Source organism: Homarus americanus, unplaced genomic scaffold (assembly GCF_018991925.1).
Source record: "Homarus americanus isolate GMGI-L3 unplaced genomic scaffold, GMGI_Hamer_2.0 scaffold34354, whole genome shotgun sequence".
NCBI lineage: Eukaryota > Metazoa > Arthropoda > Malacostraca > Decapoda > Nephropidae > Homarus > Homarus americanus.
In genome coordinates this window covers 183,308-327,486 of record NW_024727436.1, presented here as the reverse complement: position 1 = coordinate 327,486, position 144,179 = coordinate 183,308, and the positions used below count along the sequence as shown (strand labels likewise).

At 40.6% G+C, this 144,179-nt stretch overlaps 7 protein-coding genes across 17 annotated transcripts in view; 4 read left to right on the top strand and 3 right to left on the bottom strand.

Moving 5' to 3' along the window:
* Window positions 1-23,305: 23,305 nt before the first annotated feature.
* LOC121865853 (ER membrane protein complex subunit 8-like) lies at window positions 23,306-40,744 on the top strand. 5 transcript variants are annotated; one of them, XR_006088836.1, is made up of 9 exons: window positions 24,608-24,744; window positions 27,003-27,227; window positions 27,565-27,641; window positions 28,084-28,153; window positions 29,394-29,491; window positions 36,211-36,304; window positions 38,256-38,306; window positions 39,564-39,666; window positions 40,539-40,744. XR_006088836.1 is itself a non-coding variant. In XM_042365411.1 (7 exons), exons 1-6 carry the CDS (start codon window positions 24,739-24,741, stop codon window positions 36,257-36,259), a joined length of 525 nt encoding a protein of 174 aa, XP_042221345.1. In that variant the 5' UTR covers window positions 24,608-24,738; the 3' UTR covers window positions 36,260-36,304; window positions 40,539-40,744. The 5 variants fall into 5 exon arrangements, 3 of the variants coding, with proteins under 3 accessions (XP_042221344.1, XP_042221345.1, XP_042221343.1); XR_006088837.1 differs by lacking the exon at window positions 39,564-39,666; XM_042365411.1 differs by lacking the exons at window positions 38,256-38,306; window positions 39,564-39,666.
* LOC121865852 (tyrosine-protein kinase hopscotch-like) lies at window positions 39,590-54,718 on the bottom strand. 3 transcript variants are annotated; one of them, XM_042365405.1, is made up of 24 exons: window positions 54,619-54,718; window positions 54,256-54,326; window positions 53,234-53,557; window positions 52,796-52,904; window positions 51,887-52,041; window positions 50,991-51,140; window positions 50,595-50,749; window positions 49,769-49,870; window positions 49,403-49,565; window positions 48,405-48,596; window positions 48,179-48,292; window positions 47,759-47,950; window positions 46,970-47,098; window positions 46,622-46,793; window positions 46,029-46,114; window positions 45,207-45,294; window positions 44,799-44,968; window positions 44,224-44,360; window positions 43,754-43,886; window positions 43,065-43,193; window positions 42,462-42,635; window positions 41,761-41,930; window positions 41,051-41,186; window positions 39,590-40,711 (listed from the first exon to the last, which is right to left on the bottom strand). In XM_042365405.1, exons 3-24 carry the CDS (start codon window positions 53,525-53,527, stop codon window positions 40,553-40,555), a joined length of 3,309 nt encoding a protein of 1,102 aa, XP_042221339.1. In that variant the 5' UTR covers window positions 53,528-53,557; window positions 54,256-54,326; window positions 54,619-54,718; the 3' UTR covers window positions 39,590-40,552. The 3 variants fall into 3 exon arrangements, with proteins under 3 accessions (XP_042221339.1, XP_042221341.1, XP_042221340.1); XM_042365407.1 differs by having other exon boundaries at window positions 54,658-54,698; XM_042365406.1 differs by lacking the exon at window positions 54,619-54,718 and having other exon boundaries at window positions 54,256-54,417.
* A 596-nt stretch (window positions 54,719-55,314) lies between these two features.
* LOC121865850 (testis-expressed protein 264 homolog) lies at window positions 55,315-69,044 on the top strand. Of its 2 annotated transcripts, XM_042365403.1 has the most exons (7): window positions 55,315-55,770; window positions 56,023-56,161; window positions 56,324-56,543; window positions 56,729-56,868; window positions 57,412-57,484; window positions 59,226-59,354; window positions 61,002-69,044. In XM_042365403.1, the coding sequence occupies exons 1-7, from the start codon at window positions 55,649-55,651 to the stop codon at window positions 61,259-61,261; spliced, it is 1,083 nt and encodes a 360-aa protein (XP_042221337.1). In that variant the 5' UTR covers window positions 55,315-55,648; the 3' UTR covers window positions 61,262-69,044. The 2 variants fall into 2 exon arrangements, with proteins under 2 accessions (XP_042221337.1, XP_042221338.1); XM_042365404.1 differs by lacking the exon at window positions 59,226-59,354.
* Window positions 69,045-72,539: 3,495 nt separating this feature from the next.
* LOC121865849 (sphingomyelin phosphodiesterase-like) lies at window positions 72,540-119,888 on the bottom strand. The gene is made up of 13 exons (XM_042365402.1): window positions 119,307-119,888; window positions 86,859-86,924; window positions 81,836-81,993; window positions 81,271-81,507; window positions 80,652-80,918; window positions 80,213-80,405; window positions 79,639-79,751; window positions 79,250-79,422; window positions 78,770-78,970; window positions 77,704-77,874; window positions 76,952-77,144; window positions 76,316-76,500; window positions 72,540-75,235 (listed from the first exon to the last, which is right to left on the bottom strand). The coding sequence occupies exons 2-13, from the start codon at window positions 86,911-86,913 to the stop codon at window positions 75,106-75,108; spliced, it is 2,076 nt and encodes a 691-aa protein (XP_042221336.1). The 5' UTR covers window positions 86,914-86,924; window positions 119,307-119,888; the 3' UTR covers window positions 72,540-75,105.
* A 3,538-nt stretch (window positions 119,889-123,426) lies between these two features.
* LOC121865847 (protein unc-45 homolog B-like) lies at window positions 123,427-135,682 on the top strand. Of its 3 annotated transcripts, none has more exons than XM_042365398.1 (17): window positions 123,427-123,532; window positions 124,739-124,852; window positions 125,185-125,296; window positions 125,527-125,702; window positions 126,216-126,473; window positions 126,888-127,056; window positions 127,666-127,824; window positions 128,211-128,388; window positions 128,715-128,880; window positions 129,563-129,789; window positions 130,116-130,257; window positions 130,523-130,779; window positions 131,370-131,550; window positions 132,430-132,633; window positions 132,893-133,072; window positions 133,638-133,778; window positions 134,739-135,682. In XM_042365398.1, the coding sequence occupies exons 2-17, from the start codon at window positions 124,748-124,750 to the stop codon at window positions 134,871-134,873; spliced, it is 2,790 nt and encodes a 929-aa protein (XP_042221332.1). In that variant the 5' UTR covers window positions 123,427-123,532; window positions 124,739-124,747; the 3' UTR covers window positions 134,874-135,682. The 3 variants fall into 3 exon arrangements, with proteins under 3 accessions (XP_042221332.1, XP_042221331.1, XP_042221333.1); XM_042365397.1 differs by lacking the exon at window positions 123,427-123,532 and adding an exon at window positions 123,642-123,828; XM_042365399.1 differs by lacking the exon at window positions 123,427-123,532 and adding an exon at window positions 123,695-123,714.
* Window positions 135,008-140,948, bottom strand: LOC121865848 (eukaryotic translation initiation factor 3 subunit M-like). Of its 2 annotated transcripts, none has more exons than XM_042365400.1 (9): window positions 140,839-140,948; window positions 140,257-140,439; window positions 139,953-140,050; window positions 139,037-139,261; window positions 138,776-138,923; window positions 138,454-138,571; window positions 138,045-138,188; window positions 137,617-137,812; window positions 135,008-135,282 (listed from the first exon to the last, which is right to left on the bottom strand). In XM_042365400.1, the coding sequence occupies exons 1-9, from the start codon at window positions 140,926-140,928 to the stop codon at window positions 135,249-135,251; spliced, it is 1,236 nt and encodes a 411-aa protein (XP_042221334.1). In that variant the 5' UTR covers window positions 140,929-140,948; the 3' UTR covers window positions 135,008-135,248. The 2 variants fall into 2 exon arrangements, with proteins under 2 accessions (XP_042221334.1, XP_042221335.1); XM_042365401.1 differs by having other exon boundaries at window positions 137,621-137,812.
* A 1,122-nt stretch (window positions 140,949-142,070) lies between these two features.
* The window catches only part of LOC121865846 (nuclear cap-binding protein subunit 1-like), an 11,120-nt gene continuing 9,011 nt past the window's right edge, over window positions 142,071-144,179 (top strand). Inside the window, exons 1-2 of the mRNA XM_042365396.1 lie at window positions 142,071-142,224; window positions 144,152-144,179. The exon at window positions 144,152-144,179 is cut by the window's right edge and continues 61 nt beyond it. Of these exons, the coding sequence (XP_042221330.1) occupies window positions 142,188-142,224; window positions 144,152-144,179 (65 nt within the window). The 5' untranslated portion in view covers window positions 142,071-142,187. The remainder of the gene's footprint in view (window positions 142,225-144,151) is intronic.

The following is a 144,179-nucleotide window of genomic DNA, read 5'->3' as shown; positions in this document are numbered from 1 at the left end:
GTCTTTGTTTTATTCTAATGTTGTCGATGCGTCTTTGTTTTTACGTGAAACTATAAGAGAAGGAAGATTTTATCGAATTTATGGAGGTTAATGCACCTTTGTTTTATAAATGACTGGATAAGAATTTAGATTATTGATGCATTTATAATATTTGATGCGTTTTTATTTTATAGATTAATAGGAGACGTTACATGCACACAAACAAACAAATATACTTACATACACAGACACATACACACGTAAGCACGCACACACACACACACACACACACACACAGATGCTCACTGGAGTCAAATTGATTCAGAAGTTGCTAATTGCTACCCCATCTTGGATTATTCTGGGAGGTAGAGAGGAAGGGAGAGAGAGAGAGAGAGAGAGAGAGAGAGAGGAGGGGGGGTGGAAGGGGACAGACAGACAGACAGAAAATATCCATTACTCAGTTTTAATAATTTTTTTGTGCGAATTAAAAAGCTATTACGACACTATTACAAATTAACATATAAATGCGTGTGTATGTTTGTGTGTGTATGTATGTTTGTATATGTGTATGTTTGTGTGTGTGTGTGTGTGTATACTTTTACAAATTTACATCTCATTTAAATGTGTACACAGACACCAGTGACAGTACAATTAGAGAGGTTACCGTATGTATGCATATATGTATATATGTATGTATGTATATATGTATGTATGTATGTATGTATGTATGTATGTATGTATGTATGTATGTATGTGTAAATCAGTATGTATAACCATCACCACAAGAGACAAACAAACAAACACCGAAACAGCCTTATTATGTACTGTACCAGACTGTAATCACCCCTAACCACAGGTAACAAGACACAGGCTGCCACTGAAACACAACCCTCACACTACACTGCCAATTACAGTCGCAATTAACACGGGGAATTAGGTCGTTCAATACAGTAATTGATACCTGTTTTTAACGTGTTCACAACCGACTGTATATAATCCTGATGTAACAGAGGCATGTGAGGATGTGTTTAACTCACACACACACGCACACACACGCACACACACACACACACACACACGCACACACACACACGCGCACACACACACACACACGCACACACACACACACACATACACATGCTGTTCATTAGGCAACATAAATTTAAAAAAAAGTAGTGTAGTGTAGTGTAGTGTAGTGTAGTGTAGTGTAGTGTAGTGTAGTGTAGTGTAGAGTAGTGTGGTGTAGTGTAGTGTAGTGTAGTGTAGTGTAGTGTAGTGTAGTGTAGTGTAGGTAAAACAAGACTCATCCAAAAATTGTGTAGTGATACTTAACACAATACCTGTGTACACTTACGATCACTTGTGTACTCTTATGACTGCCTGTGTATACTTGTGTGCGTATGTGAGCACCTGTGTACACCTGAATGATTATATGTATTATTTTGTCTCCTACATTTCAATTTCTTGTCAAGGTAAACTGAATTACTGTCTAGGTAATTAAGGAAGGTACTGTCCAGGTAAACAGGGATGTAATTGTCAAGGTAGAGAAAGTACTTAAGGTAAACAGAGATGCTCAAGGTAAATAAAGAAAGTACTCAAGGTAAATAAGGGAAGTACTCAAGGTAAATAAAGAAAGTACTCAAGGTAAATAAAGAAAGTACTCAAGGTAAATAAGGAAAATATTCAAGGTAAATAAAGAAAGTACTCAAGGTAAATAAAGAAAGTATTCGAGGTAAACAAGGAATGTACTCAAGTTAAACAAAGAAAGTACTCAGGGTAAACAGAAAGGTACTCGGTAGGTCTCATCACGTGTATTAATAATTCTTTCTGTATTAGGATGGTGGGAGAGGCGCCGGCTGCTGATGGTGGTGGTGGTGGTAGTGGTGGTCCTTATGTGCTACGGGGAACTGTGAACCTCTCGAGCGAGTAGGTGTTGCTGAAGCGAGTAGGTGTTGCTGGAACTAGCTTTTTGGTGTTGTTGGAATGAATTTGTGTTGCTGAAACGAGTTTTTGCTGCTGGAACTGGTTTTTGTGGTGTGCTGGAATGAATTTGTGTTGTTGGAATGAATTTGTGTTGCTGAAACGAGTTTTTGCTGCTGAGGATACCAATAAATAACAAATATAACGATAACCTATCATGACTCGCTCACATAAAACGGAAATGATCAATATTGAGAGAAAATGAAGAACTGTGATAACTTTCTGTCATAAAAAAAACGTAATGGGTTCACATAGCGTTACCTTTGATCACACACACACACACACACACACACACACACACACACACACACACACACCTCACACACACACACACACACACACACACACACACACACACACACACACACACACACACACACACACACACACTGCCCATCTCTGCTTACATCTATCCGTTCGTCTAAGCTGGCATTGATATTAGTAAAGTCATGGGTTAGGCGATGCTGAATGCCCGAGCTGGCGTTGATAATTCTCAAGATGACGATTCTTAAGGTGAACATCAAAGGTGCCGCCATAGTGACTTACCCCCACTACTAATTACATCAGTCACAGGCATATTAGAGGCTTCACTGGTGTATTAGAGGCTTCACTGGTGTATTAGAGGCTTCACTGGTGTATTAGAGGCTTCATTGGTGTATTAGAGGCTTCACAGGTGTATTAGAGGCTTCACTGGTGTATTAGAGGCTTCACTGGTGTATTAGAGGCTTCACTGGTGTATTAGAGGCTTCACAGGTGTATTAGAGGCTTCACAGGTGTATTAGAGGCTTCACTGGTGTATTAGAGGCTTCACAGGTGTATTAGAGGCTTCACTGGTGTATTAGAGGCTTCACAGGTGTATTAGAGGCTTCACTGGTGTATTAGAGGCTTCACTGGTGTATTAGAGGCTTCACAGGTGTATTAGAGGCTTCACTGGTGTATTAGAGGCTTCACTGGTGTATTAGAGGCTTCACTGGTGTATTAGAGGCTTCACTGGTGTATTAGAGGCTTCACTGGTGTATTAGAGGCTTCACAGGGTGTATTAGAGGCTTCACAGGTGCTGGAACTGATGTGAGGGCTTCATTCTCTTTTACAGTAGGCATATGAAGCTTCCTTTGGCTTCAGAATCTAAGAGGCTTCATTTTTTACTCCATTTGGGACATTAAGATGAGTTTTCTTTAGAGGGCTTCATTACGTCGTGTGTGAGGCTTCAGAGGGCTTCATTTGTCCTCTGTCTGGGAAAATATGGATCTTTCCTACGTGAGGCTTCATTCTCAACCTCCTGAGATTGATGAGGTTTCCTTTTGTAAAGCTTTTCATCTGTCTGGTCTTAGGTTTTTACAGGGTTTCCGTTCTTGTCTGTATTGGAAAATGGTGAGGTTTCCTAGACGAGGTTTCATTTCTTCGTCCCCTGGTGAAATTTATAGAAAACTTTATTCTGAAACACTCTCTCTCTCTCTCTCTCTCTCTCTCTCTCTCTCTCTCTCTCTCTCTCTCTCTCTCTCTCTCTCTCTCTCTCTCTCTCTCTCTCTCTCTCTCTCTCTCTCTCTCTCTCTCTCTCTCTCTCTCTCTCTCTCTCTCTCTCTCTCTCTCTCTCTCTCTCTCTCTCTCTCTCTCTCTCTCTCTCATAACCGCTATTGAGAACACGTATCTCCATTATGTACAGTCTTAACGCAATTACGACGCCATTTTGCCCTCAGTTTGTGTTACTTAACTCAAATGGACCAATCAGATTCCTTATCTCCAGTTTCTTGGTCAATTGTCTCACTAACCAGTTATTTCTGTCGTAACTTAAGTGGGATAGTTAAATACGCTCTTACGGTCACCAGTTCAGGGAATTTTTAACTTAAGGGCATTTGAGAATCCATTTTAGCGTCGTAACTTAAGTGGAGCAGTTAAAGACGCTCTTGTGATCACCACTTAAGGGTAATTTAACTTGAGAACCTTTGAGAATCCATTTTAGAGTTGTAACTTAAGTGGAATATTCTCTTACGATCTCCACTTAAGGGTAATTTAACCTAAGAACCCTTGAGAATCCATTTTAGCGCCGTAACTTAAGTGGAGCAGTTAAAGACACTCTTGTGATCACCAGTTATGAGAGAAACTTTGTCGTAAAAATCTTCGAGGATCGTGAACCTCTGCTTGTTAAGGACTGACAAACGTGGGGGGATCAGGTGACTAAAACCTACCTCCCTACCCCCTTCCCCCTCCTCCACCCCCCAAGGACCTATTCCCCCCCCTTTTCTCTCCTTACCTCCTACTTCCCCTACTTTCCAACCTCCCCCTCCCCCTACCCTCCCCCACCTCCTCCTACCCTACCTCCTCCCTCTCCCCCTCCTACCACCTCTACCTTCCCCCATCTCTGCTTCCTCTCCCCTCCTACCTCCCCTACCTTCCAGCCTCCCCTTCACCTATCTTCCACCCTCCCACCTCCCCCTTCTAAGAGAGTTGTGTTGGAATATCTAGTAGTATCTATTCTTGGTTTGAAGGTGACCATCATATATAGCTGCTGGGACACACACACACACACACACACACACACACACACACACACACACACACACACGGACACACGGACAATCCATAATGCCTGGTTTATATGTGATGACTGTCTCAAATGGTCTCTCTCTCTCTCTCTCTCTCTCTCTCTCTCTCCTCCCAATTCACCCCTTCACAAACAAATAAAAAATTCAGAACACAACCAAATATTCCTCCCACAAAAACATTCTTTATTCCACCACACTCACAACAGCACCAGCAAACGATGGTTCAGTGAATGACCTAAACACTATTGCATTTTACACTCTGTTGATCTGAATACAGTAGAAATTCTCTATGTATTTTTTGGATTCGGTTTACTCGTCCAGAAGCAATTGAATTTTCTTGATGCAATTTTTTGGGGGTATTCCAATATTTCAGTTTCAGTTCAGTGTTTTTGGGTGGTATTCCAGTATTCCAGTTTAGTGTTATTGGGGGTGGTTCAGTTTCAGTTCAGTGTTATTGGGGGTGGTCAGTTTCCAGTTCAGTGTTATTGGGGGTGGTCAGTTTCAGTTCAGTGTTATTGGGGGGTGGTCCAGTTTTCAGTTCAGTGTTATTGGGGGGGTGGTATTCAGTTTTGGGGGTGGTCAGTTTCAGTTCAGTGTTATTGGGGGTGGTCCAGTATTCAGTTTAGTGTTATTGGGGTGGTCAGTTTCCAGTTCAGTGTTATTGGGGGTGGTCCAGTATTCCAGTTTAGTGTTATTGGGGGTGGTCCAGTTTCCAGTTCAGTGTTATTGGGTGGTCCAGTATTCCAGTTTAGTGTTATTGGGGTGGTCCAGTTTCCAGTTCAGTGTTATTGGGGGTGGTCAGTATTCAGTTTAGTGTTATTGGGGGTGGTCAGTTTCCAGTTCAGTGTTATTGGGGGGGGTGGTCCAGTTTCCAGTTCAGTGTTCCAGATGCGGCACGGTGCCCTGGAAATGTCTGGAGTGTGTCAGAGTTAAGACATCTTTTTGGGTTTAAGTTTTGCTCTTCAAGAAATAATATTTTTCTGGATACATCTTAAGTATTACTCACGCTTCCAGTTTCCAGTTTACTGCAAAAACATATTCTGGATGCATCTGATGTCTTGACTATTCCCAACAACACTTCCAGACTCCAGTTCATCGTTCCAGACACAGCGAGTTATTCTGGAACTGTCCCCAACCCTTCCAGACTCACAACCTAACCTAGCCTAGCCTAACCTATCCTAACCTATCCTAAACAACACTTCCAGACTCCAGTTCATCGTTCCAGACACAGCGAGTTATTCTGGAACTGTCCCTAACCCTTCCAGACTCATAACCTAACCTAACCTATCCTAAACAACACTTCCAGACTCAAGCTTTATGTTCCAGACACAGCTTCCAGACTCCCGTTCACCGTCATCGCTTGTTAATTATTTCCAACACAGCCACGAGCCAGTGAACAAGAGCCCTTCACACACACACACACACACACACACACACACACACACACACACACACACACACACACACACACACACACACATTTCCCCAACGACTAGATTCAACCATTATTATATTGTTCCAGAAGTGACTGCGTACGAGTGTTGTGGTGCCTATTGAGTCACTTCCCTGTGTTCCAGTCCAGTGTTTACCTTCACTTCCAGGCACTGTTTGTCACTTCCAGGCACTGTTTGTCACTTCCAGGCACTGTTTGTCACTTCCGGGCACTGTTTGTCACTTCCAGGCACTGTTTGTCACTTCCAGGCACTGTTTGTCACTTCCGGGCACTGTTTGTCACTTCCAGGCACTGTTTGTCTCTTCCGGGCACTGTTTGTCACTTCCTGGCACTGTTTGTCACTTCCAGGCATTTTCAGCCACTGTTCCAATCACTCTTAAGCACTGTTTGTTACTTCCAGCCTCTGTCCAACACTTCCAGGCACTGCACGACACTTCCAGCCTCTGTCCAACACTTCCAGGCACTGCACGACACTTCCAGCCACTGTCCAACACTTCCAGGCACTGCACGACGCTTCCAGCCTCTGTCCAACACTTCCAGGCACTGCACGACACTTCCGGGCACTATTCCAGGAGTCACAGAGATAAACCTGTCCCAGGGGAGTCATCCAGACACCCTTTAAGGCACTGTTCCAGCCACTCCTGAGGTGTTCCACACGTTCCAGACACCTCTACTCTGGATAATTGTTCCTTGTTCGAGCCACTACTGAGGTGTTCCACAAGTTCCAGATCTAACTGAACAACCCCACATGCTTGTACCATTCCAGATTGTTGTTGGTGTTGTTCATTGTTCCAGAACTTACTAAATAATTCCAAGCTCTGTTGTATCGTTCTAGCGTGTTCATTGTCCCAGATCTCACTGAACAATTCAATGTAACTGAACGATTTCAAACACTTGATAATATAGTCCATTGTACCATAACATTAAACAGTTCCAGATGTTATTGTACCATTCCAGATATTCGTTGTTCCAGAACACTGAATATAGCATCATTAATTAGGAAACACTTAACTGTTCTGGAGTCTAATAATTAATGGTGTCCAGTAATTGTCTTAAAACGTGTGTGATTCCAAGTTGGTGTGTGAACGTTTCTGACACACACACACACACACACAGACACACAGACAGAGATATGTGAACGTTTCTGACACACACACAGAGAATCATATTAAAATGGCGTCAGAACTAAACACGGACACTCGTTGCGTACATGATGGACACATAGAGTATAAGCGTACATGACTGTTAACACGGGCACTTACCACGTACATGACTCCCACGGACACACCACGTACACGGACACACCACGTACATGACTCCCACGGACACACCACGTACATGACTCCCACGGACACACCACGTACACAGACACACCACGTACATGACTCCCACGGACACACCACGTACACGGACACACCACGTACATGACTCCCACGGACACACCACGTACACGGACACACCACGTACATGACTCCCACGGACACACCACGTACACAACTAACAAACTAAAGTAAACACATAGATCAAAATTTAGCTCTGAAAAAAAAATTAGTCATTAACGGTACTATGTTATTTTAGTTCCATAATGAAGTGTAAACAAAAGGCGTATTGACTCGTAAACAGTGACCGGTTCTGATAAACAACCCCCCCTCCCCCACTCCCCACCACCACTCCCCCCCTCCTACACACACTGAGTGAACCACCAACACCCAGAACGAACCTATGAACCTTTTAAGATTCGAACCCATTGAAATACTTATGAATTCTTGGTGTTGGATTTAAAAGTCAGTTCCCCCACCCCCTCTCCCCTTCCCCTTTGAGTGGTGGTTTAAGGGGTGATTTATGGGGTTTAAGTAGTTTTATCAGGGGTTTAAGTGGTTATATCAGAGGTGTAAGTGGTTATATCAGGGGTGTAAGTGGTTATATCAGAGGTGTAAGTGGTCATATCAGGGGTGTAAGTGGTTATATCAGAGGTGTAAGTGGTCATATCAGGGGTGTAAGTGGTTATATCAGGGGTGTAATTAAGTTATATCAGGGGTGTAAGTGATGGTTATATCCAGGGGTGTAAGTGATCATATCAGGGGGGTGTAAGTGTGGTTATATCAGGGTGTAAAGTGGTTATATCGGGGTGTAATAGTGTGGTTATATCAGGGTGTAAGTGGACGGTTATATCAGGGGTGTAAGTGGTTATATCAGGGGTTTAAGTAGTTATATCAGGGGTGTAAGTGGTTATATCAGGGGTGTAAGTGGTTATATCAGGGGTGTAAGTGGTCATATCAGGGGTGTAAGTGATCATATCAGGGGTGTAAGTGGTTATATCAGGGGTGTAAGTGGTTATATCAGGGGTGTAAGTGGTTATATCAGGGGTGTAAGTGGTTATATCAGGGGTGTAAGTGGTCATATCAGGGGTGTAAGTGGTTATATCAGGGGTGTAAGTGGTTATATCAGGGGTGTAAGTGGTTATATCAGGGGTGTAAGTGATCATATCAGGGGTGTAAGTAGGAATAAATTAGTTACCCCCAAGAAAGAAAATATTTCAAGGGGTAACTCGACTAAAGAGGTCGTTTGGCTGGGCTCCTGGGCAATCTTATAGTTCCACCTGTTCTTGCCCCTTCCCCCTTGCCCCTACCCCTACCCTTGCCCACCCTACCCCCCCTCCCCTTGCCCCCCCTACTCCCTCTCAGGTAGTGCAGGTGGTGGTGATGGTGATAGTTGGTGGGTGGTGGTGGTGGTGATGAGAGGGTAGGTGAGTGGTGTCAGGAGTGGTGGTGATAGTGGTAGTAATGGTGGTAGTGGTGACAATGGTGGTAGTGGTGACAATGGTGGTAGTGGTGGTAGCCAATGTGGGTGGTAGTGGTGACAAATGGTGGTAGTGGTGGTAATGGTGGTAGTGGTGACAATGGTGGCAGTAGTGGTGGTAGTAATGGTGGTAGTGGTGACAATGGTGGTAGTGGTGACAATGGTGGTAGTGGTGATAGTGGTGGTAGTGGTGATAATGGTGGTAGTGGTGATAGTGGTGACAATGGTGGTAGTTATTTGTTCACTAAATTGAATTCAGGGAAACTATATTCCTTGTGACAGTTCAACATTGGTCTTGTTAAGGTGAAGGGGGGGGTGTTATGCTTTCTCTCTCTCTCTCTCTCTCTCTCTCTCTCTCTCTCTCTCTCTCTCTCTCTCTCTCTCTCTCTCTCTCTCTCTCTCTCTCTCTTATTCGCTTCTTCTCTTTCTCTATTGTGTCTGTTTTCCCTCACCTTCCTCTCTCCTCTCTCTTCACCCCCCCTTTGCCACCCTTCTACCTCCTTTATACCCCTCTCACCACCCTCTTACCCCTCTCCCCTCCTCTCACCCCCTCTCCACCACCCTCTCCACCCCCTCTCCTTACCTCTCACCCCTCTCCACCCTCCCTCTGCCCTCTCCACCACCCTCTCACCCCTCTCCACCTCCCTCTCACCCCTCTCCCACCACCCTCCCAGCCCTCTCCCACACCACTCACCCCTCTCCCTCCCTCTCACCCCTCTCCACCTCCCTCTCACCCCTCTCCACCTCCCTCTCCACCCCTCTCCCACCTCCCTTTCACCCCTCTCTCCCACAATACATCAGCCAGACGCCAACCATTTAATAAGTTTTCTCTCAAATATATAAATCACTAACATTAATTTGCATGTGTGTGTGTGTGTGTGTGTGTGTGTGTGTGTGTGTGTGTGTGTCATCAAAAGCGACCTAATATAAAATTATTACCAAAATATTAACATGAATATCTGGGAACTTTAAGCATTATCTCTGATTATAAATACTAGTTAACAGGTTAATTGGACAGGTTAATAAATTGGACAGGTAAAGAGTTACTATTTTCACCGTAAATGTTGAAGTAATTTGTTATTTCTTACTGTCACTTTCTGTCACTTTCTACACTTGTCTTAACACTTTACTGTCACATTCTACTCTTAACACTTTACCGTCACTTTCTGCACTTGTCTTAAAATAAAATTCAATATTATTCTACATACATACATACATACATACATACATACATACATACATACATACATACATTCATATATAATATTAACTAAATAACTAGACAATAATTCAGGTCATTTAGATAAAACTCAGGTTAATTAAGGTCAATACAGGTACACACGAGGCAAAGACTGACCTCAGGTGGATGATGGGTAAGAGGCGTGTCACCCATCGTTAGTGTCATCCATTGTTCGTGTCACCCATCGTTAGTGTCACCCATCGTTAGTGTCACCCATCGTTAGTGTCACCCATCGTTAGTGTCACCCATCGTTAGTGTCATCCATCGTTAGTGTCACCCATCGTTAGTATCACCCATCGTTAGTGTCACCCATCATTAGTGTCACCCATCGTTAGTGTCACCCATAGTTAGTGTCACCAATCGTTAGTGTCATCCATAGTTAGTGTCACCCATCGTTAGTGTCACCCATCGTTAGTGTCACCCATAGTTAGTGTCACCAATCGTTAGTGTCATCCATAGTTAGTGTCACCCATCGTTAGTGTGTTGATGATAACAATGATAATAATAGTTCTTGATATTATTTTTATTATTATTATCATTATTATTATTATTATTATTATTATTATTATTATTATTATTATTATTGTTATTACTATGATTATTATTTTAAACAACTTTACACTAAAATACAAGATACACTTATTTTATATATGAAATTCTTAAAACACATTAAAACAAGAATTTTCTACAAGAACACACTGGTAAAACACACATCTCTATGAAACATCCAATTAAAACACATCTCTCTAGACAAACACCATTAAAACACATTTCTAGACAAGCACATTAAAACACATCTCTCTCGACAAACACACAATTAAATCACATCTCCAGAACAACAATTAAAACACCTCTAGAAAACACAGATTTAAAACACCTCAAGAAAAAACACATTAAAAAAACATCTCGAAAAACACATATCCAGGAAAAAATTAAAAACATCACATCTCTACAACATAAAACACATTATTAAAACACCACAAAAAACACAAATAACTCAAGCGTGTTTACATTATCAGCTGATGGTAGATTGCGTGTGTGTGTGTGTGTGGGTCGGCGTGGCCAAGCTGGGAGCAGAGAGCGTGTGTCCGCTACCCACCAACACCAGAGTGACACTGAGGTCTGAGTCGTTACCCAACCCTAGCGACGCACTCAGACCTCCTCCTCGTCCTCCTCCACCACCATCATGCCATCTTCCTCCTCCACTTACCCCCCCCCTCTAATTCAGCCCCTCTCCTCTTAATTCTCATTTACATAAACCGGAATTAAGACTACCACATAATTAGGTTATAAACACCAAACACCTTCTCTTAATTCCGCCTCACATAAACAAAATATCTGAACTATATTTCCTGATTCACTTCAAAGGGATAAAATTTATTTCTCTCTCAAAGGAATATATTTCAGGATGATAAAATCGTCTTGTGATTTATTATATTTGTGGGTTTTTTCTCGGATGATGAAATAAAATTAATAATGATTTTAAGAGTATTTGATATTGGGAGTTGTTTAGATGCATGAGTTGACGGTTTAATCCTCTGGTGATGATGGTTTAACCCTTTGATAATGATGGTTTAACGCTTTGATGATGCTGGTTTAACTCTTTGATGGTGATGGTTTAACCCTTTGATGATGACGGTTTAACTATTTGATGATGATGGTTTAACCCTTTGATGATGATGGTTTAACCCTTTATGGCGATGGTTTAACCCTTTGATGATGATGGTTTAACTATTTGAGGAGGAAAATTATAAACCATCATCCTCAAAGGGTTTAACCTTATGACACCCCCCCCCCCCGCGGGTTTAAAAGAGGGTAAACGGTTTATTCACCAACACACAAGATGTATTAAAGCGGTGTCAACTAGCATCCCCCCACCCTCACACACACACACACACACACACACACACACACACACACACACACACACACACACACACACACACACACACACACACACACACACACACACACACACACACACACACGCACACACACAATGGGCCAGAAATTTTCTTTGGGGGGAAGGTGACAGTAATGGTGTGTGGGGGTGACCTTAATCTCTTCTTCTTCTTCTTCTCCTTCTTCTTCTTCTTCGTCTTCTTCTTCTTCTCCTTCTTCGTCTTCTTCTTCTTCTCCTTCTTCTCCTTCTTCTTCTTCTTCGTCTACGCCTCTCTATAAAGTCTACGGTGTTCTCCCATCACGTTTCAGTAACTCTTGCCTTTACAGTAAATAATAAATAGATAGATAGATAGTTAGATAGACAGATAGATAGAGAGATAGATAGATAGATAGATAGATAGATAGATAGATAGATAGATAGATAGATAGATAGATAGATAAATAAAAAATACTTCGGAAATAATCGCCGGGAAATATTGTCTCTCCAGCGATGAATCTCTAAAAATATTACTGGGATTTAGAGACAGACAGACGATAAATACCACAAAGGCAATATTTATGGAGCTGTATAGACCCCCGTTATATATGTCAGGGTTTAATGGTCTGTTTTTGCTTTTATTTATCAGAGGTTTTGTGTGTGTGTGCTTGTGTTTGTTTGAGTGTGTTTGTGTGTCTTTGAGTGTGTGTGTGTGAAATGTGTTGTGTGATAATGTGTGTGTGTGTGTCTGTTTCTTGTGTGTTTATATGTGTGTTTTTTCTCTCTTTGTGTGTCTGTCTGTCTCTCCCTGTCTGCCTGTCTGTCAATCTCTCTCTCTCTCTCGTTCCATTTATATTCTGTCATATCAAATACTGAAGCAAATCTGTTCTTATTGACGCGTCTTACCTGAGTTGATTGTTTATGACAGGTGAGTGTGTGTGTGTGGGTGTGTGTGTGTGTGTGTGTGTGTGTGTGTGTGTGTGTGTGTGTGTGTGTGTGTGTGTGTGTGTACAGTAAATTCATCTAACATTTACTCACTCACACAAAAGACTTTCATCCGTTTCTACATTGTGTCTCTTTGATCTCTCTCTCTCTTTCGTCTCTCACTTCTCTCACTTCTCTCACTTCTCTCACTTCTCTCACTTCTCTCTCTATCCTTCCCTACACTCATTCTTTCTCCTCCTCCTCCCCTTTTCTTCCCTTTGATATGGGGGATAAGCGACTGAGAGAGGGTATTCATGGTGGATCTGATTTCACCATTGACGTTTCAGGACCACTCTCGTAATGTTGACAAAGACGGATTGGTGCGGATTCATGGTGTTGACGTTCGTGTAGAAGTGAACCGGATTGGTGTGGATTCATAGGCAGACGATTTCACTATTTATATTTTTAAACTGACGTCACACACACACACACACACACACACACACACACACACACACACACACACACACACACACAAATACAAATGTACACACAAAAACATACAAACACACAGGGAATTCAAAAATGTAAATACGTGAATGTTACGTGCGTGTGTGTGTGTGTGTGTGTGTGTATATATATGTGCGTATCTGTGTGTGTGTGTGTGTGACTGTGTGTGTGTGTGTTGGCACCCATGATACCTGTTCGATGACGTAATCAGACTCACCTGCCGAGTAATTACCATCATTAATTAATTGTTTCGGGCATTCAGGTACTAAATCAGTCATAGTCCAGGTAATTTTTTCTCTTAATTACCAGGTTAATGAGCAGGTAATGACGCAGGCTCCATCTATCTGTCTGTCTATCTATCTATCATACTATCTCCACACTTTCTTCCCTAGCCCACACTTTCTTCCCTCACCCATACTTTCTTCCCTAACCCATACTTTCTTCCCCAACCCATACTTTCTTCCCTAACCCATACTTTCATCCCCAACCCGTACTTTCTTCCCTAACCCATACCTTCTTCCCCATCCCATACTTTCTTCCCTAACCCATACTTTCTTCCCCATCCCATACTTTCTTCCCCATCCCATACTTTCTTCCCAACCCATACTTTCTTCCCCAACCCATACTTTCTTCCCTAACTCACACTTTCTTTCCCAACCCATACTTTCTTCCCTAACCCATACTTTCTTCCCCATCCCATACTTTCTTCCCCATCCCATACTTTCTTCCCAACCCATACTTTTCTTCCCCAACCCATACTTTCTTCCTAACCCATACTTTCTTCCCTAACCCATACTTTCTTCCCTAACTCACACTTTCTTCCCCAACCCATACTTTCTTCCCCAACCCATACTTTCTTCCCTAACCCATACCTTCTTCCCTAACCCATACCTTCTTCCCTAACCCATGCTTTCTTCCCCAGCCCATACTAGCTTCACCAACCTAACCCAACCTAACCTAACCTTTCCCTCGCGAGCACTGAGAGGAACAGCAACAAATTATCACCTGTCAAGAGAGAAATATTACCTGTAAATTTACATATATTGGATACAGGGGAAAATTATGTTTGTGTGTGTATGTGTGTGTGTGTTTGTGTGTGTGTGTGTGTGTGTGTGTGTGTGTGTGTGTGTGTGTGTGTGTCTATCTATCTATCTATTATTTACTGTAAGGCAAGAGTTACTGAAATGTGATGGGAGAACACCGTAGACTTTATAGAGAGACGAAGAAGAAGAAGAAGAAGAAGAAGAAGAAGAAGAAGAAGAAAGAACAAGAAGAAGAAGAACAAGAAGAACAAGAAGAAGAAGAAGAAAAAGAAGAAGAAGAAGAAGGACAAGAACAAGAACACGAACAAGAACAAGAACAAGAACAAGAACAAGAACAAGAACAAGAAGAACAAGAAGAAGAACAAGAAGAACAAGATGGCAGCGAGCGACACACACACACACACACACACACACACACACACACACACACACACACACACACACACACACACACACACACACACACACACACACACACACACACACACACACACACACACACACACACACACACACAGGAGATTCTGAGGGGAGAGTGTTGATGACCCCACGAGGGAGCAGGAGGAGGAGGGTAGTGGAGGAGGAGAAGAGGAGGGAAGCAAATGGAGGAGGAGAGGAGCAGGAGGAGCAGAGGAGGGACACAATCATGGTGGAAACATCGACAACACAAAGACCAAAAAAGTTGGCCCAAAGACTACCACACCACTATCACCACTCACCACCACCACCATCACCATCACCACCACTACTCACCACTACCACCACCATCACCACCACCACCACCAACTCAACCAACCATCACCAACCACCACCACCACCACCACCACCACCACCACCACCCCACCACACCACCACCACCACCACCACCACTCACCACCACTACCACCACTCACCACCACCACCACCACCACCACCACCACCACCACCCACACACCATCACCACCCCACCACCACCACACCACCACCACCACCACCACTACCACCACACCAATTACTTCACCAAAGATTCACCACCACTACCACCACTACCACCACCACCACCACCACCACCACCACTACCACCACCACTACCACCACCTACCACCACCACCACCATCACCACCAACACCCCACACTGTTGTTCACCATCAGCCCAACAACAACACAACACAGGCTTCATCAGCAAGGATATACAATGGGACACTCCTCAGAGGCTTCAATTGACTGTTTCTTCATCTTTTTCACCTGTCAGTTTCTTCCCGGATACTGGCGTCGATTTTGGCTTCAGATTTTTGGCTTCAGGATTTGAGCTTCAGATTTTAGGCTTCAGATTTTTGGCTTCAGGATTTGAGCTTCAGATATTAGGCTTTAGATTTTGGCTTCGGGATTTTGGCTTCAGTTTTCAGGTTTGTATTATCATGAAGCCTTGAGGATTACCTAGGATCCTCAAGGATTCTCTAGGAGCCTCGAGGATTACCCAGGACCTCGAGGATTACCTAGGACCCTCGAGAATTACCTAGGACCCTTACAGATTACCTAGGACCCTCGAGGATTGCTTAGGTCCCTCAAGGATTACCTAGGACCCTCGAGGAATACCTAGGACCCTCAAGGATTACTTAGTACCCTCAAGGATTACCTAGAACCCTCAAGGATTACCTAGGCCCCTCAAGGATTACCTAGGACCCTCATGGGTTCTCTAGGATCCTTGAGGATTACCTAGGACCTCTCATGGACCCAACAGGACTCACAAATCGCCGCCTCAGGTGAAGAAAATCAGTCTTGTCGGCCATTTCCATGCTCTTCAGTCATTACTTGGCCTCAGTCTCCAGTCAATAGCCAGTCTCCATTCATCAGCCAGTCTCCAGTCATCAGTTGGTCAGTCTACAGTCATCACGGGGTGCAACAAAGGGGTAACTGCAGCAGATGGTGGGGACATTTGCCAGACAGTCAGTGATACATTGACTTAAATGGCTCCATCTCCGTCACCGTGCAAGTCAGTATGTCAGGTCCGAATGAGCTGCTAGAGGGTGGGGGGAGGAGGGGGAGGTGCTGGTGGGTGGGACGGTGGAGGGAGAGGGGTGGGGAGGGAGGGAGAGGGGGGTGGTGGGGTGGAGGGGAGGGGATGCGAGGGGGGGGGAAGGGGGATGTGAGGGAAGGGAAGAGGGAGGGGATGCGAGGAGGGAAGAGCTGGTGGGGAAAGGGGGTGTTACGCTTCCCTTTGTTGATTATGAACAAGTCAGAATTCACAGAAGGTCCCTCTCAAACAAGGCCCTCTCAAACAAGAAGGACAAATATACATAGTTGTGTGTTTGTGTATTTGTGTGTGTGTGTGTGTGTGTGTGTGTGTGTGTTTTTGAGCAGTGCTACACCTCGCCATTATTACAAGAGTGGCAAAGTTGGCAATAGTATAGACAGGAGCTTCACAAGTTTCACCACCTGACGCACAAGTTATCTCCTCACACCGTCTAAGAGAAATCCATTAACTCGCTCCTAATGTCACTTTCAATGGGGGTTTCAGTCGATAAAGTTTGTCTTAATGGAGATAATTGACTCGTTGGTTATGTTCCAATGGTTGTCAGGTGAGTCGTGTTGCTGCGTAAAAGATTCGTAGGTATATTTTTTTCATTGTTTTAAAGGGTTTTTTTGTAATTCTTAGGATTTTCATTATTTTTAGGGATTTTTAATGATTTTTCGTGATTTTTTAAGATTTTTTAAGATTGTTTATGATTTTTCTAGATTTTAAGGATTTTTCAGGATTTTTAAGGATTTTTATGGATTTTTCAAGATTTCTTAAGGATTTTATTATGTATTTGGCACAGTTCTAGTATTGGTTTATGTGGTAATTTAAATTACTGAAGAGGCGTGTTATTTATTGCCTCAAGCTGGTAAATAAACAAACATGTGTCTGTGATTGGGCTTTCGATATATAGGGTTAGTTATAATAATAAATACACCGTTGGCACTTCACTCCCTGCCAGCCAATAAGCTCTCACTATTTCCAAGAACCATTACGTATACAATGGTCAAACGAATCAGCGGAAAGGTCTTGTTGTTTCGTCGAATATTTTGGTAAGAATCTAGGCCGATATTACCTTACTTGTTACTAAATAGATAAATAGTGTATGAAAATTAACTGAAAAGACTTTAAATCGTGTGAATTTATTAAGTTTATTTATGTAGTTAAATTATTAAATAAATTCTTTCCATATTTAGCGTCCTCAGTAAAGTGTCACAATTTCTGGAAGCTGACTGGTAGATAAGTTACGTCACCAAATCTGAGAATTCACCTTCATTTCTCTCTCTCTCTAAGTTTAATATTATAAAAAAAAATCAGATTATGACAGAAATATTCACTAATCTTCAGATAAAAACATAATTATCACAAAAAACTATAATGAAAGAATATGGCAACATGATTCCTTAGCAACCTACAACCAATCAATTGACAGGAATTATGAATGGTTGCTAAGGACGCTATAAAGTGGATGGCTCTTATGGTATACGGTATATTGCATGCAAACGCCTGTCAATATTGCAAGTTATGAACGATCTAATTGCAATCGTGGTTTGTTGTATATGATAGGAGGTGTGTGGTGGGGGTAGTGGAGAGAGAGATGGAGAGAGGAATAAATGGGAGGAGAGAGAGAGAGAGGAAGTGAGGTGGAGAGGGAGAGATAGAAAGAAACAAATAGGTAGAATGAGAAAGTGAGAGAGAGAGATAAAGAGAAATAGAGACAGACAGAGATAAAGAGAGTGAGAGAGAAATAAAGATAGTTAGATAGAGAGACAGATAAACAGAGAGAGATAGAGAGACATACAGACAAAGAGACAGAGAGATTGAGTCATTAAACCTCACACTGAGATACACTTGACACGTGAAGATGTGTCAGCCTACCACTATATTGTCCCCTTTGACCTGCTGACCTGCTGGTGACCTGCTGACCTACTGGTGACCTGCTGACCTACTGGTGTCTTTAGTGACCTGATAGTGACCTAATGGTGACTTAGTGACCTGTTAGTGCCTTTGGTGACCTGATAGTGACCTGCTGGTGACCTTCTGACCTACTGGTGCCTTTAGTGACCTGATAGTGACTTGCTGGTGACCTAATAGTGACTTAGTGACCTGTTAGTGCCTTTGGTGACCTGATAGTGACCTGCTGGTGACCTTCTGCCCTACTGGTGCCTTTAGTGACCTGATAGTGACCTACTGGTGACCTGCTGACCTACTGGTACCTTTAGTGACCTGCTGGTGACCTGTGGTGAATTAATCTCTCTCTCTCTCTCTCTCTCTCTATCACTTAAGTTACAGTAGAGTCACAGTACAACTTCTCCGCCATCTTTATCCTCCATAACACTGACGTAAGGATGTGTCGTGGTGCCGTAGTTGGTAATAATGACAAGTGGAGTTCGCATAAGTTGGCAATAACAGCTCACAGACTCACCTCCGTATATTAAAAAAATGCTTATATGAGAAAAGTTATATATTGTACAAAACTCCAATATTAAGAAAGTTTCCGGTTAAATATAGAAAACGGGATGATGGTCTCCAGTTACTTGTATAGTCTTGGACAAAATTACCTGGACATTTTGGTCAATAGCTGTATAATCCTGGACAATTTTGGTCAATATCTATAATCCTGGACAAAATTGTTTTAATATTTTGATCAATATATGTATACTATCAATTCTTGGTCAATATCTATAATCCAATAATTTTGGACAATATCTATAATCCTATTAAAATTACCTGGACATTTTGGTCAATAGCTGTATAATCCTGGACAATTTTGGTCAATATCTATAATCCTGGACAATTTTGGACAATATCTATAATCCTGGACAAAACTACCTGGACACTTTTGGTCAATATCTCTAAGTCTCAAATTACGAGTAAAAATAAAAATATATAATAAAATGTTTTAGTCTCGTGACCTCATTGTTGTCGCCATTATCGTTTACAAACATTAAGACGGTCGTGGATATGGTCCCGAGGTCGATCATCCATCACAGTTTGGGGGGAAGTTAGCCACAGCTTTTGTTACCGTGTGAGCCTCAACACCATCCATCCTGCCATCATAACAAAAATATTAATGGCGTTCGTATACAAGAATCCAGATTTGTGGTGTGTCTAAGATCGCGTTCTTGTAAGTGTAAACATAAGATAGGGAGTTTTTTTTTATGTTTTAATCCGATTTGTTAATTAGGTCAATAAACTGTGCTTGTTGGTGTTTTTATTTGTTTTTATTTGTTTTAACTTCGTTTGATCGAGTTATGAGGAAATCTATTACACGAATTTAAGTTAACCAATTAGATACGTTCTTACCGTCACTAAATAACAAATAAATATACGTAAATTATTAAAATAAAACTAACTTATTATATCCAGGTAAACGAAACATTCCAGTGATGAGTTTGTTCCAGAATTCCAGGAAAACTTAAACGTGTCCTGGAAAACTAATTGTAGGAAATATTATTCGATTATTTATACGATTTTCTGTTGTTATTCTTAGAAAACGGGACACACCCACACACTACACACACACACACACACACTGCACACACACACACACACACACACACACACACACACACACATCTTTAACACACACACACACACACACAATCTCTTCATCTCTCTCACCTACTTGTCTCCAATATCTCATTATCTCTTAATCTTTATTTAGTATTCTGAGAAGATCTTAAGTACAGTGTCTCTATTAAGCCTGAAGGAGGAAGAGAAGTTGAGTGTGTGTGTGTGTGTGTGTGTGTGTGTGTGTTGAAGGATGGTATACAGTGGAGAGAAAGAATGAGGAAGAGACAGATAGATAAAATGAGGGATACAAAAAAGAGAGAGAGAGAGAGAGAGAATGAAGGATTGAAAGAAGAGAGAGAGAGAGAGAGGCCTAAGAGATGACTAATTACTGTACCATGGTAGTATAATTAGCCTCTGGTCTTAACGTGAGGTCAGAGTGTATGGATTAATTACTGAAGCAGACAAGAGGTGAGCAAATATATATATATATATATATATATATATATATATATATATATATATATATATATATATATATATATATATATATATATATATATATATATATATATCTTCTCATTTTTATTTTTTTCTTTCTCTGTCTGCCTCCTCCTCCTCCCACACTTCTTTCCTCCCCTTCCTCCTTTCTTCCTCCTACACTCTTCCTCCTCCTACACTCCTCCCTCCTCCCTCTCTCCTCCTCTCTTCCCTCCTCCCTTCCTCCTCCTCCTCCTACAATTCTTCCCTCCTCCTCCCCTCTCCTTCCCTCCCCCCCTCCTCCCCTTCCTCCTCCCCCTCCCACACCTCCCTCCTCCTCCTCCTCCCTCCTTCCCCACGCACACCCTCCCTCCTTCTCCTACACTCCTTCCTCCTCCTCCCACACTCCTTCCCTCCTCCTCCTCCCTCCTCCTCCCTCCTTCCCCTCCTCCTCCTCCCTCCTCCTCCTCCTACACTCCCTTCCCTCCTCCCCCTCCTCCCTCCCTCGTACACCCTTCCTCCCTCCTCTCCCTCCCCTCCCCTTCCTCCTCCTCCCACACTCCTTCCTCCTCCTCCTCCTCCTTCCCACGTCCTCCTCCTCCTCCCCCACTCCTTCCTCCCCCTCCTACCCTCCTCCTCCTCCTCCTCCCTTCCCTCGTACACTCCTTCCCTCCTTTCTCCTCCTACCTCCTTCAGTTCAAGGCTCCTCCGCACTACCTGGAGATGACGTGCCCATTTGCGTCACCCATCCTCCTCCTCCTCCTCCTCCTCCTCCTCCTCCTCCTCCTCCTCCCTCCTCCTCCTATTCTTCCTCTTCCTCCTCCCTCCTCCCTCTTTCTTTCTCCCCTCCCTCTTCCTCTTCTTTTCTTCGTATAATATTTTCTTTTTCTTATTTTTCTTATTTTTTATTTATTTTTCTAAGGATCATTATATGATAATAAAGACTCTCTCTCTCTCTCTCTCTCTTTCTCTCTCTCCATTTTCATTAAATTCCCCACCCATTTGACTCTCTCCTCACCACCCCTCACCTCCTCCCCCCACCTCTCACCCTCTCACCCCTCACCCCACCACCCTCACCTCTCACCCCCTCACCTCCTCACACTCCCTCACCACCCCCCACCCTCCCTCCCTCCCCACCCCCACCCCCCATCCCCCACCTCTCACCCCACCTCCCCATGACCTCCCTCACCACCTCCCTCATCTCCTCCCCTTTCTGCCAATTCTCCACATCCTCCTCCCCCTCCTCATCACCCTACCCACCCCTCCTCACCTCTCACCACCTCTCACCCTCACCTCACCTCACCTCACCCTCCTCACCTCACCTCATCTCACCTCACCCTCACTCACCTCACCCTCACCCTCACCTCTCACCCCCTCACCTCCCTCACCCCTCCTCACCCTCACCTCACCCTTCCACATAAACAAACTGCACCTGTAATTAACTTTCAGTGGTGGTGAAGGAAACATCAGTCATTACTAATTAGGTCACTCATTAAAACTTAACCTAACCTACTTGTGGCCTCGTGTGTGTGTGTGTGTGTGTGTGTGTGTGTGTGTGTGTGTGTGTGTGTGTGTGTGCGTGCGTATGTGTGACCTGTGTGACCTGTGTGTATAAGAACCTCCATAACGACCTATATGTATATAACGACGTAGACAATATATTAGCAGGAGGTGAGAGAATGAGAGAGTGAGAGAGGAGAGGAGAGCTAGGAGAGTGGAGAGAGAGGGAGAGAGGAGAGGGGGAGAGGAGAGAGAGTGAGGAGGAGAGAGAGAGAGGAGAGAGAGGGAGAGGAGTAGAGAGGAGAGAGTGAGAGTGAGAGAGAGGGAGGAGAGAGAGAGTGAGGAGGGAGAGTGAGAGAGGGAGAGAGTGAGAGATTACCGTAATCCCTGTAAAAAATACAATTGCTCTAAGCCTGGATTAAATATATATCAATTCTGAGAGTAAATCTATCCTGAAGGTTAAATAAATTGTTTCCTTTACTAGAGATAAATTATTTCATAGACCAGAATAAATTGTCTCACGTATCTACCTTTAGATTAAAGGAACCGAATAAATTGCAACAGAAACCAGGAATAAACTTCCAAATATTCTCAAACTACGAAACATAACACATACATACTATATATATACATACGTAGGGGACCACTGACCTTTAAGGGTTAAGTGGCCAAGTATTATATATTCATAACTTGCTAACATATAGCCTCCTTCATGTTAACTAATACTATAATACCATGTCACGCCGTGTCTTGGTGACCTATATAAACACTGTGTATATACATTGTTTATATACCTGCATTGTCTCGGTATGTTGTTTGTATACTTGTGCTGTGAATTTGTTACTTTTTAGTTAATAATTGAGATAATAGATAAATAATTACTCTTACAATGAATTAAACCTTTAGAAAATATTGCCATGTTAGGGAGTGACAGATGTTAACGCACAACCACGAGTATGTTGGCATTTTCTTATCTTTAGCCAAAATCTTTAATAAACCTTAAATTGTCTTGTTCTGGGTTTATAAAAACTTAGGTATAATTAATAAAAAACTAATATAATTTATACTAACCAGGAGTAATTAAATTTAGTTATTATTTAGCTCGTATTTCCTGTTTTTACAGAATATGATAACTAGGACAATTTGTTTGTTTATATATAAAAGTCACAATAACTACAAAATTGAATCAAAATTAAACTATTTAATATTTTAATTGTATTTTTGGTTCACTTACATAAGGATGATCTGTTATTAAACAAATTCATACTTGTTAATTAGTTGTATTTTCACCATTGGTCGTAGTTAAAAATTAGATTACTATATTAAGCATTAATATAATAATTACTTTAAGAATTTTATTAATTATCTTTTCATTATTTTTGTCTGTAGTTTATATAATATTCAACTTTATATAGTAGGTATTTAATAAGATTTGGAAAATATATTAGAGTCGTGGCCATGTTCGTGGTCCATCACCAGCATTGACCAATTTAAACGTCATCCAGTGTTTACCGTGTTGAGTGAGGTCTCGTGTGTGAGTCTGCCATATATTGTTATAACTCATCATAGCTCTACCTTGGGCTTATTATATTGTGTTTAGTTAATTAGTATTTATATGTAGAGTGTCTGGTGTGACTATTTCATGTGTGTTTGATGTTTAAGCTTATAATTACTGGAGTTATTGAGGGCTGCCAGTGGCTTCCATACTTAACCGGGGTTTACGTAATTGTGTCATTTATTGCTATTTGTTATGTATTTTCAGGTGTATTAAGACTTCTATTTATCCTAATTAAGGTAATTTATCATATGGTATTATCAGGTGGAGGGAGAATCAATTTTATGACATGTATCGTTCAGTACTGAGTGACGGGGTCAATACAGTAAACTATTATAGTAATTTATTGGCGAGTTTAGTGACCTGTCTGGGTGAAATTTCTCATGGTAATACTTTAGATATTAGTTTCATGGTAATGTCTGAGAACACCGCTACCACCAGAATGAGTTTTTCGATTTCAGTCATATATTTTCCCCCAGCTGACTTAACCAACCAAACAAACCTACCTAACCTTAGCTAATTTCCTAACTGGGGGCGGACCACCCCGCTGTATTAAATAAAAACTATTAAATAAAAACTACTTATTTTGATATCTGGTACCAATGAAAGCAAATTTGTTGTTTAATTTTGTATTTTTTTGTGGATGTTAGAGTGTGCTCGGACCAAGCGGGTTGGTTGTATACAAAGAGAGCAGACAACAGCACGTTCTGATTCAGCAGATTTGTCGGAGGAATATTTATAGCAAATAATTAAATTCTTCGTGTAGAGACATCATTTTAGTGTTATATGATCAGTTTTTCACCGTGTTTTACCCCACAATTCCCCTCATCCTTTATGCCCTGCCATCTACAGGTGATTTATAAAAGTAGATATAGAAAAATGAAAAAAAAGCGACAAAGTGAAAATATAAAGTTATCGCTCCTTCTAAACTTAACAATCACCAAACACAACAAGTGAAAAACAACGGAAATCCATAACTGGGTTCTGGTGGTGGCGGCGTCCTCGTAAATGGCTGATATATTTGTTGACAGACTCTTCTTAATACTTTAGATGACAGACACATCTTACCATACTTGTTAATGAATGATGTACACTGTATATGGTCTAAAGAATCATACATATAGACTTGTATTAAACAGACAGGGGTGTAATCACATGTCTCTTAAACCAGTACAGTTGGAGATAAGCTCCGAGTGTCACCTGTTTCCCACAGATGATGCCGAGAGCGTGACGACGTTCTCCCATTTTTCCTCAGTCGGTAAAGCCCTCTCGGTGGCGTCGGTCCATTTGTTGTCATTATCTGGTGGTTGGGTTAGGCAATAATACTGTTCTCGGACACACAGGATGAAGGTTTGTCTGGTGACGTAGCTTTTGTTAAGGATTGTGCGCCCAGCTGCTTCATAACCTTGTGTGTGAGATGTAAGATTTGGCTTAACTTACGATTATTATGATGTTGCTTTTAGACCTGAACCTGTTATACCTTAACACACACACACACACACACACACCTGCTGTTGAGAATTATTTACCATGTCACTGTTATATATTCGGTCTACAGTACATACCGCAAACACTGACATTGCTACATAATTTTATATAATATACCTACTTGATGTTGATATAGTCTTTACCCTGGGTTATTTAATTAACTAATGTAAGTTCAAGTTTACCATTAAATTAACAGGTGGGTGAATAATGAGGATTTTCTTCCAAGTTCTAAATAAATAACTTTTTCTTCCAGCAGTTTAGTAGTGAATGAATAGTTAACCAGATCTTCACTTGTTTTTTATGTAATGTCTTTCATCCCCTTGCGATTATGAGCACAGTTGAACCTGGTAATGTTGAGCTTGTCTGGAGTCAAAGTTTTAGCTTTAACTTATGGTCAAAGCTTAATTTGCCCTTATTTGATCAAAGTTTAATCTGCCTGTGTTTAACTTTTGATCAATGTTTAATCTACCCCTGTTTAGCGTGTTTGATCAAAGTTTAATCTGACCATTTTGCTTGTTGTTAAGATCTAAGCTTAAATACACACTAAGGTTTACTTAAAAGAGTTTGTGGTGTGTGTGTGTGTGGGTGTGGGTGTGTGTGTGTGTGGCGACCTGTGGTATAATGGTCAGCATCCTCGCCTTGCAAGCGAGCGGATCCAGGTTCGATCCCCGGGTAGTGTGAAACTATGGGCAAAGTTTCTTTACACTATTTGCCTCTGTCTACCCAGCAGTAACTGGAAACCTGGATGTTAACCGATTTGTGGATCGTGTTCTGGGTAATGCTTAGCCAGTGCAGTTAGCAAGTTGTCCGTTTTTCTCGGACTATTCCTTGAAACTGGGTCATGCAGCTCGTTAACTCAGGGTGTGGTTGTTGTGTTGACGACAGCTTCTACGCCTTAAACCAGGGGTGGGCATTTATTTTTGATGGGGGGGCCACCTCATGAATGGTGGCGCACTTCATGGGCCACAGGTTAACAGCGACGAGCCAGTATTGCTGCTATGTCCACCCAACTTCCAAAATTGTCCTTTCTGTAATTAATAAGATTTTTTTCTGATTGCCAAATGCAGTGGCGGGCCACAGAAATAATTTGGCGGGCCAAATGTGTCCCGCAGGCCGTACTTTGCCCACCCCTGCCTTAAACAAATTCATGTGTTGTGGGGGAGGAGAGGGGGGGGGGGAATAAGACCTACAGTGTACCCAGAAATCATTTTCATGTCACTTGTGATCCTCTAACATAGACCCTGAACAAGAGGTGGTGCTTTGAGGATCATCATAAATTATCAACTCAGTTATATCCTAATTTGATTATTAAAATATAACCAAATTGATAAGGTACAGATGACTCACTAAATTATAACCAATCAAATATTTACCTCAATATATATAAATAGGGTTTTGTCTCATCATAAAGGGAACACTATGTAACCTTTCTTAACTCATAGTGTCATACAGGTAAACAAGTAAGACGCTACAGAACAGGAACACTGTACAGTCGTAGGTGTGGTGACAGCTTAAGGTCAGCTTCTTAGAAAGTTTGAGAGTAGTTACAACAAAGGATCGTGTAATTTATTGTGTTTTTTGTGATTTTCGTCGAGTGAAATGGCAGAGTTTTAAGTGGTGTTTACCCTAGCCTTCATCATCAGCACGCCATCATCTCACTAGAGGGCTTCGTTCACCTCTCTCAACAGTGTCCACCATAATCACCCTTAGGCAGTCTGATTTTTACAGCTTTAATTTAATACTAAGAATACCGGTATTTATTTACCATGATCTTGTACAGCTTGTGAGAGTTTGCTAGTTGTGAGCTGCCTGGTTGATTAAGGATACATTGTACTGGGCTATATGTAAAGTGATACGGTAGTCATCTTGTTTAGGGAATATTTGAGATGAAAAGTTGATTCGTTGGTGAGATTTTAAGTGGAGTTCATTGTTAGATAATTCTCAACCTTATCATATTAACCATTAAAGCTGATTTTTTTTTTTTCCCTCTTAGTTCCACTTTTATTATACAGTATTTGGGATATTTTAAACTATATGTGGTTTAGTTTTCATCATCTGTTGCATTAATACTAGTGTAATTTATGTTTAGGAATTTAAAACTAACGAGCGTTGATTCTCAGGTAAAAGCGTGCAAAATGTCCGGAGATATCAGCCTGGCGTGCTCCACACTCTCCAAAATGCTGCTCCACGCTGCCCGCTACCCCCAGTCTTCTGTGAGTGGGGTGGTGCTGGCCCAGGCAAGAGGGGGGGACACCACCTCCAACACTGTGGTCCTGGTCGATGCCGTTCCTCTCTTCCACTTACAACTCAGTCTGGCCCCCATGCTAGAGGTGGCACTCACTCAGGTAACTCGCACTATTCTGGTAACTCACGCTACTCTGATAACTTACTCTGGTAATTCAACCTATTCTGGTAACTCACACTATTCAGGTAACTTAAACTACTCTGGTAACACACACTACTCCAGTAACTCGACCTACTCTAGTAAACTCACACTGTTCTGGTAACTAACGGTGACAGGATGCTAACCTCTTTAACAATTACCTAAATCTCCTTTATATTTTTTCATGACCACAATATCATTATTTTATACATATTTTTTCCCTCTGATGAAGTATTCTTATTTAGCTTGGTTTAATACTTGTTTTAATATGACCCTGTGATGTGTTTTATGTGTTACAGATTGAACAGCGATATAAATCAGAAGGGTTAATAATAGCCGGTTACTACCAAGCCAATGAACATATAAGAGACAATGTGTAAGTATTCTGTGTGTACGTTTGTATATTGTTGTTGTTTTAGGTAGTTGAGATAAAGCAGTTGTGGTATTTGTCATGTGTTCAAATGTTGTTGTCAGAATTATGCCAAGGTATTATTTTTCGCTCACCACTTTTGTTTGCACGCACACACTACTACAACTACAACTACTACTACTACTAATAATAATGATAATACTTTACATGCACACACACTACTACTAATACTTTACACACACACTACAACTACTACTTTTTTTTTTTTTTACCGTGGCCTCCAGCCTCCCCCAATAGCCACACCTTCGCCACCATTTAATTACCTTAATATTGAATATCCTAATACATAAGTAGCTACTACAACTACTAATAATAATAATAATACTTTACACACAGAGCAAAACAATAGCCAAACATTGAAAAATTTACTCTGATGTTTTTCTTGCAGTCCAGACTTCGTGGCCTTGAAAATAGCGGAGAAGATCGCGGAAAACAACAACGACTCCTGCCTGATAATGGTGAGTCATCCACGTGTGAAAAATGTCCGGTCTTAATTTTGATTATACAGAGTCTTTAGAATCTACAGAGAATCAGGTACAGAGTTATTAGAATCTACAGAGAATCAGGTACAGAGTTATTAGAATCTACAGAGAATCAGGTACAGAGTTACTAGAATCTACAGAGAATCAGGTACAGAGTTACTAGAATCTACAGAGAATCAGGTACAGAGTTATTAGAATCTACAGAGAATCAGGTACAGAGTTATTAGAATCTACAGAGAATCAGGTACAGAGTTATTAGAATCTACAGAGAATCAGGTACAGAGTTATTAGAATCTACAGAGAATCAGGTACAGAGTTACTAGAATCTACAGAGAAGTAGATACAAAAATGTGCTACAGGTACTGATTGATAGTTTGTCTTATAACTCTACAACCACACCGGAACACCCACTAGCAGTACAGTATCTCTGCTAGTTGTTAGTATATTATAGTATTCCCTTCTGCCTCATTAATGACCTCCATACTAGCCCACGTCACCTCACACCATCCACATCTGCTGGCGGTAAATATTTTCTTCCTGTCATTTAACCCCTTGTGTATGGGGGCCGCCTCTAAGGTGAATAAAATCATTGGGTGTCGGCCAAATGAAGTGTCATAACTGGCATCCCTGTGGTGAAGGGGTTAACTGTTTAGTTTGGGGGGACTCTTTTGTCTTAACGTTATGACAGTCAGGAGGATATACTCTTTGTCCTCAAGGGTTGGGGTCATGTTTTCTTAGTGGTGATGAAAGGACTTAATGTTCACTAATATGTATGATTCACTAGATAAATTTATTCTCCAGCGTTGAATTTTGTTATTTTTTTTTTTTTCTCAGTGTAGGAGGAAACATTCAGCCTTTCTTTACAACAGATTAAAAACAGACATGAGAAATAGAGAATATTATTTTGTGCAGACGTCAACTGTGACTTATCCTCTTGTTTGTTTATGGTGAGGGAGGAGAGATGTATGTGTGAACAGGGAGAGCTTAATAGGTTGTGAAAAATGCTACGGCTATATTTTGTGCTGGCGGCGTATTGTGAAGCCTGCCCATATCTCTGACTATCTTACCACTAAACACCCTACAGATCTCTCTGCTTCTACCTCAACAACCTGTCACCCACTATGTGCTGCCTTATATTATTTCTGTACCTGATGTGTGAATAAATAATATGAAGATTAATACTGTACTAATGTTGCTGTTTTTTGTTAATTTTCAGATTGACAACAAAAGAATGTGTCTGAACCTCATGTCAGCTCCAGTAATTGTTTCACAGTTGACATCAGAAGGAAAGTGGAAGAGCAAAGAGAAGGCGAGGTGAGTACTGTAGTGCTTATACCTGTACTGTACTGTACTGTTATACTTACAAGCAGGGGCTACTGTACTGTACTGTTACACTTACAAGCAGGAGCTACTGTACTGTACTGTTACACTTACAAGCAGGAGCTACTGTACTGTACTGTACCATAATTACTGATGTATTTTGAAATTACATGCCATTGTGATCAGTTACAATCATCATTGCCTGTACAGTAAAACCACCATAACTCGACATCCGATAAGTTTGCATGGCACCGGATAGCTGTTACATTATTAATTTCCTATTAGGTCTTTAGCCCAGATGCTTCACTGGTACACTAAGACATACAGTACAATAACTACACTAAGATTTTTAACTGCATCCACGTTTTGAAGTAATTTGGTCAAACACTGCTGTAAGGGGTTACTCTTGAGGAGTTTTTACCTGTTGCATTTAGAGAGAGAGAGAGAGAGACAGACAGACGAGGACTACAGTTGTACAGTTAGTAGTGTCATGTAAGGTGATTTCACGGGTGTTATATTTGCCCTGGGAAGTAATCGATCCCAAATTAGGCTATATAACTTGTTTTACAGGTACGTTTAGAACAATTTAATGTAGTCAAGGAGACGTGTGGTCTATGTGAGTTGAGGCTCTTTACAGAACACATTAATAACAGCACAACTTATTTCCCAGTGTACATGTGGAAGCTGGGTCACTGGAGGTCATATCACAGCTACTGCAGCGTAGAGTTCAGCACGACATAAATGACTTTGATAATCACTTGGACGACCTGACCTGCGACTGGTCCAACCCTCACATCAACAAGGTCCTGACCACTCTTACAGCAGCAGCCCAAGACTAGCATCACTGTAGGTGTTAATGAGGAAGTGTGTTTAATGGTCCAATCCCCGAGTTCTGTTCGGTCACCGTCTTCAATAGGTAATGTTAGTTCTGGCACTCGTTAAGTCATTAGGTTTGTTCTGCTGTCCAGTACTTCCATATTTACTGTCCACAGATGTGAGGAAATGTGTGCAGGAGATGTACATGTCAGATGTCTAATTGAGAGTACAGTATAGTATTTGTTTGAGGAGTACAGTACAGTATGTAGTACTGTACCAGTTTCTCTTATGAGTGGCCCTTTTATTAACTTTATGCCAGCCATACAGGTCAGCATAATGATATTCAAGTGACTCCAAATGTATATACAGTACTAAGGCCAGCATTACAGTTTCTTATTTTATTTTACTTATTTTTTGTTATAGAATTACAAAATGAATGTACTTTTTTCATATTATTTAATTATATATCGTAATTAATTCTTCAGTTATTGTAGCAATTTATGTAATATATTTTTCCCCATATTATTATTTACAATGTATACAGTAGAACCCTGTGTAAAGGCTGCTGTCTTATATATCATTAGGTGGACAGACAGTGTAGTGGAATAGCTCACATAACTTTCAGCAAGATATGAGAACCTTTTTCTCCTCCACAATATTATTAGACATACTGTACATTACTGTGTTACTCTTGATAAATAAACCTCACACACACGTGCGCACGCACACACACACACACACACACACACACACACACACACACACATATCACATTATAACCCCTCTTGTACAGAGTTCCCTCTCTGCTGAATAAAATTGTCTGTTGTTCGGCAAATAAACTATTAAAAGTAGTCTCCCATAATAAAAGGGTGAAACGTAAGAGAAGAATATTCTATTTTTACCTTCTGAGGTAAATGTTGGTCGTGGAAACAACACTTGTCTTAACTTCTCGGAGCAAAGTTCCTGTTGTGTTTAGGCCCCGGGGACACCATTGTTGGGGCACGCAGGCGAGTGGTTACAACTCTCTCCTCCTGTTCCTGGGGTCATTCGTTCTATTCCCAGGCACTCCCAATTCATCCCGCTGTGAATTGGTACCTAAGTTTACAACTTGGGGAAGTGAAGACGGTTGAGTGCAGTACCGGCCATGCTGCCTCCTTGTGTACCGAAGGTTTAGCATACAGTGTGCTGTATCCACACTGTCCTTAATGGGCAGTCATGCCTATGGGACCCAGTTTCACTTTCCACACCATTGTTGAAGAGCAGCGGCTGTACCACCACCTCATTTTCATATCATAGTGCACAGTATGGTGGTGGACTCTGTCATCCACAAGGAACACATCTTTTGAAGCTGATTAGGGACTTATTTTTTAATTTTCCTAATTTTCTTGCTCGCTGCAGCATCACCATAATTCTACACTTGACCTTTCATAATACACAAACACAATATGGAAGTTGTAGTATTTGGTGGGCAGAGAGAGAGAGAGATGATCCTGGTGGTGTAGCGACTAATGCTGCCTCCATCTTTTGGTGTCATCTGTGGAGTGACTGGAATAACCCAACCAGGCTATATAGGAACTATCTTGTGCAGGACAAACTTGAGTCACATTACACTCGATGTGTTTAGCTGTGGGATGACATTATATGGGATTCTACTGTATACATAGTAAGTAATTTTATCCCAGTAAAGGTAATGAAAAATATGGGTTATAGTGTTGCTAAGTTTACTGTATATATTTTGTTTTTATATTATAATCATACAATTGGGGTAAAATAATACATTAAGACTTACCCAACCATTTTATCAGTAATCTTCTCCTTCAACTGATACTGCTGATTAAAATTTGTCCAAGAAAAAATAAATAAAATACAGTATGACGCTTTTTTATTTATTAGTTTAAGTCTCCTCTAATAAAGGTGCTGAGGGTAAACTACAGTACAGTAAAACCTCAATAAATCAAACTTAGATATATTGGAATTAGCTTTTTGGGGACTCTGAGATGCTCTGGTCACCAGGAATATTAAAAAAAATACATATTTTATGAAATGGCGAGGGTTAAAAAAATGAAATGAACAACACTTACTCACTGAGTACTGTACAGTGGTATACAGTTCTCCTCGACTTACGACCGCCCCAGTCGTACCAAAATTTTTTCAAATTACGTATTTTCGTCTCCCAACGTTAGTGATTGCGGTGTACTGACAAAATTTTCATTTGTAATTCCCTTAAAATGGCTGGCAAGCTTAAAAGTGAGAGTTTTGTGGTGCTGAGAAGAAAAAGAGACACCCATTTTAGATTTTCTATGTATTATCTTAGCATTTTCGACTTATGACCTGGATTTGGGTCCCTAACCCCGTCGTAAGTTGAGAAGTGCCTGTAATCAGATTTACTATAGGCCTACTGAGAACTAAGACACCTGAGGATGTAAGCAGGCTGGGGCTGACCGGGTGTTGTCACATTCACCAGGTTTATTTATTTATTGATTCAGTATTATATTCTCATATGATTGGCCTCCTGTGGTTTTTGGTTCATCATGATTAATATAACACCTTCAATAATAAAGAAAAAATACAATACTGTATGTAAGTTCTAATATGACTTGAAAATAAAAGGATAAGTTGTATCTGAAGGTATTACTTGGGATGCGTTCGTGTGAGAGCTTTCAGCAATAAGCTTACACCAGTCGCTATAACACACTGTATAGTATTTGATATGAAGATATCTTCCTACAATGTTATTTATTACGTTTGAGTAATACATGATGGCTCAGTTTGGCTACTTGTACATTTGGACAACTGATTAATGAATAAACCAGAGTATAGGCAGATACATAATACTTTACACTACAATATTACTTATTAAGTGATGATAAGTACACGACTGTACTGTACTAATTTACAAAGTGTTGAAGACATGTTGTGGTAAGCCTATCAGCTGTTTGGCCTTTGTAAACAAACCATTCATGGTGTTGAGTGTGGGATTCTTTTTTCAGGAAAGTTGATTCTTTTAGAATAATATTTTGTCAGCCTTGCACCAAATGATCCTAAATTATATGAGATTATGGTGAAATTGCATAAAGAAGTGTTAAAGGAATCCTGGAGGAGGGAGCTACCCCCCTCTGCCTACTGCTCCCAGGTAAACACTCGTCTTCCGTATACAATATACCCCTACACTTATTTGTTATTATTGTTATCTTTATAGTACTGTACAGTTCACAGTTTTCTCGTTATTCATAAGGCTAATTCTGTTGTTACTTACATTTACTGTAACACTTTACAGTAAATAATTTTTTATTAAAGTTTTACTTATCTGAATTATTATTATGATTATTATGTTTATTATTACAGTACATTTTCGTCCCCCAGGCCCCGATGTGGGTCAGTGACCTGTGCCCGGGTGGGCTAATCCCCGTAAAAAAAAAATTGTTGACAACCAGAATATTGTCCTGATTTTCAACCGAGAGAGTTCTGTTTCATATTTTTTATTGTTGATGTAATAGTGTTTTAATAACCTTGTTATGAACTTAAAGGCCTTAGTTGTTGATGTGCAGTAATAACATAACTGATTTGCTTTTAAACAGTTCAGATAAGCGGTGTTATCCCCACCACCAACCCTGCCCCATATATTCGCTTTTTTCCGTTTTTTGCATTTTTCAGACTGGGGTCTGCCCCATTAGTCCGATTTATCGTTGTTCTACTGTACAGTATTTTTTTTTTTATTATTATTATTATAGGTCATTTTATTAGTGATTAGATTTACTGTAATTCATTTATGAATGAACACAATAAGAAAAAACCGAAAGATATTTCTGATGTGCACAGTACGAGTGATTTGTTTCTGAAGATTATTACTACAGTACAGTATTATTATTTGGTACATTCTGTATGAATGTAACTAACTAAACAAAATTGAACATTATTTATATCTACTGTACCTAAGATTATGAGTTGAAAAATAACCATAACATAACATACAGGTTATTGGATGACCAAAGTTCCTTCATCGGGAACTGAATGGTTGGAAATGTCCCGCTCGACCTGGCAGTGAGAGGGTTAATGGTCATTAGAACAACTCTGGGACAAAGAGTTGAATGTTTGAAACAAAATTAAAAGTTGGTCACAGTCTTTATTTGGTACACTAAAGTACTGTGAATACAAAACTTATATCAACATAAGTGTTCATATCTGCAGCTGGTGGATGCCTGCACCACTAGAGGTCACAGCTCAAGGTTGAAGAAGACACAAGTTAAGAAAACTGTGAGAGCAAACTTTTTCACAGTGAGAATTGTGAACTCTTGGAACAACTTACCAGAGTGTGTTGTGACGGCACCGAGTGTGAGCTCTTTCAAGACCAGATTTGACCAACACTGGCACAGGTACAGATACATTCAGGAGCCAGTACATGCCCAGTATTTGCCAACAGTAAGAAACAGAGACGTGAACAATCGCCCAAGCAGCTAACAGGCCAGTCAGTAGCAAAGAGTATAAGGTTAAGAAAATAGTTAAGTGCGGTACAGGCAGTCCCCGAGTTATGACCTTCCGACTTATGATCATGTGCACTTAAGAAAGGGATCCCAATACATTCATCACACAAATTTTTAATCAAAATCCCATCTTTTACATTATTTTCATTATTCTATATTGTTTAACATCACTTTATTTACAGTATTTACATTATTTGTTGTGTTTGTAATATTATTGTTGTTTTGTATGGGCAGGGTTGTACTTTAACCTAACCTAAACTATGGAATTAACACTTCTGACTTGCCAACAAACCAACTTACAATCAGGGTCCAGGAATGTATCCCTGTTATAAGTCAGGGTCTGCCTATAATGTGTTAGTGCTGTAATAATGAGGAATACTCTGGCAAGAATATTAACTTCTTTAGATGGAAATTTATTACACATTATTATGATAAAGAAACCGCAACAATATGATCATGAGACAAATAAATGAGTTGTATTGTGAAAATTTTAAAAACAATTAGAAGTCTTGTTTAGACGCACACATGGTTCACACTCATCGTAAATAATACTGGAAAAGTCATGGAATAAATAGTCATGTAAAATTAGAACAGATTTAAACAGTAACTTTCCAACAGTTATCATGAGTAAGACTTTTTTTATAATAAGCTGCATCATGAGTAAGACATTTTTTATAATAAGCTGCATCATGAGTAAGGCATTATTTTATAATAAGCTGCATCATGAGTAAGACATTTTCTTATAATAAGCTGCATCATGAGTAAGACTTTTTTATAATAAGCTGCATTGTGCATAGTTTGCCTTTTACATATTTCCCTCCAGGGTTAAGTGTGTTCATATTTTGTGTATGAAGGCAAGAACCTGGGATAACATTATCTTATTGACTGATGGCATTTGTTGACAGTATTCCCAGTGTCATCAGTTCCCGGTCCAACTGTCTACAGTACAGTACCTTCAACAATATTTACTGTAGCAATTTACACTAGATTTATGCTGCTCATTCATAACCACATTAAGTGAATTTCTGTAGACTTAAAAACTACACTTGTTGTCATACCCATACAATTAAGTAGAGCAGGTGACAAAGACATTGATACACCACCTACATTAACCCCAACAGTCCAAGGGCCAGAGAAAATCCCCAAGTGTTATCATCACACTGAAGCATTAGCAGAGAGAGAACTAAAGTATATTACCATTACTGTAAACTGTAGAATTTCAATTAGAAGTGAGATTTTTGGCTACACTAACAAGTTCACCTAGAAGCCTTTTTAAGTCATCTGGTTATGGATAATAAGACTGTGATTTGTGTGAGAACCTGTTTACATCACTTAGCATGGGCCAGTGTCCAGTGTTATATTTGGTCAGATCAGTTGATGGTGTTGATGCAGCTGAACCTTTTCTTTTCTTTTCAGCAAGTTGTTTCTCTATGTGTGTGAGCCAGAGCCGGTACATCCCCTTTAATGTATTTTGTGTTTGATCAGATATTCTGCAGAGCTGGGACATAATGTAAGTACAAAAAGGCTTTAGTATTTTCACAGTTTGGAATAGGTTTGTCAGGTGCAAAAGAGAGTTAGTAGAGTACTCACATATGTACGGGTAAACCTCTATTTACGATATCCCAACCTACGATAATCTGCATTAACGATGCTGATATATTAAGACCACTTTCCTTTTGGTGATGTAAACAAACTTGCATTTATGATATTCATTGTCCCACCAAGTCAGCATATGGAATGCATCATTCACTTCATTTGTCAGCTGAGGTGTCATCTACCTAAATGCCTCCTCGTGGCCATCTGGTGAACTACAGTCCAGGCATTGTTTCATCTTAATTTTGTGTGTGTCAGATATGGAGCTCAGTGTTTATTAGACGTCATCGGTGTTTGATTTTTCTTACCTTACAGTGAGAGGACACCACTAAAGTTCACATTGTATTCTGTTTTAGTGACTGAAATGCCTTTGCTCTGACTATGAAGTACTTTTGCTCTGATCCCCCATCTTGACAATGGGAGACCTGACGTTGCATCAGAAGGTCAGTAACATGAGACCACTAATCCCCCACTCCACCTCCATCACAAGTGTTAAAAGACATAAAAAGTGATTACAGTTATGTATTACACTCAGGAGATTGGACAGTATACTCCTACTGTAGGCTCAAGACGACAGTAGTAATATACATTAATTATTTACTGTATTTATAATACAGTATATTGTATATGTACAATGGTGTTTGTGTAAATTTATACAGTTCTTGTGTCAGTCTGTGTGAGATGCATTGCTTAGACACTGGAAAACAGTGGAGATCCACTGTTACACACACAGCCCCATTCATGAGTGTTTCTAACTTAATTAGAACTGATTTTATAGACTGGTATCAACATTTCATACGTTGTTTCATAAAATAATTGAGTCCCCATTATTATTATCATGTGTTTGTGAATGTGAAGTGAGCAGTATAACTTTGGCAAGCGTTTTGCTCACCATCTTTAAAGCCGGGACAAAAATTACACCGCCAGTCCCCACTCTTCACACTCCCCAAAGTCTGTGTGGGACTCAGGTTGATGTCTCCACTCCACCTTAAGAGTCGTCTTAGTCCTCAAGGAGACGTGTGATGATAACCAGACTTGTTCTTGATGTTGTGGTGACTGATGAGTGATGAGTGTTGTTTAATGTGTTGCAGTATTCGAGGAAATTTTTTCAGTGATACGTATGGGTAGTGTATTTCGACCTGCAATGGGGTTTTCAGGAGCCTTATCCATTGCATATAGAGGTTTACCTGTATATATGAATTAGTACCACTGTTCCTCTCCCAAAAGAAACAGATTGAATGGTGATGTTTTTAGGTCTGGATGTCCCTTTGGGGTAAAACATTTGCTTGTTCATTGTCCAAAATGTATCAAATACTTTGTAAAGATATAACCTGAAAAAGTATCAGTGGGAACAGTAGAGTACATGTAGGTAATTAGGAATTACTGTACCAAGAAAAATAAGTTTTTCTTATGTTTTTTATTGAGATTGAAGACGAGGGAAAATGTGGGGTTAAAACACTAAAAATACCACCAGTCAAACCTTTAGTAATCAGACCTAACCTTTCCGAACATTAAATAACTTCTAATTACCGTTATAAAAAAGTTTATTTTATTTAAGTGATGGAGGAGAATAAAATGATTCTCTTCTTGTTTTTGTACAAAACCAGGGTGACCATATTTAGCATTTTGGTGCTAAATCTAGTTCTTGTGGGGGATTTTCAATTGTATTTTAACTTGGTGTTGTTATGAAGGGAAACACATATCAGAAACTAAATAAAAATAACTGGAGAATTCATTATAATACCAATTGAGAAGTCAGTAAAGTTATTCTTTCTGAATGTAAAATTTAACATTTTCTTTTTCATGACTACCACTTTTCCTCTTGTTGCGGTCACCCTGACAATGACCACAACATGATTCTGCATCAGACTTCCTGTCACCTGTGGCTCCACTTTATTCTCCTTCATCATTTAAATAAGGTTAGTTTTGGGTAAATTTAAGGCGAGGCAAAAATATCATGCCAAAGTAATTTTTTACTGAAATATACTTTTCTCTTGGAATTGGAATTTAAGGGGTTTAACTAATGAAGTACTTCCGGAATAACACACAAACCCCAAATCGCACCTTGGAAACCCATAGTTGGCGAGTAATTAGCAATGAAAACTTTTAAGATATTCCAAGCGACATTACAACACTAATTACCCTGCAATCGAATCGTGGACCATATATTTGTAATCGGCAAGCTCTGGAGTACCTGTACAATATATGTACTGCTGAACCTGGCTATTTAGGATATGTCTTCCCCAGTTTAATATCTGTAAATTACTCCTCCAAATGACTCAAAATTTTAATTACTTTTGCAACATTAATTACTCGTCACCTATGGTTCTCCAAGTTCACTTTTTGGTGTTTAAATGTTATTCTGGATGTACAGTACTGTAATTTATTTAAACATATTAAATCCCAATTGTGGATGAAACTGTACCAAAAAACTGAACTCTACTCACAAGTTAAATAAAACAAATATTGTATTGTAAATGTTTATTATTTTATTTGCTTATTAGGCCTCAGAATATAAAAGAATTAAATTAATTGATAATATAAAGTTGTCAAGATGTTACAAATTTTTATGGAACATTGAAAATATGTTACACGAACAATATATCATGACTAAATACCTTAATTTATAGAGTGTATTCATCTTTTGATTATGTATTTACATCTAAACAACCTCATACATTATGACCTCACTCATATAGGGTGCTTCATTAACTGAGCACCAGTCACAGTATATGAAAGACTATGTATAGTAACATCCTCACACACACACATATCACAACATCCATATTTAACCCTTAACTGGCAGCTATGGACTCCCTACTCTGCTCTCATATGCACAAAAATGGAATGCGAGGAACATGAAATGTCCTCTGATGACAGCAGCCATTTAAGGATTAAAACACTATTTTACATTACTGTCTCACAATTCCACTAAAACTCATCACATACAATAATAATATTTCTCTAAATATCACCTATTAAACTTTTATCTATTCTCTCTATAGGAGTCAAAATACTTCAGATGTTTCCATTGTCTCGGCAAAGTGATTGGTTAGCTAGAGCAGTTTTAAGCAGACCAAAAAATTATTCTAGTTTTGTGATATATTGTTAAGTAGGAAAAAAGGGAATTCTAATATGCAAAATACATAACTTATACTCTCATTTGATTATGTTAGGTTGTGTTGGACAAGATGACATTGTATTTTGACCTCAGATCTACACTACATAGCAACCATATTCTGTCAACTACATCATCTGGTACAGGTTCACCTCCCTCAGGTAAAATGGACAAGTTATAATTCACTTGATAAAAATCATACTCTCTTACATCTAGCTTCCATATAAGTAATGCATTCTCTTCAGTTTTACCTTTGCCACTTATTTTCAGAATCTGATATACTTTACATTCCATATACAGTAAACCCAATATAATAGACTAATTCGGGGGAAGACCGGTCCATTAAAGCTGAAAGTCTGTTATTTCTGGATACAGAATAATAAAGGACTCGGTCTGTTATATACCATCATAGTCCCCAGTGACTTTGATAATTTTACCATGCTTGAGAGGCAGGTCACTTGCACAGTTAAGTCTCTTATAGATGAACTGTTTGCTGTATACACACACTTCCGTGCAAGCATTTGTAAAGATCACATAAATGCTGGTATTACAACAGCATCATCTGTCCTAACTTGTGGGAGACTTCACACATCAATAAGTGCAGACAATGATTTCTCTTGTAATAAAAGCATTCATGGACTCTTCACAAAAGCTTGTAAGGAAGTGTACACAGTATATATTTTTCTGGGATAACTATAATATAAATTAATATAAACAGAGAAGAAGTGAAGGAGGCTTCTTTATTAAGCTTAAAACAATACAAATTACCTTGAGATCATTGCCACTGTGACTGTATCAACAGCCTAAAACCAAAGTTGCCTACACCCTTCTGCCACCTGATCATCTACTGCAACGCAATTATGCAGTCTTAACTTGAGTAACTGTCCATTGCCCCCTCCATGAAGCTGTTTACCTATTCTTGTTACACAAATCCACTCATTCACTTCACTTCTCCCCGTCTCTTAACAATTTTTACATTATACTGTACTATAACTCACAGAAAATGAGGATCCTTTTGTTGACATCTTTCCAGAGTGCTGCTGCAGCTCATAAACATCCATCCTGCTGTTCTCTGACTATGGTGATGACCTCAGAGAAGTTGGGGCGTCCACTTGGCTCTTCGTCCCAGCATGGACGGATCAGCATCAAGTATATGTTTGGTGGACAAGGAGGCTTCAGGTTCAAACGTTTCCCATTCTTCAGTAACTGTAATGAATTATAAGCTAATTCTAAACTGTATGTTTTCTAGTTTATCTTTCTTTGCTCAATACTATAAACCTTCCCAAAGCAGACTAATTTAAGCAAACCCTGTCCCTTATTGCAAAGGATTACTGTACTGTGTAAAAGACTCATAAGAATGTTTCCACAGTGATAGAGCTGCCTCAAGTGAGGTCTTACACAGATGCTTATGGAAGGCAACAATACCTTCTGTACATTTAAATGTTATACATGCAACTATTTATCCCAATGTTAATACAGATAATAACTAACTATATCTTGAAAAAAAAAATAAGAGCAGCAGAGAGGAAGGTAATGTGTTCTAACCTGCAGGAGAGTTTCTGGTTTCTGAGGAAGGTCTGGCTCCAACCCTCGGGTAAACATCTCCCAGCAGGTGACGCCGTATGACCAGACATCACTCTTGTGTGAGAACTTACCCTTCTCGATGCATTCTGGGGCGTACCTGTAAATCATAAGATGCTATAATACTGGATGCGCTATTTAACCCTTAAAGAATGGCCAAGGATTCCCCACTCTGATATCCATATATGTAAAAATTGGAACATACACCCCAACATTACACACACAGACACCATCCACACACCCAACATTACACACCCACACACCCAACATTACACACACAAACACCCCCAACACCACACACACACACACCATACCCCAAAATCACACACACACTTATGGCAACCTTTCCTTATTAAGTATCTAACAATATTCATATAATTAAAAGGAAACAAGTTAATGTTCAGAGGAGAAATATTTCATGATTTTTGCCAACTTCACATGAAAAGGTTAAACATCATCAAACATGAATACTGTATTTAGAAAAGAAAATTTGGTCTGTATGTTTAAATGAGTTTCACACAAAATGTTAATACAATTTATCGAGAAATTTATACCGTAACCAAAGAAAACATCTAACTCACTCAAATGGAAAACACTGTAACAAAATAAACATGAACTTCACACCTGTACACAACCCATCATTTACACAATACTAAAGGACTCTTAACACCCACCAAGGTAAGGGCAGGGCTCGCTGTGTCTGTCGGAAGTAATAGTTTCCTCTGTTGGGCTGCTGAGCCAAGCCGAAGTCTGTGATCTTGACGTTATGTTGGTCGGCCACCAGGATATTACGTGCTGCAAGATCTCGGTGGATGACACGGCGCTGCTCGAGGTAGTCCATCCCCTGAAAGAAAACACACAGTTACCTGACATATGAAGGGGACTGTCATTAGATCTACCCTTATGTAAGGTGTCACCTTTGAGCTGGTGTGAAAGGGTTAGTGGAGACAGTCTGCTATCTCCACTGAATAAAATCGTCTACTGTTGCCCAAATAAAATATGAAAAGTGCACAAAAAATGAAGACAGAGAACATGACTAGAGGGAAAATTATGTACTATAATGGGTAATTTCAAGGAGGTATATTAAGTCCTATGGCCCAATCTACCAAATACATGAGAGACAAAAAGAGAAAAAATATCAATTTAATCAACAAACAAGAATTTTACATTAACATGGAAATACTTGAATCTTAGTAACAATTATAACGAGACAACAACTACACTGAATTAATCCATTTTTAGCGCAAATAAATATATATAAAAGCATGATCTGATAATGTACTGTAAACGAATTAATAAAAAAATTCTCGGGATCGTAGTAAGACAATCCTCCCGTCACACACAGTACATAAGACAATCCTCACACACAGAGTACCTCAGCAATGTCCATGGCAAACTTCAAGAGAGAGCTGTCCTTCATGTGTTCCTTATTGGTCTTGATGTAGTCTTTGAGTGACCCCATAGGTAAGTACTCCATCACCATGTACATGTCTTCACCCTCAGACTCTACCAGGCCACACAACTTAACAATATTTCTATGTTTCAGTTTCTGCAAAAAAGGTAAGAAAAGTCATTTATGAAACACCAAGGAAAAAATAGGTGACTTCAATCAGTCTATCAAAGGAAGTAATACTCTATTAAGTCTCCATAGTCTAATGATAGCTAGTTCACATCCATCACACACAATGGTAGCAGGTATATGACTCGCTACTGTGTCGTGAGTTCAATCTCCAGCCTGGGACAGATGTGAGAAGGGTGTTATCCAGTGTGACCCAACCTAACATGGTAGGTTTTATTCTTCCTGTACTAACACTGGACAATAAAAGACGTAACAAAGAACAGACCTAATGAGTAAAAAGCTCATAACTGCCGAAATAATCAATAACATACAATAATTACCAATGTATTACTCTTGGAAAATATTTAAGTATGTATGTATGAATTTTTACTCAAGATAAGATAGAGAACCAGTACCCACCTTCATGATGTCGACTTCTCTCTTAAAATCATCTACTTGGCCTACAGCCTTGAGTGTCTTGATGGCTACGGTCTTCGTCTGACCCTGGTCGTCCGTCATCAACCCTCGGTGCACCTCTCCGTAATTACCCTGTCGGAGATTATCAAAACATTACTTTACTAACGCCTTTCTTGACATTTCTTCATCTCATATAGTAAAACTTCTATCTAATGGACTGTATAGAGAGGAAAGTCCATTATTTTTATGGCCCATTAGACGTGCAACCTCCATCTAATGAACTATATAGCGATGAAAGGTCATTATATCATGGGTCCTTCAGATGTGAAACCCCCAATATAATGGATTATATGGAGAGAAGTCCATTATATATAAACACCTTTCTTAATTTTTCTGCTCCTCTCCATTCACCCCAAAGACTAATTTGGGGAAGAGCAATAGTGATAGAAACAATAAGAAATAAACAATATGCCTTTCTTGAGTAATGACCTCGGATAAAGTGGAAGGCTGCCACTGTGATGGAGATACTGGTAACTTCTTAGCACCCTCAAAGATAAACCAAGATAAGTCTTATCTCTCCTAAAAGATAAATAGAAACTCACTGTATAAGTCTTAACTCTCCTAAAAGATAAATAGAGACTCACTGTACTCTCCTAAATGATAAAGACAGACTCACTGTATATAAATCTCACCTCTCCGATCTTTATACCAAATCTGATGGCAGACTTGTCCAGCTGTAAGGGATGGGTAGGCAGGGGAGGAAGTTGGGGGATGCGTTCTGCTGCTAATGGGGGAAGCAACATCTCACTCAGTGTCTTGGTTTTGCTGGAAGGAATCAAATAACACAGGTGGTGGTAAATTTATGGGGATGTTTTAAGTTTTATTAAGTCTTGCATAATATTTTACTGGACATGATGTAGGATGGGTAGACTCAACAGTAATGAATATTTCATCTTGGATAATAATGGGTCCTGGTACTAATAGAACCCAACTTAACCATTTAAATTAACACCCAAACTTATTGGGCCAAGTATTAATAGAACCCAACTTAACCATTTAATTTAACACCCAGCATTAATGGGTCACAATCCAATAAGTTCAATTGGGGCTTCTTAGAAATGGGATCCCTCTAACCAACAGCCAAACACACACACACACACACCTTCCTTGATTCATTATAGGTGGGGAGAAGGCAGCACCAGTCTCATATATGTGTGGAGAGATTTCACCAGTAAAATACGCACTGCCGAATGAGATGAGGTCATCCACTAGACCATCCGGCAGCTGACTCAGTGTGACCTGTGATGGGGGTAAGGGAAGTATTGTATAAAAGTGGTGTATTAAATAAAGTGTCTTAATTATCACATACTTATATCTATCAAGGTAAATTCAATAAACATCACTAATGAATAATAGTTCCATAAAATTCCTCTCTTTAACCTCCATGTTGGTGAAGCCGTCAAGATAATGAACACAATCTTTCCTTTATCACCTGAAGATTAGCTCCCCGAAATTTCTCACATGAAGAGTCACCTCCCCATAACTTAACCAACCTAAAGTTTAACCACCCCCTGAAACTCTCTGAGGGGGAGCTAATGTTCAGGTGATCAATAAAGCCTAGAATTACAGAAGATCTCGGTTGTGTTATCACCCTTCGCTACATCTCTGTTCCATATCGCCGAGTCTAAACACACGATTCCTTCCCCAGTCAAAACTAACACATTAAGAGCGTCTCACCTGCGCCACCGAACCATCAGCGTACGTCAGGGTGGTCAGCTGGGTGGTAACTGAGGCATTTTCTTCATCCTCAGCATGTACTTCTCCATTCTGTTCTTCTGTGGCGTCTGTCTCGAGGGGATTGGCCGGTAAAATGGTCTGGTAGGCGTGGTTCTTCCGGGAGTTGAATACTGTGGCAAAATTAAATAAGTTTGTTGTTTTTCTCTTCCACATGTAACTCTGAGTACATTTCCCATGTCACTTGATACATTCATATGGTTAAATCACGATACTTTCTCACAAACTACAAGTGGTGATTTATTATACAACCTGCACAAACATGGAGGATGGCTGGAAAATAATAATGATGACAATAAGATTAATGATGATGATGATGATGATAGAAGAAGCATACAGTGACTCGCTCACCTTGGTAGAGAATCTGGTTCACATCTCGCATGATGGCCTGGGGCTGACGTCTGGCCTGTGGATCTGGCGACCAACACCGCAACATCACCTGAGAACAGCGATAAAAATAAAAAATACAAACATGAGGTAACACAGAACTCCAGGAACTACAGAAGACATACAACTCTTCACTCCACCCCTGAACAGCAGCTCTTAACCCCTTCATTACTGGATGCCACTTTTAATATTCCATTTGGATGACACCGGATGATTTTATTCAGCATAGAGAGACCCCTCGCATGAATGTCTATACCTAAGATGTAAGAAACATTGAGTGTAGAGACCTACAGGATAAATACTACCAGACTTTGCCTCTTATTTAGTGATACTGTGGGTCTTAACAACACATGGAACATTTTCACAAGATATCTTTCAAGTTCTTTGCATACTAATTCAATGTAGAACTGTAATTAATAAATCATTCATGAAACAATCACCTCTCCAATACAGTATTATACACTATCTTAAGAGACACTGAGAATCATCTTTTAAAATCATAGTTACATATTTGCCACAGTACCTGTATTTTGGTTCCATTGTTCATGTGGGATCTGAGCTTTCCCTTCAACATATCACACAGAAAATAAGAGACAATCGGTACATGTTGGTGGTGAAGTGCTTGTCTCTCGCCAATGTGTCCCATATTCGATCCCCAGCAGGTCTACTTCAGGTGGTATTCCAGTACCCTCCTGTACTAACAATGGACAATGACGGTCACACCAAAGAACAACTTGACTGCCCAAATGGCTAGTAAACTGATAAATGTTGGTAATGATAACAAACCTTATACAGGTCCTGGGGGCATGGATCAGGTCGAGGCAGCAGGCGACCGGTGGCATACAGCTTGCGAACTTCCTCCATATCCGCACCTGTTCACAGAAACCTTCATGAGTTTCACTATTCCTCCACCAAAGTAGTGTGGATCTTACCATTGAACTCAGAATGTGTTGAGCCCCCTGCTGGCCTTCAACCCTTTAACCCATTTCAGATTAGATTATTAAACAACAATTGTTTCTTCTTCTGACAGACAAGAATATCACTTTGTATTTCTCATTTCACAATCACAGCAGAGCATAATAAGTATTAATACCCTAACAGGATTTGGTTAATTTGGTACATGATACTCTGAGGTCAGGTCAGTCAATTAGATTTCAAAGCCAGTTTAAGGGAGGATTCATGACCTCATAATTGTCAGGGACTTAAAATGAATCTAGTTAGATTTAAAGTGTCATATTAGGCACTTAGAATGACTTTGGTGATACAGTTGAGTGAAGTAAGTGTTTTGAAAAGTCTCTCTTGAACACTTAATCACACTGAAATATTATTGATTATATAGAGATAAATACATCACATATTCCAATTCTTTCTGTAGCTACCTGGTAATGGAATCTCCCCCATCGAGAATATCTGCCAGACAGTCGTACTGAATGCCCAGATGTCAGTAGTGGTGTCAGCGAGGGCCAGAGGAGGCTGGAAGTGGTGCTCGCGTGGGATCCAGTGTAAGTCACGTTGGTCGTACCTCACCAAGCCCGGGTCACCGAGCTTCACCTGCGAGTGCATCAAGGTGAGTCACTTCATTGAAAAATTGAGTGCATGATGCCGAGTGACTTGTTTGAAGAATTAAATCACAACTTTATACAGTGTGACATTTTATAAACAAGTCTCCCCTTCACCTTCTATTACTGCTCATTATTTTACCATAGAAGACAGTTGTGGTTCCTCACCTTGAATGTTTGGTCAGTGTGTTCGATGACAAATATATTATGGCAGCGGATGTTGTTGTGACAGATGCCTTCAACGTTGAGGTACCACAGTGCCCGGGCCAGGTAGGTCGCCGCTTCCACCAGCTCCACCTGCGGCACAAAGTCTGATGAAGATGTGAGGGGGACTGACGCCCGATAGCCAGCCATTTACGTAGCGGAGGACTAGTGACTCGTGTTCCCCGGCCACGTCTCTCATGAGGAGCTTTACTACAGGTGTTACGGTGATATAAGGTACTGCTACAACACACCAGCTTATTCACTCGGCCACACCTCATCAACAGCAAAATTTTAAGTCATTTTCCACGGTGATCATATGATTGATGTTACTCATTCAATGTCTCTATCTAATTAATACCATAAAAATCATTTCTAAAGCTTCTGTCTAAAATATTTATGTTCAGGAATAATTCTTCCTTTATAACACATATTTCAGTAACTATTTATTGCATGAGGACTTACCGTAATATATTATTTTTAAAGAACTCACTAACTGCACTATATGAGGGATACCTGTATATACTGTACGTTGATAAAATATTAATTAATATTCACTGCCCCTGACCATCTTAAATATATGGTTAACCTCTATATTATTACTATCTTTATTATTATTATTCCTATTATCATCTTTATTATTAGTAGTAGTGTCAAATGATCAAACAAACCTTCACATTCATACTTGGAAAAAATTATCATTCCTACAACACTCAACATTCTTTTCCATTAACTCAAAAATGCATTCCAATTTACCTCCTTCATCACATTCTTATGGGTCTGTAGGTATTTATCCAGGGGACCCATTGGTAGGTACTCCATCACCAGGGACAAGGGGCTGAGAGTCACCCCCTGCACCTCCACGATACACTCACAATTCACAAAGGAGAATTCGTTGAGCACAGCCAGGAAACGTTCTGTGTCGCCGAGTTTGGTCAGTTTTGGCATCTGAGAAGAGTAAAGAGACTTGTAATAAAATTAATCTTGGGTATATATAAACCATAGGAGTATATACAGTTTTTTATATACCGAGATAGTGCAGGTATACAACAATAGTAAATAGTAAGGCAATTTGACCAAGGATAGCCGGCAAAGCTCTCAGATGCTTATTTCTAGGCAGATCCTTTACTTAGCGTCATAAAATTAAAAAAAATAACATCCCCAAATACATCTAACCTTCACAGCAACTTCCTTGTTACCCTGGATGGTCCACTTGGCTCGGACCAGATCAGAGTATCGGCCCCGGACGATGTTTTCCTCCACAGACGTTAAGTGCTTCATACTGATCACCTGCCAGGGAGGGAGAGTGAGTGTGTGTGAGAGAGAGAGAGAGAGACTAAAACAATTAAACACTTCTTATACATTTAGGTCAATAAAGCAATAATATACGGTTACAACTCACCCTGGGACCTGTATGGTTACCACTCTCAACCTGTCTGTCTCGGCTGGCACAGAGAAGCAGCAGCTCTGAGTCATCGTAGTCAGAGGACGGTAATATCCGCACTAGTTTAATTGGAGGATTATCCGACTTGATAAATTCTTTCACCATACTAGATAGACTGTCATAGATTATGTCCGAGTCCTTCAGGTGGAACTGAAATATAAATGACGTAATGTTGGTAGAGATTTATTAACACATGGGCATTCTGGTCATAAATTCTCACACACAAGAAGTAAATATAACCAAGCCTCTGGAACTCATTATCTCTGTCATTTAATCAAGATATTACTAACTTTGCCATTTTTTTTGTAACTTTTGTGATAATTTAATTTAGACGGTATTCAAATTAAATTTCCTTAAACCCTTACATGGTGGTCATCATCTATGGAAGTTAGCTGTAAGGATGGTGGCCATCATCTACAGAAGCTAAATTTGTCACCTGTCCTCTTATTTCATGCACATGGTGGTGGGGGGGATCATTAACTAGTAATTAAGAATTAAAGTAAAAAAAACTACTCATTCTAACTTAGACAACAATTCAGGTTCTTAATCTCCCATCCAAACTTCCAGAACAGCTATAGTCTCTCATAGACGTGTCTGTTGTTGTGAGATGGCTTAACTGTGCCTCCCTCAACCGGCCTCATCATGGGATTAAACTTACAATTAACATGTTGAAAATCTTTAACATTATTCACAGAATTAAGGCAGTCTTCCTGGCAGTTACCTACTTAATAAATTTACATATCGCCAAAAATCTCTTCAATGGCATCACAAAATGGGTTCTAGTTGGCAAGAGTCTGCAAAACAGTTGATTGTGGCCGTGACTCACTGAACAATCAAATTTCATGACCGACAGTTACTCAGGATACCAAACTATGCAGAGTTCGTTAACGAGGCAATCAACTAAACCTCATAATGGTGTACAGTATGATATATATCTTAAGACATCCAGTACTAACTTTGTTGCCTTCTTTAAGAATGGTGTGTGAGACTGGCGGCTTGTTGACATCTGTGACGACGTCTAAATAGTAGGTGTCGTACTCTGTGGAGGACTCCCTCAGTAAGCCCACACCTGTGTCACCTCCTCCCTTCTCCTTAAGCTTCTTGGCAGAAAATGTACTCCTGTAAGACGCAAACAGATACAGCACATCGGTAAAACCAACTAGATGGTGATCACTTGTGAGAAAAAGTAGATTGATAACGAGAGCATTTATCATCGTGTCACCCCGTTACAGCACTAGACAGACCCTCCACAGTGTAGCCCGACTTACCCACCTCGTTTAGGGTCCGAGTCACTATAAATAAACGTTACCTTCAAAGCTTACCCCACAGGTCCATGGCACTTGTTTCTGCGCAGGAAGACAAGGGAGGGCGTGGACAGTTCCCGGCACAGGTCAAACGTCCAGGTAGAAATCAACCGATAGTACCTGGACGCAGAGAGAAAACATTTTAATTATGGTGGAAAATGGCCGGAAAACATAGATAACCAACACTAAGCTAACCCACCCAACTCAACCTAACTTAACCTCTCCCATGTAGTATCAGGGTGGTTAATCTTCAGGTGAAATAAGCTGGAGGAGACAAATATTTAGTGATCCAGAAATTTGAATGACAATTTAGTCTCTGGACAACATCAAGCACAACACATGTCTAAATAACAGAAGAATATCTTTTATTCTTTTAACTCATAGCTTCTGTTTGAACTGTTTCATTACTGTAAGTTTACCTAAGCTAAGTAACATCATCTAGTGGCAGCCAGATTATACCTGTAATCCTAAAGTGTGACAATTGGTGTAAAAGGTTTAAGACAATAAAAAGGAAAGACAAGTTAGATAAGGAAATAGTCACTGTGGTGGGGGCCAGGGTCGATGAATTCCAGAATGAACACTGTGACCTCTGTTATCTCGGGAGGGTCGTCAATATCCTTCGTCCGTTGTGTCAAAATTTGGTACGATAATTTTTTGAGCGACTGTATAAAAAAAATCCAAATATGAGAACTTGAGTGAGAGTAAGGAAACAAGATGGAGGACTTTGACAATTGACGGAACAAAAGTGCGAAGAAAAATGGCAGAAACGAAGGTGAGAGACGATAGGGACGACAGAATGTAACGAGGCCTAGGGTGAGGTCAATGAGGAGAGTACAGTACGTGCCCACTCAGGCAGCCAATGAATGACTCCAATTCGTCGATCGTCTGAAGCTTGAAGTAGCAGGGTACTCCGGTCTTTCTGGACACCTCCACTGTCAGATCCCGGGAGTGAGTTGATACGAATACCAACTCATCCAGGCGGCAGAGATGAGTCCACGCCTGCAACAACAAAAAACAGATAAATAAAAAAATTCTAGAAACTTTATATTTGTAATTCTCCGAGTTAAGTTTATTTTTCCTCCCAGTCTAACGAGTCTTATTTCACATGGCACTTGAGACTGGAATCAAGACCAACACACACACACACACCAGGCCAAGAACAAGACCATAAGCAATCTTAGTCTCTATGGATCACCACCTTAAGGGTTATGGAAGAAGATCATCATACAGACAAACTCACTCCTTTCTTCTGTGCAGCGTAGCAGTAGCGAAGGCCCGGCTGGTCAGCATGGTAAGGGTCAACACTCAGCTTAATGTGGAAGACTGTACCACCTTCATCTCTCTGCAGGATATATTCTTCAGTACAATACTTGCACTGACTCTCCTCAACCTGTGGGAGATTAAGTCATAAATTCCTCCCGTTTCTAAAAAAATATATCAACGCAACGACAGAAATATTAATAGAAGTAATAATAGAGTGAAACCTTTATTTAACGGACAATAAGGAGAGGGAAGTCCATTATGTTAAGGGTCCGTTAGATGTAAAACCTCTATCTAATGAATGATATAGAGATGAGAGTCTGTTATATCCAGAGCCCATTAGACGTGAGACCTCCATCTAAAGAATTATATGAAGAGAGAAGTCCTTTATATGAAGGTTCCACTGCACATAGTCAGAGAGATGTACAGTGTTAAAAGATATAAGAAACCATTTAGTATTATAGGAATTAAGGTTTAAATTGGTTTTAAGGGAACATATCTAGTTAAGGTAGAGTCTCAGTCCTGTGCCAACCTGATCATTAGCCTAAAACCCAATGATAAAATATTCAAGAGGCAGGAAGTGTTTCAGATTGGTACAAGAGATGTTATGAATTTGCCTTAAGCCATAGAAATGAGAATGGTGAAGGATATTAGAAATTACAGGGTGTTGATTAAAAGCATTACAGTCTTGATATATTTAAAAGATTACAGAAAATTATATGCACTGTATATATTTATAAAGGTTTAACCGAGAATGCTTACTGTGTCATCAACATAAGGCTATGAAGTTAGGTTAGGTTATGATATCTATCCAACCAACCTATTCCTGTTTAACTTAATACCATCACACTTCACACACTACACTACAAGACTCACTTTGCAGAGGTAACGTTCGCGCACGTAGCCGGCGTCCTTCTTCTGGCAGGCTTCGACCAGCTTCTCGGCGTTTCTCTTCACGTTTAGTCTGTTGGCCATACCGTTGAGTTCCTTTGGCATGAAACTCTTGAGGTCTATGTCCCCCACTTTCTTCCCTGAAGGACCACCAACACAATAATGATCCATGGAAATAACTAAAGTTTGATTTCTTAGTCAATACCTTAATTTTTTACTCTGAAACATCTAATCCTATTCCAGTCATTTACCTAAAGTGTTGAAGTAATGATTAGAGTCCTATATAGAGAAAATGCTATACTATATAATAAAAGTTATTGATCCAAACATATCACCATTTAGCAGAAATAAGACCTCAAATATACCAGTTCTGCTTCACAAATCACACATGCTAGCAGGGTCACCACTCACCAGGCAAATTCCTCTCTGGATCATGTGACTCAGAAACATAGTCATGAATTTGGTTCTCTAGCCTGATTTATTCCCTCAGCCACACCTAAATCCATCCATTTTAGGTAAACATGAAGTTACATTAGAGATTATTGAACCAGAGTGTCATTATAGCCAATTATAGTGTTGGTTTAGGTGTTTTAGACAATTTAATCAAACACATAGAACATGGTGACAGTGGCAGAGGCAAACAATGTAGGTACTGTCATCCACTTAAGTCCTGTCGTCTCTCCCGCTGCTCCATGAACCCCAAAATTCAGATTCATGAACCCGAAGCAGTAGGCTGATGCGTCAATCTGTCCATAAATGCTTCGGATTCACGAGTCTGAATCTCAGGGTTGGTGGTTCAAGAGGAGAGGCGATCAGACTTTGTGGGTGATTGGACCTAAAGTAGAGTTGTTAGGGGATTGTTTCAACTTAATGAAGGAAGCCGCGTTGTACCACCTGGGTTATTCAGCAACGAGAGGAGGATGTCTGTCACCACGAGGCCCAGACCATCTTCAGGATTTTTGATCAGCTCTGAAATTTCACTCGCCAGGAAATCCGCTCGTACCTGATTACCAAATGAAGATTAATTGATTGATTATTATATTTAAATAGATAGTTCGGTCAGTTACCACTAAATGACTAAGCTGTCAGGTAATTATTATCATTCACATAGTTTATAATGTATGCATTTGGGAAAAATACTTGTCACCACATCACCAACTTCCTTTAAATTATGCACCTCAGTTTATTTCACCAGATATTAAATACTTTGACTTAACCTAACCCCCAGGTAATGTTTAGGTTTTATTAATCATCAGGTGAAATAAGCTGGGAGGAACATGAACCAAACAATGTGTGTAAAGTAATAATAGTTGTTATATTAGAGACTCTTACTTGATGGAAGAAATATTCAAAAGCACTGGGATCCAACGTCTTGAGTCTGTTGAGGGACGACGCTCTAAACCGGAGTCGGAACTGCAAGGCGCTGTTCTCGGGGAGAGTCGAGATCTTCCTAGACAGTCCGATCCAGAGAGCATTGGCGGTGTTGCGGAGACCGAACAGGTGTCGACAGAGAGGACCGATCTGCATGACCCGAGCGGCAGCGACGACGACATCCTCCAAGGTCTCGTCCGAGTCTTGGGGGAGGATGAGGGCCGGTGACCCCCCGTACAGGTTGATGGTCAGCATGTTTGGTGTATCCAGCTTTACCTAACTACTCTGAAATATAAACCACAACGCGAGTTATTTTTCTCCAAGAATAAAATCGTTGGGAAAGTTTTCGTTTCACACAACTATGGAGTCTGGGAGTTTTGACACGTGCAGCAGATATAGGTCATCATTCTGACTAACTTTCATTGTAAACACTTCCGTCACGGTACTTATTTTGATATCCGGTACAAATAATAGTAACTTTGTTGAAGTGTCATGGTGTAATGTTACGTTTTTTGTGGACGCGAGTGTACGCTTGGATAGAGTGAGTCGGTTGTACAAAGGGTGAGCAGGTGACAGGTGCTCCCGATATAATAACAAGAGAATAAAACACATCCAATATCTCCTTTATTTGATATTCACAAGGTAAGTGTCATAGAAGAAAAGAGTTAAAGAATTATTAGATCTATAGATTGCAGATGCCAAAATCCCCGAATGAGATGGTTGTACATAGCTAATGTATTACCAAATCGTCTGGATATATTTGTATTTATTTTTATACGATTATGAACCCAATGGCTGTACAGTACAACTTAATTTAAGTCTTTATTAACATCTACACTCTCTTTACATCAAGAGACAACGTTTATAGATTAAAAATACGAAGATAAGTTTTAATACAAGTAAGGCGAGGCAGCAGTCTCCACCACACAATATATTCAACCAACCATTCAGAAATCTTAAGTATTAACCAATGTCTCAATCACCTGACAATCGTTGAATATTAATTAACAGCATCATTGTGTTGTTCTGCCTTCATCTGCCACACACGGACGCCCTGCAGTCATTAGGAATAGTTACTTAATATTTTCCTTATCTTTATTATCACTTAATGTAAATTCCTATAACTATTAAATTAATATCAATACTATATTCTTATATTTTTTTTAGATTTTAAAATACATAATTAAATATATTCTTAAATCAAATGATACTGTAGCGACCTCTCGTGTGGAAATACAATTACATTAAGTTTCAACTATATACTGAAATAAATATTGATATTTATTAAAAAAAAAAGTGAGTTAAAGATCAAATATGAAAAACAACATTGACGAAGAACACTTTACATAGAATTTTAATGATATAAACGACACAAGTTTCCTGACTTTGTGTCCTGTGGTGAAGAGTCAGCTGATAAGAGACAACAAGAGTCCTCCTGAACACCGTAAACAACACCCACACCACCAGCTATAACAATAATCCTTGTTAAACCTTACTGACATTACTTTATTAAAGAAACTACAATATTATTTAAGAAAATGGTTTAATATAACGGCAATATATCAATATACCAATATACAAGCAATATTTATAGCAAATATGAACTTTAAAACTATTGGCTGAAGTTGAGTTAATATTTTGGTTAAATATGAATGACTAACTATTTCTTCATGAAATAATAAAATTTAAACTCTATATTACATCTATGTTTAAATATCTTCATAAAATATAAATATTAAGGTTATTTAAAATTTATTTCAGGTGATATTCATGAATCGAGTGAGAATATTAAGGTTTTCGGCGTTCAGGAGGAGCTGGACAACAACATTGCAGTCACGCACCTGGAGGCACTCACGCAACCAACGCACTCAATAACTGCACTCAACTGACTCACACCTCAACCTGCCACTTTGCAATAATCAACAGAAGTCCCTCATACCTGTGAAAGTAACAAGAGAGAAGAACGAGACACAATAAGGCTGAGGTGGCTTCCAGGACGCACCTCAGGGAGAAGCCTTGGACCCCCTAACGCACCCAGGACGTATTGGAACCTCTCTAACGCACCCAGGACGTATTGGAACCTCTCTAACGCACCCAGGAATCTTTTAAAACTACAAACACCCAGGAAGTACTAACGTTCCCAGAATTCTATTGCACCCAACAACGCACCCAGAACTCCAGGACTCGGTAACGCACTCGGAGCCCACAAACACACTCAGGAACCCCCACATTGGATACGCTAACACACTCAGGACCCATTAATGCAATCAGAATACCAGGACTCAATAACACACTCAAGTCACCACAAGAACCAGAAACGCCCCTTGGACCCTTTTAACACACTCAGAACGCACTAAAGCACCCCATAACACCAGGATGGAGACGGAGGTAGCGTTACTGTGGGGTTTTCTCCTTTTGATGCTGTTGGCTGTGGCGACTGTTGTTGGTCTGTTGGTCCACTCTGGTCTGTTCATCCCTGTCGACGTGAAGACTTGCAAGTGAGTGATGGTGGACAGATGGATGGCTGGATCTGTCTATCTGTCTATTTACAGTCTATCTATCTGTCTATTTACAGTCTATCTATCTATCTACAATATCCATCTACAGTATCTATCTATCTATCTATTTACAGTGATTAATTTTTTAGCGAGAAAAGTAAAACAAATTTCTGTAATAAAGTTAAGCATTTGATTCAGATGTTATATTAACTACTGCATAAAGTCGACGCTATTTAACCATTTCCCTCATAGGCCAGACTTGGGGGAAGTCTACATCGCCTACAAGTTTGCCCGCGGTCCTTACAAAGAGTCCGGGACGCTGTTTACTCAAGTCCACACTCTCCTCCCCGACTACCGTACCATTGGGGTCTATTATGACGATCCCAAGATGGTATGAGTGTTTATTTCTCTTGGTCGTACATTCGTCGATATATTAATAACGTTTGATCTTTATTAATGCTTATGGTATATAGTACGTAGTGATATATGAATGAGCTATACTATACTTGGAATATAATCATCACAATACTGTATTTAATTCCCCACTATACAGAAACAGTCACACAAGCTGCGTTACATCGTGGGCGTCGTCCTGTCTGAGAATGGCAGCCCCGTTGTACCGGAGCACCGCAACTTACTGGAGGAACACGGCTATCAGTTCACCACCTTCCCAGCCATCGATCATGCAGTCCAGGCCTCTTTTCCCTACAACAGCACCATCTCTATCATTGTTGCCATCATGAAGGTTTATCCTGCCCTGCGAGAATATGTCGGTGTGTATAGTTCGCTGAATTTATTACACTAATGTATATAAACTAAATATATTGATTTGACGCTAAATATATTATGCTAAGTACGATGAATATAAGCGATGGTATCTGTATTAGGTTCAGTGTATTATAATTCCTTTCCACGTAGGTTCAGTGTATTATAATTCCTTTCCACGTCCTGCCAACAGAGACTCGTAGCTTGTGTGCCCATCCATTCCTTGAGGTGTACGACAGCAAGAAGACTGAGATTCTCTTCGTGGGTCCGCTCGCTCGCCAGGACGACTTCTACGTGCCAGAGGTCCAGCAGGAGGAAGACGATGACCACCGGGTAACTCTTGTTTATTCACGACTCTATTAAAACAAATGAGCATCACTGTTATGGGGTCTATTGGGGATTTGGGTTGCTATTTATTTCTCTTGATGGTTTTTACACCCTTATGGGAAATTGGGTTAGGTTAAATTAAGACTTGGTTAGGTTAAGTTTGGTTAGATTAGTATTAGGACTTAGTTAGATTCAGTTAAGTTTGGTTTGGTTAGCATTAGGACTTGCTTAGATGAAGTTTAGACAGTTTAAGATCACTTTGATTAGGTTAGGTGAGGTTAAGTTTGGTTAAATTAAATCTGGTTAGTTTAAGTTTGGTTACATTGACATTATGACTTGGTTAGGTTAAATTTAGACAGTTTAGGATCTTTTTGGTTAGAGTGGGGCAGTTTTTGTATATATTGAGCCACTCATTAGGACATAGAGCTGACGTCATCGATAAACATTCGTATTCTCGCCATATTGTCATTAACAAAAGCCACCCATAGTTAGTCAGCACCTTGGTAATTATCTAAACAAGGTGATTTAAGGTCTACGATCTCTTCCAAGGATGACTACGAGGACGATGACCGCACAGAGAACTCCAGTCGTTCGTGGGACGAGTCAGCCTCGTTCATAAGAGGTAAGCAGTGGGCTCTCACTTACTCATAACCCCCACAGCTGAGTCGACCAACGGGATATTGATAAAGGAACTGTTGAGTGTTGACGTGTATGAGATAAATACGTTTTGAATTGGTGTTTATTTTCTTGTTTTATTTAAGTGCTTCTTGTATTTTTTTGCTTTCAGTAGTTATTGATTTCCTGTTTGTATGGATATTTTTACCCCTTTTAAAAGTTATGGTATTGTGTGTACAGTTTGTGAAATTGTACTGACTGATTAGAAAATATCTGAATGTATAAAATGAGTTGGCATGTATAGAAATTCTGAGTAATGTGTAGTGTGTATTGGTATACAGTACAGGGTGTGTCATAAGTTGCTTTAGTAAGAAGAATTATTTTTGTACGTGTTAACACTGGTATTATGAGGTTGGGTGTAGTAGTCAGTTGACCAGCTTGTGGTTTAGTAGAAAATTGACTCACTGCTACACCAGGCTTATTAAAATCAGTGTAATCATATACTGTAGTGAAATAATTCTTCATGATACAGCGACTTATCCCCCACCAAGAGGAGATCAAAGGCCGGGGGGGAGGGGGGGAAACATGGTGAGCACAGCGAACTCACCCAGCTGCGGGTTTTTTGGCCCCCATAAATTTTTTTTAAATGTGACCAATATCATGGGCATTTTGAGGCCATTTTGATACCATGTTCACTTGATATTAGGAGATATTCTGAGGTCAATAGTACATACTTTTTACTATACAAAAAGTGATGCATTAAATACCCCCCCCCCCTGCAACTGCCCCTGCTCATCCTATTTATCCAGTCAGAGGTGATATATCAACTGGATCTTAACTGTATGATAACTGATAGTAGGGTAATGTGGTTCACTTAGCTGAGGTTTATTACTTGTGAGAAATATATGGTGTGTGTGTGTGTGTGAACAATCTCTCCCTCTCATTTACATAATACTAAGTACCCTTTTAAATATACAGTGTTTATATAAGTATTTTTCTCCTCTGTTCCTTGGATTACTGTGTTTGTATAGTATTAGTGATTGTTTCTCCCACATCTTGCTTCCACCTCCATTATGTCTCTCTCTGCCAGGTCCCTCATTTTACCTCCTACCTCCCTCATCTCTCTCTTTTCTCCCTCATGCCAGCTGTCTCCCACCTCCCTCATTTCACCTTCCACATCCCCCATTTGTCTCCCTCACCTCCCTCATTTGTCTCCCTCACCTCCCCCATTTGTCTCCTTCACCTCCCTCATTTGTCTCCCTCACCTCCCCCATTTCACCTCACCATAATCAACACTTCCGAGACATTCTTCAACTACATATTTATCAAGTAAATCTTTCAAAATCTGGGCTGAGGTTGTGTACAGAATCAGCATTTTAATTCTTGCATAAATCTGTCAACTTTCCTGCATGCGGAGGCACTACAAACCTTATTTAGGTCTTAATGTTCAAGCAGGGTAAAGCAGGGAAGCAAATCTTGTTAAAGGAATGATAATGCATTGTTTATTAGACAAATACTGTGATGAAATACTACAAAAATTACTGTATTTCACTATAATTTGTATTTGAAGTACAGGTACCTTGTATTTGCATTGTCATTTTTTAGCTTGACGGGTATTTTGCAGTTTGCTTGTACTTATGCTGTCAATAATGTGCTTACTGACCAAATTGCCTTGACCGAACGCTTCTTCTGGTTATTGGTCGTTGATCTCTCTCTCCATTTTTTTTCCCATGGAATAATTAAAACAGGCGGTGAGCTGAATGATTCTGAGTGTTCAGAAAGTGTGGGTGATGACAGTTGCAGTTACCCACCACCTCCTTGTGAAGCACCAACTGAATCATCCACACCCCCTTCACTACCTATCCCTTCACAGCCAGGTTAGTTACCCTTCACACCCCACTCTCACGACACTGGTGGTCAATTACACTTTGTTCCTCACCCCACAAGCCCACTAGAAATAAACTCACAGTATCTCAGTTACCTCATAATCCCACTGAAGAAACATTTACAGTTACTTAAGTTGTTTTCTTCACTACATAAACACACCAGAAACAAAAAATCCTTTTCTTACATTGTCTTTATTATAATTTACAAGCCCATTGAAGAAAATATTCCCAGTCACTCAGATTGTCATCACCTCCACGGCAGGAAGGTCTCAGTGTTGTCTCCATCACCGCACAAACCAACGAAAAAAATTAAATATAGACCTCCCTCACGTCTTGACCATACCAGCTACCTCAACATAAAGTCTCTCTAATTTCTTTCCTTGCCAATTTTACTCATTAACTTAATCCAATTCCAAGTGTTTAGTTCCATGATATTTATAGTAACTGCTTCTTAGGCCAAGATGTTCTGGGATCAGCTGTGAGGTGAGTTTAGTAACATACTGCTGAGTGCAAGTTGGATGGGTTATATTTACGGCAGTTTTGTGTAACCAAAGCGCTTCTGCATAGCATCTGCTGGTTGCTGTGTCACTCTTTCCTTACCCACACCATAATCACTACACACCTCAGTAACACTCAACAAAAAGCCCAGGTATTAGTTTAAGTATGCATGGTCTTGCTAGTTAAGCTGTGTGTAACATGGGAAGGTCTTTTTACTGTACTATATATGATAAAATTGGTCTTAATATGTGTATATAATTCACCACAATGGCATCAATCTTGGAAAATCTGTAAGGCAGTGTGTTAAAGCATTTTATTTTACACACCCTGTGTATGGAGGCTGTATGCATGTGTAAGGTGCAATCATATCATCTATGGTTTATGACATGACTCACAGACACAGCATCATCAGAACCATCCAGTGATTTTATGGTCACTTCCCCCAGTCCAACCAGCTGTGAATGGTAACCTAATTTTACAGTTGGGGAAAGTGAGGTCAATCAAGTGCAGTGCCGGCCATATTGCCTCCCTGTGTCTCAGAGGTTTATTAGTCAGGTGTGATGTATATTACTTGAGTATGAGGCTAACTTATCACAGAGACTTAGATGTTTCTTCCAATTAGTACCATATATATATTGACTCATCACCTCATTACAGTGGATCACAGTCCTGTTTTACCCACAAAGGTCCTTCTGAAAGCATTTAGAGCGAATATACAGTTTGTGTGATTTAAGAGAAACAACATTGTATAGTACTGTAGTGTGTTAAGTATTTGTACAGTATGTGTGTAAAGGTGTATTAAATTAAAAGTATTATTTGAGTAGTATATTTGGTATCTTGGTAAAAATGCTAAGCTAACAGTGTGGTATTTGCGTATATGTACGGGTATTTCTAATGTATATAAATGGTGGGGCTCTGAAGTCATGTTTGAAATAAGAGTTAAAATGCCACAGGTGATAAGACATATTTAAGAGCAGTAGAGTTGTTATATGTGTTTTGAACATTGTGGCTATATTAGTAAGGTTCTTTAATCGTGTTAGTTACCGTGTGTGACCAGAATTATGTCGTTATGTTGGATAGTTCTATAGTTTGGTGTAAGATGTAAACTGATTATGTGTCTTGATTTTTTGGATGAAACAGATGAGGTTGTTGAGACCCCAGCTGCTCTACCACCACCTCCACCACCACCTGCTGACACTGCTGACCCTACTGAAGCTACTGCTGATGTGGCTGACACTGCTGAGTCAGCATCTCTGGGTGGGGAGGAGAGCGATGCCAACACTGGTTCGTCGTTTGAGGAAATTGATGAGAAAGAGGCAGCAGCCATTCCCGACATGAGTGCTCCAGCAGAGAGTCGGGAGACGAACCTTAAAAAGGACGAGGATGAGGGGGAGCGGTAAGTTACCGGCTGAGGGGGGATGAGGTTCCAGCTGATGAGGGGTGAGGTGCCAGTTGAGGGGGATGAGTTGCCGGCTGAGGGGGGGGGGATGAGGTACCAGCTGTTGTGGTTTTCAGTTCCTGCAAAAAAAAAGATTGAAAGCAACACAACTGAAACTCAAGAGGCTGCCTCAATCTTGTGGGGGTGTGATAGTGTTAACAAAATGCACTTAAAGTTAACACAATCACCAAAGTTAACACGGGATCATTTGAGTTAACCCAAGCCTACCAAAGTTAAGGTAGGTTCAGTAACGTTAACACAGGATCAGCATTAAGTTTGGGTATTGAAAGTGAAGGCTGTACTGTACTGCTGTCATTGGAATAACCTCTCCAATAGTGATAGAATGTGAGGAATTTTGATATAATAAATTTAATGTGAATATAAATGGTAAGATAGATATTGTAATTTATGTTATGTTTTATATTTGTAGTCACACCGGCCCACAGATGTACCAATAGTACTGTACTAACTTATAACTAACTCTCAACATAGGGGCCCAGTTCAGCTCCCTGTGTTATCTTTATATCACCTCAATAGTTTCATTATCAGATGTACAAAGCACGTTTTCTGATATTATTCAAATACTTTTAGCAAATTGTTGAATATTGTACCAGAAATGATGACTATGAACATTCTATAACATTCCAAGAGTGTGAGAGAATTGGTCATTTTTGCAGGAATGTTTATTGATGTTGACTCACGATGTTTAGACACAGATAAATGAACAAATATTCTAGTACACCATTTACGTCCATTCGGCTTAACTCGTGGTGGTCAAGCTTTGTGATGCCTAAGCTTGAGCTGAAGATTTTATGATTAGTAAAGCACAAAAAAGCCACACTTGCTGGTCGGTGGTTCGGTAGTGAGCGCGGCGAGGAGTACATAACGATTTGGGTTGTCCATTCTGCTCATAACCCCATTCTCAAAAAAGTTCCGAGGCATCGCCAACGTCTTTCTAAAAACTGAACGGGAATTGTTAAACCGTTAAATTGGAAGTCGACCACCTCTCATGTTGATTGTCTGCCTAGTGTGGGGTATAGGTAGTAGTGTTCTCGCAGATAGCAATAAAATAAACGTAGACAGGATACACATCTCAGTCTAGGGGTTACCTCGGCTATACTACTAGACTACACTAGGGGTAACCTCAGCACTATTTTGGCATTTAGAACTAATTTAGGTAGGCAGTATCCTAGTACGTATTGTACCATTGTGGATTGATTTATATAGGAGAGCTATTTAATGCTAGCTATTGGAAGAGTGATTTACTACTTATTAAAAAGAGTGATTTACTTAGGTAAACATTGTCCGATATTTAGGATAGAGTGTTTTGTTTGTCGTGTTGCGTGTTTAGGTCTTAATTTACACTAAACATGTGAACATATTTATTGAATATCTCATAAGGAAACTGAAATAATGTCTCCAAGCTCTTGTCTGTTTGTCATAATCTAACCAAACCTTATCCTAACTTAACCTAACCAAACCTTATCCAAACTTAACCTAACCAAACCTTATCCTAACTTAACCTAACCCAACCTTATCCAAACTTAACCTAACCTTGGCTATTTTATTTTGTATTTTCATATGAGAATCGTAAATAAATAATCCTTCACATGTTACTGACTCTCCACTAATTAGGTTTCTGTACCCCGGGAAAAGCTCGAGTCGCACGTACAGTATTCGTAATTTAGCGAACGTGTAGAAAACCTTACAGTGCGTCTCGGAGTTCGTGCATCGTGGGAATATTGACCTTCTTTTGTTTTTCATTTATTCGCCAAGGGAACAATAATTTAAAGGAAGATGGTGGAGTAATAGAACGAGTCTCCTTTGGTTGTTTATTTCTCGGCCATCTTTATTGATTTGTTGTCATTTGGGAAAGAAAAAAGAAAAGAGATGAAATTTAATCTTCCTATAGTGTGTGACAGAGAGAGAGACAGAAAAAGACAGAGAGAAAGAAACAGAGAGAGAGAAAAAGAAAAGGAGAGAAAGAAAAAAAGAGAGAAAGAAAATGAGAGGGAGAGAAAGAAAAAAGAGAGAAAGAGAAAGAAAATAGAGAAAGAAAGAGAGAAAGAGAAAGAAAAAGAGAGGTTATGAGTAATATATTCTATAAATTATATCCACCAGAGGTATATAACTCGCACGTGCTCGGGTGATTCACTCGGAAGTGCTCTCAGTATCACGGAGGTTAGCCAGTCGAGGCAGTTCTTTGTCCCATGAGGATTTAGTATGTGGTTTATGCTGTTTGTTTTGTATGAGACCTCATGTAGGAATCATTGTTTATTTTCCCTGTGATTATTCTTCCTAATGCTTACCTAACCTAACCATAACCTAACATAACCTAACCATGACCTAACTCTCCCTCATATAGCATTGAGTGTTTAATCATCAGGTGAAATAAACATGGATTCTTAGTCATCATGAGATACCTTGAAAGTTGTATTGATCGTGTAGCCTTGGTGTGTGTGTGTGTGTGTGTGTCATTGCCAGGAAATTATTTATGTTGAATTTGCCGTCGTTACATTTTTTCTATTTGTATTACATTATATAAACAAAGGTAATATTATTTTAATCATCTGAATTATTATTAAGGAGATTTAGAATATTTTTGTTAGGCTTTAATTTTCAAAGAAAGTTCATCGTGTTTTAAATGTTTGACTTATGAAGGAAATACTATACAGAGTTGTTGTAGATACAGTGTATAATTTTCATATTAAATTTATAAATATTTTTAATTTCACTGTAGACACTATATATCAATCAGAATTTTGGAATGACTACCTGTTTTGTTTTGACAGTGTATTTATTATTTTGGTATAATTCACATCATTATAGATGTTATAATATTTGGTATAAGTCATAGCATTATAGGTGTTATGACATTGATATAATCCCTAGCATTATAGATGATATAATTTTTGGTATACACTGTACAGTAATTCACGGCAGTACTTCAATGAGTTCTAATGGCGTAACCTTTCATACATAAAACTAAACTATACTAACACCTTCATTCAGTAAACCTCCTGAGTGATATTATGCCCCGCTGATGCTCCTCGACTAACAGACATTCAGACTTGTGAACTTTTAGAGATACTGTACTGTAATAAATCTGTCCATATATCCCATTGACTCTATATTGAAATAGTGTTAAAGTATTAAGATAAGAGTCCTGTACTGTATTATTGGGGAATGGCTTTATTGATTTGTGTATTTATTAATTATTATTATGTTCAGTATCAGAGTTCAGTTCGAGTTATGATTAAATGATTTATGGACGAGGAATGTCGCTCATTTGTAACTAGAGGGGCAGTTGTATATTTCCTGTCATAGGGAGAAAGTAGGGAGTGTTTGGGGGTTATAGGGAGAAAGTTGGGAGTGTTTGGGGGTTATAGGGAGAAAGTAGGGAGTGTTTGGGGGTTATAGGGAGAAAGTTGGGAGTGTTTGGGCATTGTATAATCTAGTAATGGGTACCGGGCACTTTCACACACTGGATGACGTACAAAACAACAGTGGCTTGTTTTTATAAAGTATTACGATAATGTAGTGAGTGTGTAGCGAGTAATTGTCCATTACTGTACTGTATTTGTAAGTAAATTTCCAATGAGGATTAAGGTTTCCCGTTCTGGCTCACTCAGATCTTTAATTCTACTCTTTTCCACGACTCATTGGTGGTCAAATTGAATGAGTATTAACAAGTTTATGGGCGATATCGTCGATTGGGTCTTTCAAGGATGTATGGAACTCATGGTGATTCGGAACCTTAGTTTATGTCACTTGATGATTAAACCTTTATACTAACTTAGCTGTGTCTGTATAGTTACGAATTATCATCAGTACCCACAGTCATACGTCGGGTGTTATATTTACTACTACTGACTAAATTTTTGAACTTTTGTGTAAATGTAAGAAGGGAGTAAGTCACACCTGTACTGTTATTGGGAGAAACTCAGTTCATGGGAATGGGTTGGGAAGAAATAACTCCTATTAAAGAGGTGTTGAATTAGTGTTATATTGATGCCGGTGTATGTGTTATCTCTTATTACCATTTTCAGAGTTGTGGAGGTTAGCTGTAGTCATCATCAGTAGAAGTTAGCTGTAGGGACAGTAGCCATTAGCAGTGGAAGTTAGCTGTAAGGACGGTGGCCATCATCAGTGGAAGTTAGCTGTAAGGACTGTGGCCATCGTCAGTGGAAGTTAGCTGTAAGGACGGTGGCCATCATCAGTGGAAGTTAGCTCTAGGGATGGTGGCCATTTCATGTTCCTTACATTCAAGTTTTACACATGAGAGCAGAGTATGGAATCCACAGCCATCATTTAAGGGGTAAGAAATATCCAGCGCAGAATTCTTGTAGAAAAATTTACCTTTTATTATTATTTCTTCCTGAGTGTAAAATATTGTACACACTTACTGTATGCTGACTAGAACCTTACCCTGGCTGTAGCTGTAGTGTGTTAGTTAAGAGGAGGTCCAGCTGACACACTGAGGCCCTGTAGCTGTGATATATGTAGAATTGTGTAGAAATTTATATTGTGAAATTAATGGTTTTTCTTAGTCTACTGATTATTGACATTTAGCCAGTCTTGGGTATATGTTTGTTGGCATAAGTTGTGGGTATACAGTTGTGGGCATACAGTTGTGGGTATAAGTTATGGGCATACAGTTGTGAGCATATTGTTGTGGATATACAGTTGTGGCCATATGGTTGTGGACATACAGTTGCAGGCATATGGTTGTGGGCATACAGTTGTGTGTATACAGTTGTGGGCATAGGGTTTTAGATATACAGTTGAGGGCATCAAGGCATGGACATACAACCATGGCTATACTTTGAGTCTAATAATCAGTGTTTCTTCTGACCACCTGACAACTGCTCAGCATCAAGGCATCCCTCTGGCCTCTGTGTAGTACTGTACCGCCGAGATGAACACTTGAAGGCTGATATATACCTCTGTACTCTACTGTAGGAGTTTGTTTGGTGTGAAGAGATGGACTGTACTTGTATAATCTTCTCTAACTGAATGTTTTAGTTATCATTTCCGCCAGTTATCTGCTTACAAGCCGTGATTGAGAATTGGTATTTAGTCACTTTGAACGAGGATGGCTGACGAAGCCTTGATATGATTATTTCCTGTTTGGTCCTTATCACATGTTTGGTAGCGTCTCACTGTATGGTGCCCTTCTCACATATGACCTGAGGCTTTGACCACTGGGAGTTTATTATCATTATTATTTACAAAGTTCTAAACATTATATTATTTTCTATCTTCATTGCTTCATAATTTAAGTTCTACGGAAGTCTTTTGTTAGCGAGGCCCGAGGAAATTGATGTAGAAATTCCAATGATAAACAGGAATCCTAACCTAGCTACTGTAATAAGATATTGCAGCACAGTATATAATTGTTTAAAACCTCAGTAGGTATAATAACAATTTGTCAGTTGTTGGTATTCACTAGGGTGTGCTTAATGTATACTGTAGTAGTCTGTAGGGTAGTTGTAGCGGTAATATATTGTAGAGCTAGTGTGCAGTGTGGAGTGAGTTTCGTGTTTAGGGGAAATTCACTTGTAAGAGTTTTTTTTTTTTTTTTTTTTTTTTTTTTTTTTTTTTTTTTTTTTTTTGCCAGTCTTTCCTCCCTCACTCTTAACATTTGCCAGCCCTCCCTCCCTCCCTCCCTCACTATAACACACAGTAACTAGGAGGCCAGAACACACTCCCTCAATCATTGGTTCCGAGGTAAAAATATCGACACACGATCATTTTTCTCCTTCACCAGAAATATACGGTAATTACTTTTAACAGTTTCACTTTGCGGTTGACTTTAATTTTTGTGTTACATAGCTCTCAGGATGTAAAAGTACCGTGTATAAATGTCTCCGTGAAAACTCCCATTGCGTCGCATCTTGAATTCAAAATAACTACGTGCATCTTCGGACAAAATTCCCTCGACTCTCATTGGTCGTATATACCTGGTGATTCTTATCTACCTTTGTAAATTATCGCAGAATGATATAAAAACAAACGCTATAGTACAAATAAATATCAGAGTATACAGTAAATAGATGTTATAATCACAGTCCCCTTACCAACATGACCCTAAGTACACGACGATGCCAGTTATTGAGTGTTCGGGGAATTTGGTCCACAATTGTACGATATTTACACAATTCTTCTTTTCATAGTCCATAATATAAGCAAAATTTAAATCTCCTAAAATAATTATAAAATATGGACAGATAAGAAATGTATGAAGATTGGTGGAGGTAGGTGTGTGCGTGTGTGCGTGCGTGTTAATTTGTAATTTATGGTAATGAATACTCTGGTAGATATGTAAGTGTAAAGTGAAAAAAAAAAATATATTGGCCCTTTCTGTTATATTTACCTCTTGGGATGTATATTGGTATAAGAGTCTAAGTTTAAACTAAAAAAAAAAGATATTTTAACATTATCCTTCATAAAGTTTTAAAAGTATTAGTTTCTTTCAATTAACCTAACCTAACCAAACTTAAGCTAGGTCAGGTTAGGTAAGGAAATATGCAGTGGGATAATGGAAATGTGCTAAATTATTTACTAAAGCAATTTTACACAAAGTATTGGATCAGTCATGAGTGAATCAAACATGAAGTGACGTAATGGTTATAAAAATGTGTATGTGTGTTGTGAATTACGGAGGTTAGATTATACGGAGGAGTTTCTGCTTGTGTCCGCTCAGCTGTCATTGCGTGCTGTACTGTATAGGGGTTTGTTAAATTATAGTTTACATAGGTATACAATGATACTCTTTACCTGGATAAGCCTCACCTGTAGTGCATCGTTACCAGACAGCTTCTGGTGGTGACGTCCATTATTAAATACACCAAAACCTTTACCATGCGGATGTTATTTTAAACTGGAAAGTGATGTAAGTGGAAGCTGCCTCTTTTAAGTCTTCGTAACACTTAAGAGATACGAACATTGGACGTAACGACATTTTCTTCTAAAACCGTAACCTGCAGAAAGTTTTATTTGTTACGTAAAGGATCGTCTTGACTTAATTTGTATTAGAGACGTAGATCAACTTTTAAAAGGTTATATTTTTTACACTACGTTAGACGTAAAGTTAATTCCTGAAGGTGTAGCGTATAAGTTGACTGTGATGTGTTCCTCAAGTAGGACTCGTTGGGTTAATTCTTGCTCATTAGTTACTCGTTCGGATAATCGTTTCTCATTAGTTACTCCTCCTCGGGTTAATTATTGTTCTTTAGTTACTCGTTCGGATACCATAATCATTGTTCATTCGTTACTCATTGGGATAATTCTTGTTCAGCAGGGCCTTACCATGCAATCTTTTATAATCAAGTATGTTATCCTCACCTAGTTGAAATATCCCTCTTTAATATACTCAAGAACAAGTATATCGGATATAACGAGTGATTTGGATTGAAGCTAATATGTTATTCAGGATCATATTATTTAACCGAGAACTTTAAATGATCCTATACGTACTGTACTTCAGGACGTGTGATAAAACCCCCCAAAATCGGCAGGAATAAAGTTTGATCTTAAATGTTTTTCGCAGCGATTAACCTTTATTGCTATTGGTTTTTTCCCGTTTATTATACGTCAAATGTCCTTCTGGAATAAATTAATAACTGTATTATCCAATGGGTGCTTGGCTAATGCATATATTACTTTTTTTGTGCTTTCCTTCCATACTGTATTGTGGTGCACATGATTCATTACCTGTACTACCCAATAAAGTTATATACAACTGTCGTCTTTCTCTCTCATAAATGCTCGTCTGACGGGTGGAAGCTGTAGGGGTAAACTGTTCTCTCTCGCACACACGACCCGATGAGGATTAGTTCTCTCAAGTACGGTATGATGTCAGTGGTCTTGATGCCCCAATACCGTACAGTTACAAGAATGATTGGAATACAAACTCATACACAAATACAATATACTGTAACAATAATGATAAGAATACCAAAGATAAACATTAAACATTTATTTACATGTAATAATTTCACATTTATTTCTTCAATAAATACTTTATACAAAATGTACATGAGTGCAACTGTACATGACAAGTGTGTGAGAGAAGAAGAAGAATTCCACTTACGTCAACAACAACAAACTCCATCTACGAAACAACTCCACTAAAGGTGTTTATAAAGTCCCTTGAGGAGCACACACACCCAAATATAGTATACGTAAATGTATACAGTACCGTCATCTACACATGTCTGTATTCTTCGCGTACACCGTGACTTAAGACCCGACGAAAGAATTGTAAAGAAATATTATAAACGTATCTGTTGATTACTTTACGTCTAAGTCACACTGCACGTGGTTGAGAGATACAGTATGTAGGAAATGACAGTATTGCACACACTTTTGTTTTGAAAATGTACCTTAAATTATTCTTAAAACACAATCAAGAGACTTTATTAACACTTCACATGTTACCTTCATGAAGCAAGACATTCAGAGTAACTAAACACAGTGTAATGGTTGATACAAGACAGACATAGATGGGAGATGATAACCAAGTTCTTCAGTTCAGTAATCCCACTACGGTCACTGGCAAGGATAGGTTTATAAGTTACAGGTAAAACTACACTGTTCTCTGCCATAAACAAACTAACTGTGCTGGATCTTAACCCTTTCACTACAGGGACGCCCTTTTTATATTTTATTTGGCATGACCGATTTTATTCAATTCAGAGGCGATACTTTACGCAAGAGCTTAGTAGACTATCTCAGAGGGAGCCCATACACAAGGGATTAACACCACTCGCTCTGTTTCGCATCACAAGTGTAGGGGTCAGTACTGGACTTGTCAACACGTTAATACTGTATTGCCGTCAACGTCCTGATAAAAGTAACGATAACTAACGTAGTGTAACATATGCGTGGATTATATTATATAGAAAGTACATAGAAATATGTTAATACTGTAATTAGACACACAGTTGTAGATAATAACAGTAGGAATAATGTAAGTAGGTCTAGATTAACAGTCACTTAACCTGCATATTCATCCCAGTTAGTACAGTCAGGGAAAGATGGCCTCTGTCAGTCCTCTCTCCCATCCTTGAACCTGTGAATCCGAGAAATAGACGGTACACAGGTTCATGAGTCTTAGGGTTCATAGAGACTTTTTTTTCCCTGATTATACCTGGAAGTATAGCCTTAATCTTGTTTGAACTTCCTGCCTCCCATAGTCAAACAGTTTCTTCCATCATGAGTCTATCCTCCAGTCAGATTTCATGTAAACAGTGAACACCAGTCTAGTGTAAAGTACAGTCACGAACCCCAAGATTCAGACTTGTGAACCCGAAGCATCGATGAACAGAATAATGCATCGGTGTCTACTGCTTCGTGAATCTGAATTTCGGGTTCGTGAATCTGAATCTCGCGTTCGTAGAGGAAAGACTATGAGAACTTTGACTATTTAAAATTTCCATACCCAGAGCTCTATGTAATTTCTATATTCCAACATTAACATCAAAACACAATTGGATATAAACATCAATGAATGCTTTAGATATTATTTGTATTATAATTATTAATTGCAATGTTTGTTAATGTTTAACTTGAAGAATGATCTACTTAAGTTGCAATTATATAACTATAGATAATTTTGATGATTATAGTTCTTTGGACTATAATATTGTATGACTTGTGGTTTAGTGATTATACTGTATTATTTGACTGCAGTGGTCCCTCGGTTAACGAGCACAATCCGTTCCAGCAGGTTGCTCGTTAACCGAAAAACTCGTTAACCGAAACCATTGTTTCAATGGGTAATTGGTTCCAGCTCACCGAAAATTGCCTAAATTCAACAAAAAAGGTAGAAAAGTTCACTTACTTTGAGGTGTGTATGTAGAAGGCTCCTGGATGATGATGATGATGATGATGGGAATTAGAATGGGGGTGGAGGAGAAGGAAGAAGAAAAGGCATTGGGGTGGAAGAGAAGTCACCCCATGGCACCATTTCACCCATAAAATTTTAGTTCTCTTGGTGTATTTCAAGATTATTTTCTGTAAATCAACACTGCACTGCATTATATATTGTCAATATGTAAAATATATTTCAAAATGACCAATAATTTGCTTGGAAACACACAAAAAAGCGTTTAGTTGAAGAGAGTCTCAAGCAAGATGTTACCTCTACTGAAAACAGAGAGAGACTAACGCCTGTCTGATGTGTTAACAGGCTGGATGGCATGCCAGAAACTAGTTTCTTTACCTTCAATTATGTTCAATAATTGTTAAAATGACTAAAAAAGTTAATATTAAACTTTTAAAATTATTGAATACAGTATTACCCCGCTTTAAGCGGTTTCACTTTCCGCGATTTCTCATATACGCGATGCCTTGCCAGAACCGAACTTTCACTTTCCGCGGTGCATCTACTCATATACACGGGAAGCGGCGCGGGCAGGATGCGCACAAGGTCGCCCAGTCATCAAAACATTACCGAGTTCTTCACCCGCCACCCACCACAGCCGGCCCAAGTCAGTGATAGTGATAATTATAGTGAGGATATGGACTTTGAGGGGTTTGACAAAGAGGCCCTGCAAGCCTCTGTGGTGGATAGTGATACAAGTGATACAGGTTAGGGCCAATAATCTGCCCTCTGCCTCGGAACCAACCGCCCATCCCCGTGTGCCCAGCCATCCTTTCTACTAATGTAAGTGTTAAAAACCCTAATATTATTGATATTTCTCTTAATTATTAATTGTGTGTGCATACCATCATAAAGTTAAGAATATTTTTACTACAACATAGTTGTGTGTCGTCAAAAAGTGGAGTTTGGGGGTCGGGCCAGTCTCTATTGGAATTAATCCCATATGTTCTGTTGTTCACTTTATGCGGTTTTCACTTTCCGCGGCACCCTGAGGGTTCAATTGACCGCATAAATCGGGGTACTACTGTAGTATAAACTTCTTGATATTTACTAAAATAGTAAGGAATTTAAGCCCTAAAACCGATTACTGTATTGGCGGACTAATACTACAGCTGGTGGACCGCCAAATGCAAGCGAAAACATGTTGAAGTCGGCTCGTAAAAAACTCGTTAATCGAGGGATTGCTTGTTAACCGAAGTTAAGAATCTTATGGAAGGTAAATTGTTAACCGAAATCTCGTTAACCGAGGCGCTCGTTAACCGAGATACCACTGTATAGAGAAAATGAGAGAAAGAAAACGTGAAAGAAAGAACAAGAAACAAGAGAGAGAAAGAGAAAAATAGAGAAAGAAACAGAGAGATGGAAGTAAAATGAAGATAGAAACAAGAGAAAAAATCAAAATGAGAGAGAGAAAAAAAGAGAAATATTTACTGGACTAACTAATCACATTACCCAGATCATTAACACAAGAATTATAAACATTATTATATAATCTGTGTATAATAACTGAAAGACTATACCGGGTGCTACGTAGCCCTCAATTGACGACTAGTTCTTATAGATGACATCCCTAACTACTACTACACACAACAATGAGAGGGTGTATTGTAAACAAGGACTGTATATTGGAGATCTGACTGTATACAAGGGAACTGACTAAATGTGAATGAACCGACTGTATATGTGAATGAACTGAATGTATATAAGAGTGAACTGACTGTATATAAGAGAGAACTGACTGTACATAACTGACTGTATATAATATTGTATTTCAGAGTAGAGAAACAACACCTGATTCTGATGACATATAAACAATACCCATAAGAATTATCATGGAACTAGGAACTGATCTATTGTCTTCAGGTCCAGCCACTATCGACAACTGGCCTCCTTCCCTGGCTATGTCCGCCATTCCTGATATTTACTGTAAGTAGAACAAGGTTTATAACAGTTACGAACCTCAGGATTCAGACTCGTGAACCTGAAGCATCAATGAATAGAGTAATGCATAGGTGTCTATTGCTTCGGGTTCATGAATCTGAATCTCTGGGTTTGTAGAGGAGCGGGAGAGTTAGAACAAGGAATAAGTAGATTTATCGTAGGTGCACAGGGACTTTTTTTTTAACCCGAATATCAATTACGGAAGACAGCGGAAGGGGCTGGACGGGCGGGTGTCGATACTGTAGATCTATTCCGCTCAAGAATACACAGTAGAGTAGAGAGAGGTATACGGTAAAACTCCAACGACGTGTATCAGCGAGACCATTCATGACTTTAGCCTTCGTGAATCACCAGTGGATTAGCCCCCACAATAAACTTAAATTCTGGGGTGATAATACTTGAGGCTGGTTATGCTGGGGAGCACATCGGAGGTGAGGGGGGGGGAGCTTATCTTCAGGTAATCCATAGAGACTTAAATTATAAATGGTTTGGGTGGACTAATATACATGACTGATATATGGAACAGTTATGTCTCCTTTCTTTTGTACTGTACTTGACACATTAACATTAGGGATCATTTCATACATGACCACCATAATGTTAGTGTGTACAGTTGTCGATATCTGTCATTGTCTGGTAGTGCAGGTTAAGGGAGACTGTAGTTTTAACATTAACTCTGATTAGTCTTTGTATTATAGATTTTAAATTGTTTTTAGTGACTTTACATTGCATTATAATCCTTTTTTTTCAGGTTATTCTGAATATCATAGTGATAAGGAACATTCATCAGCTTTAAACCAATCGCAAATATAAACCACAAGTCTATGGTAGATATTTTTCAAGTGTCTGGGGAACTTTGGCTATAAGGTCATAGATCCAGCTACAGAGTCTGGGCACCGATACCCTCCATACCACGGGCAGAAGAGGTACCACCTGAGTGACTATCAGTGACAGTGAGTTACAGGTAAGTTATGAGGTGTATAATGAGTTGGTGAAGGAAGATGTAGTTCAAGAGTGACTCGTCATCCCCACATCCAAAATTTTACTTAAGAGTTTTGGAATAATCGGGATTTTAGTTTCTTTTTATGTTTGTGTTTTATTTAGGTGCCCAAGACTGATCTAAAACCGAATCTGTTCTTCGTATTGGCAGCAAGACGATGAGTTATGTTCATCTAAATATTTTCAGTAAATCCTCTAACACTACTTGTCATAAGAGTGCATTATATTTATCACCAACATGAGACTATTACATCACACAAATCTTTATTATCACCATTGATAAATTAGTTAGTGTATAAGCCTAAATAGATCACTTACTTCATCTATTTAAATACTGTAGTTCTGTCACCTGGTGGCTTACAGGTGTTTTGATTTGGAACTGATAATTATCATACACACACATCACCTATGTCATTCACCCCATGGGACGGAACACAACACCAGTATTGTGTAAAAATTACGACACGTTCATTACACCTCAAAACCTGTGAACAATAATCTATATATTTTTTTTGAACCACAAACTATGGCATCAGTTATAATAAGAACACTGGGTGGTACATCACAAGGGCTGGTCAGTGGCCTCCAGTCATGAGTGCTTGTGTTTCTTTCATCCTTTTGGAGTGGAAATGTGGTGTGACTGATGTGAGGAAAGCCTTACGGAATGTTTGTGTGTGTGAGAGGCATACCATCACTTGTCACAAACCACAACACACCTTCATGTACTTCCTCCATCTACACATATAATCTGATTACCGTCTCAAGTATAAACTAAACGCTCGGTGATCGGAGAATATTAAAGGGGGGTTACACTGAAGACTTCATGTCCTCGAGGATCATCACCAATGTTCCTCAAATATACCTGACCAGAAAGGAACTCTTATGACCCAGGGGATAAAACTTTGTTGGGGTCTTATCTGGAACGTATAGTCTCTGGGCCTTACACTACGACTCGGACCGTCACTCGTACTTCAGACTCAAGCGTTCTGTGGACGACACTTGGGTGGCATGAGTTTGTCCCCCTCGACGATGTTACAGAGTGTTTTCCTGCGACACTTGCCATCACAGCCGCGGGATACAGCGCTGTCACTGTCCTGAACCTGGTATCTGTTGAAGAATAATATACTGTAATAATCCTGTGACACTGAATGAACACTAATAATAACTTATAGCAGTTCTAACACATCTCGTATACATTTAACAAACACTGGAGTAAATAAGTACATCTCTAGTAAAGTACATCTCTCCTCATCTCTAGTGAAGTACATCCACATTTATTTTCCCTTTGCAGTAAATGAGAGAACAGTGAAAATAAAAAGAAGCCTTAACACTTAACCACGACTCGAGACTGACTTTGTTACCGCTGATCATATTCCTGTAAGTTCTCTCCACCTCTACTGTAACATTGCTCACTTATAAAACAACTAATCCACAAAAGTAGGTCCCACAGAAAAGAACTAATCCACAAAAGTAGGTCCCACAGAAAAGAACTAATCCACAAAAGTAGGTCCCACAGAAAACAACTAATCCACAAAAGTAAGTCCCACAGCCCTGATGGCATATTCGAGGCAGTGTGGATAAAGGAAACGAAGAAACAGTCATCAGTACACGAGTAGTTGAGTATAGACGACACAGTACAGTTCTCCATTGATCTTTCTTCCCCAGCTGGATGGACCGAGGATGACCCTTAACCTGTGACCTTTAACCCGTCCAATACCTCCCTAATCCTTCCTTGACCTACCCAATCAGCCATTACTTCCCTAACCTTTTCTTAACCTCAACTGGATATTATACAGTATTTAATTAATTAAAATTTTGAACTACTGTACCCCATTGTAATTATCTGAGGTTAAATTATGAATACAGTAGCTAGATTTTTACATGAATGAATAATTACCCCACAGAGCTCCCTTGATCATAAAATTGGTTGTTTCCATGTGTGTGTGTGTGTGTGTGTGTCCGTCCTTGTGTCTGACTGACTGAGAATTAGTAAATAGCAGAGGATTTTAACTAAACCTGGTATGTAAATGTATCATGAGAAGTTTAGCATATTGAACTACGTATTAGTATTTCAGTTGTCTCCAGAATTACGGACTTTCATTTGGGGCTTATTATGGTCTGCCAACGGACTTTATGACCTTTATTGATAAACACTGAAAATTTAGTCGTTAAGAACTATTAACTTACCTGTGATACCTGTTGAAGAGATCTCTGTCTCGTGCCATCCTCTGTACAAGTTTATCCCAGTGTTGAGGGTCTAGTGAGGGCAGCTGGAGGTCACGGCGAGCGGAGTAAAGTTTGTACCAGTGCGGGGCGTCGTACTGGTTGGCGTGGGTCAGGTTCATCACCCACGTCTCATAGTCCATCACTTTCTGTAGGTGGACGTTGTGTGTTATGGGGGAGATGGACTGAGTAGAGGCAGATTACCCTTAAGAGATATTTTGTATAGTGGCAGACATTACTCCAGTGTTAGTACAGGAGTAAACTGGAATACCCAGAGAAAACCTGCCATGTTCAGCAGATTTACATGTACCTCTACTACTGTATCCTGGGTTCGATCTCCAGCCCAGGACAGATGTGAGAAGGGTGTTATACAGTGAGATATTACCTAACATGGCAGATTGTCTCCAGATACAGTACAATACTATACTTCTCTCCTGTTTACACTGGACAATAAAGGTCATAAATAACAAACTAACCAGGTGAATGACAAAGTGTGTTAACTGGTGAAATGAATAAATAATTAATACCCATCTCACATCCTGGCCTAGATAGAAACTTTGAACAACATGAGAGAGAAGTGACAGGAGAGGAACACTTTACCCTGGTAGTGTCTGGGTGGTCCCCGTCGATGTAGAAGACTCTGTAGGAAGGGTTGAGGTCGTGGAAGGGGCCGTTGTTGGGGGTGATGTACTGGACCCCTATTGGCTTGTAGGGAGCGTTTATGTCGTAGTGTACTCGGAACTCGTCCATGTGCGAGTGTCCGTAGAACTGACCTCTGATGATGTGGCTGTACCTGTGAGGGAAGACCAGGGGGTTGGTAACACTGGTGGGAGACACTGGGATGTGGTTATTGTAAATCTATATAAAACAAGACAGTTAAAGTACTTAGATGAAATAATTATATAGTTTCCTTTTGTCTTATTTTCTTTACTATTGGTTGGCTCTAGGGTCTAGTTGATTGGGGAGTCAGTACTGGTCATGTTAGGGCTCTTGATATACTTGAACATGTGCCAGTGTTGGTCCATCCTGGTCTTATGTCAGCTCTCACTCCATTAAATCATGATGTGAAACGTCCAATGAATAAATTCAATTATAAAATTACCTTTACAGTTTATTTGCTTCCAAAATGTATCTCAACAGGGGAGGGGGGAGGAGGTCCGATGAATTTCAAAATGAACATTACGACTCCTGTTGTCAAAATCCTTCGTCCGTTGTGCTGTATTGTCTCACACAAAATCGTAACGCTTTTTGGGGGGATCGAGTGTAAGGTACAGTATATATGTAAACTGATCAAGTCCAAATGTTGCATCTTATCAGTAAACGTGACCATTTTGGAGAAGTTGTTCACCCACCTGGACACTATGCGGGAGAACTGATGAGCCCACTGTGTGTAACAATCACTGTAGTAAGGAGCGATGTGGCCGATGATGTGTACCAGTTCCCCTCTTCCCTCCGCTTGGTGTAGTTCCCCCACCAGCCACCGCAACACCATGCCAGGGTCCACACTCTTATACAGCAGCCACCTGACCCAAGTACAGTACATAATGTTACAGTAATCATCAAAAACAACACACTACAGTACATCATTAGTGGATTAACATGTCACCTAATGAATGGCATAAAGAAACCTGCCCATAGTTTCACCCTGCCCGAGGACCACTTGTTTGTGAGGTGAGTATGCTGACCATTACACCTTTGGTCTCTACACGATACAGTACTAACACTTACCAGTTGAATATGTTGCAGTAGTACAGTATATTACAGCTCACATACAGTATATTACAGCTCACATACAGTATATTACAGCTCACATACAGTATATTACAGCTCACATACAGTATATTACAGCACACATACAGTATATTACAGCACACATACAGTATATTACAGCTCACATACAGTATATTACAGCTCACATACAGTATATTACAGCTCACATACAGTATATTACAGCTCACATACAGTATATTACAGCTCACATACAGTATATTACAGCTCACATACAGTATATTACAGCTCACATACAGTATATTACAGCTCACATACAGTATATTACAGCTCACATACAGTATATTACAGCTCACATACAGTATATTACAGCTCACATACAGTATATTACAGCTCACATACAGTATATTACAGCACACATACAGTATATTACAGCACACATACAGTATATTACAGCTCACATACAGTATATTACAGCTCACATACAGTATATTACAGCTCACATACAGTATATTACAGCACACATACAGTATATTACAGCACACATACAGTATATTACAGCACACATACAGTATATTACAGCACACATACAGTATATTACAGTACACATACAGTATATTACAGCACACATACAGTATATTACAGCACACATACAGTATATTACAGTACACATACAGTAATAACACTCACCAATTGAACCTATAACAGTAATTGGTGTTTATCGAGATGATCCGGAGACCTGGTCGTATCAGCTTGGAGTAGTAGCCACCGAAGCGGGCGGTAGAGGGCGTTGGCTCCCCCATCAGCTTCCCCCACTGCTCGGCCACGGCATCATAGAGCCACTGTACCCCGAACCTTGACCACGCGTCTGGTACCTCTGGCGGCGGGAAGCTGAGGACGAGAATTTGTTTATTACCGACCGATTGACTGACACTAACTAATATTGACTGACACTAACTAATATTGACTGACACTAACTAACAGTGATGAATAAATACTGACTGATTGACCGACTAACTAACAGTGATGAATAAATACTGACTGATTGACCGACTAACTAACAAACATTTGCTTGTTAACTAACACTAACAAGCTGACTTACTGACTGTCCAACTAACTAACTAACTCACTGACTGACTGACTGACTGACACAGCTACACTCTAACCCACCTGTCCCTGGGGAAACTCTCGTGGTTGCCGACAGCCCCATAGATGGGGACGTGAGGGAAGAAGCTCTTAAGCATGCCGCTCATCTCCTTCATGATGGCCACGTTGTCATCTCTGGTGATCCTCCAGATGTGGTGAGGCACGAGGTCACCTGTACACAACACGTAGTCGATGTCCTGGTGGTGAAGAGGGTTAGGGTCAGGTGGTGAAGATGATTAGGGTCAGGTGGTGAAGATGAGCTAAGAGAGAGGGAGTGAGTCTCCAGATAGAGAGGGTAAATTCTCCAGGTGAGGGGGCGAGTCTCCAGATAGAGGGGGTGAACAAGTCTCCAGGTAGAGGGGGGATGAGTCTTTAAATAACCCATCATAAAACATTCCTAAGTGAATTATTACCGGGTGTGTGGTGATGATGTGGTGTAGCATGTGTTGTAGCAGCCATCTGGGGGAGTCACAATTCCTGTAGTCTCCCCACTTCCCCGCGCCATCACCAGGGGTCTTGAGAGGACCTATGAGAGAGGGAACAACAGTAAAACGTGTGATAAAATATTGTGATCTCTTATAGTGTAGTGGAGGGTGGCCAGACAGGTGTATATAACATAATTTAGGGCATTTTGAAGCTTGTTTCTTACCTGGACACACCTGATTGTAGCCTATTTATCCTTTGGGGAAAGATGGAACCCAAAGCTTTCACTTCCATCAGTAATCGAACCCCTTCAACTGAGCCACAGAACAACATAATATCCAAATATACAACACCTAAGCCTTAAATATAACATGAACCTTGACTTTACTACACTACACTACACTACACTGCACCCAGCCTTGCTACACCACCCTGCCTGTATCAAGGGATTGCATCATATATACAGTAATACTATCCCGCTCTATTCTACTATATTATATACACCAATACACAGGGTTAACATCTATACACATGAGATGTTAAACTACACATTCACATCCTCACCACTATCAGCGTTGCAACACAGGGGAGCATCACACACAGCATTGCCCCCCACGAGGTACTCAGGGTCGAAGTGTGGGTCTGTTAGATGCAACATCTTCAGCGTATGTTTCCCGCTATTCCTGCTGAAGGTGACTGAAGGAGGGCCGATCTGATACTGCTGTTGAGAGTCTTGTTGTGATCCTGTAACTTGTACCTGTTGATAGATAGATGGGTAAACAGAGATAGATTGATTGATTAATACACAGACAGGTAAACAGATAGAGCGATTGATATATAGACATACAGGTAAAGAGAGATAGCTATAGATAATTAAGATTGACTAATAAATAGGTATACTGTAAACACACACACACACACACACAATAAAAAACAAAAGTGCATCACACAACCTATAAACCCAGAATCAGAACCCTCTTAAGTACACACACACACCCTATACCTTAGCGGGCGAGGAATCTATAGCACGGGCACGGGCATCTCTCTGGGGCAACGGCGGCAACTGGACATGAACGTCTCTCTTATGTGGTGGCAAATGACCGTCTCTCTGGGGTAATTGTATCCTGTGGTGGAGATGAGTGTCTGGGGAGGGCAGCATGATGGTCCAGGGTGCACGTCTAAACACCCCACACCCTTGGTCACCCAGCATTAAGGCACATACTTCCTCCCCCTCTGTGTTGCTGTTGCGTAGGATCCACTCTAGCTGATCCTATAGGAGGGAGGAGAAAGAGAGAGAAAATAAAGGTTAACAAGATAGAGAGATAAACAAAATAGAGGTAGACAAGATAGATAGATAAGATAGATAGATAGACAAGATAGATAGAGAGGTAGAAAAGATAGATATAGATAAGATAGATAGATAAACAAAGATATATAAAAGTAGACAGAGTTTTAATGAAGTATGATGACTCTGATAACACTGAGTATGATGAGTTAACTTCTAGGTATGATGACAGTCCTTGAGTATGATAACTTAACCCCATGAGTACAACTTAACCCCTTGAGTACAACATAACCTCTCGAGTACAACTTAACCCCTTGAGTACAATAACTTAACACACCTTATCTTGATTAATGATGCCTCGACACACAGGTATGGACCGATAGCCCACAATATAGCAAATCTTGACCAGAAAGTTGGCCATTATGTCCATGGGGCCACCCAGTCGAACGTATCCGATCACCATCTTCGAGAGGATCCGACACGACCCACAATAGGTACCCGACCCGTGAAATACCCGATCTGGGTCTTTATTACCCGTCTCTGCTTGTTCTGAGCCATTAAGAGCATTTAGTACCTGGAGGAGAGATGAGTCGAGTTATCAAACATCCAAAGGGGGAAGATTTCACTTAGTATTTAGCATCTGGAGGAGATATTTAAGTTATTTAGCAATTATATAAGAAATTTTGAGTTGTTTGGTATATGTATGAGATAAATTGAGTTATTTATCACCTGAAAGACTTAATATTTGAGTTATTTAGCACCAGAAAGATATATTCGAGTTATTTCAAATAATAAAAAGAGAGAGAGACAGATGTACCTGGTTGAGTAAGGCAGAGAGAGAGAGAGAGAGAGACAGATGTACCTGGTTGAGTAAGAGAGAGAGGGGGGCGGGGGGGACCTACTTGGTACAGGTGGAAGGGCATGTTGCTGATGGACTGCTCGGGCTGGGCCATCCATGACTCGATCTCGTTGGAGAGAACGACAACCTGGTGGTCTGAGCTGGCTGGGAGGGAGCGGCCCCCAGCGATGCGCGCCCCTACTCCCACACCGAACCATTCCCCTGTTATGGTACACCTCACATTATTATCATGTTGTTTTCATGTTAAATATTACGATACCCAGAGAAAAAACTTGACAGGAGGAGTTAATAAAGTACTTGTGTGATAAATACCTGAAGGTGAACGGGTATTGTTGACTAAACTAGACAGAACAGTGGTTGATCAATGCTAAAACTGTGAGCAGGAAGTTCTCAGTGCTAGCATGTGAGGGGGGCGAGGGGGTCTGTTGAAAGGCCATAGTCAAATACAAGTGTGTGTGTGTGTGTGTGTGTGTGTGTGGTTGAGTGTGTGTGTGTGTATGGTGGCTGTGTGTGTGTGGGTGGTGGTTGTCTGTGTGTGTTTGTTGCTTGAATGAGTGTGCGTGTGTCTGTGGTTGTGTGTGTGGTGGTTGTGTATGTGTGTCTGTTGCTTGAGTGAGTATGTGTATATATGTGTGTGTGTGTGTGTGTGTGTTAGCTTGTTTGTAAATCGACTTACTGTTTGTATATAATGAACCACTATGACAATTTTACTCACCATCCATCTTACTGTTTGTCACTGGAGGAGGAAATCACGAACATATTATTGTGGTGGTCGTTATGATGTCAACAGGAATCTTTTTGTGGAAACTCTTATATGTCATCTGATCTCATAACTGTTTTAAGTCTACACACACACACACACACACACACACACACACACACACACACACACACACACACACACACACACACACACACACACACACACACACTAACCATACATACTTGTCAACCCTCAGTGAGATAAGACGTGCCTGAAGGCGCTCTCGGTTTTAGCAGCCAGGCCGAATCTGTTTGGCCCTGCCCACTCCCCCTGCTATACCCCAACGCCCTACCAGCCTTACTACACCAGGATCGATTCAGCAAAACATTCTAGTGATTAGTGAACGAATGATTACGGAGCAGTGTTCCTATAGTGCACCTAAGGAACTTTCTCGGCAAAACATTCTAGCCATCAGTGCAATAAGTGATTACCATACAGTGCTCGATAGTGCACCCCAAGGAAAAGTCAGACAGTGGGCACTTTATCGGTCAACTTTAAAGTGCCAGTGACAAGGACCACCGCGGTGCTTACATATATCGTGAAAACTGTGTCGGCGACCCCAAGCACCGAGGACAAAGTCCACGGTCTTTACAACTGACAAACATTAACAGATGTCTACCAGTGTCAGTGTCCCTCAAAGTGCCGCCAGTGACAAACACTTCCGTCCGCCCACAACAGATTTCAACCGATGGCCACCAATCACTTACTCCCGACGCACTCTGTATCATCTAAAGCGTGGGAACGGTTATCCTGATGGGAGTGTTATCGCGCTACTCAAGTCACTGAAAATATTCCACGCGCGGAGCCGTAGACAAGGCCGTCATGCACATAAGCCCATTAGAACCGTAACCTCCACTAGGAAACCGGAGAAACCCACCCCTGACAGACCATACCACCACACTGAAGTTCCACGGATATGGTATGATCTCCCGTCTTTACTGCTATCCAACGTCACTTCCCTAGCTAACAAGTTCGACGAGCTGGCAACTACAGTCAGGTCAACCGCCGCGCGCGTGGTTGCCATATGTGAGACTTGGCAAATTGTACCTGAAACGTGTCACATTGAGGGATATCAACTCTTTCATCACCTTCGTCCACAAAGACGCGGAGGGGGCGTTGCCCTCTTCTGTCAAGATGACCTACGCCCGTCACGCCTGGATGTTCAAGTCCCAGCAGATGTGGAAGCATTATGGGTACGTGTCGTGCTGCGGGCACACCCACGCAACACTGCCTCCATCATAATCTGTGTGGCATACCATCCGCCTCGATCACCCACCAGAGACACTCTTATCAATCATCTCATCACCACCTCAGACCACCTCAGAGTTAGGTACCCATGTGCCAAGTTAGTATTATGTGGGGATTTAAATGAAATTGACACCACTGATATCCAGGACCAGCTATCACTATCACAAGTTGTGACCTTCCCCACACACGGTCAAAACACCCTTGACCTTATCTTAACTGACTTAGCGGACCAGTACCAACCTCCTCAACCACTGCCTCCTATCGGGTGTAGCACACACTTATCAGTGCTCTGGTCCCCTGCTGCCACTCCCACTCAAGTACAGAGACCCTACATCAAGACCTACAGGCCGATTACTGACTCTGCAGTACGCCTCTTTGGACAGTGGATAGTTCACTATCCCTGGACTGAAGTACTCAGCGTGGATGACGTGGAAACCAAATGGATAAATTATACCAACACCACCACCGAAGCTCACCACCACTTCTTCCCCGAGAAGTCCGTCAGATCTCACCCAGCTGACTTGCCCTGGATCACACCTCGGATCAAAAGACTTATGCAACAGAGAGACAGAGCCTTTCATCTCAATGACCACATCCGCTACAGGTCACTTCGCAACAGAGTCATCCGCGAAATACGCACTGCAAAGAAGTCCCACTACCCAACCAAATTACAACACCTGAAGCAGACCAACATCAGTCAATGGTATGGTAAGCTTAAAGAACTCTGTGGACTAAACAATATGACACACCCCCTCCCCTTCCTTAGCCATCTCACTAATGTTGACGCAGCTGAGCAAACAAATAACCATTTCGCTACTATATGCCAGACGCTCCCACGGCTTGACACAACCACTCTCCCTGCTTACCTACCAGCCCCCCTTCCCACTGACTTAGTAGAGGAATTTGACGTAGCAAAACGCCTGGACAAACTAAAATTAAAACGCTCTACCACCCCCATTGACTTACCAATGAAACTATTCAAGGAGTTCTCCCCGGAGCTTGCTAAACCCCTCTGCTCCATCATCAATGCTTCTCTCAGTCAAGCCAGATGCCCAGCTGACTGGAAGACCTCTTATGTATCACCAGTGCCCAAGTCAACCAGCCCACAATCCTTAAATCAGCTACGACCTATTGCAATCACCCCAATACCCAGCCTAATCTGTGAAAGTTTTGTGTTTGACTGGGCTTATGCTGATATTGCAGGAGTCGTAGACCCTCAGCAATTTGGCAACATGAAAACTTCCTCCACCACTCACTGTCTTGTCAGCTTTCTCGATTACATATACCGCCATCTCGAGAAACGAAAAACGTCTGTAGCTGTCGCCTTCATTGATTTCACTAAAGCGTTCGACCTAGTCGACCACAATATAATCATAAACAAAGCTATTGACCTCGGGCTTCGGAGAAGTCTCATACCATGGCTTACAGACTTCCTCAGTGACCGACGCCAAGCTGTACGCTTCCGAGGGGCTGTCTCCACCTTTCAGTCACTCACCTGTGGCGTCCCCCAAGGCACCAAGATGGGACCACTCTGCTTCCTTATGCTCATCAATGATGCCCTAAGAGAAACCCCTGCTCGCTGGAAATATGTCGACGACTCCACCATTGGGATCAGCGTCAACAATTCTGCTCCCAACTATACCGCCCTTCAGGATTTATTGACCAGTCTCCAAAACTGGGCCACCAACAACCATGTCACCATCAACCATACCAAGACCATGGTTATGCACATCAACCTCTCCTCCGACATTGTCCCACCTCCTTCCATTACCCTAGGTCCGAACACACTCCAGGTTGTAGATTCCACGAAGCTCCTCGGCGTCACCATAGACAACAAACTAAATTGGAAACCACACGTCAGTGAAGTTGTCAAATCCTCCAGTTTCCGTCTCCACCTCCTCCGCCGACTCAAGTCCCTCGGAGTTCCCGCACACGAGCTCCTCAGTGTATACACAACATTCATACTTCCCAAGCTCACCTATGCCTCCCCCACCTGGTCTTCCTCCCTAAATGCCACACAACGTAAACACCTAGAAAAAGTGCAAAAGAGGGCATGCAAGATTATTCTCTCCCCTTCCTACTCCACATATCAAGAAGCGCTCAACACACTGACCCTTTCGACTCTCACTGACCATCACCACGGCCTCATCTGCAAATTTGGTAAGAAGCTTCTACACCATCCCCGACACCGGCCCCTACTACCACCTGAGATCCCCTGTCCGAGAATTGCTGTTCGACACCACAACCGCATCCAGCCCATACGTGCACGAACTGATCGCTATAAGAACAGCCCAGTCCCAACCATTGTAAAAATTATCAATAACATGTAATAAATCAGTGTATTCACTCCCAGTAAACACTGCTCCCTACACTGTCACTATGTTGAAATGAACTGTAGTTTGAGCTGATCCCCATCTAAGTTACTATATGTCTTATTTGTGTCACTTATGTCACTTGTATATTATTTGTAATTCGTAACCCATTCCCCAAATATGTAACTGTATATTTTCAGCCTTCTGGCTGCCAAGCTCTTTCAATAAACCGTTAATTATTATTATTATTATTATTATTAACCTATGATCTTGACCTTTGAACTAGTGGTCGGGTTAATAGCTTCGACATTGACTTCTTGAATACGATTAACTTAATTGTGTTGTGTACGATGGCATTAAGCTCCAGCACAATAACTTTACCCTTTGAGTACAATGATTCAACTTGAGTATGATAATTGTTAAAGTACGGTGATAAACCTTGAGTACGGTAACTTAACCATTTGAGTACGATGGCAGTTTATTGAGTGTGATGAATTATGGAATTAATATCGTACTCAAGAGGTTAAGTGTACGTCTTTCCTCGTAAGTAGAGATGTGAGGTGTACTTAACTGATTGACTTAAGATAAAAAAAAAATTACATCAACATTAACACTGAGACTCTACCTTAACTAGATACCTTCACTTAACATCAATTAGGAGACAAAATTAACACTCACCTACCATCACTCGTTCAATTAAGACTCACCTAAAGACAGCTGACCCATCGTGACTCATGACTCACCTAGACCGAGGGAGGTGAGGAAGGTGGTGATATGCAGGAGCAAGCCAGATAGCATCCTCGCCCGACCTGTTCAACACAAAGACTGAAGTTAGTGCCACTCGTCGACCATCTCACTGTCTCACTCCCACAGCCTCCTAGCCAAGGTTAAAACTTCATTTCAACACAAGACGAACCTGGTTTATTTTTATTTTTTACTGTAAGGATAATTTATATTTATTTTATTGTACTGGTTAATGATCCTGTTGGACTAAATATATTATTGGTTTTTAGGTTATGTGTTAAAGTTTTTGTGAAGAAGTGAGATATTGATGATGATTCGAAATCACTTGGATTCGACTACTGTTTCACTCACAAGTGTTCTAAGCATCTGAGGCCTCTGATTTATTTTTTTACATACAAATACAATTAACTTTTCAATCTATTCAAAAATATCAAATTTACATTAGATATTTCAAGCATAAAAGAAGATACAATTTTTATATTAACTCCTTACATAAGAATGATATACTGTATAAAAAAATATTTGAGACATTATTAAACACAAAACATAAGAAATCAATCAATTTAATTCATATTTCGTCTTGTTTAAGTATTATAATTTCCCCCAGTGACTATTAAAACCAACAACCAATTTCTTGATTTTTGGTTGAGATGACAAGAAAAATCCATTGTTCTCCACACTCCAATTTCGTCAGTGTCCCGGAACTACTTCGTTGTTCTGTTCTTGGTTCGTTTTGCTCCACTTCTTGTTTATAAGTTTTTAAGTAATAAACATTCAATTGTTTTCTCTGTTATTGTAAGTAATTATATCAAAATACTTAATAAACGTAGTAATTAATGATATTTGAGTTATGACTACGTGTATAAGAGTTGTATATGCATTAAAATCTCTTGATAGCCTGATCACTTTGTTTAATGGTTAACGAGTTATGAATACAATTGTCCCAACGGGATGAAGAAACTGCACTATTTGAGACTGAATGTGAGAAGGACCTAGGTGTGTATGTTGACAATGAGCTGAAATTCTCGGGCCATTGCGAGAAGAAGGTAAATCAGGCGAATAAATTATTGGGTCTTATAAGAAGGTCGTTCAGATATCTAGACGGCCCGTTCCTCGTAACGATCTTCAGGAGTGAAGTGCTTCCCCATCTGGAGTACTGTCACCCCGTCTGGTCCCCGAGATATGCTAACAGTCAGTTGGTTGAAAATGTTCAAAGGAGGGCCACCAGACTGGTGCCTGCCCATCGGCACCTCAAATACCCTGAGAGATTGGAGCGCCTGAACTTGCCTAGCTTATACTACAGACGGGCAAGGGGCGACCTAATAGAGGTGTATAAACATCTCAAGGGGCACTACTCAGTCGAGTGTCCTTACTTGGAGCTGGCGGACACTTTCCCCACAAGGGGTCACAGCTCAAGATCGAAGAAGCCGCAAGTCCAGAAAACTGTGAGGGCAAACTTTTTCGGAGTGAGAGTTGTGAACTCTTGGAACAGTCTACCAGAAAATGTTGTGACGGCACCGAGTGTGAGCTCTTTCAAGACCAGACTTGACCACCACTGGAGCAGGTTCAGGTACATTCAGGAGCCGGTGCATGCCCAGTACTTGCCAACAGTGTGTAACAGAGACGTGACCGATCGCCCAAGCGGCTAACAAGCCGATCCTTTGTTGAAGAGGATAAAAGAAAAGGAAAAGTAATCAGAGACGTGACCGATCGCCCAAGCGGCTAACGAGCCGATCAGTGGTGAAGAGGATAAAAGTATAAGCTAGGCAGTTCCAGTTGCACCTTCGACTACCTGTCTGGGGATCTGTGGAGCCGACCTTACGTGTTTTTCATGTTCGTGTTCGCTTACGTCTTGCCTCTGTCAGTCAATGCAGACTCGCGTTGAGTTATGAATACAACTGTCTCTCTCTGTTCGATTCTGTGTGAACGCTCTGGCTAAACGCAGTGACTTTTAAACACAATGACAATATAATGACAACTTCGAACGTAAGGACACTGAGCATGCAAAAAGTGAACGCAACGAACCCTGTAAGCGTAACGAACCCCGCGAACGTAACTCCGTGTGAACGTAACATCCTGTGAACGTAACGCTCTCAACGTAACTGTGAACGTAACAAACCCTCTGAACGTAAGTAACGAGGCATTTTGACGAACACCTCACAACGGACACTCCTGTTTTTTCTCAGCCTGGGCGTGGCGAGATAAACTCGTTTGCAATTATTGATTTGTAAATGAGTTTGTGTTATAGAAAAAATAAGTCCTACTGGGTGATAATTAAAGCAAAACAGATCGCTGATAAATTTAGTTGAGTTAGTGGTTAATAGAAAATGGTGTTGATGGTTGAGAGAAAATGGTTTTCGTGGCCTTTTTTTTTTACCGGTAACTTAGTATTTTTTTTTTAAGTCATGATTTTTGTAAATCTAAGATAAAAATTCGTTCTGTTGTGATATTTTTTTTTGTTTTTTACTTTGCAACTTATTAAGGACGTTGAGTTAATCTTTTGAGTACAGTGTTATCGTACTCAGGGGTTAAGACATGTTATTTAGGGGTTAAGTCATAGTACTCAAGAGGTTAAGTCATCGTACATAAGAGGTTAAGACATCGTACACAAGAGGTTAAGTCATCGTACACAAGAGGTTAAGTCATCGTACACAAGAGGTTAAGTCATCGTACACAAGAGGTTAAGTCATCGTACACAAGAGGTTAAGTCATCGTACACAAGAGGTTAAGTCATCGTACTCAAGAGGTTAAGACATCGTACACAAGAGGTTAAGTCATCGTACACAAGAGGTTAAGTCATCGTACATAAGAGGTTAAGACATCGTACACAAGAGGTTAAGTCATCGTACACAAGAGGTTAAGTCATAGTACTCAAGAGGTTAAGACATCGTACACAAGAGGTTAAGTCATCGTACTCAAGAGGTTAAGACATCGTACACAAGAGGTTAAGTCATCGTACACAAGAGGTTAAGTCATAGTACTCAAGAGGTTAAGTCATCGTACTCAAGAGGTTAAGTCATCGTACTCAAATCATTAACAAACATACAATACGTCTTTTAAGCAACAGGACGAAGCTTTTGAAGAATAGTTATCTAACCTAAACAATAAAATGTGTGCAAGAAAAAAGTAAAATTAAAGATAATAAAATAAACGAGAGAGAGAGAGAGAGAGAGAGAGAGAGAGAGAGTTATCTTAACATAATAGAATAAGGAATACAAAGTAGGGCATGTCTCGGTATTTTGTCGTGACTTTTATATGTATTGTGTCGAGACCAAGGCGAACTGCTTATGAAATAATGGTAATTCTCTCGAGTCTTGTGTTAAATCAACGTTTAATAGTTAAGGTAGAGTCTCAGTGTAATTTGGCGGCCATCTTTTGTGTTAAGGTAGAGTCTCAGTGATATTTGGCGGCCATCTTTTGTGTTAAGGTAGAGTCTCAGTGATATTGTTATGGTTATTATTGTGAGGTTTAAATCTTACGTGCACCAATAAGACTCGTCCACCATAAGTCTGAGGTAATAATGTGTTGTAAGGGAACAGGTTGTGTCCTTGAAGGGTGAACAAGTCTAGGCTCACACACACACACACACACACACACACACACACACACACACACACACACACACACACACACACACACACACAACACCGTCTTTGTCTTATTGTCATCACGGTCTGGTTTTTTTTTTTCATTAGTTACCTCAGTGAACACGTTTGGTTCTCAAGGGCGCCCCCAGGTTACTTTAGTCCCTTAGTTCCTCCTCCTACTAATCCCTCTTCTTTCGTAACCTAACCTAACCTTATTTCTGTCCCTGCTAACCTAACCTCTATCCCCGCGTTGGTAATCTAATAAAACCTAATCTCTACACCTTTCCTCCTAACCTAATCTAACCTATCTTCTATCCCTAGCCTCCTACCCTAACCTAACGCCATATAGGACCATCCCTAACTGATTCACTTCAACAAAGACAAGAACAACAAAACACCATCAGAAATACACTAACTCCCTTACCTTTAACTCAGTCACTTAACACCAAAATAAAACACAGTAAACATACATAAAAACATTGATAAATATAATCCTTACTTCAGAGTGATGTTATCGTGTCCAGAATAGAGGGACCTACTTCTTGTTGGCCACCACACTATGTCCTCCAGCACAGGTACACATAAATGGTTAAATCTTTATATATTACAGCAACACCTGGACAAAAACCAGTTTATACACCACGAGGGAGAGGGAAATGTGTCGTATCATAGACAATTTGGGGGACTTGAAATATATATTCGTCGTAAGATTATAAATATGTCGTAAGTTTATACATATGTCGTAAGTTTATACATATGTCGTAAGATGGATACTGTGGGGAGACTTAACTGGTGATAAGGGGGAACGAGATGTCAAACACGGGCTTCAAACTAATGTCCTGACTCAACTCTGACTGACCAAACACAAACTGACCAAACACTGATACTTGTACTCTTAAGGTGACCACCACGATAAGTAAGGTCATTGTTAATCCCATAAATGTCAATATATGTGAGTTACCCCCTTTTGTGTGTGTGACCTAGTGGGAGAAGGCGGGCGTTAAAACCATAAAGAAATAATGACCCTCTCTTTTGATAGCTGTGATTCCCAGAGGTGTCGAGTGAGTGTGTGTGTGGGGGGGGGGGGTGAGGTGTACTGTGTGGAGGGGTGTGTGTAGGTGTGTATGGTGTGTATTGGTAGGGGTACGGGGTGTAGAAGGGTGTGTGTGTGTGTGTGAGGTGAGGACGGCCGTGACCCACAAGAGACAGCAGTGTCCCCCGAGATAATATATATATTCCCTTTGATCTGTCCCGGCGTCGTGGGTTGAGGGTGATGGTCAGGCTGCTCGGTAAACTCCTCCAATACCATGGTTAATATTATTACTTATAATATAAACTAATTTGGGTTATTAGAGCAGTAATTAGTCATAGGCTTTTGTGGGGTAATTAGGATTAGTTATTAGGATATAATGATAGTAGATGTTATTTAAGATAGTTAATTTGTATTATTTTCTTGGTGTAGTAATTAGTAATGGTATATGATTGTGTAGTTAATGACAGTGTGACGGTAGTTAATTACAGTGTGACGTATGTAATTAAACAAAAGCTGTTAAATAAACGTATAAGTTCATTAAGTCGACATCCTGGGTGAAGTCCAAACACTGTTGATAACCCTGTGTCGTGTTGCAGGGCTGTTATCCCGGAATTGTTTAACAACATAAGGTTTCAACATGATTGGTCAACACGCCTTACTGCTACAATTGTTATGTGATATCTAAGAACCCAACTTAGTTGGGGAATCATATTTGCTACCTAACCTAACCTCCACTAACCTAACCTCACCTAACCATAACCTAACCTCACCTAACCATAACCTAACCACAACCTAACCTCACCTAACCTAACCTAACCTAACCTAACCTAACCTCACCTAACCATAACCTAACCTCACCTAACCTAACCTAACCTCACCTAACCATAACCTAACCTCACCTAACCTAACCATAACCTAATCTAACCATAACCTAACCACAATCTAACCTCACCTAACCTAACCATAACCTAACCTCACCTAATCTAACCATAACCTAACCTAACCTCACTGTTCTAACGTCATAATGCGACTATGTACAGTTAGGTCTCTTCTTATATCATCACTTAGGAGATAAAATATTAAACTTAAGAACCTTTGTGAATCCATTTTGGTGATATATTTAACCAGTTTGAAACATGTTTACGTATTGGGAGCTGTATTCAACGGTGTGACCTTGGGTGATATGTCAACAAGGTGTGGTGTAGTGAAAGAGACCTAGGGGTACTTGTAAGCCCGGACCTACGGCCTAGAAAACAGTGCGTTATTGTTCGAAATAAGGCAAACAGAGTATTGGGTTTTATATCTAGAAGTGTAAGTAACAAGAGTGTAGAGGTCTTATTGCAACTATATCTTGCGCTAGTCAGGCCGCACCTCGATTATGCGGTTCAGTTCTGGTGCCCCTATTTTTGGGAATAGATATAAATTCACTAAGTCCGGTTACATGAGAATGACAAAATGATTCGGGACTTGTGCTTCCATATCAGGATAGGTTAAAAACTAAACACATTCCTAGAAGAGTGCAGGAGAGAGAATGCGTTGAAGTATTTAAGTGGGTGAAAGGAATCAATAAAGGGGATATAGATAAAGTTCTTATAATATCCGAGCAGGATAGGACTCGTAGCAACGGATTCAAGTTGGATAAGTTTAGGTTCAGGAGGGCGATAGGAAGGAACTGGTTCACAAATAGGGTGGTGGACGAGTGGAACAAGCTTAGCAACTTTGTAGTAAGTGCGGGAACTCTGGAAAGTTTCAAAAGGAGGCTAGATAGATTCATGGATGATAGAGAGTGGTAGTAACTCTCGACAGGAGCTGCCATGCACAGGCCAACCGGCCTATTGCAGACTCCTTATTTTCTTATGTTTCTTACAAACTGGGGGTGTGGGGAGGGGGGTGGACTCATGGTGTGCTAGTTCACACTGTGTCAACATCGTGGCCGGCAGCACTGGCACGTAGTAATCAGTGGTGAGAGGGAGTCGAGTGTGGTTACTGTCAGTTTATGTCAGTGGACGGGACGGGGACAGGGTGGGACAGAGCAGAACGGGACGGAGTGGGGCGGGGCCTTGAGACAGAACCCAGGGCAAACAGGACAGGGGTTGGGTTGGACTTGAGACTGGGGCAGGGCAGAGACAGAGGTGGGCAGATGGGACAGGATGGAAGAGAGCAGAACAGGATCTTGGCGGGACTTGACGGGAAGGGGTGGGGGCAGATTGAGACAGAGACAGACCCCAGGGAGGGCTAGACTGGGACAGAGTGGGACAGCAGGACAGGATGAGGTGAGACAGAAAGGACAGGACAGGGGTGGAACTAGCAAGGATTGGGTTAGGTGATATAATGGCAGGGTGTGTAATCGTCCCAGGGGTGGTAGAGCCCTCAACCTCGTCCTGACCCTCGTTAGTCTTTTTTTTGAGGCACTCCCCTACATCCTTGTGTAAGGTGAAGCGCAGAAGCGTTTACAGCGCCCAACAGGGAAACATGCTAAGTTCATGCTTGCCTTTATGTCTCATGAGTTAAGGGCGTAGAAGCCTGAAGAGTCAGTGGTTTATGTCATCAAGGTATTGGAAGCTCCAACAACTTGTCCCTGAATACGAATTCGCAACTTTCGACTTACAACAGGTACCTACCTTACTGCTAGGTGAACGGGGACTAATGGGGGCTAGGAAGTAAGTCCAAACAACTTCCACCGGCCCGGGAATCGAACCTGTGACATCTTGCTTGCGAGTCAAGAGCGATACCGCTTCTATCACCGGCCCCCTCGTTAGTCTTCACGAGTTGAGATCATCAGGGGAGGTGGTTGGGGTCAGGAGGTGGGGTCAGGGGTCACGTTAGGACCTTGACCTACCTTGACCTCTTTAAACAACCTCACAACTTTCTTTACTTGTCTCTGTCTTACACCTCAGCAACAACAGCTACTACAACATCAACAACTACAACAACAACTACAACATCAACAACTACTACAACATCAACAACTACAACAACAACAACAACAACAACTACTTTCCAGCATCAGCAACAACAACAACACCAACATCAGCAGCTACAACAACATCAACAACAACAACAACAACAACAACAACAACAACAACAACTACAACATCAACAACAACAACAACTACAACATCAACAACTACTACAACTACTACAACATCAACAACTACTACAACAACAACAACAACAACAACAACTACAACATCAACAACTACTACAACTACTACAACATCAACAACTACAACAACAACAAAAATATTAATAACAACGACAAAACAGCAATAAACAACAAAGATACACAAGAGGAAGATAAAGAATAAGAATTAGAAACACAAATAAAGACAACATAGAGAAATATAACAAGAGAACCAAACAAGAAGAAGGAATAAGCAGAAACAAAAGAAGAACGACGAGACAAAACGATAACAAGTGACAGAAGAGGCGACGCTTATGTTGAGGGAGAGATTATTAAAAACCCATCAGGCGAGGACACTGGTAGCTGACCTGACCTTTTGACCTCTACTTAATTTGGGGAGTAATTTCTGTTTCTCTGTCTGTCTGTCTGTCTGTCTGTCTGTCTGTCTGTCACAAATATTAACGACAGGGAACAAGTCTACTACAACCGGACCATCGGAAAATGTGTGAAGGTTTCAGATGGCGGATAAAGGTTAGGTTAGGTTAGCAATTGTTACGTCATCCACACACACACACACACACACACACACACACACACACACACACACACACACACACACCGGATCTCGACCCCTTCACCTTGAATAAATCAAATAAGGAGGATCTAGAGGAGTATATCCTTGTTGCCACAGAAAACGGAAGTCATGGCGTAAAAACCAGTCCAGGGTGAAGGGTGTGTATGGACCCCAACCAGTCACGTTAGACCCTGGTGATGTTGGGGCCCATTTGACCTCCTGTTATCAAGGTACACACAATATAATCACCTCTTATAGGTAATGAAACACACACACACCCATACACACACACGTACACGAGGAACACACACACACTTACGTACACGAGGACACACACACACACACACACACACACACACACACACACCAGCAGGTTAGGCACGATAATCCCGTAGAGTTGTGTGAGTTTTGGTTAAGTTAAAAGTCAGTGATTTGATTTAATTTGTGTTGTATATTATGTGAGGGAAGGAGGGAGGGGTGGTGAGGGGGAGGGAGGGAGGGGTAGGGAGGGAGGGAGGGAGGAAGTTGGTGGTGGTAGTGAAGGAAGGCAAAGAAGGAAGGTTTAGGATGGTGAGGGAGGGAAGCGAGTGAGGGATCAGGGAGGGAAAGGGAGGGAAGGGGAGTGTGAGTTAGTAGATGGTGATTGGCGCCGTGCCAAGCTTACACCTTCCCTCCCTCCCTCCCTCCCTCTTTCCTTCCTTCCTTCTCGCTTATATACATTTTCCTTTCCTCCTCTAACACTGCAACTGTCACCACCACTATCATCATCACTACTACTACTACTACTACTACTACTATCATCACCACCATTTCTCCTTTGTGTTTCGGCAACCAGAACAATTTCTACAACGATTCGGTGAACGTGTGTGTGTGTGTGTGTGTACGTATAGAGTCTAGACACGAGACAGACAGACAGACACGGCTTTGATCTTACTTTGTACCTGTTCAATTTCTTATACGGTATAGGTCTGGTCTGGATGACACACACACACACTAGTACACAGTTTCCTCAATGACTCAACACCATGATAAGTGAATTTGACCCATAAATGTGGACTCAACGACGTGGGATATCTTCAACATTCACCTTCCCGCAATGTTGAATGTTTTTGTTATCATTAATCCGTAATTCTTTTGGTTAGAACGATGTGTTATGTGTTTGTTTCGTTTAAGTCATTTGGTGGATAGAATGTTAGATCTTTCTGTATTTCTCTCTTTTTATAAATGAAAGAATGACGTGGACTTTATTTCTTAATGTTGGTGGTGTAGAATGATGGGTATTGTGTATTTCTTTAGGTCTGATGAAGGGAGAATGACTGGGGTGTTTTAAACAGGTCATTTCGTAAGTTAGAATGATAAAGGTTTGTGTTTGTGGTTTTTAATGATAGAAGAATGACGACGTTATTAGAGTATCGCCATTGGTAACTGGTATCGTTCTATCATCGTTATTCGTCGTCACTCCACAAGGGAAAGTTTAAAGAACGATAAGAAAATATTTACAACATTTACATTTCCTTGCTGGAAGTAAACGAATGAAAAGTGAGAGAGCAACTCGGGAGAGAAAGTCAATGATTCGCTTTTGTTTTATTGTTGACATTCACGTTTGCGAAGGAATAAATGCAAGGGTTGTGGTACTTATGATTTGGCGCCAAAGACAAAAGCGTAACGTGTCGATAGATATAGGGATTCTGGTACTTATAACTAGGCGCTGAAAACAAAAGCATAGCGCACCGACAAGTCATGTATAGGGATTCTGGTACTTATAACTAGGCGCTGAAAACAAAAGCATAACGCACCGACAAGTCATGTATAGGGATTCTGGTACTTATAATTTGACGCCAAAGATAAAATCAATGTGTTAATGAGGTCTACATGCCACCAAAAAACAAATGCAGGATTCTTGTACTTATACTTTGGTGCCAAGAACCAAACCAGTTGTCGTTAAGGAAAGCAACAGTGAGCGTCAAGAGAAAATAGACGCGCAAGAGGTTATAGAACATAATAATTTGTCGCTAAAAGTAAGAGCAGCGCGCGTGAAAGGAAAATAGAATTACAGGGTTTCTAGTACTTATAATTTGGCCTGAAAAACCGAGGCAGCGCGCATGATGTGAAATTTGACATACCTGAGTTTCTGTACCTATAATATAACACTAAAAGAGAAAATATATACTATAGAATCTTCTGGCACCTATAATTTTGACGATGCATATAAAAACAAATCATAGGGCTTTAGATATTTATAATTTGACGCCCAAAACAACAGAAAATGACAATAATAACAACAAATTAATAAAATAAAAGCGCGAAACGAAGAACTCTCAACAGTTCATCATGAAAGAGAAAGTTCTTTTTCCCTCGCAATTTACAACAAATTCCGCCTCCATTTTTCTTCCATTCCACTCGCAATTTACATGAATGGAGTTTAGAAAGTGGAATTGAGAGAGAGAGAGAGAAAGAGGAAGAGAGAAGGATGGTAACAGGAAACAAATGCTAATTATAGGTAAATGGAAGAGAGAAATAGAGAAACAGAGAGAGAGAAAAACAGATAGAGAAAAACAGAAACAGTGAGGGAGAGAGAGAGATAAACAGTGAGGGAGAGAGAGAGAGAGAGAGAAACAGTGAGGGAGAGAGAAAGGTACCCTAGTGGACACCACCCATCCACCAAGGCCGGGCAAGGACGTCTCCACTCTACTACTACTACTGATCCACCGTCACTCATCCACTTATATCCTCCTCTACCTCACTTATACTTACAAATTATACTTACATACTTTAGATGATATTAAGTAGATAATATACCTGTTCTGCCTCACACTTACAAACTCCACTTACTTACTTACGATGCTGAGTTAAAAGTGTTAAGTAAGAGGCTGTAAATACAAGGACGTTACCACACACTTAACCACTACTTTTCGTTCACTTAAATCAATGTTTCTTACCACCTCTATCTTACTTAACATACTTATAATTATTTATCTAACTTTTAAGTGAATTGGGAGCATAACGTAGAGATATTGGAGAAAATGGTGAGATATTGGGGAAAATGGTGAGATATTGGGGAAAATGGTGAGATATTGGAGAAATCGGTGAGATATTGGGGAAAATGGTGAGATATTGGAGAAATCGGTGAGATATTGGGGAAAATGGTGAGATATTGGGGAAAATGGTGAGATATTGGAGAAATCGGTGAGATATTGGGGAAAATGGTGAGATATTGGGGAAAATGGTGAGATGTTGGAGAAATTGGTGAGATATTGGGGAAAATGGTGAGATATTGGGGAAAATGGTGAGATGTTGGAGAAATTGGTGAGATATTGGGGAAATTGGGGAATGGTGGTGAGATATTGGAAAATATGGGTGAGATATTGGGGAAAATGGTGAGATAGATATTGGAGAAATCGGTGAGATATTGGGGAAAATGGTGAGATATTGGGGAAAATGGTGAGATGTTGGAGAAATTGGTGAGATATTGGGGAAAATGGTGAGATATTGGGGAAAATGGTGAGATGTTGGAGAAATTGGTGAGATATTGGGGAAATGGAGCCGTAGTTTTGGGAAAGGGGTTTATAGTGAGTAGGAGTCAGCTGGTTCACTCCCTATCAGGTGTTTTTCGGGGGGTCTAGCGCCTCACTTACCTCCCCCCTCACCCCCCCTCACCACCCTCTCCTTCCCCCTTCCCACCCACTACCCCCCAACCACCTTCAAGTTGACTGTAATCGTGGCGTAACCCTCAGGCCAAGCCCTGTTACCTGCACCTCTCCACTCTCTCTTCACTCCTTCCTTCCTTCCTCCCTCCCTCCCTCCTAACTGGTGTGTTAAGTGAAGGTATCTTGTTAAGGTAGAGTCTCAGTGTAATTCTAACATTATTTTAGTATTTACCTCAAGTCAACCAGTTACATACATTCTTACACCTAACAATAACCTAACCACAACCTAACCTAACCACAACCTAACCACAACCCAACTTCAACCTAACTACAACCCAAACCTAACATACAACCTAACCTAATCATTCTATTAATTCACGCTTCCTCATCTGCCCAGTGTCAGTCCAGTCTCCATTACCCACATGACGTTCAGACTATGTAAACAAACTCAACATGACCAAATTTTTTCTTGCAGGTAATTGGAGGTGAGAGAGAACGCGTCTGCTATTGGGCGAGTGCAGGTAATAGTGACGTCAGCGTATACCTTTCCCAGTAGTAGTGACGTCATCGTATACCTCTACTAGAAATTATGACGTAATTAGTATTGTTGACGTCATTAGTAGTAGTAGTAGTGACGTCATCGTATACCTTAACTAGAAATTATGACGTAATTAGTATTGTTGACGTCATTAGTAGTAGTAGTGACGTCATCGTATACCTTTACTAGAAATTATGACGTCACCATGATAAGGTCGCAGGATTGGTGGACCGTCCGTGTGAAAGTTGTTACAGTATTCCTGACGGTAGACGGACCTGGAGAGTGTTGGGGAATGGGGAAATAGGGAAGGTAATGGGGTGTGGGGTGAGGGGGTGTGGGAGAGAGGTGCAAGATAGACCTAACCTAACCTAACGTCAACAAATATATACATTAAAGAACCTGTACAGTACATGTCCAATACGAAAATAAATTAACGACCATCCGAGTAAACTAGATCATTAAGCTGACCAATCACAGGAAGGATGGTATTAGCATTAAAATAAACTTCAAAATCGTTATAATCATTTAAAATCACTTCCGGATAAACTTATGTAACTAATCATTAACCAATTACTACTACAATATCTTTTAACATCAATATAAGACAAAGAACATTAAGAAAAATGAAATACTAAATAAATAAACATTACTCAATACTTAATGTAAATATGTAGTGTACTCTCTCCGACAGACGCGGGAGTGAAGGGCCGCTCATCTGTGCCGAGGTAACTTGTGGCTAGTGTCTTATGGCTTTAAAACCTCAAGATTACTACATGATTAAAAGAATGATGAGGTTTATTTAGTTGTCTTCTTGTTTATTGTACGTAAGGTTGATAATAATAATAGTAATAATAATCATAATAAAACTCTATCTATATATTTAGGGTGTTTTAAAGAATGTTAATGTACAAAAAAAGTTAACAGGAAGATATTTTACCATTACGACGTAGATATATTTACTACCATTACCTCACAATTACTTCACTACAGATGAGTAAAGAAACCGCGTATGTCTGTTCTCTCTTAATGGCTGCCAGTCATCAAAGAAAACGGAGGCGGACGATAGGTGAGAAAATGGAGGCTGATGGGTGGGTAGACTTAGGTATTCACGAGGCACGCGTTACTCTATCGTGGCGTGAGTCTTTGTGTTCATGTGGGGGTGAGTATGTGTATGTGTTTTATTCGTACATGTGTGTGTCTATGTGCGTGAATGCGTATAGCAGTCGTGCGTATATGTGAGTAACCGTGGTTCATATTTCCACCCTCCCTCACACCTTTCCGTAACTGAAAAATGTAGATTCCTTCACAGAGAAAAAATAGGGCGACACTTTCACATGAGGGGGGAAAAACCTGTTACCCACGTCCTGTGTACGTTACCACCCCCCCCCCCCAACGAGTACAGTGTTACAGTGGTGTGTCGTTACAGTGGTGTGTCGTTACAGTGGTACTCTCGCTCAAAAGTGCTGTTCAGTTCACCACAAAGTATTAATTCTACATCCACCACACTGTGTCCACTCTTAGTTATTAAGTGATGATTTTATTGTTATGTGTAATATGATTCTGTTGTTGTTGCGTCAGGGAAGTGAAGCGACTTGTAAGCACTGTTAGCTTTTCCCGCCAAAAGTATTAACTGTTTACAATAATGACGGAATAGAATGTAACGCTAAACTGCAATGTTGACAAATGTGACGTCATAGTTTTGCTCTAAAAGTGGTGTTTACATGTATGACGTCACATATTTCCCGCTAGAAGAACATTGTTGATAAACACCCTCCTGTGAGGCTTTTATCCAATAATTTCTCTTTTTACTAGTGACGTCTAAAGAATAAACAATTAAACATGTAATGGTAACCTTCCTGTTGTGGACTCTATCTTTTCTATTGGAACTATGACGTCACAAGCGTAAACACCCCCCCCCCCCCTGGGTGTTGTGTTGACTCGCTCAGCTGTTGAGAGTAAACATTAGCTTCCCGCCACCGACCAACCACGTGCCGGGAAACTTTTTATTTACGCGTATGACGACACAAAAATAACACCTACCTTAGGTTTAATTAATAAATTGTAATACTTTTAAAAGGAATAAATAAATGAGTATATTGAGAGTATTTGGTGATAATGTGTTAATGAGGGGAGACTGGAGCTATGGGCCAGGGTTGATTATATCATTTATCGTTGGGTGAAAGTCTGTGTTCGTAAGATGACTCCAGATTCACAAAGGTTCGCACCGTCATTAATTTCTCTCGTAAGTAAAGATCATTAAGTATAAGTGTACGTAAAGTATTAAACGCCAAATATCCTCACTTATAAAGACAAAATGGGATTTTTATTATAATATTTTATCTTAAATCATCACTTAAAAGAAATAACTATCGTACGAATCTCTGTGAATCAGGATCATAGTTAAAGAAAGAAAAAATAAAAGACATTCACGTGGGATGAAATCAGTCAGTCTTAGTAAGTGTACAACATAACACAGAGATAGTGAGTGTATGTCTCTCCTTCCCTCCCTCTCCCCGCACCTCACTGATGGAAGGTCGTCGTGTGAGGGATATGACTGGGGGTTAATAAAGGTTGACTCGTGTTAATGGTGTCGTTAAACTCAAGATCTGTACTTACACCCGCGTTAAGGTCTCTCCTATAGTGTAGTTTATTTTGTACAACAACAGCAACCATAACAACAATAACAACAATAATAACAACTAACAACAACAATAACAACAATAATAACAACTAACAACTATCAACCATCAATAACAGCTACTACTGCTACTACTATTACTACTACTACTATTGATAATAATAATACGACACACACACACACACACCTCCCACACACCTCCGCACCCCACACACACACCTCCCACACTCTCCTTCACCCCACACACACCCTACACACACCCTAACACACCCTACACACACACACCCAACGCACACACCCTACACAAAGATAATTACATCTTCAAATTTACTTAAATTGGATCATATAAAAATAAATGTACCTTAAGATTGGTCACTTACTCATAAATTGGTCACTTACTCATAAATTAATGTTTCTTGTCACTTCCCCAATTTGGTGTTGACATTACGTAGAGAGAGAGAGAGAGAGAGAGAGAGAGAGAGAGAGAGAGAGAGAGAGAGTTACCCAGCCATGAGTTAAATAGTACAGTCAGTCACCTGCTAAAACCATATGTGTGTGTGTGTGTGTGTGTGTGTGTGTGTGTGTGTGTGTGTGTGTGTGTGCCCTACATGGTTTCTAAGTCCTTACATTCCCTTTCTAGAGACCGCCTGGGCTCTTGAAACCGTTTACGTGTTCTCTTGAGGTTTTTACTGAGAAACACCGTGATTATATCGTCATTTTCAGCTGGTATCTTATCCTCCCCCGACCAAGAGCATAATGTTTTCTGTCTGTTTTAATTCACTTTAGAAACCGCTACGATATTGCTTTTTATTATTAATTGGTTTCTAAGTCCCAGATCCTCATTACAGAACCACAATGGAGCAATATGGCCACTCAAGGACCATAATTACACCATGTAAACCACGAGACACTTGCAAAATGGATGTTATCGAGGCCGGAAATGCTCCCTCCAGGGCCCTGTAAAAGTAATGCTTGCTCTAGGGCCTTGTAATGGTTTTATGCTCGCTCCAGGGCCATGTAACACTTTTATGCTCGCTCCAGGGCCCTTTGGTAAACATTATGAAACATTAAATAACTTATGGGAGTTTTTGGCGGGAAATACACACACCACACACACACACACACACACACACACACACACACACACACACACACACACACACACACACACACACACACACACACACACACACACACACACACGACTGGGGTTCACAAGATCTCATACGATATAACTAGTTGACACTCACTTTCTTTATTTTCTCTGTCTCTCTTCTGTCTGTCTGTCTTTCTCTGTCTGTCTGTCTGTCTGTCTGTCTGTCTGTCTCACACCGGCAGGTCAGTGTGGTCTACCTGGTAACGCTTAAGGCCGTGGTGGAGTGTCAAGGGTGACTCAGTCTAGTTGTGGTACACTGTGGGAGAGGAGGAGGAGGGAGAAGGGGAAGCAGAGGAGATGCAGAGAAGAGAGAGGAGAGAGGTAGAGAAGAGGAAGAGAGAGGAAGGAGGAGAGAGGAGGAAGACTAGGGATACAGGAAGAGGAAGGAGGAAATAGGAAAAATAGAGAATTATTGACACAACCTTAACATGCTCTCTCTCTTCTTCCCTGCAAGATCAATATGGGCCTGCAGGCGGTCTAGTTGAGACACTGTGTACCTGGTCTGTCTCGCCGCAATTCTCAGGACAGCCGCAGTCAACCTTGTGGGAGTTAGTGAAAGTGCCGCAGGCGTCCACTCTCTCTCTCTCTCTACTATATCTATCTCTCTCTACTATATCGTCTCTCTCTCTCTCGCCAGTCAACATCACAGTCAACAAGTGGACAGTTAAGTTGCATCAGCTGACTGTAACTGACTGGTACTGATAGACTGTTTGAGTGGAGTCATTGTTGATGGTTTGTGTTAAGTCATTTATATACTCAGTTACCCCCTTACTACCCCTCACCCCCTTACTACCCCTGCGCCCCTAATACCTACTCCCCCCTTACCCCTGCGCCCCCCACACACCCCACCCCTCACACACACCCCCCTCACACCCCTGCCCCCCACACACCCTTGCCCCCCCCCCACACACCCCCGCCCCTCACACACCCCCCCCCCTCACACACCCCCCCCCCCCACACACCCCCACCCCCACACACCCCCGCCCCCCCCTCACACATCCCCACCCCTCACACCCCCTGCCCCCCTCACACACCCCCCCCCACACACCCCCTGCCCCCCCACACCTGCCCCCCCACACCCCCGCCCCCCACACCCCTGCCCCCTCACACACCCCCCCCCCACACCCCCCACACCCCTGCCCCCCCCACACCCCTGCCCCTCACACCCCTGCCCCCACACCCGCCCCTCACACCCCCACCCTCACACACCCCCACCCCCACACCCCCGCCCCCCACACCCCACCCCCACCCCCGCCCCTCACACCCCTGCCCCTCCACACCCCGCCACCTCACATCCCCCACCCCCCACACATCCTCATCACACCTATCCTACCCTCCTAACTCCCACCCTAACCTACCTACTCCTAACCTAACCTCCCTCCTACCCCCTACCTACCTACCCTACCCCTACCCTACCCTACCTACCCCTACCCCTCCCCTACCCTCACCTACCCCTACCCACCCACCCCTACTCTCATATAACCCAACCTCATATAGCCTTAACTATTCACTAACCAATGAACTACGAAAATCCAGAGGCTGTTTTGCGAGAAATGATGACGTCAGAGAGAAAGCAAAGATGATTGGCTAATTTCTTGTGGTTATGATGAAGGTACACAGGAGGTGGAGGAGGAGGGAGGAAGAGGGTGGAGGAGGAGGAGGAGGAGGAGGAAGGAGAGGAGGAGGAGGAGGAAGAAGGAGAGGAGGAGGAGGAGGAAGAAGGAGAGGAAGAGGAGGAGGAGTTACATTTCATTTTACTTACGAGATATTATCATGCAAGGTGTTTACAAAGTCCCTTGATGTTCGTGTTTACAGAATTCATTGGGTTAGGTTAGGTTTTGTTTGCTTAGGTTACATTACGTCATATTATGTTGTGTTAGGTTAGGTTGGGGCCCATTAGGACTGTTACACCTAATTGAACTGGGGCCCATTTGGACTGTAGCCCTACTTAACCTTTAATTAGCAGACCTTCGGGGAATCCCATCTTGAGCAACACACGGGTGATCAACTCAGGTGACCGACTATTAAGGCAACACGAGGGAGAGCATGGTATTTCCTGCCCCACACACACACACACACACACACACACACGGTACACACACACACACACACACACACACACACACACACACACACACACACACACACACACACACACACACACACACACACACACACACACACACACACACACACACACACACACACACACACACCATCTGTGAGGTAATTACTAATAACCACGTGAGGCCCCTCATAAACACCATCTGTGAGGTAATTACTACACCACGTGAGGCCCCTCATAACACCATCTGTGAGGGAATTACTACACCACGTGAGGCCCCTCATAACACCATCTGTGAGGGAATTACTACACCACGTCAGGCCCCTCATAACACCATCTGAGGGAACTACTACACCACGTGAGTTCCTCCTAACACCGTCTGGGAGGGAGTTACTACACTGCGTGTTTGCTGTTCAACACCTACATTAATCTGTATGTTCACTGTATGTTCCCTCACCTTTCTCTAATGAAGGCTTTTGTTAAACCACCAATGTATGTAATAAGTCATTTATGTCCAATGTATATTTTCAGCCGTCGGGCTGCAGTATTTTTTCAATAAACCGTTAATTATTATTATTATTATTATTATTACACGTCTCACCTTAACACCTAAAACCATTACCTAAAATCCTTAAGTCTTACCTTTAAAACACCTAAAATCAGTACCAGTTGAAGACACGTAAACCTTAGACACAGACACAGACACTCACACTCCTGGAACGACGAGTGAGTGAGTGAGTGAGTGAGAGTTTTGGGGCAGTAGGTATAGAGGTTACTGAAGGTGATGCCCTTGAGGTACTACTACAGGAGGGAGGAGGAGGTCATGAGAAGGTGGTTCAGTTACTCCCTGAACCACGAACCCCGAGAGATTCAGACTCGCGAATCCGAAGCATTTAGTGATAGAATAATGCATCACACACACACACACACACACACACACACACACACACACACACACACACACACAGCACACACACACACACACACATGTCACACACACACCAATCTCCTCTTGGGAACGCTAAAGATGGAAGACTGCACAAACATGATTAAAGTCTCTAATTTGTCTGCTAACGTCCAGTGTGGAGAGGATTATACTGGAAGATCGTGACCAGACTGTGGATAATGGTGTCAGTCAGGAGGTTGGTGCTGTGGGGTCAGGAGGTTGTGCCAGGGGTCAGGAGGTTGGTGTCAGGGGTCAGGAGGTTGGTGTCAGGGGTCAGGAGGTTGGTGTCAGGGGTCAGGAGGTTGGTGTCAGGGGATGTCAGGGCTTGTAGGTTCGTGTCAGGTGGTGTGAGGTATGTAGGTTGATAACGGGGGATTTCAGGGGTCAGTAGGGGGTGTCAGAGCCTTCCAGTTGGTGTCAGGGGTCAGTAGGGGGTGTCAGAGCCTTCCAGTTGGTGTGTTAGGGGGTGCTGGGGGTTAGTAGAGGGTGTCAGGAGTCTTCCAGTTGGTGTCAGGGGTCAGTAGGGGTGTCAGAGCCTTCCAGTTGGTGCCAGGGGGTGCCAGGGGGTCAGTAGGGGGTGCTGGGAGCCCAGTTAAACACAGTAGAGGGTGTCAGAGTTCCCAGTTGGTGCTGGGGGTCAGGAGGTGCTGTATTTTCAGTTAGCCAGGGAGTGTCAGGGGTCAGTAGGAGGTGTCAGAGCCTTCCAGTTGGTGCGTCAGGGGGTCAGTAGGAGGTGCCAGGAGCCTCTTTCAGTTGGTGTCAGGGAGGTCATTGTAGTCAGTAGGGAGGTGTCAGAGCCTTCCAGTTGGTGTCAGGGGTCAGTAGGAGGTGTGCCGAGCCTTCAGTTGGTGTCAGGGGTCAGTAGGGGATGTCAGAGCCTTTCAGTTGGTGTCAGGGCATGTCAGGTGGTGTCATTCCTGAAGTTAAGTGTCAGGGTCTGCCAGGTTAGTGTCAGGGGGTGTCAGGTTGGTATCAGGGGTTGCCAGTGCCTGTAGAAATTAATATACGTTGACCTGACCTCATAATTTGACCTCATAAATTCTAGAACAATGATATGCAACATCTTCAGTACACTGGTTCATGTTTTAAACAAGTTTTTTTTTTCTCGTATTTCAAGTTTATAATAAGGTGCAATTTGATTTAGTTTCTTATATCAAGGTTGTAATGGGGTCGTGTGTGTGTGTGTGTGTGTGTGTGTGTGTGTGTGTGTGGAAGACCATTTCACAATGACAGACAGACAGACAGACAGACAGACAGATGACAGATAAGAGGAGCAAGTGACAGACAGACAGACAACCAGACAGACAGACAGACAGACAGAGATTGCAGACAGTCTTCCATCTCTTACACCCCCCTCCTAGCAAGTCAGAAAGTTCAGACATTCTCGCCACTTTCACTCAAGAAACCACTATGTCTTCTTCACCCATTCATCTACCTGTATATCCTCGTAACTCTAAATGCAAATCTTCACTACTGTTCATTGTTCATCACTACTGTTCATTACTGTTCACTACTGTTCATTACTGTTCACTCATAGCCGTAAATTGTTCATATAATTGTTCTCTGTTTCTTGTGGTAATGGTGTGTGTGTGTGTGTGTGTGTGTGTGTGTGTATAAATAAGTGTAAGTGTATAAATAACACCATCTTCCAAGTCAATCACCAAGTCAATCACCAAGTCAATAAATAACACAGGATAAACAGTCAATTAACTCCTTCACGGGTAACAGGTGACCTACAGTACAGTATATATAATCTCTCTTACCTGTTCTACCTGTTCGTAAAAAGTGGAGATAAGAGATATATGGATAAAAACTAGGAAGAGGAGAAGGAAGAAGAACTAGTTTGAGGTGTTGGTGATGTAAGAAGGAAGAAGAAGGAAGAAGAACTAGTTTGAGGTGTTGGTGATGTAAGAAGGAAGAAGAAGGAAGAAGAACTAGTTTGAGGTGTTGGTGATGTAAGAAGGAAGAAGAAGGAAGAAGAACTAGTTTGAGGTGTTGGTGATGTAAGAAGGAAGAAGAAGGAAGAAGAACTAGTTTGAGGTGTTGGTGATGTGGGGAAGAAGGAAGAAGAAGGAAGAAGAACTATAGTTTGAGGTGTTGGTGATGTAAGGAAGGAAGGAAGGGAAGAAGGAAGAAGAACTAGTTTGAGGTGTTGGTGATGGAAGAAGGAAGAAGAAGGAAGAAGAACTAGTTTGAGGTGTTGGTGATGAAGAAGGAAGAAGAAGGAAGAAGAACCTTAGTTTGAGGTGTTGGTGATGTAAGAAGGAAGAAGAAGGAAGAAGAAGAACTAGTTTGAGGTGTTGGTGATGGAAGAAGGAAGAAGGAAGAAGGAAGAAGAACTAGTTTGAGGTGTTGGTGATGTAAGAAGGAAGAAGAAGGAAGAAGAACTAGTTTGAGGTGTTGGTGATGTAAGAAGGAAGAAGAAGGAAGAAGAACTAGTTTGAGGTGTTGGTGATGTAAGAAGGAAGAAGAAGGAAGAAGAACTAGTTTGAGGTGTTGGTGATGTAAGAAGGAAGAAGAAGGAAGAAGAACTAGTTTGAGGTGTGCTGGGTAGAGAGGTAAGAAGGAAGAAGCATGAAGAAGAACTAGTTTGAGGTGTTGGGGATGTAAGAAGGAAGAAGAAGGAAGAAGAACTAGTTTGAGGCAAGTTGGTGATGAAGAAGGAAGAAGAAGGAAGAAGAACTAGTTTGAGGTGTTAAGATGGAAGAAGAAGAAGGAAGAAGGAAGAAGAACTAGTTGAGGTGTTGGTGAGGAAGAAGGAAGAAGAAGGAAGAAGAACTAGTTTGAGGTGTTGGTGATGTGTTAGAAGGAAGAAGAAGGGAAGAACTAGTTTGAGGTGTTGGTGATGTAAGAAGGAAGAAGAAGAAGGAAGAAGAACTAGTTTGAGGTGTTGGTGATGTAAGAAGGAAGAAGAAGGAAGAAGAACTAGTTTGAGGTGTTGGTGATGTAAGAAGGAAGAAGAAGGAAGAAGAACTAGTTTGAGGTGTTGGTGATGTAAGAAGGAAGAAGAAGGAAGAAGAACTAGTTTGAGGTGTTGGTGATGGAAGAAGGAAGAAGAAGGAAGAAGAACTAGTTTGAGGTGTTGGTGATGGAAGAAGGAAGAAGGAAGAAGGAAGAAGAACTAGTTTGAGGTGTTGGTGATGGAAGAAGGAAGAAGGAAGAAGGAAGAAGAAGGAAGAAGGAAGAAGGAAGAAGAATAGGTTTTATTTAGTGTTTGTTTTCGACATGTTGGGAAAGATACCTACATGGCGGCCATTTTGGATCTGGAGCAATGGAGGAATTACGACTGCTATTACTACTACTACTATTTCTTCTACTACTACTACTGCTACTACTACAGGTACCAGGTCTGTCTGCTATAAGTTACCTCCTTCACCTACGCACCGATAGTAACCTTTTCAAACAGGGTTGGGTGAAAAGTTACAAAGTTTCGCTGAGTCATCATCTTGTGTGTGTGTGTGTTTTGGTGCACCTCGGCTATGACGTCATGGGTGAGGTTGTGTGACGTCATGGGTAGGGTGTGTGACGTCATGGGTAGGGTGTGTGACGTTATGGATAGGGGTGTGTGACGTCATGCAGGGTGTCGTCACGGATTTTGAAAATGGTGGAAAGATGTTTGAATTTACGATTTATTTTGAGGAATTCATATTTTTTTTTGTGTAAGATTAAAATATACATATCTATCTATCTATCTATCTATCTATAAGACAGACAGACAGACGCAAAAAACCAGTTGACCGCCATAATTGACCTTTTCCATGAAGTCTGTCCATTGCGTGAGGAACCAATCATAATTGTACCCGAAGAAGAAAAAACATTCCCATTGGTCAGTGTTATGTAGGTCAGCTAGTAGGCACGACCCCGTCTGCCACATCTTCATTAACTACAATCTTTAAAACGATCAAAAACCTATAAAAAGTATTGCAGTATGTTTAGTTTTTTATTTGTTTGATTTGGTTTTATTTGTTGTGGGAGAAAGGTATTTGTTTTGTTTGTTTAGTAGTTTGTGAAGATTGTGTTTGGGGAGATGTGGCACCGTTGCAAATTTTCGGCGAGCGGTTGTAAACAAAGATTATGTAATGAGTTGTGGTGGGTGGAGGAGGTGGAGGAGGGGTGAGAGGAAGAAGAAGGATAAGAGGAAGAGGAGGAAGGAGGAAGAAAGGTAAGAGGAGGAGGAGGAGGAACGAAGAGGAGTAGGAAGAATTATGTATCATATTGACAGTATTTCTTTCGACCTCTTACTAAGTATTTCTCTCTCTCTCTCTCTCTCTCTCTCTCTCTCTCTCTCTCTCTCTCTCTCTCTCTCTCTCTCTCTCTTTTCCATCTCCCTTTCAATTTTCTCCCTCTTTCCTTCACACCAGCCCCCCCCCTCCCCCCCTCTAACCCCGGAGAATCTGCAAAACGTCCTTGTCTGACCCATGCCCTACTCTCTCCCCCTTCCCTCCCCTCCCCTCCCTCCCTCCCCACTCCCTCCCCACTCCCCTCCCCCTCCCCTCCCCTCCCCATTCCCCTCCCCTCCCTCCCCCCATTCCCCTCCCCTCCCCTTCATTCCCTTTCTCTCAGCCAGACGTACCGTTACTTGCTTCAGTGACCAACAACACCTCACGTGGGTAGGGTGAGGAGAATGAGGGTGAGGAGGGGAGGGGAGAGGGGAGGGGAGGGGGAAAAGTGAGAGGCGGAAAGATAGAAGGATCTCATCAACATTACTTGCCAGACGTTATACATACATACATACATACATACATACATGCATGATAGGTCAGAGGTCAAGGTCAAGTTTCACACATTGTAAGTCATCTGATAGTGTCAATAAGATCACATTCTTATTAAACTCTCCCTCTTCTTATTTCTCTCTATCTCCTTCTTCCTTCTTTTCCTCCTATCTCCCTATTCGTAATCTTGTGGAGGAAGTAAAACTCAGAATAAATCTCTATCGAACATTCACAACATGGGATCACTTGAAGAATTTCCACCCTAGCTTATTTCACCTCTCCCTTTCTCTCTCTCCCTCCCTGTCTCCCTCTCCTTCCCTCTCCCTCCCCTAGCTCTCCCCCTTCCCTACCTCACTCCACAGTTGAGTCATGGTAAGCGAAGGGGACATGGTACAGACAAGACGCCACCATTTCACCCTTTGTCTTAGTCTCCCCTAAAATTCCCCATAGAGCACCATAGAAAACGCAACCTTAGAATACCATAGAAAGTGGGAAATTTACGAGGTCTATTGTGGTTTAGATACGATGATGGAAAGTTTAATTAAAAGACGTTAATTGTTATTGTTGTGTGTTTCTATCTGTTATTGTTATTGTTATTGGGAGTGGTGGTAGTAGTGGTGGTAGTGGGGGTAGTAGTAGTGGTAGTGGTGGTAGGGGTGGTAGAAGATGTGAGTGTGACAACCTTTTCAGATTTACTCACGTCAGTAATCTCTCCTCAACACAAACCAGATTTTGCGTTTAATGGTGAGAGGAACACACACACACACACACACACACACAAACACACACACACACACACACACACACACACACACACACACACACACACACATACACTTCCTTCAATCTTGCAACATAGTGCTAAATTGCATACAAGAATAATTTCATATAGACAACGAGTATAACTTGCAATTTAGGAATGAAATATTATCTTTGGGTCATTGTGAATTACTTAATATTGTTGTTGATTATAATACTTGAACTAACATGGTTGTTGACTGTCTGAGTGTCTGTCATATAAACAAGTTTTTAATATGTCTGCATGATGCGCAACTCTTATCTTCACTTGTTTTTTTATTGAGGATTAGTATTAAAAAAATTAAGTGGCTGAATGGTCATAAGACTCTACTCGTGTCTTTAAGGTCACTGGTTCACTTCCAGGGTAGCCACAGTTCGCCCAGCGCCCCAGGTCGATTGCGATGCCTACTATACCATCTCCTTATATACTGGGAAGAAGGTCTTAATATACAGTGTACTATATCCTCACTGCCCCAAAACGAGTATATGGGACGCACTTTGACTGTATCAGTGTTTGGTCTCGCTGTGCATGTATCTCTGCCTGTCTGCCTGTCTATCTATCTGTCTATCTATCTGTCTGTCTGTCTGTCTGTCTGTCTGTCTGTTCGTCCACAAAATTCGAGAACGAGTTTATGGATTTGCACCAAACATGGCAAATTTAATCAACATATAACACACCTTCCATTATATATTTTTGGTGTAAATCCCACCAAATTTGTCCATAATTTAGAGATGAAAGAAAACGATAACATGAGACAGTTAAGAGGGGGTAACATTAATAAACAATAACTCACTTTTTTTTATTAACTCTGCTATGGACGGCACCGGTTTAACAATAAGACAGTTTTTTCAGGGGTTAAAGAGAACGATAATATGACACAGTTAAGAGGGGTAACTCACTTGTTCTTGGACAGAGTTTGTATCTGTTCCCATGATGTTTTAAATTCGCTTTCAGTGTGACGCAACTTATGCGTCGGTGATTCAGCAGAAAGGATTGTTCAATAGTTACGTAATTTCCTTCCTGTCTAAAGAAACATATTTTTTTTTTATTTACGGTACAAAAGAATACATATTATTATATAAAAGTCATTAGGTAATAGGTTAGGTTAAGGTTAGGTTTGAGTTGAGTTAGATACATATAATCAATAAACTCATCAAATTTATATAGATTATAGATAATACAGATATATAAACAACTTACTAAATTAATATACATATGCAGTACATCAATCCATAACCACCAACCAGCGTAAAGAAAAACAAAAACACATCGCGGGACTCAATTATTTTACATCTATAGTCTTTAGAAAAACAAAAACACATCGCGGGACTCAATTATTTTACATCTATAGTCTTTAGAAAAACAAAAACGCATCGCGGAACTCAATTATTTTACATCTATACACAAAACAAAAACGCATCGCGGAACTCAATTTATACCCTTCTTCACAAAAACAAAAACACATCAACAGCAACAACAACAAATACTAGATATTACTACATAAAGAAGGAAAAAATTAAATCATATCGCCACGTATTAAGACAATGAAAATAAATAAAAACTGGTTTGGCTATGAATCACAAGAGGCCAGTGTTGTTGAAGCCTTGCACAGTGTTCAAATGATAATATGACTGACAGGGACGGCACTTGTTTTAATCTATATATTTCTGTGAGTGAAAGTAAGAGTGGATACCATATGTATGATGATCCGGGTGAAGAAGAGATAGAGATAGAGAGACAGTGAGTGAGAGATAGAGTAAGGGAGAGGGAGACAGAGAAAGAGTGAGAGGCTACAGCGAGGATGACGGTCCGGATGGAAAAGAAAAGATAGAGAGAGAGATAGAGAATGTAAGAGAGAGAAAAAATGTGTGAGAGAGAGAGAGAGCACAAAGAGGCACTGTACTCGAACCTCTCCACTTCCCCAATTGTAAAGTTAGGTGCTTAAATACATCTGACTGGGAGTGTCCTGGGGATCGAACCAGCAACTGTTAGGGGAGTTAACGAGCTCATTATCCACTCAACCACCTCATTCCTACCCGTGGATTAAGATAGTTTAACCCCTTCAGAATAACTTGTAATAGAGAAACATTATACCTTACTGCAATATGACAAGCTTAACTTAACACCTGTGACTTGACCTTAATTAATTAACAGGTAATATTCTAAACAGGTAATGGTCGTGTGTTGTTCATTTATTGACTTGTTTAGTAATGAACTTGTACTCTTATGAACAGGGGGCTGGGTGGGGTGAGAAGGGGGCTGGATGGGGTGAGAAGGGGGCTGGATGGGGTGAGAAAGGGGGCTGGATGGGGTGAAGGGGCTGGATGGGGTGAGAAGGGGCTGGATGGGGTGAGAAGGGGGCTGGATGGGGTGAGAAGGGGCTGGATGGGGTGAAGGGGGGCTGGATGGGGTGAGAAGGGGGCTGGATGGGGTGAGAGGGGCTGGATGGGGTGAAGGGGGCTGGACAGGACAGAATGGGGCTGGATGGGACTGAGAAGGGGGGCAGGGGCAGGACAGAGGGGAGGGCAGGGCTGGACAGGACAGAAGGGGGAGCTGGGCAGGGCTGGACAGGACGAGAAGGGGGCTGGGCAGGGCTGGACAGGGGACAGAGGGGGGCTGAGCAGGACTGGACGGACAGAAGGGCTGATGGGATGAGAAGGGGGCTGCATGGGGCGAGAAATAATAACAATAGGGGCTGTTCCTCGCCACTTACAATTCACTTTACGCACAACACAGCTCTCTCTTCCTCTCTCTATCTCTCTATCTTTCTCTCTATCTTCCTCTCTCTCTCTATCTTCCTCTCTCTCTCTATCTCTTTCTCTCTCTGATGGTAGATAACTGTAATTGGGTCATTCTTACTTTCATGACGAGTGTCTTTGTTTGTCTGTGTTTCCTGACCATTTCGTGTAACGTTCTTGTTGTTTTGAGCTGTTTAGTGTGACGCTATTGTTGTTTTCGCTGTTTAGTGTGACGCTATTGTTGTTTTCGCTGTTTAGTGTGACGCTATTGTTGTTTTCGCTCTTTAGTGTGACGCTATTGTTGTTTTCGCTCTTTAGTGTGACGCTATTGTTGTTTTCGCTCTTTAGTGTGACTTTATTGTTGTTTTCGCTGTTTAGTGTGACGTTATTATTGTTTGCGCTGTCTAGTATTCCATGGTTTTTTTTTGTTATTTAGTACTTCCTTGTTATTGTTGTTTTTGCTGTTTATTGTTGTATTCTCTGTCAAGTATTCCATGGTTTTATGTTTCCGTTATTTAGTACATCCTTGTTCTAATTTTCGGTGTTTAGTATACGTTTTATTATTGTTTTCGCTGTCTATTATCCGTTCTGCTTCGATGCGTCCGTCCGTCCGTCCGTTCCTCCTTATATGACTAAGGTGAAATGGCCAGGTGAGATGATTCTTGTTTTTGTAAGTTATTGTGTTGTAAGTAGGTTGTGTGTGAGAGAGAGAGAGAGAGACGAAAAGGAAGAGAGACAGAGAGTGAGAGAAGAGAGGATAGGGAGAGATAGAAATAAAAAAGAGAGACAGAAAGCACAGGAAAATATAACAAATTAAAGTGAACGAAATTAACGCAACTTCTGGACACTGAACAAGACCACTGAAAGGTTTGGGGAAAAAAACTCGTTAACTTACATAACTCGGGAATAAAAAAAAATCGCAGTGAAAAAATTCAGCAAAAAGTAGATCGTGTACGTAAAAAAAATATTGAAACAAAACACAAAAACTCAGAAACGTAAAAATAATAAGAACTTAAAGATAACAAAACACAAAAGAATAACGCATCACATGATCATTCTACATATAATAATAATAATAACACGCATCTAGGGTCTCAAAAATCTTCCTCCTGCATATACCAGAACAAGCGGCAGTGATGGCAAAAACACGACAAGTTGATTCTTCCGTCTGGCGTAGGTGTTAATTAAAGTATTTTGAAAATAATTCACTGATAAATATGGATTAAAGATTACGTCTGTGTGTGTGTGTGTGTGTGGAGTAAGGATGACTATATGCTATCATGGCCCGACCTACTTGTATACTGGCTGTGAGGTTGAAAGTTCTCTCGTTCTTCTTCCTGCTCCTCTCTCTCTCTCTCTCTCTCTCTCTCTCTCTCTCTCTCTCTCTCTCTCTCTCATTTTACTGTTTATTATTATTATTATTATTATATTACTAAAAACTAAAAATTATCACTATTATCATTATCATCATTTAAACTCTTATATTCATTGACAACTTTTAACACTGCTTGCTTTAAGGACACACACACACACACACACACACACACACACACACACACACACACACACACACACACACACACACACACTCTGGAAAGTTAACACCAATACGTTACAACATGTTTTTGTTTTTTTCACACCTCTACCGTGACCAAGGAATCTCAAGGCTACTGAGGACACTCTCCCATGTAACAGGTGTGAAAAGGTGTGTATATTGTTCCCTGTTGCTACCTGTTGTGTGCGTGCGTGTGTGTGTGTGTGCGTGTGTGTGTGTGTGTGTGTGTGTGTTTGTGTCAGGTGAGACGTGGAGTAAATTAATACTCTTGATAGAACTTGTGTTTTGAACGAGAGAGACACGTGCAGTTTTGGTAAGGACTGATGTGTTGTAACTTGAGTTGTGTCACAAGGAACCAGGGTTCACACACTCTCATACCTCTTAGTGCTACACCTGTCAAGTGCCTCCCTTACCTGTCGAGTGCCATAGGGGTTAAGTGTCTCACCTGTCGAATGCCACAGCTGTTAAGTATCACACCTGTCTAGTTCCACACCTGTCTAATGCCACACCTATCAAGTTCCACACCTGTCTAGTGCCACACCTGTCTAGTGCCACACCTGTCTAGTGCCACACCTGTCTAGTTTCACACATTGAAGGTATTATAACACTTAGACAAAGAACCCAAACAGTAATCAGCTGACTGACCAAAACAATAACAAAGGAACAGCTGATCCGTGTAGTTCTGGACGGTACAATTGAGTTGTTTATATTCTCCAGGGAACAATGGCCTGGGAGGGTCAATATGTACAAGAATGCAAGCTAGATAATTTAACCAGGCGATTTGACCAGGTATTTTTTGACCAGGCTATTTAACCAGACTATTTGACCATCACCACACGTTTGTCCAGTCATCTCTCACCATCACTGATTCACACCACAGCCACTATCACCTCACCATCACTATCCGTTAATATCACCATCATTTCTCCCTCAATATCACCACCATGCACCACCATGCACCACCACCACCAGGTTATCGTTTTGCTCTGTTTCGCTGTACACAACCTCACGCCATTGGTCATTACGTAACCTAACGGAACTGTCTGTATGTACGGCTTTGGAGGAATGGTGGTAGTTGTGGTAGGAATGGTGGTGGTGGTTGGAGGAATGGTAATAGTTGTGGTAAGTGTGGTGGTGGTGGTGGTGGTAAGAGGAGAAATGGTGATAGTTGTGGTAGGAATTGTGATAGTTGTGGTAGGAATGGTGATAGTTGTGGCCGGTGTGGTGGTGGTAGGAAGGGGAATGGTGATAGTAGTGGTGATAGTAGAAGTATGGTGGTATAAGAGTGTTCGTGGTAGTGATAGTAGATTAGTAGTAGTTATAGGTTTGGTAGTAGTAGTAGTAGTAGTAATCACCTCCCATATAATTTAGAGCAGTGATACGCAACAAATTAACTCACACTCTACTCTTGCGTGAAATAATTATTGAAAGGATTAATTATCTTACGTAAGTTCATCTGAATGGTAATAACGATACACTTCCTGTCAGAGGTACTTCCTGGTGTTCGTGAGACAGCTAGACGGATTTATTGTTATTGTCGTCGGGTTCGTGAGACGGGAAGACGGATTTATTGATATTTTTGATGGTCGGGTTTATTGATGTTGTTTTATTTTGGTTTATTAATACATCTACAACTTAGTCTAGATTATTGTTGTTGTTATTATTATTATTAGTATTAGTAGTAGTAGTAGTAGTACCATTATTATTATTATTATTATTATTATTATTATTATTATTATTATTATTATTATTACGAGTTAATTTATTAATCTCTACAAAACCTTCCAATTATGATGAAAAAAAATTCCCAATTAATAAAAAAAATCCAATTAGGAATGAAAAACTATCGAATTTCCTGTCAAAAACCAGTTTAAATCGTGTTCCAGTTTAGGTACCTTAGGTGAATACATAATGAGGTCACTGACTGTAGGTAAAGATTAGGTGGTATTCGGGAAATCTCCAATCACCTGCGACTGGGACTAATCCTTTGTGAGTTTGTGATTCGAGGAAGGATTAGTACACAGTTTCTTTCTAATCCGTTCCTAATCTCCTCTTACCACAGTAGATAATCCCGACTGTCCAATTCTTTTTTTTTTACATATCAACGAATCAGTATAAGATTAACACACACACACACACACACACACACACACACACACACACACACACACACACACACACACACACACACATACACACACACACACACACACACACACACACACACACACACACACACACACACACGAATCCCCAATCATCTCTAATCCTTTCGGCACAGGAAATTGCTACCTACCCTTCCAATCTCCTCTTTCTGTTAATCCTACATACACAAGTAATCCGATTCTCTATAGGCAATAAATCCCTTCTGTCTAGTCCTATGTTGTAAAGGGATTAGCCCCGCATTCTCTTGACCCGAGGAAGTGTGTGGTAGAGATCGTCAGTGTCTGTCTGTTGGTGGGATTATGTCATTATGTTAGATCCAGGTTGGGTTAGGTTAGGTTAAATTAGGTTAGGTTAGGTTAGGTTGGGTTAGGTTAGGTTAAATTAGGTTAGGTTAGGTTCAGGTTAGGTTAGGTTAAATTAGGTTAGGTTAGGTTAAGCTTGGGGATTGAGTTGATAGATGTTATTGGACCCATTAGACCAAGGGGCCCATTAGAACTAGGGGCCCATGAGGACAAGGGCCCAGTAACCCAGGTATCAGTTATGGTCGGCGGGGTCCGGTTGTGGTGCTCGCCTGGTCAGTGTGAAGGTGAAAGTGTTCGGCCGCTGTCTTGGTCTTCCTGAAGCTTACACACACACACACACATGTACACGCTAGCACACGTACATACACACACACACACATACCTACACGTTGACATACTTAGATACACTGGCACAATATATTGGGTTGTGTACAGTTATGCATACACAGACACACTGACACACACACACACACACACACACACACACACACACACAGACACAGATCATACAACTGTACACAGACACACAGATATACACACATATACCCCACACACACACACACACACACACACACACACACACACACACACACACACACACTCACGCGCGCGGTCGAGAGTACACATATACCAGTACACCTTGACCTAGCCTACATATGTACACAGTGTTCATATGTACCTTGACCCCGTGCCCATATGATACACACGCACGCATACAGATGTACACATATGAACACCCACACACACACACACACATGAAAACTCACATGTATCTCTCTTTCTATAGTACACATGAACACAAGTACACCTACACACACAGACACACACACACACACGAACACACACGCACAGTACATATTTACTCACCCTCTCCAGACGTTGCTGAAGACTTTATTTCACCGTATATGTAATCCTCCTACACAACATCTCCCGCTCAAGTGGATTACAGCGAGTAGATGCGGATTTCTTCTCAACGCGAACGCCTATCCACCACATAGATGAGAAATGCGGATTTTCACCACGAACTCATTTCCCCTCGTTGTGGTTAAAGAAAGGGGAAGGTGCTTGTTGTTGTTGAGGATTTTTTCTTAACACAAACGCACTTTTTTTGTTGCCAAGATAAACCGGATTTTAATGAGGTGAATAAGATGAATCTCAACACGAACGCATTTCCTTCCTTGGGTCTAACTAGGTGGATTTTTTTTTCTAGTTAAAAATCCGGATTGGTTGACACGAACGCACTTCCCCAATAGTTAAGTTATATGTCGGGGCTTTAAACATGCGTGAATTTTCATTGCCTTCACAAATATAAAAAAATATGCGGTTTCTGATAAATGATGTCTTGGATTTTCAACGCGAACGCAAATCCTGTCGTTCACTGCTCAGAACCGACAGACAGACAGTCGTGTACACATCACACACACGGCGTGGGGTTGAGAGGCATGAGAGAGAGAAAGGAACCACTGTGGCCGAGAGTCCGAGACACACACACACACTCACACGAGCAAGGCTGGAGAGGCACTGACGTAAACACAAGTGAACGGGAGATACTATACTACAGATCAGCTGATTGAGGGGGGGGGGGGTTGCCAGGTGTCTTTATTTACAAACATTTTACGAGATAAGATAACACACAATGTAAACATAACATTTACCATAGAGACGAAATGATAAAAAAGTACTTTAGCTGGACAGTGAAAGTGAAAGTAATCATGGTCTTCAATGTTGATATTTGTTTTTGTTTGTTTTTTAATATAATGTAATGTAAATTTGCAGTATCATATGTAAGTTATTTGGTAAAAAAGTTGGGTTTGATTTTTTTTACAATGTGTGGGGAGGGGGTGGGGGTGGGAGAGGGAGGGGGGTGGGAGGATGGAACGGAGGGTACACGAGAGGCTTCCACAAGGACGAAGCCTCCAGAGAATGTTAGGCCGGTTCCCCGACCTACCTACCCACTTATCTATCCACCTACCTCTTCTGAAGGCCGTGGTGGAGAGAGGTGGTGGAGTGTGGTAGGTTTAGACTTGTCTGCTCTCTGATAATGACATAAGAATGGAGGAAACTGCAGCGGGCCTATTGACCCATACTGGGCAGTTCCATTTACACCCAACCCCTATCGCTCATATATCTATCCAACCTATGTTTGAAGCTATCCAGCGTATTCGAGTTAATGATGATGTTTGGTAACTTGTTCCACTCGTCCACTACTCTATTTCCAAATCAATGTTTACCTATCTCGCGCCTAAATCTAAATTTGTCTAATTTAAAACCATTGTTACTAGTTCGCTCCTGGTTGGATAGTTTGAATACCTTTGCAATGTCCCCTTTGTTCAGCCCTGACTTCCATTTATACACCTCTATCATATCGCCCCTCACTCTACGTCTCTCGAGGGAGTACAAATTAAGATGCTTTAACATGTCTCTGTACTCAAGGTTCCTAATGCCCGGGATTAGTCTTGTCATTCTCCTCTGAATTCTTTATCCATTCTGTAGTACGGTGACCACACCCATCCACCCCTATCCACCCACACCCAATTACTACTACTACTACTACTACTACTACTACTAATAATAATAATAATAACGATATCAATAATTATAATAAACAAACCAACACACCAACACACTCACCAACACACACACCAACACACTCACCAACACACCAACACACTCACCAACACACTCACCAACACACCAACACACTCACCAACACACCAACACACTCACCAACACACTCACCAACACACTCACCAACACACTCACCAACACACTCACCAACACACACACACCACACACACCAACACACTACACACCAACACACTCACCAACACACACTCACCCACACACCAACACACACCAACACACTCACCAACACACCAACACACTCACCAACACACTCACCACACACCACACCACACACTCACCACACACACCAACACACTCACCAACACACTCACCAACACACTACACACCAACACACCACCAACACACTCACACACCAACACACTCACCAACACACTCACCACACACACCACCAACACACTCACCAACACACCAACACACTCACCAACACACCAACACACACACCAACACACTCACCAACACACTCACCAACACACTCACCAACACACACACCAACACACTCACCAACACACTCACCAACACACCAACACACTCACAACACACACACCAACACACCAACACACTCACCAACACACCAACACACCAACACACACACACCAACACACTCCACTCACCAACACACCACCAACACACTCACCAACACACCAACACACTCACCAACACACACACCAACACACACCACCAACACACCAACACACTCACCAACAACACACACACCACACACCACCAACACACACCAACACACTCACCAACACACACACCACCAACACACTCACCAACACACCAACACACACACCAACACACCCACCAACACACCAACACACCTCACCAACACACCACCAACACACTCACCAACACACACACCAACACACACTCAACACACTCACCAACACACCAACACACTCTCACCAACACACACACCAACACACCAACACACCACCAGCACACACACCAACACACTCACCAGCACACCAACACACACCATCACACCAACACACACCAACACACCAACACACTCACTCACACACACACACCAACACACTCACCAACACCAACACACCAACACACACACCAACACACTCACCAACACACTCCACCAACACACTCACCAACACACCAACACACTCACCAACACACCAACACACTCACCAACACACCTCTCACCAACACACTCACCAACACCAACACACTCACCAACACACCACCACACACCAACACACTCACCAACACACTCACCAACACACTCACCAACACACCCACCACACAACACACACACCAACACACACACACACACACACTCACACCAACACACACACCAACACACTTCAACACACTCACCAACACACACACCAACACACCACCAACACACTCACTTCTACTAATAGCCTTGAACCATTGACCTCTTAACTCCTAACAAACAGACAGACAAAGACATCCCCCCACCTGACCAAACTAACTAGGTCAGTGTCCATTAAATCATCATTAAGGTGTACTAGGGTAGCACCTGTGACTGAGAAGAGAGAGATGATTATCGTTAAATTTAATGGATCTTGGATATGGTGGGTGTGGGTGGGTGGGTGGGTGGGTGGGTGGGTTGAGAATTCTGGTTATGTGGTTTTATTTGGGTTTTTCTTGGTTGTTTGTTTGTTTACCTGTGTGTGTATATTGTTTACCTGTATTGTGTGTGTGTATAGTGTTAGTTTACCTGTTTTGTCCAGGGGCGGATCCGGGAATATCAAAAGGGGGGTCCAAGAAGATGTGGGGGGAGGAACATGGTGAGCACAGCGAGCCCACCCAGCTTTATTTATTTTTAATCTGACCAATATCATGGGCATTTTGAGGCCATTTACAGGCCATTTTGAAGCCATGTGCACTTGATATTAATAGATATTCTGAAGTCAATAGTAATTACTTTTTACTATACAAAAATGTCTCTGTACAATACTGTATTAAAGAAAAAGTATTAGAATTTTCTGGTGAAAATGGGGTCCGGATCCCCATGACGTTAAAAGAGGTATTAGTGCATCATATCTGAGCACCCACAATATATAAATACTATATATGTGAGTATTGCACGAGTTATAGGTGAAATAATACACAAACAAGAGAGAATTGGGCATTTAAATCCGTTCTTGTTAAGTATGGATTTTTTGTTCTTTCAGGTATAAAATAATATAAAAACCTCACAAAATATGGTTAATAGAATAAACCTTTGATATCATTTATTTTATTTTATTATATATATAGCAAGGTAATTCATATTTTTACCTGAGTTTGTTAAAATGTTCTAGAATTTTATTATAGATAATGACAAAATCTTAAAAGAACTGGTATGTATTGTTGACTCCAGATGACAATTACCCTGTGCCCCTACCTGTGTGTTGACCCCTGGGACCTGTACCCTAAATAGACAGGTCCTAATTAACACCAAATATCACCCTAAAATACAGGTAAATCAATCACTCTCCAGTTATAATTTACAATATAAAACAATGTTTGGATTAGCCATCTATAGTTAACCACACAGACTCACACACGCTCACAAACACATCCTCACTAGTGCCAAAAATAGTGCCAGGTCTCACCCAGGAACACTGCAGAAGCTTCTCGTGTCGTGTAGAATATAGGGAAGGTATATATAGTCTCTAGATAAAGGTTTGAGTGAGATACTTGGGTACGTTTGCTGCCAGTTGAGTGTTGGTCATCCCTCACGACTACAGCAGGAATTACCATAAGACATATACAGGTGAGTTGGGAATTAAGTATCCCATCCCCCACACGTTTTGTTGATGCTAAGATGGCAAGCAGCTCAACCCAGCTTATTTCACCTGAAGTTTAACCACCCTAATGCTATATAGGGGGGGATGAGGTTAGGTTAATCTTTACCTTAGGTGAAATATCATAGGGTGGAGATTCTTCAGGTGTTCCTTAAGAGATAACTGGCTTGATTTTAAACACATATAGCTGGCTTGTGGTCTGTATTAAGTTGGTAATAGTTAAGAACAAGGGTCAGGGTTATACATTTACCAAATGAAAGATCTCTATAGAAGAAAAACTTATTCATTACCTCAAGCATAATACTAATCTGATGGAGGAAGAACACTTTCCTTATTCATTTTTTCTTAGATTTCTGGTAAGTTACTGCCGCCGCCCCCACACAGGGACGACACAATCCTTGTTTACATGAGAAGGAGCCTGAATGTTACTTAGACATTAATAATGTGCTTTTATTTCATACTCTCTAAGAAACAACTCTCAGAATTTTTGGTACAGATGATGGTGAATTATTATTATGTGGCTGTGGGGTTTGATTATTAGATCTATTTGTCAAACTCCCGCGGCCACATGTGTCTGCCACACCTTGAGGAGGGAGGTGTGAACGGGTTCCTTATTAACCGCCAGCACCACTGGTGGCCCGCTCACCTTTACACCTCTGTGTGTAGTGCAGGCAGTTCCATGCCCCACCTGGGTTACATTACCTACCCGGAATACACACACACAGGTTAGGTTAAGGTTGGGTTAGGCTAGGATAGTATTAGGTTAGGTTAGTGTTAGGGCGGTGACTCTTTAGGTGAGGTAAGTTGTGGTAGATGTTTTTTAAGTGATCCATATACTGTACTGTACACTACTCTACATTTATTTATTTATTTTTCCAGTACTACAAGATGACGAAAGGTGAAGGTGACAAGACTCCCCAGCAGCTGAAGGAGGAAGGGAATGAGGCCTATAAATTAGCTGACTGGGATAAGGCCATAGACAAATACTCACAGGTGATTATTATAACCAAGTCACCTGATTTATTTTTTCAATAGAGTTTCCTAAATAAAAATGATTGATATGATAGCAAGTGAAGGGAGAAAGTGTATTTAGTCTTCATCATTGGTGGAAATTAGTGTAGGGATGTCAGCCATCATGTGTGGAAGTTTTGTGTTCATTGTGCTCCATTTATACACATACTGGGGTGAAGTAGGGAATCCTTAGCTGTTGATTAAGTCCTCACTGCACTAAAACAAGACAAAGTTTAAAAGAATAGTGGATGAATTATCTCTATGGCAGATCTTTCACACTATTGAGTACTGTAATGTTCCTTTCCTTCACACAGGCACTCACAGCCACCACTGAGGACAAGGAACGTTCAGTGTTTTACAAGAACCGTGCCGCCGTTTACCTCAAGATTGAAGACTACGAGAACGTTGTGAAGGATTGTACGCAATGTGAGTGTTGTCACATTTATTTTTAGCTCTATGCTATTTTATAATGGATCCTTAATATAGCAGACTTTCATCTCCATATAGTTCATGGGATGGAGGTTTTATATCTAATAGACCCTTAATATAGCAGACTTTCATCTCCATATAGTTCATGAAACAGAACTTTCAATATATCCCAGATTATTGTGCTGTTATATAACCTATCGCTCATTCTCAACTTTACAAAACTCCAGGCTTAGAAATCTCCCCGAAAGACCCCAAGGCCCTGTTCCGTCGAGCCCAGGCATACGAAGCCCTGGAACAAGCGGAGAAGGCATACGCTGATGCCCGAACACTCCAAGTTGTTGACCCTAAAAACAAGGAAGTTCAGGAGATGTTGTCAAGAGTGCATAAAGTAGTGCAAGATTTGGTGAGTGTTGGTGTGAGGTGCTCGGGGGGTCAAGGACTTAGTGCTATAGGGGAAAGGCATAATATTTTTCTGTTCGGTGTGGTTAGGTCAGGGTAGGTTAGGTCAGGGTAGGATAGATTAGGGTTAGTCAGGGAGGTTAGATTTAGGTACATTAGCTTAGGATAGGATAGGTCAGGGTAGGTTAGGTCAGGGTAGATTAAGTGAGGTCAGGTTAAGTTAGGATAGGACAGGTCAGGGTAGGTTAAGTCAGGTCAGGTTAGGTTAGGTTAGGGTTTCTTTTAAAACTTTTTTCTTTGATGTTTTTTGCTGTCTGTGTGTGTGTGTGTGTGTGAAAGTAAAAAAAAAGTCTATGATCAGGTGAGAAATATAGAGTAGAAAATGGTTTTCTGATTCAGGTGGACAAGTTTATCATGGCCAGTATACCACAGGAACCAGTCAGTGAAATATAGTGAAAGTTTATATAGTTTTTCTCTTTACAATGGAATTTTATTAACTTTTATTATATATTTACAGGTTGAAGAGAAGACTAAAACGTCGGGGAAAGTACAGCAGCTGTTTGATATTCTGTTTGACCCGGGCTGTGAGAAAGACAAGAGAGAGACGTGTGCCAACAATCTGGTCGCTCTGGCTAGGGAGAGAGCAGGATCTGAGCTGCTGATGAAACAGAATATTCTGGGTCGTATGGTTCAGATGCTCAAGACCGAGAAAAATTTCGAGATCAAAATTGCCTGTGCGAGGACACTGTCTGAGTTCTGCAAAGACCTTGATAGGGTAAGTGATATCTTGTGCACCAGGACTGTGAGACTGTGTAGTGACTGTTAGAGGAACTGTTTGATTGGGAATGTGAGACAGTGTAGTGACTGTTATTAACTGTTGGGTCAGGACTCCAGTGTAAAGTCAACAGTTACCCCTGGACACATTATTATGGATAAATTACTTTTAAAAATGTAAGCCGTGTCTTCTCTGTATATATTATTTTATTTTTGGAGTTCAATTTCTATGTTCATTTATCTTTTGTATTTAAACAGACTAGACTCATTATGAATAAAGATAAAATTTACCTGAGAAAATACTTTGAGTAAGGTATTTCTTCTCTATTTATACATTACAGGTGTATACAGTACATATGTTTATTGTGTAGTTTACCTTTAGTTGTATATTGATGTATATCTTGTATTTCAACAGACAAAACTCATTCTACAAGAGATAGGAATCCCCTGGCTATTGGACCTGATGAACAATAAACACGAAGGGTTGGTTAATGCCACTCAGTACACCTTCCAGAAGATCTTCAACACCCTCTCTGGCATGGACATCAAGTTGGAGAGGAAACCCGACAAAATACTTCTTGCTCGTACGTCTTGTGTCGATTTATTCTGGGCGTCTGAGAAAATAAGTATACGTACTCACTACTGTATAGACATGCGTAGTGATTGTGTGAATGTTTCTATTACAGTACAACGGCAAAATTGTCCTCACTTGTTGACGTGTGAGGTCTCTTACAAGTGAGGACAATGAGTCTGTTGTGGTAAAAGCCTCTACATTATCTCCACAAAAGTCTGTTAAGGACAACATAAAATATAAGTAGAATAGTAGGAAGGAAAGTAAATAAATGAGGATAAAAGATAAGAGAAGAGTAACATTAATCAGAAGGAGTTTGTTAAGATAGAGAGTGTAAGGAAGAGGTGTCATGATGTGTTATAAAACCCAGCAATAAACATGATGCTTCAGTCTATTACACAGTGGTGCTTCATGATGTGCCATATGAGAGCACGGCAGTGAGTGTTTAACAGCGGAGTTGGTAATTCTTAGCTGCCGTTTAACCCCTTCATTACAGGGACGCCTCTTGTAATATTTTATATGGCTAACGGCAGATGATTTTATTCATCTGAGAGGTGACGCCGTACACAAGGGATTAAGGGTTAAACACAAATAACCATTACTGTATTTATTCTCTCGACAGAAAACCAGAAAGAGATCGACAGTCTGATGGCCACCTTGGTATCCATCGTGACTCAGCGCACCATGAGCGGGCTGTGCCGAGACGCCGTCATAGAGCTCATCCTCAAGAACGTTGACTGGGAGAAACTGAACTGGGCGGACAAGTTCATCAGAATGGGAGGTACGGTAATGCCATGAGCAATGTGTTGTCTGAGAGGAATATATACCATAGATTCTTGTTTGTTTCTGACTCTAGTCTTTTCTTCACACTGTTTTATTGTTTACATCAAAGGAAGGATTAGTCTCAAAACAGAAAGCAGAGGAGGTGTTCATGTTTTAATTTTTAGTGAAAGATTGGGAGTGAGATTCTAAGTATAGTTTTATAGAGCTGTGTTTGTTTTTATAGAGTAAATATATGAACAGGAAAACAATATTGAATTAAATATGTCCTGTACTATGAGCTAACAGTACAATATGTCAGGAAGTGATGCACCTAATGTGGACCAAATTCAATCATCTTTAGGAACTGTATATAAATTTACTAAAATATCACATCCTCTATCACAGGTATCGAGAAGATGTTGGATATCTGCTCAGAGTTGGAGGAGTTTCAGTTCGAGAGCCGGATAGACATCACAGATAACACCCGCATGACGACGGCCATCTGCCTCGCCAAGGTCTACGACTCCCAGTATGACGACAAGGCGAGGGAAGCTTACCGTAATCGTGTTGACGAGTACATCAGGTGAGTGGTGGGGTGTTGACCAGTCTGTTCACAAGTGTAGTAGGTCCAGACTAATGGAAAAAAATCACAAAAACACAATCCAATGTTCATAGGAAGGAAGTAATCATCTGGTGGTGTTCAGTTATGGGGTGAGATTTGCTGTAATATTATTTAGCAAAATGGATTATAGAATTAAAACTTTTTGGACCCCAGATCCTTAATTAGCTTCATATTCAGGAGTACTTAACTTAATCTATCTTAACCACACTAAGTTTAACCTATCCTAATCTAACCAAATTAAACCTATCCTATATCAAGCTGATGACTAATGCCCATTTTACTCTCAGACTTCGGCTACTGACTCCAGACCTTGAACACAAAGTCCGCGTCGCTGTTGCCATCTCGACTCTATTGCTCGGACCTCTGGATGTGGGGAGTCACCTGATTGCCAGGGAGGGAATCCTGGAGATGTTGCTGGTGATGGCAAACTCTGACGATTTGTTACAGCAGAAGGTATGTAAACACTAAAAAAATGTATAGGGTTTTAGGTTCACATTATTTTTTAACTTAATTCTTTCTAACGTTAGCCAATTCAAGAATTGGCTTCCCTGTAGTGTAGAGGTTAGAGTCTTAGTAAAATTTTATCCCTTAACTACAGTAGTGGTAAGTTAATATATTTAGTTAAGGTAGAGTTTCAGTGTAATTTTATCCCTTAGTGGTAATTGAATTTATGTAGTTAAGGTAGAGTCTCAGTGTAACTCAGAACCATTTTGGTGATTATTATTGTGTCAGATATTTAGTCGTGTCCACAAACTGTACAGCAACAACATGGCTTAACAAGACATATTTAGGGCAGTGTTGTGGGAGAGGAAGACTGTATAAGGGGACTTGTATAACTGACAGTGAAGGAGAGGAGAGCAAGGATGTGTGTGTGTGTTTATTTGCTCTTTATTTCAGCCACCCTGACTTAGTGTAGGAAATGGCTTGAAAGAGTTTAGAGAATGTGGTGATTTATACAAATTTGCATAACTGTACTGTACTTTGGATATTTAGGAAATGTATTTTAAGTTACTTCAAATTTATATACTGTACAGATAACAGTCTTATCATTAATTACATGCTTCAAATACCTTGTACTTTATTTAATTGATAAAAAATTTAGCCTCCTAATCTAAGATTACCCATCACACCTCAGGCTGCCTGTGAAGCGCTAATTGCCGCAGCAACTAAAAAAGACAAGTGTAGATCCATCATAACACAAGGCACAGACATCCTGAAGAAGCTGTACCAGAGTAAGAACGATGCCATCAAAGTGAGGGCGTTGGTTGGCCTGTGTAAACTAGGCTCAATGGGTGGCACTGATGCCTCCATGAAGCCCTTTTCTGAAGGTGCCTCACTTAAGTTGGCAGAGGCTTGTAGAAGGTTAGTACCATATCTGGCTTTTATTATTTTTGTATGTCACCTTATGTGTTTAGCTTAAGACAATTAGGTTTATTCTTGCGTCTTCAGGGAAAAGGAACATTTATCATAAGTACCTTTGAGGACCTTGACTCAGATCATTTAAACAATAGTAAACAAATATATCACTCAAGTACTTTTTCTCAGGTCCTTCATTCTTACATCTTCAGGTACAAGAATTACTCATCATAAGAACCTTTGAGAACCTTGATTCTTTAAATAATAGCACAGGTAAATGGATGACTGGAGGAATGTTGATTTTAATTAATGAAGTTCTTTTGTTTACTCAGGTTCCTCGTTAATCCAACTAAAGACAAGGACATGCGGCGGTGGGCGTGTGAGGGCCTCTCTTACCTCACCCTCGATGCTGATGTCAAGGAGAAGCTCATCAGTGACAGGCCTGCTCTCCGCTCCATGATTGAACTGGCTAAGGTGAATCTTGCTGATAGTGTAGAGGGAGAGAGAGTTTGAGAGAGGGTGGGAGAGAGTTTGAGAGAGAAAGAAAGGGTGGGAGAGAGTTTGAGAGAGCTAGAAAGAGTGGAAGAGAGGTAGAAAGAAAAGAGAGAGAATGGGAGTAGGACAGAGTTACAAGGAGAGAGAGAGAGAAAGATGAATAGTGAGCAAAACTGACAAAGTTTGAAAAGACATAAACAAATAGAATAGCTGAAACCAAATAACACCTCCGTACTCTTTCCAGTCTGGTGATATGAACTGTCTGTATGGCGTGGTAGCAACGTTCGTCAACCTTTGCAACGCATACGATACGCAAGAAGTTATCCCAGAGATGGTGGAGTTGGCCAAGTTTGCCAAGCAGCACGTTCCCGAGACCCATGACCTCGATGACCAGGACTTCGTTGACAAGCGAGTGACGATATTGGCCGAAGAAGGAGCGGCAACAGCCCTAACGGCACTCAGCAAGACCGACAGTCAGAACTCCAGGGAACTTATTGCAAGGTATAGTTTTGTTCTGTGTTTATTAATCATGTTAGATTTAGGGTTGGTTAGGTTAGGGTAGTGTAGGGTAGGTTAGGTTAGGTCAGGGGAGGGTAGTGTAGTGTAGTGTGGGGTAGTGTATAGTGTAGTGTAGTGTAGTGTAGTGTAGGATTAGTTTAGATTAGACGGGAAAAGAATATCAGAAATGATGATGTTCGGTGAAGGACAGGAAGAAAAATGTTGTTGGTGATGGATATGTTTTAACAGGAGAACCAAGCAAATTTTAACCCTTTAAATGGTGACTATTTTCAGTGGAAGTTAGCTATAGGGACAGTGGCCATTATTAGGGAAAGTTAGCTGTCGGGACAGTGGCCATTATTAGGGAAAGTTAGCTATAGGGACGGTGGCCATTATTAGGGAAAGTTAGCTGTAGGGACGATGGCCATTATTAGGGGAAGTTAGCTATAGGGACGGTGGCCATTATTAGGGGAAGTTAGCTATAGGAACAGTGGCCATTATCGGTGAATATTTTATCTCCATTGTTGTGTCTATGGTGGCATTAAATGACAGAACATGTAACAGACATCCATTTGCCTCTTATCAATTTCCAGGTTGTTTAATGCCATATGTCAGATGCAGGACAACAGAGGCCTGGTGGTGCAGCAGGGAGGTACAAAGGCTCTTCTTGACCTGGCGACAGAAGGCACCAAGAAGGGCAAGACAGTGGCAGCTCAGGCCTTAGCACGTATTGCCATCACCATTAACCCAGAGGTCGCCTTCCCTGGACAGAGAGTGAGTACCATATAGTCTTGATTCAAAGGTTTGGTGGAAAAATTGGCCTCCTAGCCTTTCATAACCTAACCTAACCATACCGATCCTAACCTAGTTTTTTTGGTGATATCAAACTGGTAAAGACTTTATTCTTCTCATATATTACCTTGGGTGTTTTGTAGTAATAAGATTGTGAATGGTGTTAAGATATTTGGTTGTTAGTAGTGCACCACATGACAGTTTTAGATTTAATGTAACTACTGTACTGTACAAGAAAAGAACCTTATCAAGATTAGAAACCCCAGCTTATTTCACCCGATGATTAAGCCACCGAATGCTAACCTTACCTCACCTCCCCCATTTACCATTAGAGCATTAGGGTGCTTAATCATCAGGTGAAATAAGCTGGGGTCCAATGTTCATGAGATCCCACGAAGAGTAGATATAAGTAGGGGTCCCTCCATTAAGTAGACAGTCAGTTTTTTACAATGAGAAATAACATCCAGAAGGAATATTTACTTTATACATGTAATCACTCAGAATATCAGTATAGGTAGTGATTTATTATGGCAGTTGGTAGAGACCATTGACTCAGTGCTCTTCATAGATTAAAGATTAAACAGTGGCCATCATCAGTGGATGTTAGGTGTAGGGACGGTGGCCATCATCAGTGGAAGTTAGGTGTAGGGACGGCGGCCATCATCAGTGGAAGTTAGGTGTAGTGACGGTGGCCATCATCAGTGGAAGTTAGGTGTAGTGACGGTGGCCATCATCAGTGGAAGTTTCACATTCCTTGCATTCCAATATTGCACTTATAGGGGGAGAGGAGTAAGTAATCCTTAGCAGCCTGTTCAGGGCTCAATATTGCTTATGGTTAACCCCACAACTTTTTTTTTTCAGGCTTATGAAGTAGTTCGGCCTTTGTTAAAACTATTGGATCCAGAGTGTCAAGCGCTGGAGAACTTTGAATCTCTTATGGGTCTCACCAACATCGCAGGAATCTCTGAATCAACCAGAAAACGTATCATAAAGGAGAGAGGACTGCCACTGATTGAGAACTACATGTTTGAGCACCATGAGATGATCAGAAGAGCTGCCATTCAGGTGAGTTCAACAAAACCCCAGGTACTTGTGTCTTACCCTACATTAAGGTTATCAAAGACTCCCGATTAAAGCCTTTCTTATCCATAAACAAAGCCACCTGTTGTCTTTGCAGTAGAATGGTATTGGAAGTTAGGGAAGGAGAAATCAACAGAAAATTAGTGTTTGTTAATAATAATGTGTTCATCTGTGTTCTGACATAAGCAGCAGATGAACTCAGCTGAACCACCATATTTAATGTGTTTTTTTCTTTTTCTTGCAGTGTATGGCCAACATGTGTGCATCTCCAGACATAATAAAGTTACTGGAAGGTAAAAATGACAAGTTCAAGTATTTGTTCCTGTGTGCATCTGATGAGGATGAGGAGATTATCAAGGCAGCTGCTGGTGCCCTTTGCATGGTCATGTCTGAGTCACCCAAGTGTCTAGTGAAGGTGTTTGAGGTAAGACTTTTACTCACCAGAAATTTACTCTTCATGCACCTCATCAGCAGTGAGGAAATAGGTCTAGCAATCATGAGAAATAAAAATCTGTTTTGCCTCATGTAAATAAAACAAGGTCGATATAATGATTCAGTGTCTGCTTAAGAGCTTCATGAAGTTGAATTTTAGAAATGAAGCTCCAAACTAGAGGCTTCCTTCAACCTTTAATATACTGTACTGTAGTTATACTTCACCAAGAGGTCTCTTCGTCCTCTGGTAGACAGTTGTTGAGTTACAAGTTTATTATGAAGATAAATGATATTGTGTGTGAGGTTGGAAGTGAAGGAGAGAGGTAGAACACACCTTATGTAGTTTTCAGGTAACCAAGTTGCTCACTACAAGTCACTTAATAAACATTGTCTGTCTCCTCCACTTGCAGAGAGGATTTCATTGTGAAACTTTCAATTAATCAGAAAACATTATTTTAATAATCAAATTACAGTATTGCTAATTAGATTTGTCATCTCAAACCTTATCTATTCAAGATTGATTTTACTCTTAATTTATTAATTACTTACCATTTTAGGCTAAAGATTGGGAAGAAATCTTAGAGTTCCTGCTGTCCCATGCCAACAAGGACATCCAATACCGTGGCACTGTTATAGTCTTCCTGTTGGTCAGTCACGACAAGCAGACGGCAGAGAGAATAATAGACACGCACTGCAAGGTGAGCAAGGGTGCTAATTTGGTAAGCACGTTTAGGACTAACTATATTGTACAGTAATCTCCCCGGCTTCCGGAACTTTCCATTAGCCAGAGTGGATTTTTAGCCTTCTGGGAAAACTCTAGCTGCTTGGATAACTTATGCCATAGGCTCATGCACTTAGTTCATATTCTGTTGCCATTGTACAAGGTTGACCCCTCACTCATTGCTGTGTTTGCTTCCAATTTGTGTTGATCAGTTCTGTACCAGAACATAATCAGCCAAGAATACATTGCTATAAAAAGTGATTTCAAACAGTTATTTATATTTTACTGTGTATTCAGTATAGTGGACAGTGTGTGCCTACTGTATGCTTGTGTGTGTACAATCTCTCCTTCATGGAGGGAGAGGAAAGTGACAGTAACACCTGCTACAGTAGATGGTACAGGACAAATGCAGGCCGTCTTGTAGAGTATCATCATATATCACCATCTGGCCGGCCTGCTGATGAGTACAGTATACTGTATAGTGCAGTAATAGTATACATTATTTCGTTTATTTACAATATATATATATATATATATATATATATTTACGTATACTGTACAATGGTGTTCGTGTAAATAAATACAGCTCTATAGAGATTCTGAACAACATCATAGACACCAAGATTATGGCCAAAGTGGTAAACCTAACAATTTAGTGATATTCAGGCCACTAATTACCACGCAATCGAATCGTGGACCATATATTTGGAATCCGCTTTATCAGGAGTACCTGTACTGTGATTTCAGGAAGATCCAAATTTTGGCCGAAATCAGCAAAAATGTGTGTTGGGGGTGTGTGAGTGGTGTTGGTCTGAGAGATTTTAAACAAAATGAGAGATGAATATTTTGGCAGGTAATTAGGGATGCAAGAAGCCAACAATACTTTAAGGTAAAACAATTATAATTATTATTAACTCTGATATAATTCTTCTCACAGACGGCCCTTGAAGCTATTTCCAAGATCGACAATCCAGAATTTGTCCTTCCTAAGGCTCGTGAATATGCACACAACACCCTCAAGCTTTGTGCTACACAGTGGAAGCTCATCAAGGACCCTGATGCTGTAGATTAAAAGTATTTTAGTCATTTAGTTCATATTGGTTGTTTCTTCCAGCATCTATATGTAAGTTGTTGTGCCATGACTTGAATGCTGTTATCTTGTCTAAGTCATCAATATTTGCTCTAAGGAAAAATTAAATTAGTTTGTATTAATATGAAACTTTCTATATTTTTAGTAGCCTGACTGTGTTGGGATCAACCCTAAACAATTTAATAACCGATGCAGTCCCAGGTCTTGTGTCGGAGATGGATGGACGCTGGTGATGTCTTGTCTAGTAAGTGTAGATGGTTTTGGTTGACTTGGCCTCCTTGTAGTAGTAAACACACCAGACATCCCAGGGTGTTGGGTCATCATCCTCTTGTGTAAAAGACTGATCACTTGGTCGTGTTACTGCGCTGCTTTAGCAGCTACTCCTTTTTGCCTGAGGGAAGATGTAAAGGCAACAGTTACTTTATCAATGTTAAATTACAAATAATGTATCTCTTTTATGACATCCTTCAATGTATGAATTCTAGACCCAGATTGAAGTACTGTACAGGTATGAACTGCCAGACAACACTCATCTGGGAGTTTATGAGAGTTACATTAAAAGAAGCATTAATCCATTATAAATAAGTACGTCATAATGGTTTACACAATATATGAAAAATTATTTGAACTTGTCTGGATTATTCAGGTACATCAAGTGAGAGAGAATTCTGTGCCTTAACATTAATTATTATGGACAATGCAATGTTTGTAATGTATAGGTTATATTATGGACTGTTGCTTACAATGTTTAAAGCACATATTTATAAAATTTGTAATAAAAAACAATAACGTATGTAATATAATATTTTCCCTTTTGTCATGAAAAAAAAATAGTCTAAGCAGTATAGGTAATGAACACTGTACCTGCCGTCTTTTACTTCTGTACTTAACTCCACATCAATGTCTAAAGCTCACAAGTGTTTAACATCTAAGTTCCTTGTTCCTGAAATTTAGAATGATGGCCCCTATGTCTTAACTTTGATTAATTTACTCTTCTGTGGCTAGATGACCTCAAACAAATGTAGGAGTTTTAGTCCCTGGTCCACGAGAAGGGAGCAAAACTACAGTAAGGGCGTCTCATTAAAATGTGTACTGTACACACGTTCTCCATGAAATTCTGTAAGGCGGTGTGTATACATTTACCCGAGACATCCTTTAATACCTTCAAGACCAATTAAAACAAAGTAACTAAGTATTACTTCAAAAGATCCACCTCACTACTGGATGCGTACCCCATACCGTATACATAAACATTACTGATGCAAAAGTGTTCATAAAATACCACCGACGCCCTACTATGTGCAAGATTACGTTCCTAAAAGACGAACACATAATGAAATCTGTGAATATAACAATGTACAGTTCTGTATCTTGTGGATAAATGAGGTTATGTTCCCAGCTGGTTAGTTGGCTGGAAATATATCTTAATAAAATCCAAATATTACTTAAAATGGAGTAATAATGTGTGTGTGTGCTACCTCCTATAAACCTGAGAGTATGTCATGTACTTCACAATTTAAAAAATAAATTAACCAAGTGCAGCTTGTTAAAATTTTTAGAGATAACGATAATCTATGTGACAGCCAGCAGTGGTGTGTGTGGGGCAGTCGGCCATAGTTCTTCATTACTAAGTCGAAATATTTTTCTCATTTACTAGTACAGGCACAGCATGAAGGGTATAACTTGTTGTGTATATAGATCACAACAAGTCTTAACCCAGTGTGAGGGAGACCCTACCTCTTGTGCATGTCCAACACTCGTCCCACAATGGTACACTTAAGTGCAAAAAAAAAAACATCTTAACTACTAACCCAATGAAAGACTACAGACTGATAATCCAAACTGGCATGAATTATTATCCATCTATATAATTCCCTCTCCATCACTCATGTCTGGGATTAAGTGAGTCTGTTTTAAGAACTATAGAAACTACTAGGTGTTGGTGGTAAGCTGGGACACTACACAAAAGAAATTTTCTCTCATTACTGATTACATTATCGTCATCATTTTATGGCAACTTTTTACCTCCCCCTTAATACTCAATACACTGTTGTCATCTATGGCAACTTTCCATCACCTGTATGTACACCGACTGTAGATGGCACATGAGAAACATTACTCCAAAGTTGCTTTTAAATCAGTGAGTGACATTCATGAGCTATACTTGGATGTGCAGGTTATCAAAAGGTAAACGGCCATCTCCAGAAGTGGTGTGACATACGTTATTTTGGTTAGTATTTATATACAAAAAAAAAAAAAGATGCTGTGCTTTATACAATTTCCTTTACTCTCTCTTACAGTTATTTGTCATCAGTTATGTTCTTGACCATAAAGATTTAATTAATACTTGTTGGTTTCCTTGTGTGTTGATGTTTACTCTCTATTTAAAGAATAGGGACATTGTATTCACCTAAAGTAACTTACTATGGTTAGTAACTGTTTATAATGTTCTCCTCAGTGTGATTTAACTTAGTGATACAAATTCCCAGCTTTACTTTCACTTTATTTCAGTAAAGTGACAACTACACTGTCCACACACAACACAAGTAACGTACTGTTCATGTGAATATTCTTCACTGAGACATTCTATACACCCATAAAAGATCCATTGTACAAAAGCAGCAATTTCCGATTTTTTTTAATGTGAATTTTGGTATTAGTAGTACAATACAACAGTCGAGTCACGAGCGTGGCACGCGTCGTAATAAAAGTAAACGAATGTTACTTGCTTCCTCCTATGGGGGCGGTGACAATTGCCTGCATGGAGTCTTTCACAAGAGTAAGGTTGGTCCGCCAGCCGGTGAGTGTTTCGTGTAGAGCCTGCCACTGGTTGCGGCCAAATGTCCGGTGTACGCGAGACGACACGAACACCTTGTGTTGGCTCTGGTCCATTCTGGCACTGACGAGCTTCGTCTTCAAGGCTGCAAATATAATAAAAATCAACCATATGCTAATGTTCTTTACAGCATTATAATAATACTGACATTTTGACATTTTACTGTACTTGATAGTCTTCTTTATATACATACAAGTTGAGTGACCTACAGTGCTGTTTATAACACCTTGTGTATGCCCCTCTGAGCTGGATAAAATCTTGTGGTGTTAACCAAGTAAAATAATAAGTAGTGAAGTGGTTAACCTCAACACTGGTACCTTCAATAATGAATCCTTCCACCTCCTCAGCACCAAGTTGTAGCTCTTGCATGATCACCTCAAAGGACATCTCAGACTGACTCTCAGCCATCTGCATGAAGGTCAACAACCTCATCTTGCGCACGTTGGCCTCGTGGTCCAGACCTTGTGGGGCAACAACACACATATACATGAGCCAATGGTAGAATTCATAACTTGTTAATTAAACACAAGAAGATGGGGTTAGTAGCTATTTCAATATATACATTTTTTATCATGAAATACTTTGGTTATGTAAAAAGACTAACTACTGTCATGTTAATTTAACCCAGGCAGCATTAGGGTGTTTAATCATCAGGTGAAAAAAGCTGAAGGCAAATCTTCAGGTGATGGTAAACAAGAAACACTGCAGCAGATGGTCTCAACTTACCGAGGGAAGAGATAAACTCCTTGTGGTTGTTGTAGAAGTGGATGTAACCCGGCAGCTTCTCCGACACAAATATGGTCAGTAGGTCGTGGATAAGTTCACCCTCCAAGAATTTTACTGGCTGGGGGTAAAAAAAAAAAAATACATACATAAATAACTCTTTCGTCAGCGTTCACTTTAATATATAAGACTTAAAATTGAAAGGAGCGAGACAGGGACAAAAGAACCAGCGTTTACAGTTATACACTAATTAAACTGTTAATAAGTCACCATAGCATGAAGAACACTATGGGTGTCTTCACAGAGCACACAGTACAGTACATACCTTGAGTGTAAGGAGATGGTCCATGATGTATGTGGTGGGGTCAGCCAGGGAGGCAATTATGCAGCGGTGAGCGTCTTCTCTCGCCTGAGAGGCATTTTCTGTTGTGTAAGTTCCCAGTAACTCGATCATTACTTTGCTTGCATCCTCACTGAAATTATAAATATACTTTATTAAGCCTCTGTTCACTTCTTTTTCCTACAGGATATATTTATGACTCACCCACACAGTGAGAGAACATAATAATACATCACAAGTCATCACCTGATTTTGTTGGCAAGAAGTGTCTGATGTAAGAGGCGAAGTAGCTGCTGCATCTGCTCTGTGGAGGGTGGTGGCTGGGCGGTGTTGAGTGTGGAGCGCATCCTTTCTGCACACTGGTACACCGCCTGTATCTGTCCAATCTGACCAGACACCTGCACCATGGTGTAATACACATGGTAGCGCACTCCCAGGTTCTCCGGCAGAGCGTGGAACAAGAGATTCAGTCTGCGGGGAAGTAGAATTAACGATGAGCAGTGTATTAGTTTAGCTTCACATTTCTCACTCTTGTAGGCTTTTTTCCCCACTGAATTAAGACCAACACACATACTGACCCTTCAATCTGTCTACCTGCTGTAATAGATGCGACTCACTATAGGTCATTTTCCACAATAAGGACCCAAATATCTATCCGTTTTCTCTGTCATCCAACACAGCCATCTTATGTACACCATCTCCTTCCTCCTTAGCCTTCCAAGACAGTTAACACAGCAGAAAAGATACAAGGTTAAACTATCAACAAAAATCTCCTCTGTTCTCTTAATTCCCTTCATCCTTCCCCTGTTATCTTCTTAATCTATTCTTCCTTTCTTTCTCCCAAGATGTACACAGTTTCTATCTAATGCATCTGTTTAACTGTTTCTTTATTCCTCCTTTTACTATCCTCTCCTACTTCCTTCTCACACATCCATCTCAGTGAATCTCTCTCCACCATTCCATAATTTACAACCTCTACCTTCTGTCATCCCAAAGACCTTCTATACATTACTGTTATTTACACTCCCAAGTCCCGGTCTCACTATGAGTTGTTCTTTCTATGATTTTACTCATCTATTTTCACTACCCAAAGATAAAGATTGTTAATTACATTGAAAACTGGACTAATATTATGTACAGTAGAGGCAAGAGTCCAACTTACACTCTGAGACAAACATGGCCGAGTCTGTTTGATGGAGCCTTGGCCAGCTTTTCACAGAATGCTAGAATGAGACTCTCTGTTTTGTCTCCTACAGGTACCTGGTGAGGAGAATAATGAGTTAGTGGTGAATAACTCAAATATACATCATCATCTTCATTATCCACACTTACACATGGTGGTATGATGACATTGGTGAAAAGGTTGGGTTATGTTAGGTGAATGCATGAATATTGTAATGAAAATCTTATCTTCAGGTGAAATAAACTGGGGCTGCTAATCATCAGGACACCAAAACACAACTCACCACAATCAGAACTGAGACGATGGAATTCAGGAGAGCTTCCACCTCTGGTTCCGTCGCCTCGGAGGAAAAGGCTGTGTCACAAACCCCGATGATTTTGTGCAAGTCATCCTCAAGACCCTTAGGACTCCGTTCCACCGCGATCTCCGCCCCCACCTCCTTCAGGTAGGCTCGGAGCTCTTCCACCTGTTAATGGAGAAAGAAAATTGACCTTAACTCGACTATAAAGTGTATCAGTCCTGAGCTACTTTGGAAATGGGAAAAATCCTACCTTAAAAGTATTTCCCAGTTACCTTAAAAAGTTCAACCTAACCTAAATCATAAATGTTTAGGTGAGACTCAAGGAAATAGGCTTAGTGGGCAGGGCTTTGAAGACTACCTATTTCTCTCTCTCTGACTATCTATCAGTCTGTCTATCCATCTATCTATCCATCCATCTGTCTAATCATCCAACATCTGTGAGGGAGAGAGACCATCACCTCCTCCTCCCTCATCTCCCCACCGGTCTCCCGCCATTATTACCCTCATAGGTCAATGCCTGCCTACACCTGCTCTCCCCTCATACAGGTTAATGAATCAATTTACCTGGGAATTGACGTCTATTTCTAAAAATGTGTAGACACTCATGACTGCGGCGGTGTGTTGACTGGCCGCTGCACTCGGGGAGAATAACATACATATTATCTACATCATTTTTAATAATTTATTCTTCACTCAAATAACTTTAAAGTATTAAATTATGTATTATAAAAATAACTAATGATTTTTTAATTTTAAATAAAAATATTATCGATACTGTGGTAAGAAATAAATCATGATATTTAAATTTTCTTTTATCTCGTATTTCCATTTATAATTATATAAAACTATTATCAAAATATATAAACGGATTGGATTAAATAAATATTGTTTATATCCGAGTTTTTTATAATTTTAGATTTTTATTACACATTTATTTCCATTAGAGTATTTGTTCTTTTAAAGAGAAGACAAAAATAATGTCTCCTCGATATATCCGAATTTAGAATTGAACACTATGCTATGCCTAACTTTTAATACCCCTGGGAACTTCATGTATAGACGTATTTACCTTATTTACCTAATGGCCACCCACTAGGTTAGATTAAGTTAGATTATATAGATACATGAGTGATAATGGTTATGTGTAAACAGAAGCTGCCTATAATAGTGGAATTCAACAAAAAGTATTAGGTTCGTAATAATTAACGATAACGTTTAATGAGTATAAGTTTGACCTTTATTGCTACCTAATTTCAATATATTTGGGAAATTACTGTATATTATAAAAAAAATAAAAATTATGTTGGTGATATTTAAGAAATATTTTAGGCCGGTTAGAGCAAAACATCGACAGACTGCCTGCTGTTGGGAAAGATGCTAGAACAATGTTAAAGATGCACTACGAACTCGCTTTCTAAACTAATATTTTTGTTTGCATAAGAAAAAATTAACTAAACACGACCTAACATAACCTAACCTAACATAACTCTCTCTCTCTCTCTCTCTCTCTCTCTCTCTCTCTCTCTCTATATATATATATATATATATATATATATATATATATATATATATATATATATATATATATATATATATATATATATATATTGCGGGGAGATATGATAGAAGTATTTAAGTGGATGAAAGGAATCAATAGAGGAGATATATATAGATAAAGTGCGTAACAGAGACGTGACCGATCGCCCAAGCAGCTAACGAGCCGATCAGTGGTGAAGAGGATAAAAACAAATTCAATAGGCTCGTGTACTATAATGTTCGTGGTAGCAGTGACAACACTCGCCATTTTGCAGCAGCACCCAGCCAGCAGTCCATAGGAGAGTCAAGGCGGCGTCACCATCACCCATCACACTCATTTATTACTCTTCATACCGCGGAATTAAAAAGAAGACACCATGAGTCGCCGGAAGTTTGATGAGATGTCAGATTATGGTGAGAGAAGTGAGGGAAAGGGAAGAGAAAGGGAGGTGTAACTGTACCTGATGGATGTGTGTCACTGTGAACTTTTTTTAATGTCAATTTAGTTTTTTATTGTATTATATATGTGTCAGTGTTAACGCTTGGATTTTAATTTGTTTTTGTTGAATACTTTATCATTGGAGGATTGGTTATTGATGTAATATATGTGAAGGAAGAGATTTGTGTGTGGTGTAGCTGGTGACTTGTCATAAATTATTACGTCTGGCAGCTAGGTAGATAGATAGATACATATATAGATAAGTAGACAGATAGATATATAGATAGATAGACAGATAGATAGATAGATAGATAGATAGATAAGCCAGTATAGGATCCCTCCAATGTTCATGATAGTGCTGTCTAGGGCTGTTGTCTTGTCTAAGTGGTTGTTAGTCTGGTGGACGGAAATAAAGTCACATGACTTGTACACATTGACAACACAATATATATATATGATGGCATTGCATGTAGGTTAGGTTAAGTTAGGTTAGGTTAGCTGAGGTTAGGCTAGGTTTTTTCCGTTCCTTTTTATCGGTGACTTTTTTTCCTGCATTCGTTAGTCTTAGGCCCTCGGTCTACTTGGATAATCGAGATGACTTTTTTTTTTACGGGGATTAGCCCACCCGGGCACAGGTCACTGACCCATATTGGTGCCTGGGGGCAAAAATGTAATAATAATAATAGTAATAATAATAATAATTCATAGTAAATAAAATTATAATACAAAATTTAAAATAAAATAATAATAATAATAATAATAAAGAACCACAAACAAATACAAAATGAAAAAAACATAAAAAAGAGAAACAATATATGTATGTTGTGTTATCAAAGTAAGAGAAACAATTGAGACCCTGCAATTGTGTGTAAATGAGGCAGAAAGAAAGATCAGCAACCTGGGACTTGGTCACAATTTTTGTGATGCCATATGGCAGCAGAGTCTACCATTAGACAACACATTATGCTTCCAATATCTTCCCAGGCAGTAGTACCTCCCTGTTTGATAGCTGCCTACTGCCTACATTTAGTTTCGGAATCATTTTATTATCTGTGTGTTGAACCTTTTCTAGGGATGTTAGGTCTTACTGGAGGTAAGGTTTCCATGCCTGTAGACAGTAATCCAGGATGGCACGTACGTGAGATTTGTACAGCATTTTCCGATCGCATTTGGCTTTTGTCACTGCTGCCCCCACTTGTTGTGGAAGTAGTTCAGAATCATTCAAAATACATAAAAAATCATCCGTGGTGGATATTTTGCCGTGAATGGTTAAGTTTCTGCTGACGCTAATTTACTGTGAGTGCGCTCTGATTGGCTAAGTATTAGGAAGATGGGTTTTTTTGGTAGGTTATGTCAGGTTCTATTAGGTTCTAGTAAATGTTGCCTCTTTTATGAGGATAAGTTTCCATGCACAACAGAAATATGGTTAGGTATGTTTATAGCTACACAACTATTAACTCACGGCGAAATACTGTACATGCCAATTACCGCCAGAGTCACGGTCAAATATAGTTCTTGCGTTGTTTACCGGTAATGTACGAATAGCCTCTCAGAGCTCACTCAGTAAAATAAGAGTTAGTAGGAACTTAGCCATTCACGGCAAAATATCAACTGCCAAAACCATCAGAAAAACATAATTTCAACCTAACCTAAATGCATCTGCATCTCTCTTCATTCATGCCATTGTATAGGATATGTTCTGCTATACAGGGTGTGTCATAGGCTGTGCACAATCGGGCACATTCTGTACTGTATGTAATGTGACTTATGACAGACCCTGTACAGTATGGAGCACTACTTGCAACACACCCTGTACAGTATGGAGCACCACTTATGACACACCCTGTACATTTAGCCAATAAAGCATACACCAGATGATAAATATTTTCTCAATGTTTACAGACTCCAGTCGAGATAGAAAAAGGCGTCG

Bases quoted from the DNA above. Each gene is read 5' to 3' on its own strand.
- LOC121865852 (XM_042365405.1), bottom strand. From the start codon at position 53,527: ATGCTGACCATCAACCTGTACGGGGGGTCACCGGCCCTCATCCTCCCC. The intron at 52,905-53,233 runs GTAAGAGTCTCT...TTTGGTAATCAG, and splicing joins TTGAATATTTCTTCCATCAA to GTACGAGCGGATTTCCTGGC. The intron at 47,951-48,178 runs GTTAGATGTATT...TACTCTTCTCAG, and splicing joins ACAAGGAAGTTGCTGTGAAG to ATGCCAAAACTGACCAAACT.
- LOC121865847 (XM_042365398.1), top strand. From the start codon at position 124,748: ATGACGAAAGGTGAAGGTGACAAGACTCCCCAGCAGCTGAAGGAGGAA. The intron at 128,389-128,714 runs GTGAGTGGTGGG...TTTTACTCTCAG, and splicing joins CGTGTTGACGAGTACATCAG to ACTTCGGCTACTGACTCCAG. The intron at 131,551-132,429 runs GTGAGTACCATA...TTTTTTTTTCAG, and splicing joins TCGCCTTCCCTGGACAGAGA to GCTTATGAAGTAGTTCGGCC.
- LOC121865850 (XM_042365403.1), top strand. From the start codon at position 55,649: ATGGAGACGGAGGTAGCGTTACTGTGGGGTTTTCTCCTTTTGATGCTG. The intron at 56,544-56,728 runs GTGTGTATAGTT...TCCTGCCAACAG, and splicing joins TGCCCTGCGAGAATATGTCG to AGACTCGTAGCTTGTGTGCC. The intron at 59,355-61,001 runs GTTAGTTACCCT...TGGATGAAACAG, and splicing joins ACCTATCCCTTCACAGCCAG to ATGAGGTTGTTGAGACCCCA.
- LOC121865848 (XM_042365400.1), bottom strand. From the start codon at position 140,928: ATGTTATTCTCCCCGAGTGCAGCGGCCAGTCAACACACCGCCGCAGTC. The intron at 140,051-140,256 runs GTGAGTTGTGTT...TCTCCTCACCAG, and splicing joins TCGTCTCAGTTCTGATTGTG to GTACCTGTAGGAGACAAAAC. The intron at 138,924-139,036 runs GTGATGACTTGT...TTATAATTTCAG, and splicing joins CTTCTTGCCAACAAAATCAG to TGAGGATGCAAGCAAAGTAA.
- LOC121865849 (XM_042365402.1), bottom strand. From the start codon at position 86,913: ATGCTATCTGGCTTGCTCCTGCATATCACCACCTTCCTCACCTCCCTC. The intron at 80,919-81,270 runs GTGTGTTAAGTT...TCCCTCCTATAG, and splicing joins GCATCATTAATCAAGATAAG to GATCAGCTAGAGTGGATCCT. The intron at 79,423-79,638 runs GTAATAATTCAC...CTTCACCACCAG, and splicing joins ACATCATCACCACACACCCG to GACATCGACTACGTGTTGTG.
- LOC121865853 (XM_042365409.1), top strand. The intron at 27,228-27,564 runs GTAACTCGCACT...TATGTGTTACAG, and splicing joins TAGAGGTGGCACTCACTCAG to ATTGAACAGCGATATAAATC. The intron at 28,154-29,393 runs GTGAGTCATCCA...GTTAATTTTCAG, and splicing joins ACGACTCCTGCCTGATAATG to ATTGACAACAAAAGAATGTG.